General features: G+C 49.4%; 3 protein-coding genes across 3 annotated transcripts; all 3 read left to right on the top strand.

Annotated features, from left to right (window-relative positions):
* Positions 1-18263: 18263 nt before the first annotated feature.
* PADI2 (peptidyl arginine deiminase 2) lies at positions 18264-66023 on the top strand. Its single transcript, XM_053576926.1, has 16 exons — positions 18264-18471; positions 31367-31550; positions 32819-32891; positions 38851-38912; positions 42131-42248; positions 42648-42773; positions 48207-48385; positions 50200-50303; positions 51027-51138; positions 51963-52070; positions 55095-55246; positions 57093-57237; positions 58497-58590; positions 60774-60859; positions 62511-62639; positions 63634-66023. Exons 1-16 carry the CDS (start codon positions 18380-18382, stop codon positions 63865-63867), a joined length of 1998 nt encoding a protein of 665 aa, XP_053432901.1. The 5' UTR covers positions 18264-18379; the 3' UTR covers positions 63868-66023.
* Positions 66024-78002: 11979 nt separating this feature from the next.
* On the top strand, positions 78003-110728 carry SDHB (succinate dehydrogenase complex iron sulfur subunit B). The gene is made up of 8 exons (XM_053575521.1): positions 78003-78162; positions 89584-89711; positions 93136-93221; positions 98129-98265; positions 99008-99124; positions 104041-104142; positions 106610-106732; positions 110523-110728. Exons 1-8 carry the CDS (start codon positions 78094-78096, stop codon positions 110598-110600), a joined length of 840 nt encoding a protein of 279 aa, XP_053431496.1. The 5' UTR covers positions 78003-78093; the 3' UTR covers positions 110601-110728.
* Positions 110729-117233: 6505 nt separating this feature from the next.
* On the top strand, positions 117234-139577 carry ATP13A2 (ATPase cation transporting 13A2). Its single transcript, XM_053575520.1, has 29 exons — positions 117234-117442; positions 125241-125335; positions 125452-125634; positions 125929-125987; positions 126187-126301; positions 126579-126658; positions 128220-128297; positions 128491-128560; positions 129338-129472; positions 129559-129625; positions 129719-129850; positions 131518-131673; positions 132323-132433; positions 132508-132554; positions 132640-132828; positions 134177-134383; positions 134821-134916; positions 135000-135159; positions 135244-135364; positions 135531-135655; positions 136340-136500; positions 136621-136737; positions 136832-136911; positions 137169-137321; positions 137409-137505; positions 138318-138541; positions 138625-138776; positions 138932-139101; positions 139183-139577. Exons 1-29 carry the CDS (start codon positions 117433-117435, stop codon positions 139318-139320), a joined length of 3528 nt encoding a protein of 1175 aa, XP_053431495.1. The 5' UTR covers positions 117234-117432; the 3' UTR covers positions 139321-139577.
* The last annotated feature ends 2055 nt before the right edge of the window (positions 139578-141632 follow it).

Genomic DNA, 141632 nt, shown 5'->3' with positions numbered 1-141632 from the left:
CACCTCTAAAAATAGCCAGGGATTGTGGCGGACTCCTGTAGTCTCAGCTACTTGGGAGGCTGAGACAAGAGAACCGCTTGAGCCCAGGAGTTTGAGGTTGCTGTGAGCTATGACACCATGGCACTCTACCAAGGGCAACAAAGTGAGACTCTGTCTGAAAAAAAAAATAAAAATAAAATAAAACTTAAGGACGACTGACCTGTGGCTCAGTCGGTAAGGTGCCAGCCCCATATACCGAGGGTGACAGGTTCAAACCGGCCCCGGCCAAACTGCAACCAAAAAATAGCCGGGTGTTGTGGCGGGCGCCTGTACTACTTGGGAGGCTGAGGCAAGAGAATCGCTTAAGCCCAGGAGTTGGAGGTTGCTGTGAGCTGTGTGATGCCTTGGCACTCTACCTAGGGCCATAAAGTGAAACTCTGTCTCTACAAAAAAAAAAAATAAATAAAATAAAACTTAAACTTTCCTTTTAAGTAAACCCAATAAGTCTTAACCAGGACTATAAATTAATCAAGGAAGCAAGAGTTGTCTATAAAGAGATGGAGAACGTTTTTTTTTTTTACAAGATCCAGAAAAGCCAAAAAACAATTCGAAGAATGAAAAGTCTCACTAGTCTTAAACAAGCTGTAACCCACATTTTTTTCTAGTCATATTTACGAAGGTTCCAGTTTTTCCGCTGACCATACAGATATAAATATCTAAAAAGCCCCAGCTGCCTCCACAAAATACAGGAAAGCAAAAGCTATGCACAGAAGGGGAAGGAATCAAGGAATGGAGAGAGTTACTGAAATATTAAAACAGTACAGATTCCTTCCCAGCTCATGAATCAAACCTCGGCTGCTGAGGGGAAAGCACAGAACTGTAACCATTAGGCCATCAGGTGGCCCAACCTCTGCCATTACTTCCACAGGGCTCGTATTTATTTATTTATTTATTTGTTAGAGACAGAGTCTCACTTTGTCGCCCTCAGTAGAGTGCTGTCGCATCACAGCTCACAGCAACCTCCAGCTCTTGGGCTTAGGCGATTCTCTTGCCTCAGCCTCCCGAGTAGCTGGGACTACAGGCGCCTGCCACAATACCCGGCTTTTTCTTTGTTGCACTTTGGCCAGGGCCGGGTTTGAACCCGCCACCCTCCATATATGGGGCCAGCGCCCTACTCACTGAGCCACAGGCGCCGCCCCACAGGGCTCGTATTTAAAGGGCTTTTACCTTTGTCTAGACATCCGATATTTGTTCTTTTTCTTGATTTTTTAAGGCTAACCACAACATTATATGTTTTTCTTTCCATCTGATTTCTTTTACTCATACAAGTGAAGTAATCGTCTCAAATAGAAAGATCTCTAAAACTTAGGTTTAAATTCTAGAAGTCTTTAAAATTAAAGGATCCACCTTTTGGCCATGAATCTCACTGGTATATTTATTCCAAAACTGATCAATCCCATGCCTCTTTATTGAAAAACCCAGGTGGTAATTTCCTGATTTAGCCTGGAGAGAGCACAGAAAAGGCAGTTTCTAAGATGCCCAAAAAGTCACTCTCAGAACTAGATAAACCAACAAAGAGGGGAGGACATTTTAAGACAAGGACTTCCCCTAGAGCTGGACACGATTGGTACAAAGAGTGTATTTGGCTTAGACTCTTCCGTGACTCAGGCTGCCAATCTTTTTTTTAGACAGGCCACCTGTTGTATTCCAAAAAAATACACCCCGTGGATGGTGGAGACTGAGGAGAGAATTCCCACACATTCAGAAGACAAGCTCTGGGAAACAGGACGACAGGGAATCCTCGTACACTTTTTGTTTTCAAGGACCTGCAAAATTTGTCCTTCATAGATACCAGTCTAGCAAGAACCTTCTAATTGACCAATCTGTTGGGCAGGCTTGAACGTTAAGATTATGGGGTGCAAGGCCCAAGTTCTACCTATGGTAACCCTCTTTTATTTTACAAAAATGACACAGAAAGACAATTGACAAAAGAAAGAACAAACAGTAACAATAACAATTTCTGACAGGAGATGGAATCAAACAATATGCATATTTATACCACAAAGTACCAAAATATATAGCAATACGGGAGTCACTCACTAAAACTTTCTCTCCTTAATCTTAGATTTGGAAAGGACAATGATCTTTTATCATCTGTTCAAAGGATCCCCCTTTTTGTTTTTTTTTTTCAGAGAGAGAAAAACAAGGGGTTTGGTAAGTAAGGTTATCTTACCACATTGCTGATTGATCAGTTTCGTTTTCTCCTCACTGCAGCTTTCAGCAGAGCAGAGCTGCCAAAATGGGCTTTGAGGTCCTGCCAGAATGGGCTTTGAGATCCCGCCAGCTCTCCTAGATTGTACCGAGGGGAAATTCCCCGGGAAAGTTTGCTGAAAAGATCAACTCCAATTAAGGCAGATTAATGAGAGAAAGGTTAATTTACCACAGTGAAGTTCAGATATTTTTATAAGATCCTTTTTAGAGGGGAGGGGGAACAGGAGGAGTATAGGTAATTCTGTTTAGGGGCAATAAAAGGTTACTAGGGAGGAGGAAGACAGGAGGGAAACAGATTGACTTGTAAATTAACCTGAGAGACAGGTATTATGTTTTAAATAATTTGGGCCAGGCCTGCTTACATTCTTGATCTACCTTCTGTAATATATTAAGATAACAGGGAGGCTAGGCCCTAGCTCAGTGAGTAGGGTGCCAGCCACATACACCAGGCAGGGCTGGTGGGTTCAAACCCAGCCTGGGACTGCTAATCAACAATGATAACAACAACAACAAAATAGCCAGGCGTTGTGGCGGGCGCCTGTAGTCCCAGCTACTTGGGAGGCTGAGGCGAGAGAATTGCTTAAGCCCAAGAGACCACAGCACTCTACCAAGGGCGACATAGTGAGACTGTCTTAAACTAAATAAATAAATAAATAAATAAATAAATAACACGGCGATCACATATTGGATCAGATAGTTGATAACAAGCAGAGGAAGGGAAGTCAATTTGTCCCCTTTGATCTTTTGATCAAGTTAGTTCGGTTTATGCGGATAGAAAGAACTTGCCAAAGCTTTTTATCTCAAAAATTCGAAATACTCTTTACACTAAGGAGTCATATTTGGGGGTGATATTTTCTGAGCTCCTTTAAGCAAAAATTGGCCTCTTCCTCCCCTAAAATGTTACCTCTTTCAGGCTCTGAATTCATTCATTCATAGAACACCAACCTTGAGTTGGGTCCTTCCCTGTGCACCAGGATACAGCAATGAACAAGACAAAGACATTGAACCCATTGAACACCCATGAGTTTATGGGGTATTTGGGGAGGATTCGGGGCAGCCAGTCATTGACACAAACCAGTGAGGTTGCCAGAAAAACTACAGGACGCCCAGTTAAATGTGAATCTTAGATTAACAATGAATACTTTCTGCGTCTCATGCAATATTTTGAATTTGATAAAATTATTTATTGTTTATCTAACGGATAAACAACAGGATGTAAGCAGGATGCCTTGAATTTTTATTTGCCTATGTAAGATATTTTCAGCTGTGGCTCGGCGCCTGTAGCTCAGTGAGTAGGGTGCCGGCCACATACACTGAAGCTGGCAGGTTCAAGCCCAGCCAGGCCTGCTAAACAACAATGACAACTGCAACAAAAAAATAGCCGGGCATTGTGGTGGGCACCTGTAGTCCCAGCTACTTGGGAGGCTGAGGCAAGAGAATTGCTTAAGCCCAAGAGTTTGAGGTTGCTGCGAGCTGTGACACCACAGCACTCTATCGAGGGCGACATAATGAGACTGTCTCAAAAGAAAAAAAAGATATTTTCAGCTCAGCTGATGACAAATAGCCTGAAGAAAATAAAGCTGCAATGGAGAGTGATGAGGGGTGTCTATTTTAGCCTGAGTGGTCAGGGAAGCCAAGACCCGAGTGGGGAAAAAAGACCCCACCTCCACCATACCCCTCCCCACCCCGGTTTCTTTGGCAGCATTTCTGTTCCCTGAACTGCAACTCTCTGACACTATAAAAACCTTAGAACTGTCCCCAGAAGCCAGACAAAAGTGAGAGATGTTTGTGAGAGTTGGGTGTCTTGAAATATCTGTAGCAAAGTAGTCCCAGTAGTCGCAACAGATAAGAAGTCTTTGAACAGAAGCAATAAATCCAAACAAGTGGTGAAGCTCTCCAGAAGGCATTACTTAGCCCCCAAATTTGACTTAAGAAATAGGAAATACATAGGCTGAACCCAGGGGACATATGATACGTAGCCACTCTTTTTTAGGACTTGGGAAATCCTGTTTAAGTGACTAAAAACAGAACTTGTGTCCAATCAAGACCTTGAGTAAAAACCCATGTCCAAGCCTCAAGTTTCTGTGGACAAAATGAACCTTAGAGGAGGTGGGAACCCCACAAATAGCTTGGAGAGGTAACCCCCAAATGTTTGGAGTAACAACATCATTGCCTTAGTGGGCTCACATTTTTGAAGCTTGGTAAGAATTGAGCTAAAACATGTTTCAGAAAATCAAACAAATAGTATTTGTATCTTTGTGTTAAGAAATATGGGTACACTGGCGGTGCCTGTGGCTCAGTGAGTAGACACTGGCCCCATATACCAAGGGTGGCAGGTTCAAACTCAGCCCCGGCCAAAACTGCAACAAAAAAATAGCCAGGCATTGTGGCGGGTGCCTGTAGTCCCCAGCTACTTGGGAGGCTGAGGCAAGAGAATCGCTTAAACCCAAGAGTTTGAGGTTGTTGTGAGCTGTGATACGACAGCACTCTACCAAGGGCGACAAAGCGAGACTCTGTCTCTCTAAAAAAAGAAAAAAAAAAAGAAATAGGGGTACATGTTTGAATTTTGAAGTATTGTAATATTTAAGAGAATATGGTGTGTGGAAATAACAGACTTACAGTTTTAATTTAAAATGCACAAATGAATCAATGATTGATTTAGACTTGTGCTTTTAAAGTTGAAATCTACTATGTTTGTCAATAGTATTAAAAGAGTTATAAAATTTTAAATTCACCATATTTAAAAACATAAGTTATATTTCTAAGAACAATTTAAGTTCTTTTTTTTTTTTTTCAATTTAAGTTCTTGAGAAAGTGTTGTTATTAAGGCAACTAAAGTATTTTTAAAAGAAACTGGGTATACTGCATTACATTTATAAATGCAGTTAAAAATGTTTAAACATGTGTCAACCTAAAACAATTCTAAGAGTTAGAATGGAATTTAAATAGACTTTATAACATTCTTCCTACAATGTTGGCACATAGTTACAGCAATTTGATTAGTGATAAGATAAGCAGTCTTTCTTTTGGGGAAGGGCACATTTAACATTTTTATTAAATACAGAGGGTGTAATAGTTATGGGTTTTCTGTCATCTGGTCTAAGCAATGCTGGAACACAAAAGGGAAGTTAATTTATGACAAAGGTCATTAATTAAGAAGGTAGGAGGCTTTTCTCCCTGACGTCAAATTCTCTCTAGTCACTGCACAAAACAAGAAACCTAAGAAAGCAAGCTAATCTATAATCTGAAGAGTAAGAGGTGGAAACGTATGACTCAGATCGGATTCACGTCTCTCTGTAAGGCTTAAAGCAGGGGTGGGGAACCTGCGGCCTTAAGGCCACACATGTCCTTCCAGGTCCTTAAGTGCAAAGTCCTGAATCCAAATTTTATAGAGCAAATTCTTTTATTTTTATTAATACATTTTCGTTCATCCTTTATATTTTTATTTTTAAAATGAATGTATTTAAAATACCAATGAATAAAATAAGCTTCAATAAAATCTTCTCCTGATTGACCAGCACCATTAGAACATCAGGAAGCCACAGGGATTAAATTGACGGCTGCTGCGCTCATGATTTCATTCTAACTGATGTCACTACTGCCAGGGCTGGTTGGTGAGAGTTTATGGGGGTTGAGTAGCGAGTACACCCGTCTACTATCAGCTTTGACAGTGGTGCCCTGTGTCTCTGAAGTAGAATTTGTGAATAGTTGCAGGGCTAGACAATACTTTTAAATTCTGTCTGCTTAACAGAACCATCATGCCAAAGAAGGCCAAAAGAACGCTGAAGGAATAGGATTGGGAATTGCAATATTATCTTGTTTCTGCTAAAGATAAAATGAATTGCTTGCTTTGTGATATTGCAGTATCGACATTAAAGAAATGCAATGATGATTGGCATTATAACACTCACAAGGGCCATAAATATTTTTTTTTTTGGCCAGGGCTGGGTTTGAACCCGCCACCTCCGGCATATGGGACCGGCGCCCTACCCGCTGAGCCACAGGCGCCGCCCGGGCCATAAATATTTTAAATCAAAGGGAGAGTCATGAGAGGTTATATTGCAGAAATTAAAAGATGAAAAGCAAAAACAGGCTCAGTGCCTGTAGCTCAGCAACTAGGGCACCATCCACATACACTGGAGCTGGCGGGTTCAAATCCAGCCTGGGCTTGCCAAACAACAATGACAACTGCAACCAAAAAATGGCCAGGCGTTGTGGCAAGTGCCTGTAGTCCCAGCTACTTGGGAGGCTGAGGTAGGAGAATTGTTTAGGCCCAAGAGTTTGAGGTTGCTGTGAGCTGTTACGCCACAGCACTCTACCCAGGGCAACATAGTGAGACTCTGTTTCAAAAAAAAATAAAAGCAAAAACAAAGACAATTATTTTATTTAGGGACAGAGTCTCACTTTATCACAGCTCACAGCAACCTCCAACTGGGCTTGGGCGATTCTCTTGCCTCTACCTCCTGAGTAGCTGGGACTACAGGTGCCCTCCACAATGCCTGGCTATTTTTTTGTTGCAGTTTGGCTGGGGCCAGGTTCGAACCCGCCACCCTTGGTATACGGGACCTGCAAGCAGCAATAAGACCTGGAAATAATGCCACTGTAGCAAGTTATAAAGTAGATTTATAATACTCAGAAAAAGAGGAAAGCCTTTCGGTGATGCAGAAATTGTGAAAGCATGCGTTACTGAAGTTGTAGGATGCTTAGACCAATAACATTTCAAAATTCTAACAACTGGCCTCTTCCAAGGAGAACTGATTAGCAGCATGAATTAGCCTTCCACGTAACAGAACAACTTCACACAATACTTCAAAAGGAAAATACATATTATTCAATCCCTCTGCATGAATCAACTGATACTACTGACTCGGCACAGGTTTTATACTTCATTTGGGTCATAATGAAAGATTTTCTTTGCTACAAAGAGCAACTCACTTTGGGCACTCTTGTAAGCAGAACATGAGGAATAGGTTTTTTTTTTAAGAGTTTATTTTATTTTATTATTTTTTTTTTTTTTTGCAGCATTGGCCAGGGCTGGGTTTGAACCCGCCACCTCTGGCAAATGGGGCCAGTGCCCTACTCCTTTGAGCCACAGGCGCCACCAGAATAGATATTTTCAACAACCTTCAAGGTAAATGTCATGAAGTTGGGCTGAATTTGGTAAATTTATTTAGTGTTTATAAATTTATTTAGTGTTTAGTTATTTATTTAGAGATGATGCACCTTCCATGACAGGAAAACATGAAGGCTTTATTGCACAAACATTTAAAAGTATTAACAGATCCAGATGTTCTCATTTCTTTTCATTGCATCTTGCATCTGCAAAAATCTCTTTGCTAAAGCTACTATTTTTTTTTTTTTTTTTTGGAGACAGAATCTCACTATGTTGCCCTCAGTAGAGTGCTGTGGCATCAGAGCTTACAGCAACCTCAAACTCTTAGGCTTAAGCCTCAGAATAGCTGACACTCCAGGCGCCCGCCACAACGCCCAGCTATTTTTTGGTTGTAGTTGTCATTGTTGTTTAGCAGGCCCAGGCCAGGCTCAAATCTGCCAGCCTTGGTGTATGCGGCCAGCACCCTACTCACTGAGCTACGGGTGTTGAGCCTAAAGCTACTATTTTAAGTGACACTTTGCAACGAGTTATAATGTTGTTAATTATATTCATGTAAATTCAACACAGCATCATCAGTTTCATAACATGCTAAAGTTGAAAGATGAGATATTCAGGGCGGCGCCTGTGGCTCAGTTAGTAGGACGCCAGCCCCATATGCCGAGGGTGGCGGGTTCAAACCTAGCCCCTGCCAAACTGCAACAAAAAATAGCCGGGCGTTGTGGCGGGTGCCTGTGGTCCCAGCTGCTTGGGAGGCTGAGGCAAGAGAATCGCGTAAGCCCAAGAGTTGGAGGTTGCTGTGAGCCGTGTGACGCCACGGCACTCTACCCGAGGGCAGTACAGTGAGACTCTGTCTCTACAAAAAAAAAAAAGATGAGATATTCAGTGTCAGTATGCCATATCATTGTGCTATCACAGGGACAGGCGTTGGCCAAAATTTTATCCCCTGGAGAACAGATAAGTTTTATGAAGAACAGAATCATCGATGTGAATTATTAAAAGATTTCTATAGGAATGCAGCATTTCTGTGGGATATATCACGTCAAATCAAAATGACTTGAGTATCTCTTTGCAAGGCAAAACTAAGTCTATATATTATATGATATGTGGCAAAAAGAAAAATTCAAGCATTACACAGCTATCTTTTTCCAAATACTTCTTCAAAAGGAAATTTCAGATGAACATTTTCCCCAAATGTGGAAAAATGCAGTAGAATGGTCACGCCTTCAGCAACAGGCCCTACAAATGTTCCTTACTTTTCAAGCACTTATTTCTGTGAATCTCATTCTCCTGCCTAACCCAAGTCAGGGCACCCTTAAGGTCACAAATGACTGGTCCCTGTCTAGAGGGTCAACTGAAACCGTGGACCTCCGTGCTGCAACCAAATATTCCAATGTTTTCCCACAAAACACAGACACAACAAACTCCTTAAAAGATTTGTTAACTTTAAAATTAACAAATTGTTTTCATTTCTTGAAATTACTAAGTATATGGTCGTTATATTTTTACAAAATAATGTCATTTTTACGTGTATCTAATTGAAGTTTCTTGAATGCAACCTTATTTGATTATAGCTAAATTAATGTGGTCTTCCAACACGAAAAGGTTTCCCACGCCTGGCCCTTTAAAGTGTTGTAAGGGATGTCAACAGCTTTTAAATTATATTTATTTTCAAATTTAATTAAATGAGACCATTTCGTTTTTAATTTTAATCATTTTAAAATAATTTTTTTTTTTTTTTGTAGAGACAGAGTCTCACTTTATGGCCCTCGGTAGAGTGCCGTGGCCTCACACAGCTCACAGCAACCTCCAACTCCTGGGCTTAAGTGATTCTCTTGCCTCAGCCTCCCGAGTAGTTGGGACCACAGGCACCCGCCACAACACCCGGCTATTTTTTGGTTGCAGTTTTGGCCGGGGCCAGGTTTGAACCCGCCATCCTCGGCATATGGGGCCGGCGCCTTACCGACTGAGCCACAGGCACCGCCCCATTTTAAAATAATTTTTAACGTTTTTATATTTAAAAAGAAATATTTTTCTAAACTCTTTTATTCTTAATTTTGATAAAACACACACACCAGACAATTTGCCACCTTAATCATTTTTAAGTGTTCAGTGTTACTAATTACATTCACATTATAGAATTCTTTTCATCTTGCAAAACTAAAATCCTCCCATGGGTCCCTCCTGCCCACAACATCCAGCCAGAATTCTCTCTGGCCTCCATATCTTACTTAGCCCCATACCTCACCTGGCCTTGTCCCCAAAACAGCCTCCCCCCTTTTACCCCGCACCCCACCCCCATTCAAGCTTCCACACTTCCTTTGCTTGGCTGTGCTTTACCTTCCACCAGGAATGTCCATCCTCTACCTCTGCCTGTTAAACTCCTACCCATCCTTCAAAGGGGAGCTCAAAGGCCACCTCTTCCGGGAAGCCCTCCCTTCTTGCCTTGCTAGAAATTCTAACCTTTCCTCCTCAGATGAAGCAGAGGATGGGCACACCAGCCCGAATCCCCCAAAAAAAGCATCTGCCTTTTTTTTTGCTGGAAGGCTTTCTCCACCTGCAGGCAATGGACAGTGAGTTCTAGGAATTCCCCACCCCCAGCAGGCACCGCCCTGGCACCATGACTCCATCTCTCTCTCTGGGATAACTCTGAGGTCTGTGCTCCACAGACCCCTGGAGCATCCCATTGGGATCAAGCTCCCCGTTACCCATGGCAGTAAATTGCCTGATACCAATCTCTTCATTGACTCCCCAGCTGTCTGCTGTCTGGATTTCTCACTCCACGACCAGTGTTGCCTGGGGTTGCTCTCAAATGAAAAACTCAAGCTCAATTTCTGTCTTGGGGCGTTTCCAGGGGAACTCACACTAAGCAGCTTGTTCACTCCCTCTCTGTGTTTATCTGATGCCTTTGCTGTCACACTGGCCACCAGAGTCAAAACCATTAAAAGCACAGGCTTGGGCTCAACGCCTGTAGCTCAAGGGGCTAAGGCACCAGCCACATACACCAGAGCTGGTGGGTTCGAACCCAGCCCGGCCCTCCAAACAACAATGACAACTATAACCAAAAAATAGCCGGGCGTTGTGGTGGGCACTTGTAGTCTCAGCTTGGGAGGCTGAGGCAAGAGGATCACTTAAACCCAAGAGTTTGAGGTTGCTGTGAGCAGTGACGCCACCGAAATCTACCCAGGGTGACAGCTTGAGACTCTGTCTCAAAAAAAATAAATAAATAAATAAAAGCACAGCTAAATGGAGCATTTCCTACGTGATGGCCCTTTCTGGGTACTGTCTTCTTTAAACCTCATGACAACCTAGGAATTGATTGATTCAATTGATTAGCCCTCATTTCACAGAGAAGAAAATTGAGACTCAAGTAAGATGACTTGCCCAAGGTCTCACAAGCCAGCAAGTGGAAGGGCTGAGATTTAAATCCAGGCAGATAGACTCTACAGAGGCAAAGAATTCAGCCACTCCATGGGGTATAGCATAATAATTAAATTAAAAATTAATTAATTAATTAATTAAAAATAAATAATTAAATAAAAAATAAATAAATAAAGCATAAATAATTACAGCATCTGCCTCCCAGGTGACTATAAAGGCCCGCCAAGTGTTCTCCTTATATAAAGGTATGTGTATCCACACAGGATGGGCCTGTGTCCCTCCTTCCGCCCAGCACAGTACTTGACACATGTTCAGTGATTGTTAAGTGTTAAAATGAATCAACATGTGGGAGGTAGATAGGTTGACTTCTCCATGGGGTGCCCTGCCTCAATCCTGAGGCATCCAGGGGAAAGCTGGCAGACAGACAATCCCTGGAGTTTCATCAAAACCACGGAAGAAGGCCGGGCACAGTGGCTCACGCCTGTAATCCTGCACTCTGGGAGGCTAAGGCAGGTGGATTGCTTGAGCTCACGAGTTCTAGACCAGCCTGAGCAAAAGCAAGACCCCTCCCCCAGGTCTTTACTAAAAATAGAAAAACTGAGTGAAGAGGATGGCTTGAGCCCAAGAATTGGAGGTTCTTGGAGGTTGCTGTGAGCTATGATGTCACAGCACTCTACCCACAGTGACAGCTTGAGACTCTGTCTCAAAAAAATAAAACACGGAAGATGGAAAAAACCTAGAGACACCAGAAAAGAACCTCAAGGCACGTGGACAGGCTGGACTAGGCCTATGCATTCCAGAGTCAACAGATGGGAGGGGTTAAACTCTTTGAACTTTTGATACATAATTAGATTAGGAAACCTGGTTTACTTACCCACTGCCGGGATAGAACTAACTTCTCCCTCCCCGGTTCTAACTCCGCCTGCCATTTACCCAGCCTCTCTCTCCATCCAATCTTCCTGGGGACTTAAGGTTCTTCCCACCCTATCTTCTGCATATGTACCTTTGTTGGAAATCAATACAAGCCTTCTGAAGAGGCCAGAGAGGCTGCATTTTCTCAGGCTACTCGGCCTGAGTTAATGTAAGCCTTCTCCAAGCTTTTAAGCTGGCATGAGTAATTTATTTTCAGCAAAGTTTTCTCAGCCAGCATTCAAACCAGGTCGGGGTTCGCGCACAAAGACACCCCCCCAATATAAGAAAAAATAAATAAAATAAGGAAATAGATAAATAATAAAACGAATCAACAGCCAAGCTCACAGGACAAAGTCATTAAGGTAACAGAACAGGCCTAAAGGATGAAGCTTAAAGGACTTTCCTTTCTACCAAAAGGCTATGTGACCTTGGGCAGGTCACTGGGACCCAGGCACCCATCTCTGGGCCTCTGTTCCTCCTCTGTTCAGGGAGAAAATCCCACTCCAAGGGGCCTGGCGCTGACCTCACACAAATCTAGTCTCTGAATTCTGACACTAACCACAGAAGAAAGAGGGTCCCAAAAGCTGAAGGACGGTGCTGAGTGAGGTTGGATAAAGGCACCTTCACTTTGACTCCCAGGATCTAGTGCCTGGCAGGGTGGCTCTCTGGCTAGGAAACGCCTTTTTGCTGCTTCTAAGATGAGGATCTGGTGCCACCTTCTGGTCACCACCTTTTGAAGCCTGCCTTCTTTCTTTTCCTTGTACCGCATCTTGCTACCAACCCTACAGATGCCCTCTGGGAACTCCAGAGCAATTCCACGCTCTTCACCAGCTACCCTGTTTCCCCGAAAATAAGACATCCTCCGAAAATAAGACCTACTTACAGGAAAGATAAGACGTCCCCTGAAAATAAGACCTAGCACATCTTTGGGAGCACACCTTAAAATAAGACACTGACACTGTCTTGTTTTCGGGGAAACAGGGTATTTATCTACTGTGCCCACCCGTCACCAGGCATCAGGCTGAACCCAAGACGACTGTGAACAAGCCCCTGCCTAACAATGTAGAGTAGTTTGGATCGGCGCCTCCAAGAGAAACGAGACGCACACCTCACGTATAACTTTACATTTTCTAGTAGCCACATCTTTTAAAAAGTTGGAATGTATTGGGTTAATATATTTTTATATATTAGGTGAAATTAATTTTAATAATACATTTTTATTTAACCCAATATATCCAAAATATTGTCATTTTAAGATGTAGTCACTTTTTTAAATTATCTTCCTTTTTTCATACTCTTTGAAATCTGTGTGTATTTTATGCATACGGCACATCTCAGTTCGGACTAGCCACATTTCAAGTGCTCACTAACCCCATGGGGCAGTGGCTACCTTGTTAGAAAACACAGGTCTAGGCAGACCAGTCAGCCATTCAGAGATTTAATCCATTGCATTCTCATTCTCTCTCTCTCCCTCTCCCTCCCTCTCTCTCTCTCTGTTTCTCCTGTTGCCCAGGCTAGCATTGAACTCTTGGGCTAAAGTAATCCTCCTGCCTCAGCCTCCTGAGTAGCTGGGACTGCAGGCATGCACCACCATGCCTGGTTGGCCTATTACATATTATCCAGAATTCACTTTTCTGGCTCTGCTTTGCTGACTAGGGGTAAACTGTAGACTGGGGAACTCATTTTAACCTGTGAAGTATAAAATAAGGGTGATAAAAATACCTCCTTTAGGTTAAGTATTCAATGGAATAATATATGCAGAGTGCTTAAAGCAAGTGCCTGAGGTGGTGCCTGTGGCTCAAGGAGTAGGGCGCCGGTCCCATATGCCGGAGGTGGCGGGTTCAAACCCAGCCCCGGCCAAAAAAAAATCAAAAAAAAAAAAAAAAAAAAAAAAAAGCAAGTGCCTGAAAGGAAGTAAATGCCTCATAAACAGTGACCTAATGAATCAAGGCCTTCATCCACTTTTTTTTTTTTTTTTTTTGAGACAGTCTCAGTATGTTGCCCTTGGTAGAGTGCCCTGGCGCCACACCTCACAACAACCTCAAACTCTTGGGCTTAAGTGATTCTCTTGCCTCAGCTTCCCAAGTAGCTGGGACTACAGGCACCTGCTACAATGCCTGGCTATTTTGTTGTTGTTGTTATTTAGCAGGCCTGGGCAGGGTTCGAACCCACCAGCCTTGGTGCATGTGGCCGGTGCACTAACCACTGAGCTATGGGCGCCGAGCCACCTTTATCCACCTTTTAGCACGGAGATGGTTAATTTTATGTGTCAAGTTAGCTGGGCTATGGTGCCCAGTCATCCAGTCAAACCCCAAGTATGAAAGTAGTTTTTAGATGTGATAAACATTCAAATCAGGAGATTTTGGATAAAGCAGATTGTCCTCGAAAATGTGGATGGACCCCCTCCAATCAGCTGAAAGCTTGAAGAGCAAAGAATGAGGTTTCCCATTGAAGAGGAAATGCAGCCTCAAGACTGCAGAACAGAAACCCTGCCTGAGTTTCCAGCCTGCAGATTTCAGACTCAAAACTGTGACATCAATTCTTTCTGAATTCCCAACTGGTCTGTTCTGCAAATTTCAGACTTGCCAGGCCCTGAAATCATAGGAGCCAATTTCTTAAAATAAATATCTCTCTTTCTCCACATAATAGACTATGTGTACCCCCAGGTGAGGGCATGACCAAAGCAGAGTATGGAAAAGACACACCTTCCTCATTCTGACTCACATGGTGTTAGAACAAGGGAATACCCCAGCCCTTCCCTCCCTCCAGGTGAACTGTCTCTCTGGATGGAGGGCTGAGGCCAAAGTGAAATCACCCACTCCAGAGATCGCTCCCAAGGGGATGGACCACAGGGTGGGCTTTGATGGGGGAAGAGGAGGACAGAAACAAAGCAGCAAGACCTGAGTTACGGGGAGCTGCTCTGAGGACAAGCCTGTGTGTCTCTGTGGTGCAGAGTCGGGGTGGGACACAGAGGGGCTGCTTCTGGGAATGGATGATTCTGGCTCCCATCCCCTCGCCACTTTAGCCTCCCGCCAGGATTCCTGTCCAATTCAGCTGCCCACAACAGCCAGAGTGATTTTCCTAAAGCGCACGTCGTGCCATTGCCACATTCCAAGTCCTTCCAAGGCTTCCCTGTGACCTTAAGATAAAACCCAAAGCCTTTCCCATGATTTACAAGGCTCTGTACAAGACCACAGCCATGCAAGCCTCTCACAATGTAGAGCAGTGGTTTTCAACCTTCCTAAGGCCACAACCCTTTAATACAGTACCTGTGGGTCATGACCCACAGGTTGAGAACCACTGATGTAGAGGTTTTGAAGTGTGCTATAAAAGATCACATAGTCAAAGGCCTATGTTTATAAAAACTTAAAATAATCATATATATATAAGCATAGAGACTAACTACCATCTTTTGGGTCCATGCCAGGCTGTGATGCACAGCAGTTTACTATGTACCATCATGTTATTCCTGACAACCAAATGGGCTGGATACTGCCAGCATCTCCTTTACGGAGGTAGAAACAGGCTCAGAGAGGAGCCTGGCTAGTGAGGGAGAGAGCCAGGCATGACCCCAGGTCCACCAAGTCCAAAGGCCATGCTCTTCACTGCCAGGCTGGTTTGTGCCTCTGTGCAAATTGGAGGTAATAATAGCTCCCACCTCACAGGGCTGTTGCAAGGATTAAATGGGCTAAGATGTGTGAAGCTCCCAGAACATATCCTGGCACAGCATGAGGGCTCAGGAAGTGTTGTCACCCCATAGCAGCTTAGTACTGCCTCTGGGCAGGCCTGGGAGACCACACTCAAAGATGCTCATAGTCATCTTCTCTAGTCCTAGGGTCATAGGTGATCACGTATTTTTTTATTTTTCCACAATGACCAGATACTACTTATGTGTCTGTTTTTAAATTCTTGCACGTATGGTGCCCTGGGTGAGCTGTCAGTCTCCTTAAGGCAGGCCCATTGATGTTTTTTTTGTTTGTTTGTTTTTGTTTTTGTTTTTGTTTTTGGCCAGGGCTAGGTTTGAACCTGATGTTAGAGTGACCTCCCGAGTTCATCCAAGGGCTGGCTCAGAGAGATTCCCCCCACCCATTAAGTAAAGGATCCTGCCGGAAACAGCTCAGAAGAGCCCCTGCTGGTTCCGGCATTCTGTCCACAGGCTTGGCAGGGGTCAGAGTTGAGGGGTGGGTGCAGATCAGTGCCAGCAATTGGCCCCAGCTAAGTCTGCCCTTCGCTGGCACTCTCCAAAAGGCATGGTGAGATGCTTTGTGGATCTTCCGGACCCCAAGGGAGCAATGGGAGCAGCCATGATGTGTGAGACCTCCGGCCCTGAATCCACCAACAGCTGTGACCACTTCAGTTATTTTAAACCCTTGGGCACCAGGAAACTGTCACATCAACCAGGCACTGAGCTCAACATTGTGGGACTGAGCCAGGGCAAGAGCCCTGAGTGTGGGTGGCCAGGTCTGGGTAGGATTGTTTAAGGGGGAGGAGGGGGTGGTTATTTCTTGAAACTCTGTGCTTATGTTTTCCATACATTATCCTCTTATATAATATCATCCTTACCTTATGCTGAGAGATCAGTTATTTCACAGATGCAGATAAGGGGGCTCTGAGTGGCAAGGTGAAGGCTGCGTAAAAGCTGCGTAAAAGCAAGGCTGGTGCTAGAACCTTGGCTTCCTCAGCTAAGAAGCACAGACAGTAGTCCTCCTCTGCCCTGACCAGCTCTGCCCCTGCCTCCACCTCCCCCCTCCTTGCAAGCTCCTGGCTCTGCCAGTCTTAAGAGCTATGCCGCTCAGGGCAAATTCTTCAACCTCCCTGCGGCTCACTTGTTTCATGTGTAAAGTGGCGGGGTTGTTGGGAGAGTACAATGGTCTAATACATGAAAAGTGCCGCTTGGAACAGTGCCTGACCCATAGAAAGAAGGCACCAAGTGCCCGCTGTCATTCCTGCTCTTCTGGGAATCACGGCTTTTTGCCTGATGCTATCACTGCCCTGCAGTGACCTGTCTGGGCCTCAGTTGGTGAGGGGGTGTAGTGTCCTCCCCACACTCTGGGGCTCCAGTTTCCCAGTGGGTGAAATTAAGGGGGATACCCTAGTGTATGCCCGGTCTGCCACACAGTAAGGGCTCAAAAGTAACTCTCAGCAGAGGGGTGCGCAGCACGAGCCCACTTCTAGAGGCGCCTCAAAGTCGTACTAAGCCTCACAGTTCCCACCCACTTTGGCAGGTGACCACTTGCAAGCTGCCTCCTGATTGGTGGATGTGTTTAGCGCGTCCGCCAGGAGCCAATCAGGAGTTACCGGCATCTCCCTGGGTCAGTGTACTGTGACTTTGTGGGGCAAGGGCCCCGCTGGCTGGAACTCCAGCCTTTCACCTTCCCCACCCGCATTCCTTACAGATCCCTGCGCCCCAGAGCAGCTGGTCTCTTAGCCACCTCCTAATTTGGACTGCCTTAGGGAGAAGGTTGGATTCAGGGGGCTAGGTGTGTCAATGCTGGGCACATCTTGTCCTGGCTCGCTTTTTCCCGGGGCCCCCATCTCCCCATCAGCCCTCCCTTTTTCCCAGACATTCATCCTCTCCACCATACCCCTTCCCTCTCAGCCTCTGCCCACCCCCACCCACCAGGGATCACTCACTCACATTTGGCTGAATTATCTGAACAGCCCTTCCCTTGGGTCAGAGGGGAAGGCCGGGGTGGCAGCAGGGACTGGTTCAGGTCCCCACTGATTGTCCCCTGCACCTCAGGCTCCACAGTACACAAACTGACCTCTGCAGTGACCTCCCCTTTCACTCAGTGGCCCACGGCAGAACCAGGGCCCCAATCCGTGTCCACTTTCTCTCCCTGAACTCAATACCTCTTGTCATTCAAAATCTCAGGTGTCACCAAAATCTCAGTTCTTAAGCACTGTTCGTAAGCACTGGTCAGATCACTCCCCTCCTCTCCAGCTCTGTCGCGCTGCCCCAGCCAGGGTCTTCATGGCTCCGCCCCAAACCCCTCCTCACCCGTGGTGGGGGGCGGGGAGGAGAGGGCAGCCAGAATGACCCATTTCACTGCTACTCCTGACCACTCCTTACTGAGGCCCCCACCCAGGCCTCCATCCCCTTCCCCCCTCCCCTTGGTTTGGCATTCTGGCCCCTGCCAGCTACTGGGGCCTCCACTCCCAGCCCTCTGCATCTTCCGTATGCAATGTCGGTCTGGTTGTTGCGGGGAGGCGGCTATCAGGCCTTGTCCAGCTCCCTGGCTTTGCTCAGCGACTCCCTCTCTCCCCTTTATTTTGCAAACGCCTCCTTTAAGAAAGTTCAGTCATTCCCTCTTCAGGAAAGCCTCCCCGGACCCCCGGCTGGGTTAGGGCACACTCTCTCCACTCCCGCGTGGGGAGACGGGGCCCTGCGTCCTGGCACCTGGCTCCTGGGCGCCCACTGAAGATTTATTGGATGAAAGAATGATTTCACTGCAGGCTTCGCCCAGATCAGGGCGGGGTCCGAGCAAGAGGAGGGAGACGAGTTGGGGGCGGGGCCACGGGTGATGGACAGACCTGCGGCTCCGTGTGGGAGGGGTCCGGCGGCCGCCACGCCCACGCTCCGCCTACCGGAGGCAGAAAAGACACCGCGCGGGGCGCTGGGCTCAGAGGCTGCTTGCCCGAGGGCTCACCTGCGGCAGGTGCTCCCAGCGGCCTTGCACCAGCGAGCGGCGGAGCGGCGCGGGGCCGGCACTGCGGACCGGGGAGATGCTGCGTGAGCGGACCGTGCGGCTGCAGTACGGGAGCCGCGTCGAGGCGGTGTACGTGCTGGGCACCTTCCTCTGGACCGATGTCTACAGGTGAGCCAGGCCACTGCGCCGGCGCGAGACCCCTCCGACCTCAGGTTACGCCCCCAGAAATCCTGAGACCTTTCCGCACACTGGAGGACGTGGACAGCCTTCTACTAACCCCGTTAGTCCTCATCCCTAGGGTTCCACGCCCTGAAATCCTAAAAACCTCGCCCAGAAACCTGACAACCACCAGACCTTGTGTCCGCCTCTCCGAAAACCTGAGATCCTCCCAAACACCCTGACACAGCCTCAGCCCCAGCTCCCTTACTGCTCTTCGCAGACCCCTGCCCCTCGCGGCTGTCTTCCCCTAGCTCTGATTTCTCCTGGGGGTGGCAGCTGATGGTTGTTGCCTGTCCCCAGGCACTGGCCATGAGCTCCAAGTCCCCTTTACTGCCCTCGGTAGAGTGCCGTGGCGTCACACGGCTCACAGTAACCTCCAGCTCTTGGGCTTATGTGATTCCCTTGCCTCAGCCTCCCAAGCAGCTGGGACTACAGGCGCCCGCCACAACGCCCGGCTATTTTTTTGTTGTTGCAGTTTGGCCGGGGCTCGGTTTGAACCCGCCACCCTCAGCATATGGGGCCGACGCCCTACTCATTGAGCCACAGGCGCCGCCCGTAGTCTACATTTTTTAAAAGTTAAATAGGTGCAATCAAACTTAATAACATTTTATTTAACCCAGCCCTCTCCAGTCTCTCTCAAGGCGACCTGGGCACCTCCTCAGCTGCCCCACCACCCTCTCCCCTTTCACTTCCCCACTTGCCCTCAGCACATCCCTTCCCTTCCGCTCAGGCCCTCCTGTCTGGCCGCCCACCCCAGCCCAGCCTCCACTCCTGCCTCCCAGCAGGTGGGCCTCCTGGGGCAGGCCCAGAGAGGAGCTGCCCCGGGGCAGAATCCGGTTCTGGACTGGACTTGGCTCACACTCTGATTTCTCCTGGGGGTGGCAGCTGATGGTTGTTGCCTGTCCCCAGGCACTGGCCATGAGCTCCAAGTCCCCAAATGCCTTCCCCTAACTTCACCCTGGGACCAGAGAGGGACCATATTCCATCCAGCTGAGGTAGGGGACTTGGGGTGGGGTCTTTGTCAGAAGAGGGAGCCTGATTCAGGATCCCGCTCCTGCCCCTCTTCTCTCTATCCACCAACTTGGTGGAGTGCAGCATTTCTGAGACCACAGGACATAAGGTAGGGCTCTACCACTAACCCCAGCCCCCAAGAAACAGCCAAGTCCATAACCCATCCTACCTAGTGTGTGGGCTGGAGACGTGAAGATGTGAATGAAGGGCCGGACAAGCCCCCTGGAGGATGGGGCTGGGGTTTCATCTGCAGCTCTCTATTCTAAGCATTTGAGGTCAGACAAGAGCAGGCACCCCCGGGGTACCAGAGGTCCTCAAACTTTTTAAACAGGGGGCCGGTTCACTGTCCCTCAGACCATTGGAGGGCCAGACTATAGTTTAAAAAATATGTATGAATAAATTCCTATGCACATTGCACATATCTTATTTTGAAGTAAAAAACAAAACGGAAACAAATACAATCACACTGCCTCATGTGGAGTTTGAGGACCCCTGAGTAGACTATTCCATTCTATTGAAACGTTTCCCATTGCTAGGGTTGGAGAGGTCAGTGCTATATGGGGGAAGGGCTTGCATGACTCTGAGGTGGGACACTGTGCTGAGATCCAGGAGGGTCTAAACACTCTCTGCCTCAAGCTGGGCTCACATGGAGGTGCCATCGTGGCTTATTGCTCCTAAATCATTCTGACACCTGCAGCGCCCTGCTTCTGCCCAGCCCCCGCCAAACCCCATCCGTCTGTCTCCCCACACACCCTCCACAGCCCATCCTCTCCTTCACCTCCTGTGTCCCTGGCAGCCCTCCCATCTGCCCAGCCAGTCTCCATAGAGACACTGGCCACTCTGATACCATCAAGTCCCAGGCCCAGGGACCTTCTTGGTTTCTCTGCCCCTGGCCTCAGCTACCGCCTTGGCCTGGGCCTCAGTTATCCTACGTGTAGACTGGGTAATCTCTGCAGGTTGTAACACTGCCATTAGAGTGTGGTCCACACACCAGTGGTCTAGGAGAGTTCCCCTCCTTACCCCACCCCCATCTCTGAACTGGGGACTGCCAGGCAGTGGGCTGAGAGCCAGAGTGCTCAGGTCTCTAAGCCTCAGCTGTCACTATAGCCGCCTGTTTGTTTGCTGAGGCACTATTGGTGCAGCCTGAAAGGCTGACGTGATGCCTTCAGTGGGGAATAGGGAGTAAAGGAGGGGTCCTTCTCAGGCCCCCTCTCTTCGCTCCATCCTGGCAAAGAAAGGCCCAGCCAGGTGGGGCAGGGACAAGTTCATCCTCCCTCTAGCAAGGGGCAGAGTGTGATAATTCCCTTTGCCTTTTCAAGACACCAGCAAAGCCATTACAACCCACACCCCTCACCTTCACTCAAGATTCCCCAGGACCTACAAGAGGGTCAGCGCAGCCTAGACGACCACTGTCCGAAAGAAATCAAATGTGAGCCACAATAAAGCCACATTTGTCATCTTAAATATTCTAGTAGTCTACATATTTTTTTTTTATTTTTTTCATTTTTTTTGTAGAGACAGAGTCTCACTTTACTGCCTCGGTAGAGTGCCGTGGCGTCACACGGCTCACAGTAACCTCCAGCTCTTGGGCGTACGTGATTCTCTTGCCTCAGCCTCCCGAGCAGCTGGGACTACAGGTGCCCGCCACAACGCCCGGCTATTCTTTTGTTGTTGCAGTTTGGCCGGGGCTGGGTTTGAACCCCCCACCCTCGGCATATGGGGCCAGCGCCCTACTCACTGAGCCACAGGCGCCGCCCGTAGTCTACATTTTTTAAAAGTTAAATAGATGCAATCAAACTTAATAACATTTTATTTAACCCAATATATCCAAAATATTATTTCAATATGTAATCAATAGGGAAATTATTGATGAGGGAATTTACATTCTTTTTTCATGATAAGTCTTTGCAACCCCATGTGTATTGTACCCTTCAGCAGATCTCAACATGGGTTGACTGCATTTCAGGGGCTCACTAGCCACATGTGCTGGTGGCCACACGTGCTGGTAGCCACTGTCCCAAACAGCACAGGTCTGAAGCAGAGTTTCTCAATCTCAGCACTATTGCCTTTGGGGCCAGATAGTCCTCTGTTGTGGGAGCTGTCCTGTGTAACATAGGCTGTTTAGTGGCACCCCTAACCCTTCTCCCCTAGATGCAAGTAGCAAGCCCCAAATTGTGACCATCAAAAATGTCTAAAGACAATGCCAGCAGTCCCCTGGCAGGGGGCAAAATTACCCTCAGTTGAGACTCACTGGTCTAGCAGAAGGAAGCCTCTTCCACGACTAAGGAGCCTGGGCTGTGACTGCTGTTGTTACTTATAATGTCTGTGTAATAAGAGCTTCTGTCAGTATTAATAAGTAAGCACTTAGGAATCAAATGCGTAGCCTCAAAGTGCTTCTTGGATCATCCCATTTTGTAGATGAGGAAGGTGAGGCTCAGAGAGATGAGGCCACTGGACTCAGGGACAGGTCTGGCTGACTCAGAACTCATGCTGTTATCCTCCACTCTCTTCTGTGTGACCTAAAACCAGCAGGTAAAGCTGGATGACTGTCTCAGCCTATGTCCCTTCCACCCTGCACCTGGCCACAAGCCCACTGCCCCCAGAGACTTCATCCAAGCCCTTTGGCCCTCTACTTACCTCCGAGTCCTTTCCAGCATAGACAGATTCTGGCTCAAGTTGCCAAGTGATACCCTCAAGGTCTTAATAGACCCCAAGGCACAAGGCCTGGTGGACACTAGGCCCAGTTATTAGAGGGTGGTGTCCTGACCTCACTCCTCCTGAGTCACGAGGATGAGCAAACAGGCTCAGCACCCATTAAGAGCACTGGGCTCCCTTTCCAGAGAGGCAGATGTAGCCTCTTCCCCTCCAAGCACACAGCAGGGGCCTCATCTGCCCCAAAAGACCTTGTGATCCTGGCAGGAACTGCCCTGCCAGTGTGAGCTCCCTCCCTCCTCCCCTGCAGGATCGCTCACAGTGAAGGCTGCTCTGAGGGGCTAAGAAGCCAGCCAGGCAGTGAAAAGAGGCAGAATTTGAAGTCACCCAGACCAAGTTCCTACCCACTGTCTGTGCAACTTTAAGCAAATTGCTTAACCTATCTGAAACTCCATTGACCCAAATGAAAGGCAATCAGAGAATATAAGGAAAGACCTGGTACCCAGTAGAAGTTGTACACAAGGTCACGATGATGAACTTCCAACCACTTTGTTGTGCCTCAATGAGTCACTCAGGCCACCCTGGGAAGGGGGCACACACTTCCTTCCTGCAAAACTGACTCTTCAGGGATGGATGCCTCGACCTAGCCACCTTCTGACTGCTAGTCTCCAGCAAGTTATGAGTAGATGAACAGAAAGAAGTAGGATTTTTCCTAGAGATTGTACTTCATGATTGTTAGCAAAGACAGCTTGCTGCGAGCTGGCCACCATAGCTCAGTGGTTAGCATGCCAGCCCCACACACCAGGGGCAGCGAGTTTGAGCCTTGCCTGAGCCTGATAAACAAATCAAAATAATTTTTTTTTTTTCAAAGAAATATAACTTGCTATTTCCTTCTGCTAGTCCCAAATAGATTCACCTTAGGTCTGGCACAGGTACGCCTGGCTCACCCCATCTCTCCCAGTGGTCCCTATAGCTGGCAGCGGCTTCTTCGCTGGGGCTGGCTTGGGTCCTTAAGTGATTTGGACTTGAAGTTGGAGAGAAGGCACAAAGGGAGTAACATCCTCAGATTTGGTTTCACCCAGACCACCTACCCCTTTGTGAGTGATGTTTTCCATGCACTGGAGGCGTGGACACTCCTGAGTCGGGAAGGATGGGAGAGAGGGCAGTCTTGGAGTAAAGGAGTGGGGTGGTCACCCTCCACTCGACTCTCCCACTGACCCACAAAGCAGAACTTGGAGGTAGCTTCTCCTGTCCCTCCCTCAGTTTATGTATCTGTCTAAAGGGAGGGAAGGTTCTTTAACACAGGTGTTCCCTTTTCCTTCTTGGTAGACAGAGGCCAAATCCTGAGGTCTGCAGGAGCTTCAGGACAAAAAGACAATGTTAATAACTGTCTCTTGCCTCAGCACAGCAGTGGCAACAGTCGTTACATCTGACCTGACCATGAGCCCATGAGGTGGGAGGTGGCAGGTGGGGGTGAACTCCTGCCTCTTCCCCGGGACTCCCCAAGGCAGAGGCTGACCAGCCATCTTCCCTGACAGAGCCTTGCCTGTCACTCTTTGGCATAAGATGGGAATAGGGAACCAGGGCAGGAGTTCCTAGACTCTGGTACAGACCCACTCCCAGACTTTCTCTGTCTCTTGGTTGGTCTGAGTGCTAGGGATTTCTTTGTTTTTAAAAGTATTATTAGGTATCTGGGTGTTGTGGCGGGTGCCTGTAGTCCCAGCTACTTGGGAGGATGAGGCAAGAGAATTGCTTAAGCCCAGGAGTCTGAGGTTGCTGTGAGCTGTGATGCCACGGCACTCTACCCAGGGCAACATAGTGAGACTCTGTCTCAAAAAATAAAATAAAATATATTATTAGGACAAAGCCCAGGAGGGTCTGAGTCCAGTTTGCAGTGATGCTGTGGGCTCCCCTCCCCAACAACATGCCAGCAGGCCTCACCTCACTGATCCCTCCTGGCAATCCTACGGCACACACTCCATCCCGGCCATGCTGGCTGTGTGGATGCCCTTACCCTTGAACACGCCAAGCTCATTCCCACCTCGGGGCCTCTGAGTTGTTGTTCCACCTTCCTGGAATGCTGTCCCCCAGACCTCCAAAGGCCTGACTCTCATCGGTCAAGTATCAGCTCAAAGGTCACCTCCTCCAAGCAGCCTTCTTTGATTGCCCCATGTCATGGTACCCTTACCTGGGCCCTGGGCACTCTCCATCTTATTACATCTTATTATTTACCTAATATTACTAGCTAATGTTTACTGAGCACTTATTTTGTACCTTATGTATCCAGCAGTCTTCTCAACACTTTGCACCTTCTTCTCATGCGTATTTAATACTGTACATGTGCTTAAACCTCAAAGCCGCTTTAGAGCTGGATGCCATTATTGCCCTCCTTTTACAGGTTAGAACCTGCAGTGAGGAATGTTTGTACAGGGTGGCAGAGCTGGTAAATGGTGGATGCAGGGCCCAGCCCCCTAACCACTCTGCCACGCTCCTTCCTGGGACTGGTATTAAAACATGCCTCCTCCTTGCTCGCTAGCCTCCCTTGAGTCAATGAAGGGCTCCTTGGTTGAGTGAATGAATGAATGGACATGGCCAGTGATGCATGTGGACTGGCCTGTGATGGGGCTGAGTTCCCCACCCCCAGCCTCAAGGGAATTGCACCACTGGATGGGCCTGTGGAAGGTCAAGGGCATATGGCCTAGCTTGGCCAAAGCCACACTTGCTCCTGAAAGAATGACGGTAGGAGGAATTCAGGCCATGTCAGGTGGCCCCATAAATTAGAACAACACCCAGAGCACTCAGCCCTAAACGGGAGGCCTTGCCAGGGGCTGCTGTGGAGCTCCGGTTTCAGGCCAGTTCCCTGGGGCTGGGAGGGTGCTAAGGAGGACCTGGCCCACAAACTCCTGCATAGCTGGGGTCTCCAAGGTCCTTCCCCTATTGGCCAGAGGGCCCTGAATTACGATGAGAACACGGTGGCAGGAGGGTGCCGCAGGGCCCACCCCAACTGGCCTGGCACACCCGTTAAACTTTGGGGGAGGCCACCTTCCCAAGGCCATCCTCCCCTGCCCAGCCATACCAGACCTGTGCCCATGGGCTTTGACAGGCCCAGCCCTGCTAATCTTGGTTATTCACCTAAGAGCCCAAGATAAGAGGCCAGCCTTAGGTATCCCCTTTCCAGGTCTCTGCGTCCCACCTATAAAACAAATAGGGGGCTTGAGAGGTCCCTAAAGGCCTCTCCTTCAGTCCTCTCCTGGCCAGGCCTAACCTTCCCCACCACCCTCCACCAGATGCCCCTAACTTAGAGGACCTTGGGGAAGACTCCCGACTACGGATTCTCTCCCAGGGCTGGAGCATCGTGGCCCAGATCTCAGAGAGCTTGGTTTCACCTCACACTCCCCCATTTCTGCCCCTGAGACTTGAGCCTCAGTATGTTTATCTGTAAAATGGCGTGGCATTGGTACAGGCCTCGAGGGGTTATTAGAAGGATGAACTGAGAGCTTGTAGAAAAGCACTTGGCACAGTGCCTGGCACATCATAAGTAGTTCTCTGGGGAGCTGGTAATAATAATAGGAAAATAATAATAAATACTATACAAGTAGTTATAAATTAGTATTGGGGTTTTTCTAATATTATTAAAACAAATAATAGTGAGACATGGTCCCTGCCATCTAGGAGTTCATAACACTCATGGGAGAAAAACATTGAACACTTTCTAAGTGTCGTTTGAGGCACCAGCCGAGGAAGAGAGATGTATTCTAGCTGATGAGATCAGGGAAGACTTCCTGGAAGAGGTGATAACTGAGCTAGGTCTTGAAAAACAGAGGTTCAGGGCGGCGCTGTGGCTCAAGGAGTAGGGCGCTGGTCCCATATGCTGGAGGTGGCAGGTTCAAACCCAGCCCCAGCCAAAAACTACAAAAAAAAAAACAAAAAGAGGTTCAGAGACAGATCAAGGATATGGCACGCAGGGGCAGAGGTAGCTGGCAGGAAAGTTGGAGCACATGGACGCAGGAAGGGCACAGTTTCAGTGGCCTGGAGGTTAACTCTAGAGGGTCAGTGAGCTCAAACTGGGGCTCTGAATGTATTGATCAGGCATCAGATTTTGTTCTGTAGATCGAAAGGAATTGTTGAAGGTTTTTGAGGAGGATAGTAGCTATAGAAGAGGTTGTTTCTTCCCTGAGGAGTGGCTCGGGGCAGCTGGAGGCACCAGGTGGAGAAGGAAGCTCGCTGGAAGTAGATGTCATGGTTTGCCTCTGCGGATCCCTGTCCAGCACAGCTGCCCACCCTCTGCGCTCCAGCCACCACCGTGCCGAGCACTAGGTGTGAAGTCTGGCCCGAGATCTTCCCAGCCCGGGTCCTTGTCTCCCCCCTGCTCACCATGGGTTTGCATGCCAGGCTAGCACCCACAACTCCCCCCTCAGGCTCCTATAAAGACCCATAGACAAAATGTCACACTCAGGCTGCCAGGAGCTGGGGTCACTCTGGGGATGAGACCCAGCTGGTGTTAATGAGGCCCCGGTCAGGTGGACAGGCAGAGAGAGCCAGATGCTAGCAAAGAGCAGGCACTTCATGTCTTCAAGTCTGGGGCTGAGTGAGCCACCCCATCCCTGCAAGGCCAAGCCAGTGACCCTCCCCACTGATAGAGCTAAGACCAGGGAAGCTGGGTGGCTTTCCAGAGGCCACACCGCATTTATGGGGCTGGGAAGATACCCCCTGCTTAACACCCACCAACTGGCCATTTCTCTCCATTTCCATGGCCACCACTTAGTACCAAGGCACCACAATCACTCTCCTGGGCAGCTACAGGCACCTCCTCACTGGTTCCCCACCTCTTCTATTGCTCTCTTGAAATCCATCCCTGCCCTACCCACTGGGTGATCAGTCCACAGTGCAAAAGTTACCTTGTTACCCCTGCTTAGAAACCATCAGTGACTTCCCTCTACTCTCAGGAGAAAGGCCACGATCTAGAACTCCTCCCACTATTCTCCACAAACTCCGGTCACACCCTCTTCTTTTCAGTTTCTTGAACATGCTGGGCTGACTTCTTCCTTGGGCCATCACCCAGGCTGTCCTGCTGCTTGGAAATCTCTGCTCCTCTTCTTCCCCTCCCTTTGTCCAATTCAGTGGTTCTCAAACTGTGGCCCTAGACCAGCAGCACTTGGGAGCTCGTCAGACATACAGTTTCTTAGGCCCCACCTAGCAAGCCCGGTAGACAATGCTGATTGATAAGCACTCAGATTTATGAACTGCTGGTTTAATCCATTCCTTTATAGGAGCCTGAGGAGGGAGTCATGGGTGCTAGCCTGGCATGCACCCTATCTATCTTTGGGAGTGCAAAGCTTAAATGCCACTTCTCAGGGAATCTTTCTTTGAACCCCAGACTGGAGCCTCGTGACACTCCACATTTCTCCTGTATAGGAATTATCATAGCTGTAATCACACAATGAATTGTTTAACCCGATCGAAAGTCTTTTTCCTCCACCAGAATACAAACACCATAGGCCGAGGGAATTTATTATCTTTTTCACCAATCTACCTCCAGCACCCAGAACTGGGCCTGGCACATAGTAAGTGGTCAGAGATTGTCTGCAGAGTGAATGAGTGAACTCCTCTTCCAGCCCTCCTGCTGCAAACAATTTATACTTACTGTGTGCCTGCACTAGGTCAGGGGCTGAAACAAAAATAAAAAAAGAGGATGCAATCCCTACCTTCAGGGAACTAACTGCCACAGGGACAGAAACCACAAGGATGAATCAGTTGGGTTGGGTCTTCAAGGAGAGGCGGACATTTACTGGGCAGAAAAGTCAGGAGAAAGTCTTGCAGGTCGAAGGAACAGCAGGTGCACAGTGAAAGGGAACGATGTGGGGAATCTAGGGGCTAGAAGGAGTCACAGAAAACGGGGCTGAGATGCGGTGGCCAAGTGCCGCTGGTTAAACATAAGGCTAAAGAGCTTGGATTTTATTGTAAGGGTAGGCACTGAGTAGCCAGTGAATCTTTTCAGGCAAGCAAGTGACCTGATTTCTGTTCTTTAAAAAATCGCTCTGGTGATACAGCTTAGAGAGCCAAGAAGGTGGGTCCATTCATTCATTGATTCCCAAAGACTACATTGAGCGTGACCATGTCCTGGGTCTGGGTGGGCAAAGCAGATGTGGTTTGGGGACTGGCTGCCCTGAACTTATTAGCCTCTTTCCGATAGGCAGGAAGGTCCTCACCATTCCTGCTCCCACTCCTTTTCCTTGGATACTGTGCTGGGTCCTTCCCTGCAGGCAATTCAATTGCCTGCAGCCCTGGGCTCTTAGGTGGGGATTCTAAGAATCCTGGGGAGGAGGACAGCCAACAGATCTGCAGAGGGACAATGGCACCTTTGTTGCTTCTGCCAGGGTTTCTGTAAGAATAGCTGTTTGCTCAGCTGGGAGCAGGACTGGTGCTTGGTGGTGGGAGGGTGTGGGGCCCTGAAGCTATAACGTGGGCCAGGCGTTAACTCTCTGGAGCCTCTGGGGCCTCCTCTGGTTTCTCACTGGCCGAGAGGAATGAAGCAGGTCCCATCTCTCATTTAACACTCCATGAAACTGAGAGAGGGAAACCCCCTGGCCCAAGGCCACCCAGCAAGTTGATGGGCAAAGCTGAAACTTGCATAGAGAAATGTCTCCCAGACCCAAGTCCATGATTTCCCAGACTCTCACGAGTTTTGCCCAAACCATCTTCCACCTGTAGCACTATTAACATTTTTCTTTAAACCAACTCATGTTCTTCTTCATAACTTTATTTTAATCAGTGATTTTATAGTATTGCCACAAATGGCACGGTTTATCAGTTGTCATAAAAAGATACTGCACTTGATAAACACATCCATCTTCTTTTCAATTGTCCCTCCATGTGCCACCTAAAGCATCCCAGGTTCATACCCACACCTCCCATTGGGCTCGGTTCACCTTCCACCCTGCAGAGTTCTGCCCTCGTTCCTGGGTGTGTGTGATGGGACACATCCTGGGTGGGCCGGGTTCTGAAGGATGGGGACAGGACTGCCCACAAGAGGCCCACAGCCCAGAGGACAGGTACCACATAGCAACACCACACTGCAAAACATGACCCAGCCCTATGAGGGATGAAAGATAAGAGCTATGAAGCAAAGGGTGGCAGCCCTCCCACTTAGGGGTAGGTAGATAGACACTCAGATGATGCAAGGAACATGCTCAAGACCCCCTCAGAAAGTTAGTGGCAAAACTGGACTCACATCCAGCTCTCTGCACCCATACCCCACCCCCATCCAGGGCTTTTGTGCTTCTCCTAATGATAGATACAGACAGAGGATGGCAGGCCACGGCCAACATGTGTCCAGCCTCACATCAGCCCAGCGTCCCCACAACTGGCTGAGGATTTTGGAAGGGGCAGAGGGACGAGAAATAGGGTGGGCCTGGGGCTTCTGGACTAAGCTTCTCTCCCGGCATTGGGCCCAGGCTGTGGAGCCCTGCCTACTCTCTCCTGCCAATGCCCAAGGTCCGTGGTCTTTGCCAGCAGCTCAGGGGTCAGTGGGTTAAAGACAAACTGCCTGGCAGGCTCTGCAACACACAGCCACCCCAGGGCTCTATCCACTGGACCATACTACTAGATGTCTCAACCAGTGGTTCTCCAAGTGTGGCCCCAGGACCAGGAGCATCAGTAGTTCCTGGAAACAAGTTAGAAATGCAAATGCCCGGGTCCCACTCCAGACCTGCTAAAGCTGAGGCGGGGCCTGCGGTCTGTGTTTGGCAAGCCCTCCAGGTGCTGCTGCACTGTACTTTGCTGCCCTAGACCTCTCATTCATTCAACCCTGGCTACTGCTGCCATCTTCAGCTGCCCTGGCCGGGCCTGGGTCATGCCAGCCAGAGTCTGCAGGGATGGAATCCCCGAATCTCCAGCTTTAAAAGAGAAACCCCCCGTCAGCTCTAAAGCACAGCTGTAATTTAGAATTCCTGGAACCCAGGCCCCCCAAAGAGCAGCTGTGCCTTCGAGACACACTTATTCCTATGTCTTAGTCACAAATCCCATGGGAATCCCACTTAAATCCCTATGAACCCTCTTGGGCCTTTAGGAACCTTCAGACCAGGGGCTGGATTTAACAAAACCACCAGCCCTGGCCACCTTCCTCCCCTGGCCTCCCCGGCCTTCCTGTCACCTCTCCTTAAGCCAGTGTCTTAGTCGGCCTGAGCTGCCACAGCAGAACACCGTAGACAGGGTGGCTTAAGAACAGATTTATTTGCTCACAGTTCTGGAGGCTGGAAGTCTGGCTTGCAGATGGCCAGACTTGTTACTGGGTCCTCCCGCAGCCTTTCCTGTGTGTGTTTGTCTGTGAGTGTAGGAAGAGGACCCCCCTACTCTCTCTTCTTACAAGGCCACCAATTCTATTGAATTAGAACCTCCCCCTTCTGACCTCATTTAACCTTAACTACCTCCTAAAAGCCCTGTCTCCAAATACCGTTCTTCAACATGAGAATTTGGGGGAGACACATTCAGTCCATAGCAGCCAAATCAAACCAGTTGGTTCTCCCTCCCTGAAGTCTTAATGACTTATCAAGAATCACCAAAATAGGGCGGCGCCTGTGGCTCAAGGAATAGGGCGCCGGTCCCATATGCTGGAGGTGGTGGGTTCAAACCCAGCCCCGGCCAAAAAAAAAAGAATCGCCAAAATATTTCCCTTTCAATGGAAAACCACCCTTGAACCCCAAGGAATGACTGTAAGAATATGGGGACTTCTAGGCTAAGAAAGCCGTGGCAGGGTAGGTGAGGAATCTTTGTAACAGAGGCAGGGCACCCATGCTGTGTGAGGGCTGGGGTCCAGGCTTCGTCCCATGAGAACTCAGCACTTCACTCAGTGACCTGGGTAGGGAGGCTGGGTTCTAGGCCTACCTTTGCCTTTGAAACAAACTCATTTGCTTCAGGATCAGGTGGCTCCCAATGCTGGCCACCCATCAGAGGCAGTAGAGAGCTTGTGAAGAATTCAGATCCCAGGAGACAGGCCTGAGGGATCTGTGTCCAGTAAGTGCCCTCTTTGCTATCAGTAGACTGCAGTGTAGCTGGCTCCTTTAGGGTCCCGCAGACCAGATAATGTGGGAAGCCCTTTGGCCCTCCAGAAGTCTCCTCCCAAAGCCCCTTGTCCCACCTGCCCTAAGGGTCCCCATGATCCTCTCTTTTTCTCTCCCCACAGTGCAGCTCCGGCCGAGGCCAAGACCTTCAGCCTGAAGCACTCGGAGCACGTGCATGTGGAGGTGGTGCGGGATGGAGAGGCAGAGGAGGTGGCCACCAACGGCAAACAGCGCTGGGCTCTCTCACCCACCACCACACTGCGGCTTACCATGAACCAGGCGAGCACCGAGGCCAGCAGCGACAAGGTACCACATCTGGGGAAGTCCACCTTCTGTGGGGGCCACAGGGCATGGGGCCACCCAGGGGTGGAGGCAGACTAGACAGGGCTCCTCCCATAGAAACAAAATGCACGTCAATTTCAGTTTTTTCTAGTTGAAGAAGCAAAAAGAAACAGGTGAAATTAATTTTCATAATATATATTACTTAACCCCATATGTCAAAATATCACCTTTCTGACATGTCATCAATATAAAAATTTTTTTCTTCTTTTTTTTTGTTTTCTGTCGCCCTGGGTAGAGTGTGGTAACATCTTAGGCAGTGACCTCAAACTCTTAAGCTCCAGCAATCCTCTTGCCTCAGCCTCCTGAGTAGCTAGGACTACAGGCACACAGCACCTGGATAGTTTTTCTATTTTTTTTTTTTTTTTTTTTTTTTTTTTGTCTCAATCTTGTTCAGGCTGATCTCAAACTCCTGAGCTCAGAGAATCCACCCACCTTGGCCTCCAAGAGTGCTCGGATTATAGCCCTGAGCCAGTGTGCCAGGCCAAATACAAAATTATCAATAAGATAGTTTGTATTATTTTTCTATTCCAAATCTAAATCCAGTGTGTTTTACACCTGTGTCTCAGCTCAGACTAGACACATTTCCAGTGCCCATTGGCCATGTAGGCTAGCGGCTGCTGTGCTGGACAGCTCAGTGTTAGACCATGGGATGATGGCTTCACGAAAGGGGAAATTGTAGCCTGCTGAATGATGGAAAGTCAAGCTCAGAACCACAGAATCATGGGAAGTTACAATCCCAAGCATCCTCAGTCTCGCTGTTTATCAAATGGGATGGCAAACCCCCATGGGGGGATTTGCCCAAGTAGTGAAGCTGAGAATGGAACTGTCTCCTCTCTGGGTCCTCTAACTATGAACTTCACCTTGTGACAGCACTGGGCATTATCCAGAGAAAACATTCTCAGCCCTGTCCTGAGAGTTCAGCAGGAGTTAGACATACAACTTGGCAGATGGGGGACTTTGCAGAATGCACATGGGCATGGGAAGGCAGACGGAATCCTGGCTACAAACAGAGCCAGCAAGAGGGGAGTCCCTCATCTAGCTCGATTATCTGGGAGAAACTGCCCTCCAACCCAGGAGTGCTTCCTAGAGGAGGCGGTGCCGATGTTTGGAGAGGGTTGGCTTGACAAGCTGTGCGGCACGAGTCAGGGCGGGGCAGTTACTTCAGGTTTTCCTGCTTGTGATCTGTGATCTCTGCTCTTCTCTCTATCCTGCTGCACCTCCTCCCCACCAAGGTCACCATCAACTACTATGACAAAGAGGGGAGTTTTCCCATCGACCAGGCCGGGCTCTTCCTCACAGCCGTTGGTGAGTCGGTGTGGCTGCGGCCTTGGTACCTCCATCCCCCAGGGCCCGGCACCACTGCCTTCTCAGACCCTGCACTTGGAGCGGCTTCTCAATAATGCAGGTCTCTGGGTGTCCTGGCCTTCTGTGCTGGGGTTGGGGGCTTCTCCCAGGAAGAGGTGTACTCTGATCTGCCAGCAACTCACCCAAATGACAGGGTCCCCTTCCCAGTCTCTGTGGGTGGACCACAAGGAACAAAAGGAAACTATCCTTTCCCCGCATCTCTCCTGCAGCTGGAAAAGAGCTTCCCTCTCATGGGGAGGGAAATGGCCACAACCTATAAAGCCTGCCACTGTCCCCTGTCCCCTCCACACATCCAGCCCTGCCTGGCAGCCCTGGGTCCTTAACTCACTGAGTCCAAGCCCTTCATTTGACCCACAAGGATGGTCAGGCCCAGAGAGTTAGGGAATTTGTTCAATGTGACATAGCACCTCAATGGCAGGTTGAACCCAGAACCCAGGAGTATTACCCATTGCCCCATACGGCCCTGCTGGGGTGCCAGGCCGGCGTGCTGGGGTGGTGGAGCCCAGGCTGACTCAACAGGACCTAGGAATGTGATCCTCTGAACCTTCGGGCACTCAACCCTCCTGCAGTAATGCAGAGGCATTACTTTTATTTTATTTTATTTATTTTTTAATCATAAAATGTTTAAGCCAGGAGAATATTTCATAGGGTCACTTTGTTCATCCAGCCTTGGTTTAAATTGACAGATTGCAACATGGCAGGGGAAGGGAACTACCAGTTATTGAGAGCCAACTATATCCTGAGCGCTTTAGAAACGATGATGATGTCTTTCCTTCTGTTATACCTTCTCTGTGGCTAGGGCTGTGCTGTGTGCTTTGGTGGGGGTGGTGTGTGTGATAAACACCTGGCATTTATTGAGCACCTACAGTTTGCCAGACTCCAATACTGGACGTCCTACCTTCATGATTTCAATCTATTCCTACAATTATTCCAAGGATAATAATAATGGACATTATTACTAACCCCATTTTACAGATGAAAAAAGTTAAGATTCAGAAAATGAACCTTGCCGGAGGCCACTCTCCTGAAAAGTAGCTGGTGGGACAGTCATTTTAGTTATCTCACCTTCTTAGAGGGTCCTGGAACCTCCCCCCAAAAAACAATGTGCTCCCCAGCCAGACCTGCCTTCTCCAGCCCGTGCTCTTAGCTACTGAAACAGACTCAAGAGCAAGACTGTTTGCTTCTCAGCTAATTCCCAAGTGGGCTTGGTTGCTGGTCACCCCATCCCTTTTTCTGCATGAAGGGGGTGTCCAATCCTGGGGTGAGGCCCTCCTCTGGACAGCCCTGGGGGGCCTTGGCAGATAGTAACCAAAGCCCCTGGGATTGTGCTGAGTCCTGGCACGTGTCTGACCACACATGCACAGAGCCTCCTGGCTGTCTCAGATGACTGTCCCTGAGGAAACCTAATCCTACAGAGACAGGGACACATGAGGACGTAGGCAGGGAGGGCAGGTGCCAGAGACCTGTCGAGGGAGGGTGATCCCACAAGGCTGACTGCACCACCACCAAGACTTCCCCCAGAGCAAAATGGACTTAGGACAGACAGCAAAATAAATGGCCCTCAGGAGGCAGGACATTCTTCTCCTCTCTGTAAGACTACAGAGCTTGTGCTCAGAGGGAGCCACAGGGATGAGACTGCCGAAGATTCTAAATACGTCCATGAGCAATGACCGAGCCCAACCTTCTGAGGTTCTGAGGGTGCGCTTTCACTTAACAAGTGCATATTTAGCTCCCACAAGTCCTGAGCAGTTGCATTCCAAAATGTCCCTTCTCCCTGTACTCCCCACCCCTGCCCAAAGACAGTAAAACAATTGGCCATCAACTATCCCTATCATTCTAACACCTAAAAAAATAGGGCATAATCTCAGACAAAAAGATAAGTCATTTACTTTGCAAAAACAAAGCTTTATGAAACACTCCCCCCATTGAGCTTACTGTTCCACCAGGGACCCTGGTGAAAATTTGGTTTCCCTGGGAAGCCTTGGTCAGTTTGTCCCTTCCAGGTGCCAGGAACCCTCAAGGCTGATACCCTGAACCATCTTTCAGAAGCAGCACATCGAAGGCAGGGATACCTTGAATGTCCTAAGATGCTGGGACTACCCCCACCCCAAGACATACGTGAGTCTGTCTTGTCCTTGTCCTGTCCTGGGGAGCCCTCACTGAGCAGAAAGAGCCCTGGTGTCAGAGTAGACAGAAATAAATCTAAGCTCCTGCTTGGGCCCCCCTCCCACCACATTGTGACCTTGAGCAAGTCACATTATCCCCCTGAGCCTCAGTTTCTTCATCTGCACAGTGGGCTGCACAGAGCACTCTTGGGTGGGGGTTACAAGGATTCAGTGGGATCATGTGTGCCAAGGCAAAGAGTGGGTGCTCAGCCCGTGTTCTCTTTTCTCCCTTCCTCTTGGGGTGGCCACATTTTCTCTTTGCCTGGGTGAAGTTAAAGAAACTTACTGTCCCTCAGTCTTCCTGCTGGGATTTGGGGACAAACCCGTGGTGCCCTTGACCAAATCAAAGTCCTGGGTCTTGGTCCCAATCCTGTCAAGGAGTTGCTGTGTGACCTAGACAAGCAGCCACCTCTCTTTAGGCCTCACTTTTTCCAAGCTCTAAAATGAGGGTTTTCAGCTAAGTCCCTGAAGACCTTCAAGACCCTGGTTAGGGCTGATCTATGTGCAAAACCTGCTCTGTTCAGGGGAAAGTGGGAGGCACAGGACAGGAGGAACAGTCCCACCCTCCTTGCTGTGGTCCTGGCAGTGGGAGTGGCACACACAGGTCGGGGTCTGGAGTCTTGTGAATTTTAGCATCAATTTAAGGAGCTCAGCCCTGTGTCCCCTCCCCACAGCCTGGGGTACTTGCTCTGGTTGGCTGTGGGGGAGGGAGTCCTTCCTCCCACCACACCCAAGCTGCTTAGTAAGGCAAGAAGGCCAGGCACCCTGCCACCATCCAGGGGGCCAGCAGCCCGCCAGAATTTTTGTGCTTCTGGGTTACAGCTGAGGCCTCAGTATCTTGAGACTCAGGGCAGACTTCGTTGAACTCAATCCTGGTGACATTTCCCATTAAGAGCCACCTGACACGTTGGGGCTATTCTGGGGAGCTGAGGCAGTATCCAGAGCCTCCGGGAAATGTCGTCTGGAGCCCAGAGGTCTGAAACTGAGGTCCTCCCCCTCCTCCCCCTCAGGAAGGCAGAGCCATCTCAAGAGGGCACTGCTGAGGGCAGGTCACGACAGCCCTACTGTCCTCCCCTGCAGCGTTTGGAGTTTAGCTGGACTGGACACTGGGGGACGTCTTGCAGGGGAGAAGCCCTAGGGGCTTGTACCGTGACAGCCTCTCAGGGAGGACAGAAGGGGGAAGATATCATTTCAGTTGCTATGGGGACAGGTATGACTCATAAGAGAAATTCTGAAGCACCGTGAGAGGTTGGGAGAAGTGTGATAAGAGAGCCTAATTATGAAACGTCAAAATTTCACAACAGGAAGGCAATGAAACCTCTCTGAATTTAATAACCATGAAATAGCAACAAGCGTATTATTTATTATGAGGGAGGCTGCCTCGGGCAGCTGAGAAGGGCTGGATGGGGAACTGCTGCTTTTCTTTAGAAGCAGTTTGTTACTGTTTTATTTGATATTTTTTACATTGTGCACGAATAGTACATTAACAAATTTTTTGAATATAAGAAATTCATAATGACATAATGCAGCCTAAAGCACTTCACACACCTCTCCTGTGACCCATGGCTTTGACAGACACTCCGCACTGGGGCATGGCATCGCTTTATAGCCTCTGGGAGTGACCCTGGGGCAGCAGGTGTTAGGACTTTGCAGGCAGACATGGCCTGGGCAAGTGGAGGGAGCAGCAAAGAGCAGAGGCCCAGTGCGGGGACCTGGCTCTGCACTCTGGGGAAACCCCCAGCGGGTTTCCTGTCTGTATGGGGGGGGGGAGATAACGCCCCCACCCACCCCATGATTGAGAGGAGAACCTGACACTCAGCTGCAGACTGAAGTGCACACAGGGGAGAGATTGTTATCGTGAGAAGCAAGCTGGGTCTGCAGCAGAAAGGGAAGCCAGCTCCCTGAAAGGCGGCATTCACTGGGGTGTGACTGGCTAGAAAGTTCAAGGTCTGGGAGCCAAAACCAATGTTGCTCCTGCAGCTGAGCCCTCAGCCTCTGTGATCTCTGTGATAGCTGCTGATGGTACTACCTTCCCCTCTTTTCTCTACAATCCTTATCCTGCACCAGCCTCCCAGAATCCCAGCCCATTTGCCAGCCAGCAACTTCTCTGAGCCTGGGTTTGCTCACCTGGGAAATGGGGGCCGTGGGGGCAGTGCTCCTCATCTCCCGGGATGGAGACTCCCTGCGAGCAGACAGTGTGCATATGGTCCCTGCTACAGGGTCCAGAACACAGTAGCTGCTCAAGAGTGATGCGAGAATGGGACTGGTGGGCAGAGTTTATAAATTACACCTACAATGTCTAACATGGCAGGGCTGTGAATTAGACCACACGTGGGGTCAGGAAGGATCAAGCTGTAGGCAGAGGGAGGGCTTGAGTGTAATCCCTGGACTCATTGGGCTGAGCCACCCTGGAGAAGGGTGACATCAGTGTCCTTCCTCTGCCAGGACCTTCCTCCTACCCTCCTTCCAGGCAGGCAGGAGGCGTACCTGCCAAGGGAACTGACCAGGAATGCCTTCATTCCCACCCATGGTCCAAGTCATGCTCAGCGTGGGACAAGCCCACTTGGGCAGCTCCAAGGGCCTGGAACTGGTACATGTCATCTTTGCGACACTCCCAACACCTTCCCGATAACAGTCCCTACCCTGCCCTTTCAGTCTGTACTCTAACTCAGGGCAATTTTGCTTCCCCAGAGCCATTAGACAGTATCTGGAGACATTTTTTATCATCACAACTGGTGTGTGTGTGGGGGGTGGTTATTGGCATCTAGTGGGTAAAGGCCAGAGATGATAGTAAGCATCCCATGATACACAGGGCGACCCCATAACAAAGAATTCTTTGGCTCAGCATTTGCCTACCATTACAGTTCATGCACCTGCTGTAACTGGGAAGGGCCCTTTGTGAGAGGGGAGAAAACTGGGACTCAGAGATGTTGTCTAACCTGCCCGAAGTCACACAGCTAAGCAGAGAACCAGGCATGGAATCCAGCAGTGTCGGATGCTAAACTTTTTCACTGCCCTGTAGACTCCACAAAGCCTGTCTCCGTGGCAAGCCTGGGAATGCTAAGAGTCCCTTCCCCAAGAAAAGGAATAAGTGGGAGCCGGGCCCTGGACCTTCTATCTGGAACCCTGGACTCACAGGCATCTTCAGATTGAAAGGGGCTGCAGGCACAGTTTCCCACCCTTAGTCCTCGGAGGTAGAATCCAGACCACTGGGAATTCTGGAAGAAGACACGCACACACGTGGTCGCATGTGTACACACACACACACGTGCCAGGACTGACTTGGAAAGGCAGTTAGGGGACCATGTGCCTGGAAATTTTCAAAATATGAGCTACATAAGAATCAGACCGACTACGCTGTATACCCCAGTTCTGCCAGCACAACCTGTGTGACTTTGCGCATGTGACTTCACCTGTCTAAACTGTGGCTCCCAGAACTGTGCAGCCAGGATCATCCCCTCCACCTCCACCCAGAACAATGAAGTGGTGGAAGAGCATGACCCACCTGGCAGCTCCTCTTAAAGCTACGAAGTTTGTACCATGTCTGCTGACGTTCTGCAGCAGCTGGTGGGAGGTCAAGGCCAGCACATGGATAAGATGACCCTAGCAAGGCCCTTCCTTTCCAGTGAGCAAGTGAATGGGTGGGACGCACCCTAACTCCTCAGGTCTTCCTCATGTGCACACCCCACCCTATCGGTCAGGCTCAGCAACTCACCTATGTCTCTTGTCCCCAGAAATCTCCCTGGACGTGGACGCAGACCGGGATGGCGTGGTGGAAAAGAACAACCCGAAGAAGGTACCCAGCTGGCAGGGCAGAGGCAAGGCAGACGCTACCCTGAACTGGGGGCTTTGGAGAGCTGAGCCCCAGACTGAATCCTGCAGGCAGCCACAGTTCCCCCCCCCAAAGCAGACAGCTCCGATTTCATAGACCAGGAGACTAAAGTCCAAGACAGGCCCCCGGACACACAGCATACCCATGACAGAGCCCACCCAGGAGCCCAGGCTCCTTATAGAGAGAGCTACGGAGCAGGATCCTGAGTCTCAGTTTCCCTGTCCATGGGATGGGAAAGAACGATTGGAAAGAGTAAATGTGCTGTGAAGGCCTTTGTTCTTATTATTCCGCCTTTTCTTTTAAAACAGAGGCAGCAGGGGGAGACCCTCAGATGGTTACTTTCACCATTTTTGCTTCAAGTCACATCAGCGTCTGTGATGGTACCTTCACAGCCCCCTCCACTTCCTTTATCTTTTTTTGTCATTGTTGTTTTTTGAGACAGAGTCTCACTCTGTCACCTTCAGTAGAGTGCCATGTCATCATAGCTCACAGTAACCTCAAACTCTTGGGCTTGAGCATTCCATTTATCTCAGCCTCCCAAGTAGCTGGAACTACAGGCCTGCACCACCTTGCCTGCCTAGTTTTTTCTATTTTTAGTAGAGACAGAGTCTCACGCTTCCTCAGGCTGTCCTGGAACTGCGCTCAAGCAATCCACCCTCCTGGCTTCCTGGAGTGCTAGGATTGCAGGCGTGAGCCACCGCGCCCGGCCTCCCTCTCCTGTTTCTCTTCCTTCCTGCATTCATTTGTTCATTTATTCATTTATGTACCATCTTTTATCTTGCATTCCACACACCCATTTGCTCCCCCCCAAAGGACCGTTTTAATGGGCATAATGTGTCTATTTCTGTTCTTAAAATTCTTGGGAAACATATGGTGTGGTTGGTGCGTGTAGATTTTTAATTTGTGCAGACAGGGAACGTGGTGTTCTCAATTTCATTCTGTTTCGTGTTTTTTCCTCAATTCAGTTTTTAAGCTTCATCAGTTTTGTTTTTTTGTTTTTGTTTTTTGGGTTTTTTTTTTTTTTTTTTTTTGAGATAGAGCCTCAAGCTGTCACCCTGGGTAGAGTGCCGTGGCATCACAGCTCACAGCAACCTCCAACTCCTGGGCTCAAGTGATTCTCCTGCCTCAGCCTCCCAAGTAGCTGGGACTACAGGCACCCACAACGCCCGTCTATTTTTTGGTTGCAGCCATCATTGTTGTTTGGTGGGCCCGGGCTGGATTCAAACCCGCCAGCTCAGGTGTATGTGGCTGGCACCTTAGCCGCTTGAGCCACAGGAGCTGAATCCAGTTTAGTTTTTTTTTTTTTTTTTTTTTATGTTATTTATTTCTTTTTTTAGAGACAGAGTCTCACTTTGTCACCCTCGGTAGAGTGCTGAGGCATCACAGCCACAGCAACCTCCAGCTCTTGGGCTTAGGTGATTCTCTTGCCTCAGCCTCCCGAGTAGCTGGGACTACAGGCGCCTGCCACAATGCCCGGCTATTTTTTTGTTGCAGTTTGGCTGGGGCTGGGTTTGAACCCACCACCCTCTGTATATGGGGCCGGCACCTACTCACCAAGCCACAGGCGCTGCCCTGGCTTTTATTTTTGTTTCTTTGTTTTTTGAGTCAGAGTCTCACTCTTTTGCCCTGGGTTGAGTACTGTGGCATCATAGCTCACAGCAACCTCAAACAACCACAGCCTCCCAGGTAGCTGGGACTACATACTACAATGCTCGGCTAATTTTTCTATTTTTAGTAGAGATGAGGTCTCGATCTTGCTCAGACTGGTCTTGAACTCCTGAGCTCAAGCGATCCACCTGCCTCAGCCTCCCAGAGTGCTGGGATTACAGGTGTGAGCCACTACACCTGGCCAGCTCCATCAGTTTTGCTTTGCATGCATCTAGGCTGTGGTTTCTAACCACTTCCTATTCTCTGCCCTTTGTTTCATTTAAATTTATGCCATGGTCATATACATGTATGACTTCCATAATAGCACTCTGAAGCCTAGGTTAAATTAGAAATAGTTGGGTATTTAAAGTAAAATGAATATAGTCCAATGAGAAGTCAGGGGCAGGCTACTTGGCTGCAGGTGGGGTTGGGGTTCTCAGGCCTATCGGGGAACCTATTCTTTCAGGCTTTGGAGTAGGGCTCTGCCTCAGCTCCAGGTCAGCCCCACTCACACCATGCCCTGTCTCTGTGGCCAAAGCATGCAGCAGTGGACTCCCTAGAGGCCTCTGAGGCCCAGCAGCCCTGGGGAGAAGGCTCCCAACCTCCTCCAAGGGGCTCTGAGATCTTGGCAAAGTCACACAATCCCTGTGAGCTGGACTTCGGCCAGAGTTTCTCCACCTGGGCCAATTATGTTTTCACCTTTTCTTCACTTATCTCGTAGATACTTGTTGAGCATCTTTTATATTCCAGGAGTAAGGCAGGCTGAGGGGATGCAGAAGAAATAAGAGGAAACACAGCTCCTGCCTTTAGGGAGCCCACAGTCCACATTAAATAAAGGATGACGTGGGCAGCTGTGTCACCATAATCACCCTGAGTCCTCCTGAAAAGGAGGTACACACAGGTGTGTACTCGGGGGAGCTACATTGTTCTGGACAATCAGAAGGGCTTCCAGGAAGAAGGGACAGGCACACTGTGACCAAAGAGGAGGCAAGTTGGCAAGAGGCCAGGTGGATAGAGGCAGGACGGTGTTCCAGGCAGAGGGACCTGCATGGGCAAAGGCCAAGGAGCTTGGGTCTTTGTGGAGCAGAAAGGTCCCAGGTTGGCAGAGCAGCATGAGCACGGTAGAGGGAGGCAGACAGTTGGGCAGGTCTTGCCAGGCCTCGTAGGCCACAGCGAGGAGTCAGGACTTTGTCAGTCACCTTCGTAAGTCACCCAGGAGCTCCTGATGCAGCTGAGAGCAGGGAAGCAACACAATCTGGTCTGAGTTTGTTCTAACAGAGCTCTGGCTACAGCACAGAAAGTGGAGAACAACACCAGCCCCGTTTAGAGCTCTCGGAGCATGTCAAGCTGGTCTTTGATGCTACACTGACCCTCCGTGGTCATCGATCTTGAGATTCACATTTTCCAGGTCACAGCTGACCCAATGGGCGGTGGCTACTCTTTATCCTCACCCTGGGCTGTCTCTCTGGTGTCCTTCCTGCAAGGTCTGCACTAGGATACAGGAGCAGCCACTAACTTCTCTTCCTGTCATGCAGGCATCCTGGACCTGGGGCCCCGAGGGCCAGGGGGCCATCCTGCTGGTGAACTGTGACCGAGAAACACCCTGGTTGCCCAAGGAGGACTGCAGTGATGACAAAGTCTACAGCAAGGAAGGTGCTGGCAGGGGGCAGTGGAAAGATCCCTGCCAAGTCTGGGGCTGGGCCAAGGATGAGGCCAGCATGAACTTGAGACCCCTGGGATGGTAGGCTCAAATACCCACTCTTGCTTAAAACAGAAGACAAAACTGTAAATACAGTTCAATTGGAACTGTATTTTTTTTTTAAGTTACCACATATGTAGAAAGGACTGGAAAGAAATTCTCAAAAGGTTAATAGGAAGTAATCTCCAGTGGTGGAGATGACAACTTGTTTTTTTATTCTCCTTTATGCTTTTCTATAGTTTTCATAATACATACCGGTGGGGATTTCTTTTCCCTAATTGTAAAAGTAAAAGGCAGCAGTGAGCTAGGGTCCCCACAGCAGGTCTAGTAACCTCCCACACATCTGCCTGCAGACCTCAAGGACATGTCCCAGATGATCCTGCGGACCAAAGGCCCCGACCGCCTCCCAGCTGGATACGAGATAACACTCTACATTTCCATGTCGGACTCGGACAAAGTGGGCGTGTTCTACGTGGAGAGTGAGTGACCCCAGCCCAGCCTTCCGAGGCCACTTACCTGCCTCCCCTTAGCAGTTACTTGTTCCCGCAGGCACAGATGCTAAAAATACCAGGATAGGGTTCAGGTTGTTGTAACTAGGAGATGCTGTCTGTGAGGTCTCCAGGGGGCTCCATCTCTCCTCCTCTCAAAGGAGTCTACAGTGAAGTGGTCTATGTAGAACCCAGGGGCCCCTCTTCTTGATGAACCATCCAAGGAAGGGTGTTTTAGCTCCCCCACTTCCAGTATCACATGGTCTCTGTGAAGCCTGAGACAGGGCCCACACCCCCTGCAGGTGTTTTCTGCCATCTCTGATTTTTATAGACCCCGTGAAGATGCTGTGGACATCCGTTGTTCCTCTTGATGGCGACGAGGTCTCCTGAGCTCCTGCTGTATAGGGTCTCATCCTTTCTTTTTTTTTTTTTTTTTTTTTGTAGAGACAGAGTCTCACTGTACCGCCCTCGGGTAGAGTGCCGTGGCGTCACACGGCTCACAGCAACCTCTTAACTCTTGGGCTTACGCGATTCTCTTGCCTCAGCCTCCCGAGCAGCTGGGACTACAGGCGCCCGCCACAACGCCCGGCTATTTTTTGGTTGCAGTTTGGCCGGGGCTGGGTTTGAACCCGCCACCCTCGGCATATGGGGCTGGCGCCTTACTCACTGAGCCACAGGCGCCGCCCAGGGTCTCATCCTTTCTATGACTGTGTGCTGAGCCCCTCAGTGCCAGGGGCTGATGTCAGCACTGAGATCTCTGCAGTGAACGTGACAATCACATCATGACCTTGAGGAGCTGTCCATTAGCCTGAGAGACGTAATCAATAGGACAAGGGGAGGTAGCAAAATAGGGACCACGTAACAGAGATGGCAGAGCAGAGGCACCACCGGATGGGTGGTCCAAAAAGGCCTCCTGAGGAGATGGCATTTGAGCTGAGTCTGAAACAAACAGTAAGAAGGAACCAGGTACATGAGCTGAGGGAGGAGTTCTAAGCAGAGGGCTCGGTGCCTGCAGAGCACAGAGGAAGGGGTAGTTTGGAGTGTTGCATAGAAAGAAGACCAGAAAGTGGGAGGATGTCAGGAGCCAAGGTCAGTGAGCCAGGCCAGGGCCCAGAGCATGCAGACAGGCCTTGGACTTTATTCTGAGTGCAATGGAAAGCCATTAGAGGGTTTTAACTCAGGCCTGAGTTATCAAAAAAGCTGCCTCAGCAAAACAGGCAGCTTTGCAATTTGCCATGGTGCAGGGGGCACAGCCATAGGAGGGTCCAGGAACACTGGCCTAGCCCTGGGCCCATCTTTGAATAGGGCAGTCACCATGAGAAGTGGGTCATGGGGGGCCTGGACCCTCAACTCAGAGAGCAATTTAGCCAGGACAGCAGTGGACAGCGGCCACCCAATGCCAGCTTTCCTTCTGATCCACCCTAGGCTGCAAGCAGTGACCTTGCCCAGGTTGAAATGTCCTCAAAGTCAGGCTGGCTTTACTTCCCCAGGGGGTCAGAGATGTTGATGTTTGCACCATCCAGCCCAGGGTTGCCATGGGGATTGAGGTCACCAGGGGGGGTTAGGAGGGGAGCAGGCGGGACCTCAGCCTGGGCCTCTTCATCTCTGTGTTGTGGCACAAGACCCAATGCTAATAGTGCTATCTGGGTGTTATCTAGAGGGTTCTTCTTTTCATTAACGGGAGTAGACTCTGGTCTGGTTCCATCACATTTGTCCCCCTCACTTGCCATCTGAGACAAATCCTGACTAGACAAGAAAAAAGAGGAACTACTGGGCGGTGCCTGTGGCTCAGTCGGTAAGGCGCCGGCCCCATATACCGAGGGTGGCGGGTTCAAACCCGACCCCGGCTGAACTGCAACCACAAAATAGCTGGGCGTCGTGGCAGGTGCCTGTAGTCCCAGCTACTCGGGAGGCTGAGGCAAGAGAATCGCTTGAGCCCAGGAGTTGGAGGTTGCTGTGAGCTGTGACATCATGGCACTCTACTGAGGGCCATAAAGTGAGACTCTGTCTCTCCAAAAAAAAGAGGAACTACTTCTGCAAGGGCTTCAAGAATGGGCCTCAGAATCTGTCTCATCTGAGGCTGCCCATCCTGTGGGGAGCAGCCGTTACTGAGACAGTGATGACCCAGAATTGTCAGTTTCCCACAAAAGGCAGACCTCTAGATGAAGACTAGCCACGCAGATACAAACAGGAAGACAGATAATTGATCTGTAGCCCAATTTCCTTTTCTTCCATGCAAACATTTTGAGAATTTGTCAAATTCCAAGTACACCAGTGAGTGAGAACATGGCGTGTTACCTGAACACCTGTGTCCTGATACAGGCAGATCAGTTCTCCCCAGTGGCAGGGTTAGAGACTCAGGGACCCCTAGAGGGGGGTCTGGAGTCAGGGAGGTTCAGATCCTGGGTACAGGCAAGTCTCCCCACTAGCCCTGGCCTTGGGGTCCTCATCTGTGAAGTGGCCTGGGATTAAGGAAACTGTCCCAGGTAGCAGTAGGGATTACATGAGGCACTCACTACAGTAGACAGCCTTTGGAAAGTTCTCTATAAATGGCAGTTGAGACTGTCATGGTGACTTTAATTACAATGATTGGAGTGGAAAGAAGACTCCACTGTTCCTAGGAAGACCTGGTGACTGTGTTCCAGCCTCCGCGTTGGGATCTTACCTCTGCCCACAAGTTGGAGAGCAACTTGTTCCAGTTTACCCAGAACTTCCTGGTTTTACCACTGAAAGTTCTCCATGCTAGGAAACCCTCAATCCCAGGCAAACCAAGACAGCTGGTCACAGTGTCAAGGCGTCTCCTTGGGAGATAGAATCATTCCCAAGTAACTCGAAGCTTTATACCAAACCATGCCACGTGCCAGCCAGCAGGGGCCAAGGCCTGGGGCTGAGGGGAGGTCATAATGGCTGGTGGGCCCAGTCCAAGGCACGAGGGCCACTCAATAGAGGGCCATTGTCAGCTCCTGCAGGCAAAGCCAGCCACGCTCAGAGCAGGGTCTTCACTGAGCTGGGGACAGAGGCAGGACAGGAGTGGGAGAAGGAGATTCCTGAGGACAATGCCTGGATTGTTCCCACTAAGAAATCAATCTGCCTGGAGCTGGCCCAAACTTCCAGAAAGAGGCCCAGGATAGAGACACATTGTGAATCACAGGCCACATTGGGAGGGAGAGAGCTGCTGACAGATGGATCAGAACGTATCTTCCAACCCAACCCTGGCCAGATCCCCACTCCTGCTGCAGGCCCTGATGCAGCCCCCTAGCTGTCCCACCCCTGGGGAAGCTTCGGCTTTGCCGATTCTGTGAAACCAAGTTGGCTTCTAGACCTGACATCTCTCTCTCTCTCTCAGCTTCAGTTCAAGCACAGCCTGGGGCATGTGGGTGTGGGAGGGCCCAAGTACTCAGGGGAGAAGGTTCTAATTACACCAGATCCATCTGACCCACTCAGCGACTGGGCTGTTGTTTCAGGGTGAACAGGACTCCACTTTCTGTTCCTTAGGACTTTAGTGTCTAAATTTTCCCACCTCATTTCTTAGACACCTGCCCCGACTCTCCCCACTCTCACCCGCCACCACAACAGAGGATGAGATGAGGTGTCATTTCTTTACCTTCTGTTCAGAAGCTGTTCAATGAAAAAGTCCTGAATTTTGTAGTAAAGAGAGTGCTACTCATTCACAGATTCTCATATTCACAATACCAACAGGTCTCTGCAGTGTCGCCAATGGTTACCTGTGATTACTAAGGTTCCTGAAGTTACTGAGGCTGCTTTGTTGGCAATGACCCTGTGGCATGACTATTATTATGCCCCATTTAACAGATCAGGAAACTGAGGCTCAGGGAGATTAAGTGAAATCCCTGAGCTATCACAACTCATAAAGCCGACACAGTACTTGAACCAAGGTCTCTCTGACACTGAACGTCATAACCAGTAAAATAACTGCCCTTAGTGAGATGTCTAACCAGGATCTAGCTGAGCACATCTTTCTAAAGGATGAGCCATTCCAACCCTAGGCTTTCATCAATTCATTTCATAAGTTTTAAGCAAGCACCTTGTCTGTACCAGGACTGTTCCGGTTACATGTTCTCACCCCTGGGCAATTGATCATTAACTATTATCTTTGTTGTTGAAAGCACTGAGCTGAGCTCAATTCTTCCAGCTCTACAGGGCATAAAGAAACTCCTTCTGGAACTGCATAGGGTCCTACCTCCATGCCTTTGCCAAAGCAAGTATCTCCCCTCCCCAGTGCACCCATCTCTGCCACCCCACAAGAGCATTCCAAAGTTTCAAGGCTGCTTCCTCTGCTCCATGCTTCCTAGCCCTCCTCACCCCTCCCCTGAGTAACCAGATGGGATCTCACCCGGAGCTGCCGCAGCTGATGTTAAACACTTGCCACATCGGCTCTATCTTATCATCAGCCATGCACTGCTGGGAGACGGAGGGGTTGCATCTCAGCCACCTCTGTCTCCCCCCAGGGCCCTTGCACCTGCTGGTCACAGAATAGCAATTCAGTTCATTGAGAAATCAGTCTGAAAATTCCCTGTCATCCTTTCCTATAGGGAGTGGTCCCAGAGCCACTGGTTCATTAAGTAGACATTTCTTAAATACGACCGTGTCCTAAGCAGACCCTGGGCCTCCCTGGGCCTGTCTCTGCCCTGGCATAGGTCACCCCCATGGTTATCAAGGCTGTACTGTGGGAGGACAGGGGGTTGTGGCAGCTCCCTGGCTTGGTCTCTGGGGGATCCAGACAGGATTACCGAAAGTGACACAAATTGAGGCCTAAAGGAAGGAGGGACACAACTGTCCAAGCAGAGGGAACAGCACATGGTGAGCTGGGTGATCTCAGTGGGGCAGAGGCAGTGGAGAAAACCGTCTTTTCTCCCAGCCACACAGGTGGACAGCCAGAGACACGTGCCTTTGTCTTTACACCAATGCACCTTCTGTTATGGGGGCCGGGGGGAGTCTGGGGTACAAATGAGTACATTTTACACAAAAGGGATTGGATCTCAGAATTCAGAATTGAACATAAATTTGAGTCCCAGCTCAGCCACTTACTCCCTGTTGAACAAGTCATTCCTCCTTGCCGAAACTTGGTTTCCTCATCTATGAAATGGGAACCATAATATCCTTCCCCAGCCTCACTAGCTCCTCAGTTCCATCCACTATCATTTCACACGTCCCTCCATGAAAGAACTTACTCATTTTATAGATGAGGAAGCCAGAAGCCAGAGAGGGCGTCTGGTGGCAGTGCCAGGACGATGACAATGACTGGGCCACGGCCATTCTGGGGGCATTTTCTGCTTGCGCTTTTCTCTCTGTGTCTAGAGGACGAGTCATGCTGCCCTCTTGTCCACATCAACAGTCTCACCCCACCGAGCTCTTCCCCGTGAGGCTGGGGGCAGGGGCCTGATGTCGGTCCTTTTCCCCCAGACCCGTTCTTTGGCCAGCGCTACATCCACATCCTGGGCCGGCGGAAGCTCCACCACGTGGTCAAGTACACAGGCGGCTCCGCGGAGCTGCTGTTCTTTGTGGAAGGCCTCCGCTTCCCCGATGAGGGCTTCTCGGGCCTGGTCTCCATCCACGTCAGCCTGCTCGAGTACATGGCCCAGGTGAGGGCTCTGGACCTCCTGGGGACCAGGGTGGGGCCAGGATGGGGCTACTCTCAGGACCCCATGCTCTGCTCCACTCCCCTCTAAGCACCAAGGTGGAGAGCCCAGGCTGGGAGACCTCAATGCCCCCTCAGCCCACACAGCTGCCAGGGTCCTCTGAGCTGTGCTCTTGGGATCCTCCTCCTCACTGCACCTGTTTCCCTATGTCTGGGCCCTGGTCTGCCCTGTGACCTGTCCGGTTCCGAGGCACAGAGTCCCCGTGGTTAGCACGAGGCTCTAACTAAGATACGCATGTTAGACTTGTTGACCACCTACTGTGTGCCCCGTTCTCCCTCCTCCCTACCTACTCCTCACCCCAATTGCGGGTTATACCAACTCTGACCACAGGCTGAACCTTAAGTCCTGATTTCCAGATGTGTCCTACCCTGTAGCCAGACATCTCAGCCAGCTTTGCTCTTGCTTTGGGGGGAGCTGGATGAAGAGTAGAGCCCCTGCCCCTTTAGAGAAGCCCCCAATGCTTAGGGTGTGCCCTGCAGATGAAAACCTCTCATCGCAAAGACCTTTCTCTCCCCTACCCCCCAGACTCCAGGCTCCCAGGCCCACCCTGTTTCACTTAGAAAAATGATCTCTCAGACAGTGCCTGGCAGCTCTCCCAGATCCAGGAGCTCCTCCCCATCTTTACCCCTGGTCCACTTCAGGACAGGACACACGAGTTCTGTAGATGGATGAGATTGTGTCTAGCTCAGACTTATGAGAATGGGCTCTGGAATCAGACTGCCCAGGTTTGAATCTTGGTTTTACCACCATGAGACTTTGGGCCACTGGATTAACCTCCTTGTGCCTTAGTTTCCCCATCGCAAAACAGAAAAGACCAAAGTATCTACTGTGTGGAGTGGTTGTGAGTGTGCAAACTTACAAAGTCCTCACTCACAAAATACCCCTATGCTCCCCAGGAAGGGGAAAAGGCAGAAAAGTCAACGCCATCAGGATGGGGGCAGGGAGGAAAGGGACTTTTCCTGATTCCTCTACGCCCAGGGAATCCTGGCACCCGGGATCTCTCAGACAGGCCCCTCCAGCGGGCACCAGCAGACTTCACAGACAGACAGGGCAGGAAAGGCAACTATGCCCACAGCCCCATGCCCCATCCCCCCTCCATGGAAGGGCTCATTTCCTATAGCTTTTCAAGGCCAGCCTCACAAAGGAACCCAAGAATTATGCCTCATTTTCCCTCCCACCTCTTAAAGAACAGTTTGGACACAGCAAAATTGATCTCAAACAACACTAAAATGCTCACACATAGGAAGGGGAAGGTACCCAGAAGAAAAGAGAGGAGCGCCTGGGGTTGGCTTGGCTGCCATGTGGGCCGACTTCCAGAGGACTTTGAAGGGAAAGATTGGACAGGGGTCGAGTGTGAACTCAGCAGCTGGACCTCCCACATGTAAAGCCCAATCCTGCCACTTACCATGTGACCTTGGACGATGACTTAACAGTTCTGAGACTCAGTTTTCTCATCTGAAAGTGAAGATTAGAAAAACATCTACCTCCTGGGGTAGTTGTGAGGCAGAAACGAACTGGTGCCTATGAAAACTCTTAGCACAGGGCAGCGCCTGTGGCTCGAGGAGTAGGGCATCAGCCCCATATACCAGAGGTGGTGAGTTCAAGCCCAGCCCCGGCCAAAAACTGCAAAAACAAAAAATTTTTAGCACAGGGCCTGGACACAGTTAGTGCTCAGGAAATACACTATTGTCATCAGTGTCACCTGCTTTGGGAGACAGGAAGAGACTTTTTCATCCCCTCTTCTCCCTCACACCTAGGGCATTCCCCTGACACCCATCTTCACAGACACCGTGGTATTCCGGATCGCTCCGTGGATTATGACCCCCAACATCCTGCCTCCTGTGTCAGTGTTCGTGTGCTGGTAAGTAGTGGCTGCAGCCCAGAGAGGCAGCTGGGGCTTCAGAGTCACGTGGATCTGAGCTCAGTTCCAGACTCCATCACTTACCATCTGTGTGACCTTGGGCCCTTGGCCTGTGTCTCACTTTCTGTGTAATGCCCACCTCATAGGGTCACTGCAAGGATTAAATGAGATGGAAACAGTAAAGCATTTATCCAATGTCCTGGCACAGACTGCACACTCTAAAAACAGTTAACTGCCATTTCTTTTCTCTTGCTTAACTCCCTACTGTGCAGTTGGGAACCTCCTGTGCAGCAGACACTCAATTCATCTTACTCATTAAGAAAACGTTTATTGAACACCTATTAAGAGCTAGGTTCACAGCAGGATGAGAAGCCAGGGACAGAAGTGGCTGCAGGTAGATGGCTAGGAGCCCTGAAAGGAACCCCCAAAGTCTGTGGGCGCCTTCCATCTTCATGCCAGGCATAGCTCTTTTGTGAAAATCTAGGGGTTCAGAGATGTAAGGCATTGAGACATGTGGGGGAGACAGAGTTCCCCCCCTCATTTTATTTGTTCATGACCTTGACACCTACCACATGAGTGGGTTGGTGTCCTGGGACCTCAGTTCTAGCAGCTTTTACAAAAGTGACCATAAACACAGAGTTGCCAGCTGCTGTCACCACAGGCAGGGCCTTCGTTCCTCCTCACCCTCCCTCCTGACCTCCTCCTCTTCCCCCAACTTCTCAGCATGAAGGATAATTACCTGTTCCTGAAAGAGGTGAAGAACCTAGTGGAAAAAACCAACTATGAACTGAAGGTCTGCTTCCAGTACATTAACCGAGGCGACCGCTGGATTCAGGTGAGGAGCCCATGCCCTGGGCTAGGAAGGATGTGGCCTGGGGATCAGGCTACCAGAGCTGGCTTAGAGTAAACCATCCAGCACCCAGCAGCCCCACGAGTGGGAACTCTTCTGCCAGCTTATACCCACATACAAACATGGGGACATGGTATGTCAGGCAATTCAGTGCAAGGTTGCTTCTCGTGGTCACCAAAGACTGTACAACCACCCAAATGCCCATCCCTAGGGGAGAGGGCAGGGTGACAGCCTTCCTGGGGAATTCTGTGCAATAGCTAAAAGGAACAAAGCCAGTCTATAAATATGGATACAGAATACTTATCAAGTTGAGTTGTTACTTGAAGGAAAATACAGTAGACCCTCCATCCTTGACCACCTTCTGACATTGACCACCTCCTAAAGTTGACCTAATTGTCATAGACTGGACGTGCACCACTTGTACGTATCAATACGGCAGGCCTAGTTCCTCCTGCTGACCACTTCTGTACATTGGGTGGGCACCTTACAGAGATTCTACTATATATTCTGGATGCTGCCATTTATGTATTTTTAAACCGGGTCCCAAATCCATAAGAAATGTGTTCGTGATATGTAGGAATGGCCTGTGGAGAGGTGTGCTGCCATCTTTAGCTTGCAGGGAGGAGGATGGGGGACCTCGAGACAGGGTGTGAGGGGGACTTACTGTTCCCTCCATGCACTTTTGTGCTTTCCAAGTCATCCGCCCCTGGCCACAGATCCTTTTGTCCCGGCTCCTCCCCGCACCACCCCCTCCCAGGCTGACTGCAATTCATGGGCTTCCCTGACAGCTCTCCTTGGTATCCCCACAGGATGAAATTGAGTTTGGATACATCGAGGCCCCTCACAAAGGCTTACCGGTAGTGCTGGACTCCCCCCGAGATGGCAACCTGAAGGACTTCCCTGTGAAGCAGCTCCTGGTGAGGAGCTGAGGGCCATTTGGGGTGGAGCATGATCCTAGGAACTCTTACAAGGCATTGTGGTCAGGAGACCTTGGGCTCCCCTCCTTGACAAATTAGTCTGCTGCCCAGGGCCTCTGTATCCTCATCTGCAAAATGGGTCTGTTGGGATAGCACCTCTGACATCCTTTCCTGCTCTGATAACTGATGCTTTTACAAAATGTGGAGAGTTTTCTCTTGGGAAAGCGGAACTTGGAGAGACAGGGTAAGACCTGGTTCCAGAGGCCCTGACCCCCCAGCGTGGTGGCTTATCCTTTGTAATCCCAACACTTTGGGAGGCTGAGGTGGAAGAGTTGCTTGAGGCCAGGAGTTTCAGACCAGGCTCAGCAACAGCTTCAACAACCCTGTGTCTTTAAAATTAAAAAGAAAATTATTTTAATTAGCTAGGTGAGGCAGCAAGACCCTGTCTCTAAAAGAAATAAAGAAACAAAGTGTGGGGACAGAGGCCCTGACCTCTGCTGTTTCCCCACCCCTCTAAGTTGCAACAAGATTAATTTCAAAGAGGAAAAATATATTTATACAACTGTCAAAAATCATGCTTCCAACTTCCAAGCCCACCAAGCCCTAGAGGCTATGGTTTTCAGGGCATATGATTCTTTTGTTTTAAAGCTGTCTGATTCCAATTCCAGAGGCCATTCTCACTCCCCGTCTGTGCCGTCCACAACCTGCTGGTGAGAACAGCACTCAAGTCAGTCTTGCTTTTGTCCTCACCCTTCTGCCCTAAACAGGTTGGAAGAGACTTGGACAGAGCATGCCACAGACTGGGGTAGGTCAGGGGACTTTTCCCAAGGTCACATGCAGGATAGCCTCCCTGGTAGATGTCAGGACTGCTCAGAGGTTACCTGCTGCCCATTTCCCACCTGCTCTTGAGAATGTTCACTGACCTGGACCCCTCATCACAGGGAGATGATAGAACCAATGGCGAGAATCTAAAGCTCTGGAATGTCAGCAGACCTGATCTTGAGTCCTGATTCCATCCCTTAGCAACAATGTGACCTTGGCAAGCAACTTACCCTCCATAAGCCTCAATTTGCTCATCTGTAAAATGGGGGTAGAAATGGCATCAGTCTCACAGGATTTATGAAAATTAAAAGCATTATATGTATAAGACATCAGTGCTACGCCTGACACAATAATCATTATAAGCTGTCATTATGATCATCATTCTATAGCCCTGGACACTGTCCTCAGTGAGCTTACTATCCACTTTTTCCAATGCTATAAGAGGTAAAGTCAAAACAGCAGCCAGCGGCAGGTGCCACAGGCATGATTACCGAGACCTCCTTGGGTCACCACCTGCCTTCAGTGTTCCGGGGCTGGCCTGGTCCCAAGCTCTAAGGCTGCATTATTCCGGAGGCCCAGCTTTGTGCTTCTTGCCCGCCCACCTGTGCAATGCTGCAAAGCCCTGGCCACCCAGTCTCAGCAAACTCCCACAATGCCAGCTGAGGCCCTCAGGCGAAAAAGCACTAAGCCACAGCTGTGACCCCATGGGGAACAGCTGTCCCCTGGAGCCTCTCAGCTAAGCCGGGACAAGCCATATCCTCCCACTCCAATGGACTTGTCTTAGGCACACTTAGTCGCAGCCCCAGCGCAGGCTCCCAAACAAGATCCTTACATTTTAAACCAAAATATTATAGAAGAAAACTTAAAATCCAGCAAGTCAATGGGGTTATGTCTCCTGTGCCAATTCCAGTTTGTTGAAATTCTATGCTAAGAAGGATTCTGGGTGGCATCCGGAGGTGGTGGGTTCAAACCCAGCCCTGGCCAAAAACTGCAAAAAAAGAAAAAAAAAAGAAGGATTTTGAGGCTACTTCTGGATTCAGCAGGCAAGGATGGTCAGTTGGGAACAGGTTGGGACAGCAGGTACACTCACGTCTGCTGTCCCTGCATGTACTGGTGAGCATCAAGTAGGTAAGGCCACAGTGACAAACAGCCCCAAATCTCAATGGCTGACAGCAGCAAAGCTCTGTTTCCTGTGCAGATTCCATGTTGGCAGCTAGGTGGTCGTCTGCAGCTCTACTTCCTCCTGCCATCCTCATTCTAGAGCCCAGGTTGCAGAAGCAGCCCCACTCTGGGAAAGCCATCCTCCTAGCACAGGGAGGAAAAAGAGAGTTGGCAGGCACACACAGTGGCTCTCATGGCGTCTGCTCTTTTCTTTTTTTTTTTGTAGAGACAGAGTTTCACTTTATGGCCCTTGGTAGAGTGCCATGGCATCATACAGCTCACAGCAACCTCCAACTCCTGGGCTTAAGTGATTCTCATGCCTCAGCCTCCCGAGTAGCTGGGACTACAGGCGCCTGCCACAACGCCCGGCTATTTTTTGGTTGCAGTTCAGCCCGGGCTGGGTTTGAACCCGCCACCCTCCGTATATGGGGCCGGCGCCTTATCGACTGAGCCACAGGCACCGCCCATGGCGTCTGCTCTTAACTGGCATGCATCCCCTCTGCTCATGTTTCATTGGCCAAACAAGTCACCTGAGACCAAGCCTGACGCTAGTCAGGGAAGCATATTCCTTTCACAGGAAGGTACCAGAGCCATACAGCAATGGGTCAGCATATGAAACTCTCTGCGAAGGGGGTAGCAGATCTCAGGGAGCAAAAAGACAGTCTACCACGCTGCCTCAGGTTACCAATCTGATACCTCTGTTACAGGTGGGCAAACTGAGAGTCAGAGAAATTCAGAGATGAGTGGGAGTGAGGACTAATCCTGAAATCACCCATATGTATCTGTGTTTGGGAAATAGAGGCACACACAGAGATCCAGATGCACACTCACACTCACACGCATACTTGTACACACTCTTGCTCATACCAAGATGCTCACAAACCCAGCCTCCCCCTGCCCTTTGGTGGAAATGGGCCACCCCCTGGAGACTAAGTGCACACAGAGCCAGGCCAAAGGTGGTGAAAGGGTGACCATGAGAGTGGCTGGAGCAGAGGACCCTGGCTGCAGAAGACTAATGGGAGGTGTGTACCCTCTGCCTAGGGCCCAGATTTCGGCTACGTGACCCGGGAACCCCTCTTTGAGGCCGTCACCAGCCTTGATTCCTTTGGGAACCTGGAGGTCAGTCCCCCAGTGACCGTGAACGGCAAGACATACCCCCTTGGCCGGATCCTCATTGGAAGCAGCTTTCCTCTGTAAGAGAAGCCAGGGTTGGCTGGGGGCAGCGGGAGGGGGGAGATAACTGTTTCTCTTCAACAGTGGCCTGGGTTGCTCATACACAGAGCCAGTGGCTGGGAGAATGACCCCCTCTCAAGACTTTCTGTTAAGATACAAGCACTCCTAGAAAGAAAAATAAGTTAGCCTTTATATCTTAGTGTGAATTAGGAACAAATATCTTCCCCGAATGGGAGGGTATATGATGAGATTATAAACCAGGTAGAGAAGGGACAGAGGAGTCCAGGGGAGAACCAATGACAGGATGAGTGGGAGCACCAGCAAATCCTCAGGGGTGCCTGAACTTAAAAGAGATGTGAGCAGACATAGCCCTGCCCCAGATGCCTGAGTCCTTGGCTCCCTGGGCTGCCCATGATGCCCCTACTCCCTGCTCAGTTAATCTACCAGCCAATGTAAGGGTAGATTCTTCCTAGTCAGGGCAGTCACAGGGAGAGAGTGACTGCCTCAGGTTCACAAAAGGGCTGCCAGGAACCTGCACATGGGTGTTCAGCCAGGATTTGCTTACCAATTCTTTCTGAGACACATGGGCTGCTCTGCCTTCTGGGAGGAAGGCCACTGGCTCAGGCAGTGACCATTTGCCCACTCTCCCCTCCTTCCCTCTCCACTTGATGTTCACTCATCTATTCAGCACCTATATCCTGAGTACCAGCCAAGTGCCAGGCCCTATGTTAGGCACTGGGTCCCAGAGAGGAAGCCCAGTCCCTGCCTTCAGGGAAATGATGGCAGTCACAGACATGCAAATAGATGCTGATGAGACAGAGGAGTGTGCAGCAAAAGAAAGAATGACAGGGAGTCAGGGGAGCCCACGGAGGGACCCTCCAAACCCTTTGGGGAGTTCAGGGAGGGTTCCTTAGAATGGTGCCAGGTACTGTTCTAGGCTCTGGGGATATAGCAGTAACCAGAACAGACAAAGTCCCAGCTCTCAGGGAGTTTATAGTCAGGTAAGGAAAGTATAGAAAATAAACAACAAAGCAGGTAAGTAAACAAGATAATTACGAGTGCTGACAAGTGCAAGGAAGAAGATCAATAAGGTGGCAAAGAGCTACTGAGGCAGGGGTACCCAAGCTGTTATGTTTTGAGGAAGTGACTTTGGAGTTGAGGTTGGATGTTGAGAAGAAAGAGGCAGCCATCAGAAGATCAGCGGGGAAGAGCATTCCAAACCCAGGGAACAGCAAGGCCAAAAGTCCTGCAGTGGTGCAGCAGGTGGTCAGGGCAAGCAGAGCAGGAGGAAGAGAGGTGAGGTGGGAGGGCCAGGCGGGGAAAGATCAGAGGGGGATTTGTTGGCCACCATAAGAACCTCAGGTTCTATTCTGAAGGTTCTGGAGAGATTGGAGACCTTGCACGGGCAGGGGGTCTTCTTTGAGGAGGAAGCGCTTCCCGGAGAAGGTGTCTTTTAAACTGATTAAAGTGCATCAAAGTTAATGTAGCAAAGAGGCCCATGACAGGAGCAAGTTTTGGAGCCATCTTGTGCCCCTAGCCCCCTGCAGCAATCCAGGCAGGACCCCTGAGCCCAGAAGGTGGTCTCCCATATCACTGGCACCCCAGGGACAGATGGCCGAGCTCCCCACCCTCCACATGGGCAGCCGCTGTAACTAATACCTACCTTGTTTCCATTGGGCTCAAATGCCTTTCTGCCTGCACCAGGGTCTCTATGCCCAGCTCAGACTCCTTTCTGTGACTTCTCTGCTGGTGCCACCCTGGGTTTGGGCTGGGTTCCAGAGGCTGAACTCATCCTGCTGACCTCTGGTGAGGCAGGCAAGGTGGGCAACTTCCCAAAGGGCCTCCTCCTTTCCAACCCTGCTGCAGGTCCGGCGGGCGGCGGATGACCAAGGTGGTGCGAGACTTCCTGCAGGCCCAGCAGGTGCAGGCGCCTGTGGAGCTCTACTCAGACTGGCTGACCGTGGGCCATGTGGACGAGTTCATGACCTTCGTCCCCATCCCAGGCACAAAGGTGAACAAGCCCCAGGGGCTGGAGTCATAGCTTAGTGGAGCACTCATGTAATACTACACCTTGCCAGCAGGGGGGCGGGAGCTAGAGGAGCAGAACAGCCTAGGGGGAAAAGGAAGAAGGAAGTAGGCTGAAACTGGTTTACATGTAGTTGCAAACCAAATCCAAATGATTCGCAATTAAACATGTGATCAATATAAAAATTATTAATGAGAGATTTCTATATTCTAAATCTTCAAAATCCAGTGAGTGGCCAGATGTGGGGCTCACACCAATACCCTCACCAATAATCCCAGCACTTTGGGCAGTTGAGACAGGTGAATTGCTTGAGCTCAGGAGTTCAAGACCAGCCCAAGCAGAATGAGACCGCCGTCTCTACTCAAAGTAGAAAAACTAGCTGCGGGGCGGTACCTGTGGCTCAAAGGTGTAGGGCGCCAGTCCCACGTGCTGGAGGTGGCGGGTTCAAACCCAGCCCTGGCCAAAAAAAAAAGAAAAACTAGCTGGGCACAATAGCACGCACTTCCCAGCTACTCAGAAGTCTGAGGCAAAAGGATTGCTTGAGTCCAAGACTTTGAGGTTGCTGTGAGCTACAGTGATGCCACAGCACTCTACTCAGGGCGAACGTGAAACTCTGTCTCAAAAATAAATAAATAAATAAATAATAAAAATAAAAATTAGATGGGTATGGTGACGTTCACCTCTAGTCCCAGCTGCTCAGAAGGATCATTTGAGCCCAGGATAGCTTAAGCCCAGGAGTGACGGTCACAGTGAGCTATGATCACCCCAACTGCACTCCAGCCTGGGCAGCAGAGCAAGACCCTCTCTCAAAATTAAAAAAAAAAAAAAAAATCTGGTGAGTATTCTTATTCCTTCAGTACATCTCGGTTTGTACTAGCCACAGTTCAAGTATTCACTAGTCACCAAGGAGAGTGGCTGTGGTGCTCTAGAAAGCAGCTGGGTGTGGGCCTGCAGCGCTGCAAAGAGGGTCTTTCATTTTCTTTATACCCTTCAAATTCTGTGCACATGGTCTTGGCAACGTGGGGGAGTTCTTCTATTCAGTCCAAGGCCACCTTTGGCTCCGAGCTTTGTTTGACCTGATGGCATCGCTGAAGTGGAGGAAGGGTGAGAAACCTTCTTTTGCCACTCAGAGTGGGCAGCTCAAGACAGTGTGCCAGCAGGCTCTGGGTCCCCAGGGTGGAACTTCCTCTTGCTCCTTGGCCGCCTTCTCTCTGCTGACAGTGTCCCTCTGGTCTCTCTGACAGCAATTCCGGCTACTCATGGCCAGCACCTCGGCCTGCTACAGGCTTTTCCGAGAGAAGCAGAAGGAGGGCCATGGGGAGGCCATCATGTTCAAAGGTGAGAGGCCATAGGGCCTTGCCAGGGAGCAGCAAGCTGGAGCCCCCAGAGAAACTTTCAAGGGTTAGGGCAGATGAGTGCTTTGTCCCTGTGCACCCTGCTCCACTTGCCAGGGTGTCTGGCCAGCTCCAGAGTTTGTGAGGTCACCATGGTAGGAAGTAGCCCCAGCCTCTATGGCCCTTGCTGTAGTCAGGTGGCCTGTGAGCTACCCACTGACTCTCATGGTCATCAACAGTGCAACGCATGGCCGGGCACAGTGGCTCACTCCTGTAAACACTCTGGGAGGCCAAGGTGGGAAGATCCCTTGAGCTCAGGAGTTTGAGACCAGCCTGAGCAAGAGGAAGACCCTGTCTCTGCTAAAAATAGAAAAATTAGCCAGGTGTTTTGGTGGAAGCCTGAGGTCCCAGCTACTAGGGAGGCTGAGGCAGGAGGATCCCTTGAGCCCAGGTGTTTGATGTTGCTGTGGGCTAAGCTGACACTAAAATACCCTAGCCTGGGGCAACAGAGTGAGACTCTGTCTCAAAAAATAAAAGTAAAATAAAATAGCAGTGCATAGCGCTTCTTTGGAACGGAGAGACTGAGTGTATGCTAACACCAGACCAGAGGAGGGTTAAGCAGTTGAAAACTGATATGCAATCTGCATTCAAGGAGCTTGTATTTTAGAAAGGGAGATAGAAAAATAAACACAATGTAGTCCAGGGACAAAGAAAAAGGGGCTTCAACATGCAGCATGCACAGTCAGGCACCACCACTGTCAGTCCCGGAGGGAGGAATTATCTGCTTGCTGTGGACAGCAGCTACAGATGTAGACTTGGGGAGAGGTTTGCATTTGAATGAATCATGAAAAGACAGGAAGCTGATCAGGTGGAAACAGCCAGTTTCCAGCGGCCAGGCCTCTTCCTTACACTTTTTTTTATTGTGATAAAATAAACCTACCACGTTTATCATTTTAATCATCTGTAACTACATAATTCCGAGTCATTAAATACCTATACAATGTTGACTAATCACCACCACTGTATACATTAACATTTTTTTCTTAAATTACTTTTTGTCACTTTCCAGTTTAGTGTCCCCAATGTATCTCATGGCCGAAAACCTCATTCCCAAGGCTGGTTGATACTTACGTTACTTCCCTTCAGATCCAAAGATGGTGCTCCTGACTGTCGGTGGTGTCTAGGACAGACGAGACCAATTTCACACCCGCATCCTTCTTTAATTCCCCATCACTGGGAAGATTTTTCTTGGATTACCAGGCCTGAGTCTTGCCTTTCTGGAGGCTTTGTTTCTATATTAGACATACCCCAAAAGCTACCCATAGGATGCAGGAATCGTCATTTTTTTGTACAAATAGGGTGAGCAGTGGTGTGGACACAGGTCAGGTACAGAGTCTGGAGAGCAGCAATGACTTTGCCACTGTCAAGTTATAAGCCTGGGAAGTGAAGTGGGCCTGCAGGCTCTTCCTAGATCAGGGAAAAATACTAATAATAGGCTAGGAGCATAGGCTCTGGAATCAGGCTGCCTGATCTGTGTACCGACTCTGACACTTACTAGATATAAGAACTTGGACAAGTCACATTACCTCTCTGTGTGTCAGTTTCCTCATCTTTCTTTTATTTGACTATCAAATAAAAATATGGGGAGGATTAAGAAGTTAATCCATGGAAAGTGCTTAGAAGAGCACCTGCCACATAGTAGGTGCTCACTGAGTGTTAGGAATTACTCATCAGGCCAGAAGCCTAGAGAGCCAGCATGTGGCTCAAGAGGCAGATACAATCCACTCCAGGGCAGAGGCTGAGCAGAAGCAGGTCTGGGAACATAGGCAGATTGCTTCTGCCACTCTTACGCTGGTCAGGTGCTCATCCTTAGGACAGGATCCAGGTGGGAGGACCAGGTGGCTACTTGTGCACCCCCCACAACTGGGCAGAGAGCAAGCAAGGCGGCCACTGCCTCGTCACTGGCTCAGATGACATGGCTGACCCTGGAGAACAGCGTGTGTGTGTGTGCTGCCCTGTGAAGGATTTCCCCAGGAGCTGGCCTCCTGTGCCCTGGCCTAGCCCCAGCCCCATCTCCCTCATCTGCCCCAGTCCAGTCCAGCCATTAGCCTAGGATCTGGGGGCCCTTGGCACGGGGAGCAACTGGCCTGGGTATCCAAAACTGACCACCTCTCTGACCCACCACAGGCTTGGGTGGAATGAGCAGCAAGCGAATCACCATCAACAAGATTCTGTCCAATGAGAGCTTCGTGCAGGAGAACCAGTACTTCCAGGTGGGGGCAGGACAGGGCTCTGGGTAGGGCTGGGGCTGCTGGGCCAGAGGGCCCCTGGGAGGGATGAGGCTCACACGCTCACATGCTCAGAGCACGGAGCTTCTGTGGAGAATGGCCAAGGGCTTAGGGGTTCCTGACCCTGAGCATATCAGCACAAGGAAGGGTCCTTGCTTTGCTCCTGGGCTAAAGCTGGAAGGCAAAAGAGGGACAAAGGCAGGATGTGCAGATCAGCAGAGACTAGAAGCAAACAGGAGACTGAGCAGGAAGGCTTACCAGGCAGGGCCACAGAGCCAAGATCTCTGTTAGACTAGAGCCCGTGATGTTTGGGAAAAGCACATCCCTTTGAAAGACGATGAAAGCTACCAATTTGCTCTCTAGAAAAATGCTTATGTGAACATATGCCCTGAATTCACCTTAATTAGTTTGGGGAGCTAACAGATCCCTGAGGTTTCCTCTCTGTGCGTGGATCCCTGTTTCCGAGTCCCTACGCCTCAATGATTGAATCCAGGAGTAGAAACCAGGCACATTTTTATGAATTAAGTCTCCAGGTATTTGTATGGGTATACTTTAAAAGACCAAGTTTAAAAAAATTAAAAAGAATGAAATTCACCTCAATCTGGCTTACACACAAAGGCATGATTGGCTCCATGTAAGTGGAAAGTCCAGCAGTGGTGTGGATTTCAGGCACAGGTTGATCAGGGCTCTAACTCCATTTCTCTGCATTCCTTGGGCTCTGCTTGTATCCTCATGGCTACAACAATTTAAGTCCTTACCCCTACCCAGCACACTATCAACAAAGAGAAAGATCTTATATGTACCCCAATGATTGACCAAGAGCCTGCATTTCAATGATTGGGCCGATCTGAACCAATTGTGGCCACAGGAATTCTGTATGTTGATTGGATTATTCCTGGGTCACTGCCCATCCCTGAGCCAATCACTGGGACAAGGAGACTGAGGGAAGAAAGCCCACTAGTTAGCTTTCACGTGGATGTGGGGGGACCCCCATAGGGGAAGGGGGGTGGGATGGATACAATGCAAGGCCCACCAAAGTTCACAGAATTCCTTGCTGGCTATTTGGAAGTTGACTTTTTTATAACTGTTCCCTCCATGATCATTTTCTTGGAATGATCTGAGGTCAGATTGTGGCCTTCCTCCACTTTTCACAGTAGGACTGTGGGCATCTCACAAAGGCTGTCTTTGGTTCCCTGGTCTCGAAAGAGGGAATAATAATAGTGTCTACGTCACAGGGCTGAAGCTTAAATAAGTAATCTGTGCGAAGTGCTTAGATCAGTGCCAAGCCCTCAGGCTTATCAGCTTATCGGCTTTTCTCACCCATGGGGCAGCCTGAGGAGTCGCTGAGATGCTGTGTGGGGAGCACGGAGCACAGGCTTTGGCTGGAGTCAGTGCTCTGTATATGACAGCTGCTGCTGTTATTTCTGAGACCTTCCTTCATCTAGTTATTGTTATCTCTGCTGCCCCAACCCCAGCGGAGGGGGCCCAGGAGCAATGGCAGAGGTGCCAGCTGAATGCTGGGAGTCTCCCTGGTGTGCCGGAGCCCTGGCCCGATGCCGCAGACAGGAGTGGGGTTGACAACATGGCAGGTGTGTGTCCCCTAACCCACTAGCTATCCCTCCTTTCCCCCACCCAGCGCTGCCTGGACTGGAACCGTGACATTCTCAAGAAGGAACTGGGACTGACTGAGCAGGACATCATTGACCTGCCTGCTTTGTTCAAGATGGACGAACACCGCCAGGCTAGAGCCTTCTTCCCAAATATGGTGAGGCCTCCCGATCCTCACCCTTACCCCACACCAAGTAGGGGGCAGCTGGATCCAGAAGGACCCCTTGGCTGAGGCTTTCCAATTGGGAGGCTCAGGTCCCAGTGCTGGCTAAGCAGTGTGGCCTCACCCCAGGAGCTTGCCCTCCCTGGACCCCGCTTCTTCCTCTGAGGCCGATGTGCTTATCCTAGCTGCCTCACTGAGATAATGGGAATCCTTCTCCTTAACAGGCAGGAAAGTGCTCTGCAAAAGGACAGAAGTCCTTTATGTATAGGAGGGATTGTCATTACATAGAGGGGAGTCTTCGATGAAAGAGAGGTTAGAACAACACACACACAGAAAAACATATACATACATGTGTACACGCATATATAAACATGTACACACAAATGCATGCACACAGCCGAGCGTATTGGTTCGTGCCTGTAATCCTAGCACTCTGGGAGGCCAAGGTGGGTGGATTGCCTGAGCTCATGAGTTCAAGACCAGCCTGGACAAGAGCAAGACCCCGTCTCTACTAAAATAGAAAAACTGAGGCAAGAGGATCACTTGAGCCCAAGAGTTGGAGGTTGCTGTGAGCTACAGTGATTCCACGGCACTCTACCAAGGGCGACAGCTTGAGACTCTGTCTCAAATAAATTAATGAATGAATGAATTAAACAAAAAAATGCATGCACACAAACCCATGTGTGTGCACATACATATACACAGGTACACACTGGTGCAGGCATACCTAGCCTTTTGCGCACACACGTACGTACCCGTGTGCATGCTTTTGCGCACACACGTACAGAGGCAGATGGCCTGCTTTTCCACTTCTGCCATTTATGAGCGGCTAACCTGCCTCTGTGCCTCAGTTTCCTTATCTGTGAAGAGGGGATAATCATAATTCATACTTCACAGGGTTGTTGTGAGAGTTCAGCAAGCTTGGAACACAGCCAGGCATGTAGTACTCACTAAACAGAAGCTATTACCGCTGTGATACCTCCGACAGGTGAACATGATCGTTCTGGACAAGCACGTGGGCATCCCCAAGCCATTCGGGCCTCAGGTGGAGGAAGTGTGCTGCCTGGAGACGCATGTGCGGGCCCTGCTGGAGCCCCTGGGCCTCTACTGCACCTTCATCGACGACATCTCCGCCTACCACAAGTTCATGGGGGAGGTGCACTGCGGCACCAACGTGCGCAGGAAGCCCTTCACCTTCAAGTGGTGGCACATGGTGCCGTGACCCGCAGGGGGCCCTCCCTAGCTCTCCAGACCCCTTGCGCCCAGAACCTTTCTGCCCCACAGGGAGGAAGTAGGGTGGGACTCGAAGAATCTGTGCCTTGCCCTCCCTGAGGGGGGCCTCAGCGTCCACCAAAGCCATCCCCAGAGAGCCTAGGCACTGTCCTTCCTAAAAATAGCTGGGCCAGTGTCTCTACAGCCCTGGCACGAAAAACAAAGCAAAACACAACGAACCATGTACCCAAACCATTCCCCGAAGAATTCTTAGTCTCTAGTCTAACACTGAATGTGGGGAGAAGGGAAGGAGATTCTAGGGTTGCCAGGTTCTTCCAGCAGCCATGCCCCAACGTCCAAGGTAAAACCCCTGGAAAGGGACCCTGGGATGCCAGACACACTTTGAACTGGCATTGTCATTTCAAATCCACCTTCTATGGGGTTCTAGAAGGCTGCTTCCAAGTGTTCATTCCTCACCATTCTCTCCCAAACCCTTTGGCTTTCTCTCTGCTGTGTGGACACCGCTGCCCAGGGCTCCCCACTCCCTGAGGGTCCAATAATTTGCCTTAGAACCTTCCCTAGAAATAGATTTTGGCAGAGCAGTTTTTTCATTGGCGTGATACTCCCTGTCATGTTTTTCCCAGATGCAGTCTCCCGACATGCAGCTTTCACCCTAGACCAGCCTCCTTGTGGCCTGAGAGTTCAGTGTTTAAGGATGCCCCAGCAATATCACCTTCCCTAGCCTGCCTGGCCAATTCCTGACCACTCTCCTCCCATTGCCTCAACTTTCTTCTTATTCCCGATGCCATCTGTACAGGCAGCTTGGCAAGAACATCTTCACCAGCAGCCAAATTCAAATCTTCAAGTCAGGGCATAATAAACAACCTTCCCCTCCTCCCTAGACATCAGCTCCCACGCATAAGACCTGGCCTACCCTTCCGGCCCAATGGCCAGTTCAGGGCCAGCTGCTGGCCTTAGAGATGGTTTGATTATCCCATTGAAATTCACCGGTGCATTTGCCAAAGATTTGTTCCCTGGCTCCAACTGAAAAGACTCAGTTTCCATTTTTTAAAGTTCCTTCAGGGCCAAAAGAATAAGTAAATTATAATTCCACTTTGAAGGTTAAAAAGAACCAATGAAAAAGTTATAAATTTATATTCTGGTAGGAATAGGATTTTCATTTTGAAGTCTTTCATTCAGCCCTTCAACAAACATTTGTTGCATACCCACTAAGTACCAGGCATGATTTGGCTCTGTAAATACATTGGTTAGTAGCAGATTGGACCTGGTTCTTTCCCCCATGCAATAAGTCAGTTCCCAACATGCAAAGCCCTTATTTAAATAGCCAGCATCTGCCCTTTCAGTGATGTGCTCTTAGGAAATGCCAGTCCACTATATTCAGGAAATGCACAGAGCACAAAGCTTCCTGCCAGCCACTGTCTTGGTAAAATGGGAGGGGAGGTCTTTTTAGACAGGCCTCCTTCTCATCTAACTGGGCCAGTGCCACCTATCAGATCCGTCCCCCAAACCTTCAGAAGCTGTTGTCCCCACTCTGGGGACAGTGTTCCTGCCTTTGGAGGAGGCCAAAGCCTCAGATCTTCTCTCCAGCCCCAGAGCTGAAAACACCAAGTGCCTATGTGAGGGTGTTTATCTGGAGACTTAGAGTTTGTCACGTGTGTGTGTGTTTTTGGTTAATGTGGGTTTATGGGCTTTTTTTTCTAGTCTTCATTAAGGGGAAGTGAGTGCCCCCTGTGTGGAGACAGTGTGTCTTTATAGATTTTTCTACAGCTCTTCCTATTGGTAGGTCAGTAATTCTCTGATGTTTCTGGAGCTCCCAGAACTCAGACGGCCACTCCCATCTCATTTGCCTACCCAGTGTGATGACCGTGGTGTGGACACACCCCTGTGGACTCATTGCTCTTCCCCACACCCACTGTCTATAAAGTAGGCCTAGAACACGCTTCTATGTTACAAAACTCATCAGAGTTCCGGTTTCCATCTTTATTTTGACATATTTTATGTTAAAGGGCAGTGGGTGTCGTGCAGATGGCAAGAAGCAAAACACAGCTTCAACTTTCTAGCAAAAAGCCCATGACGGAGATCAAAAGATGTATGGGGAAGAACTTGACTAAAGAGCAATAAAATAAACGGTCCGAGGGGAAGTCACGCGGCTGTTGGTGTGATGTTCTTTGCTGCTTCATAGACGGGTCCTCTTCTGATCTGCCCCCGCTTCAGGCTCTGGGCTCTCATCAAGGTTATCTCAAGGATTTGGAATCCCCTACACACTCACTAGGGTGACCTTGGCCACCACCCAAGGTCAAGATAAATACCTACAACAGAGTCTGTTGTCTGGTGGTCTCCAAAAGCAGACCCTGAGATGAGCATTTGAGAACAAGTGATTTATTAAGAAAGTGCCCCCAGGAGAAACCAGTATGGTAACTGGGGGAGCAGGACAGGGAAGGGGAAGAAGCCAAACAGGTGAAGCCTCAGGTTCAGGTGAAGCCTGAACCTGATCCCTGGAGAGCTCTGGAACATAAATGGCACCTCAGAGCCATTCCATCTGGAGATCGAGGCTTTGTGTACCTATACCAGTCAGTCCTTGGCTCTGGGGACTCTGGCTATCCAAATGGGCAAGGAGGCCTCAGTGGCCCACAGCCAACCATCTAAAGAAGGCAACAAGACTGGACATGTGGGCTCACGCCCATAATCCTAGCACTCTGGGAAACTGAGGCAGGTGGATTGCTTGAGCTCAGGAGTTCAAAACCAGCCTGAACAAGAGCAAAATCTCATCTAAAAGTAGCAAGGTATCATGGCAGGTGCTTATAGTCCCAACTACTCAGGAGGCTGAGGCAATAGGATTGCTTGGGCCCAAGAGTTTGAGGTTGCTGTGACCTATGATGCCAAGGCACCCTACCAAGGGCGTAAAAGTGAAACTCTGTCTCAAAAAATAAAATAAAATAAGTCACCGCTATGGTTAGGAAGAAAGTCACAGACAGGAGCTGGGAAATGGGCTCACACAACCAAAAAAGGGTCCGGGCAGGCGACCAACAGTGCCTACTGCTCTAAGTGATATCATGTTCTTTCAATAGGAATTGTGACACATGGGTAGTTGTGATTTGACCCATGGTACAAAAATCCATAGAACATGGCCATGATCTAACAAGGTCTTTGCAAACAAATTCCTGAGACCCTAAAGTGGGGAGCCACCTGGTTGGTGTCTAAGCCTAGAAGCTGCTTCCAAGTCTTTGGCATATGCCTAGGACCGTTCTCACTCCTCAGCTCCATCTTGGCCTTCTGGACTGACATCATTGTGTAGCTACTTTAAGACACTACCGCCAAACGGAAATCACTGCTTTTCTTACTACTTAACCCCTGGGGCTGCCCACTGAGATCCCTCTTCCCTTTTATATCCAACTGATGTGGCCCAAACCACAGCAAGGCCAATCTTTACTAGGCTTCCTGACCCATCTATTTCAGTGACTCCCAAAGGGACACTGGCTGCTAAACAAATTCATTCTGATGATGTTTTCATAGCCTGGAACTGCTGAAGGTCACCCTGAGACTTCTGAAACAGCCCTTTCCAATAGAAATATAATACAAGCCATGTATATAATCTTGTTTTGTTTTGTTTCATCTTTTCTTGAGATAGAGTCTCACGCTGTCACCCTGAGTAGAGTGCCATGGTGTGACCATAGCTGACAGCAACCTCAAACTCTTGGTTCAGTCTCCCCAGTAGCTGGGACTACAGGCACCTGCCACAATGCCCAACTAATTTGTTTTGTTTCTATTTGTATTTTATGGTTTTTTTTTTGAGACAGAGTCTTACTTGGTCACCCTCGGGAGAGTTCTGTGGCATCTTTAGCTCACAACAACCCCAAATTCTTGGGCTCAAGTGATCCCATTGCCTCAGCCTCCCAAGTAGCTGGGACTGCAGGCACCTGCCACAACGCCTGGCTATTTTTAGAGATGAGGTCTCACTCTGGCTCAGGCTGGTCTGGAACCCAGGAGTTCACGCCTTGGCCTCCCAAGTGCTAGGATTACAGGTGTGAGCCACCATGCCTGGCCCCCTATTTCTATTTTTAGTAGAGATAAGGTCTCCCTCTAACTCAAGCTGGTCTCAAACTCTTGAGCTGGAGCAACCCTCCTGCCTTCAGCCTCCCAGAATGCTAGGATTACAGGCATTACAGGATTACCCGGCCTAAAATTAATTTTAACAATATATTTTCTTTAGCCCAATATACCTAAGTTATCATTTCAATGTGTAATCAAAATTTCAATGAGATATTTTACATTCTTTTTTTATCATACATTTTTGAAATCAGATGTGTATTTCATACTCATATTATATCTCTATACAGAATAGCCACACTTTAAGTGCTCAATAGCCATAAGTGGCTACAATAGTGGAAGGCATTGTTCTAGAATCTTCTGTGCCAGACTGAGCCCCCAATTGTGCAAATAGTTACCTTCCTTAAATCTCTAGCATCCACCTTTTCTGAATCACATAGTTAATAAAGTTTATTATAGCCTACACAGTGGCATGTGCCTGTAGTCCCAGCTACTCAGGAGGCTAAGACAGGAGGATCGCTTGAGTCCAGGAGTTCTGGCTGTAGTGTTCTTTGCCAATCTGGGGTCCGCACTCAGTTCAGCATCAATATGGTGACTTCCCAGGTGTGGGGGACCACCAGGTTGACTAAGGAGGGGTGAACCAGCCCAGATCAGAAACAGAGCAGGTCAAAACTGATCAGCAGTGGGATCACGCCTGTGAATAGCCACAGCACTCCAGCCTGGGCAACATAGCAAGACCCTGTCTCTAAAAAAAAAAGAAAAGAAAAAAAAAAGAAAACATATTTTTAAAAAATTATTATTATACTGAAAAGAGAAGCAAAATAGACATTGGCCCTTGCTGGCCCTGGTGGGTAGACCTTTGCCCCTGCAGAGCATTCCCTTCCTAAACCATGGCTGCTCCCATGTTAACAAGACCCCCCTCTCTCTCTGCGTGGGAAGTGCCTCTGGCCACATTCTCTCTGCCCCCTAATAAGAACCCTCACAGCCCCATGAAAAGGGATAATACAACTCTCTCACCTCTGCTCTCTTTCCCCTCACCATTCTGGGAATGTAAATGGATTCTACATTTTAATGTAAAATGTAGGGTGAGAGAAGCAGAGGTGGCCCTCATTCCAGAAGGGATCTGAGCCTCACCTTGGCATCACCAAAAGCCTGTGGAAGAGGGGTGGGGGCTCTTTCCCCTTGAAACAAAAAGCATCCAGGGATGAATTCTGCCTCCCCAGTGGGATGTAAGCAGGATCCCCACCCCAGTGGCATGGTCCGAAGGTCTAATGGCTAAGTTATTGGTAACTAAATATATGAGGGACACCAAATGGCAGTGGGTAGTGTCTCATCACCAGCTAGACACAGAAAGGACATGTCCAAGCAGCAGTCTCAGCTCCACAGCCTTCTCTCAAACCTGGCTGGCATGAGACATCTGATTTTTGGCCAGGGCTTCGCCCTGTCTCCCCTGGCCAGCCAGGCTCTTTTTCAGCCCTGCTCTTTGAGAAAGCAGAGGTCTTCTCTGGATAGTCTCTAGGCAAACTGCCAGGTGCAGATCAAACCAGCCTTTGCTTTAGCCCCTCACCTTCCCTCTATAAGCCAAGGTTCACTTTCTCCCGGTCCTGGTTACACCCCAAGACAGCTCTCACAGTCCCTGACCAGCTTGCGAAGGCTCCATTCACATCCTACCAAAGTGTAGAGATACAGTCAACCTCTAAAAGACATGCTTTGTTTTCCTCCTCATGGCAATTCCTGGCACTGAGCGTTCAGCAAATGTGTTTTGAATGAAAGAATGAAACATCTGTTCAGTGAGGCAATGGAAACGGAAAAATCAGCCAGCCATTTCTTTTTTTTTTTTTTTTTTGTGGTTTTTTGGCCAGGGCTGGGTTTGAACCCGCCACCTCCGGCATATGGGACCGGCGCCCTACTCCTTGAGCCACAGGCGCCACCCAACCAGCCATTTCTTAAACATCGATTATAATGCCTGCCAGGCTGAACGACATGAAATGTCACTTTGAAAGTCAAAATGTTCAAGGACAGGTGATTTTGTATTGTTCACCCTAGTATTTACACTCACTGTCTCATCTAATGTATGAAACAAAGCTACTATCCCCACCTCAGGGATGAGGAAACTGAGGCCCAGAGAGATGAAGCAACCTGCTCAAGGTTACACATAATAAAACAACCAGGATTCACACCCAGGTGATCTAACTCCAAAGCCCATCCACTGAGCTCCTGCTCTTGACTACCATCTCAGAAACAGCTTTCTAATCCAAGTTCAGCGAGCTGTCATCCTTTTCATCACAAATGTTATCTTTGCACAAGCCATATTTTCACTTGCGAGGTGTCCTATTAGATTCTTATCAACAAGAAAACCCCTCAACCTTCAAGCAAGATGTCTGGAGCTTATAGGATTTCTACAAACTCCTCCAAACAATAAAGCAGGTAATGAAATGACCTCTACCTAGCTCAGAATGTGCTCTCTGGTCGTCTGCTCAGAGGAAGACAGTATCTCTAAATCAGGAAAGGCAAATTATCTTCAGCCACCCATCCAGTCATTCTTTTTTCCATCAACATTTGCTAAGCATCAACAGTGCATAAAACTAGAGTGTTCTTATAATTTTTCATCTAAACCAGGACAAAGTTGAGAGCTCAAGGGGACCTACAAATAATTCTACCAGGACAACAGGTGAATTCAGAACCACACTGGGATGTCTGTCTCCCTGGAAATCTCTCTGCATGAGACATGATGTCATCCCTCAAGGTGCTGACAGCTGAGTCAGGGAGACAGACAGGAGAGCAGAGAGGCCACTGATGCAGGAGGCACTTGGTAAGTATTTGCTGACTGGAGGAATGAATAAGGTACAAAAAGCTATGGCCATATACACACACACACACATCTTCCCTGATGGAAGAGTGACCAAGGATGGCCTTGGGCTAAGAAAAGTGACTGCCAAATGAATGTAGGAATCAATGGGCAGAGAGGGGAAGAGGGACTGCCAGGCTGGGTAGAGACACACAGAGGTTCAAGTGTGTAAAATGTTTGTTTGAGAAATTGTGACCATAGTCAGCCTCTCCAGTAGCTGGCACTACAGGAGCCCTCCATAATACCCAGCTAGTTTTCTTTTCCTTTCCTTTCCCTTCCTTCCTTCCTTTCTTTTTTCCTTCCTTCCTTCTTTCCTTCCTTCCTTTCTTTTTGAGACAGAGTCTCACTTTGTCACCCTTGGTAGAGTGTCATGGCGTCATAGCTCACAGCAACCTCAAACTCCTGGGCTCAAATGATTCTCTTGCCTCAACCTCCTGAGTAGCTGGGACTACAGGCACCCACGACAACTATTTTTAGAGACAGGATCTCACTCTTACTCAGGCTGGTCTCAAACTCCTGAGCTCGAGCAATCCACCCACCTCAGCCTCGCAGAATGCTAGGATTACAGGCATAAGCCACCACACCCCACCTCAGCAAGTTTTTCTATTTTTAGTAGAGACAGTCTCTTTCTTGCTCAGGCTGGTCTCGAACTCCTGAGCTCAAGAAATCCACCTTCCTCAGCCTCCCAGACTGCTAGGATTACAGGTGGGAGCCACTGCGTCCGGCCTCTTTATTGCTATTAAGCTAATAGGAAAAACATTTTTAAGAAACTGTTTAGTAATGATCACACTATGGTACCTCCCTACATTTAAATATTTTGCAGCACATAAGATAAAGGAGATAGATCTGTATGTGCTAACATGGAAAGATCTCCAAGATACGACACTTGATGAAAAAGTGGCAGGTTGCAGAACATGTATGTTACTCTTTGTATATTTTTTTTTAAAGAAGAACAGCCAGCAAAGCCATGCATCTCTGTAGAAACACACATATGTATTTACAGGCAAAGAAAATGACCTGGAAGCAGTCCCATGCATGAAACCGACAACAGCAATCACCTCTGGGAAGAGAAGTGTGACCGAGAGGATTTAAGCTTTATCTATATAGCTTGAAAGTTTTACATCGTGAGAATTTAATTACACGTGTACAGTATTTTTAAATAATTTTTTAAAGCTGCCCCAAATCCTTTGCATTTTATTCATGCTAAAGTCTTCCCAACCTGATTAGCATAATCTCTTCTCCCTAATAACGCACAGTTCTCCATCCTGTTCCCCAGCTGGGCCTCCCATGGCCGGTTGAAGATTGATAGCTCTTCACAGATACTAATTCATTTCATCCTCCTCCCTGGGAGATGACTCTGATTTTCCCCCCATTTTTACAACAGGAAACTAAAGCACAGAGAGGTTAAGTTCCTTGCCCAGGTCACAGAGTAAATGGCTGATATAACACGGTATGAGCCCCCAAAGGCCTGCACAGTTAACCATTCCACGTCCCTGCCTCCCTAAAAGGTCAAATGCCTTTAATATTCTGTATCTCTCTAACCTGTTTTGCTTTAGTCGGCCGACATCTAGTCACTACATATTAACATTTACCACTATTCCTTTTTGCATTTCATTTGCGTGGCTGACTCTGTCTCTGATAGAGAGTGCTCGAAATCCACATTCAGCTGGGAAGGAATTTTTATTGCAGCCGCTACACTGTTTACAAAGCACACACCCACAGGCATCCAAAGGACCAAATTAACTGCTAATTAGAGAGTATGCTGGTGATGTGGCAGGTCCACCCGAATGCGGCAGAGGTTAGCCAGGTGGGTGAGCTCCAGATGTATGCGCGTGTGTGTGCTGCTATAGGGACCAGCAGCATGACAGTCCTCAAAAGCCCGGGGGCCACTTGCTAAGTCCCAGCAGCAGCTGAGCTGACTTCAGCTGTATAAAACGCAGCCCCATCTGGAGTGGGGGCGGCTCATGACTTTTTGCTCCGGGAGTTCCACAGAGGCTGCTCTTGAAATTGGAGAAGCCTATAGCATATCATTGTCCCCATCCCACTCGAAGAGAATATTTTGAGAAGTCTAATTATATGGTGGGGTTTGTGTGGGATGAGGGAAGAGAGTTTAGATAAGCCCTTTCCACCAGCAGATTGGCAACGTCTATAAGGGAGCCCTGGGCAGTTCTGCGAAGCGAGGGCGCCCTCTGCAGGTGTCTTAGGGCGGCTGCAACCACCGTGTTCCCAAAGGCTGACCTGGCGTGAGTTGTTGACCTTGTCTGAGGTTCGGTTAACTCACCTGTAAATGAAGAATAAGCTGGGCCAGTGGCTCATGCCTGTAGACCTAGCACTCTGGAAGGCCAAGGAGGGTGGATGCTTGAGCTAACGCGTTCCAAACCAGCATGAACAAAGTGAGACCTGTCTCTAAAAATAGCCAGGAGTTGTGGCGGCACCTGCAGTCCCCAATAACTCAGGAGGCTGAGGCAAGAGGATCACTTGAGCCCAAGAGTTGGTGATCGCGGTGAGCTATGATGCCATGGCACTCTACCCAGGGCAACAAAGTGAGACTCTGTCTCAAAATAATAACAACAATAATAATAATAACGACCAATATCTCTACTTGTGGGGTTGCTGTAATGATTAGGTAGAGAAAATCTGCACAGGGCCTGGTACATAGCAAGTCCTCGGTATATGGCAGGTACATCCTGGTTATCAGCATGAACAGTGGTGCCAATGACTATCGAGTGACGAGTGACCCAGCATAGGGGAGAAGGGCTTCTCAGAGCAACATCTGGCAAGGTTGGGGTGGGGGCCAGGGGAGACCTGGGTCAGGTGGCTGGTTGACATCTTGATTTGCCAACTATGTCTATTCCCATTCTAGGGGACTGTTTTTATCTCTCCTTCTCCCCAGAGCCCCACAGTGCCTGGTTACACAGCTCCCTTGAAGAAACATGCCCTGGCCAGAGAGCTGATAGGAACTTGGAGGAGTCCAGGTGTTTGCAAATCTCACTGTAGTGGAAGGCCTGCTAGTGTTGATCCATAGAAGAGGCTCCTTCTGCCCCTGAAGGGAGAGAAAGAGGCTTTGTCACCTGTCACCTGCTGTGATTCAGCTCCTAGCATCTCTGCAGGGGTCACCTGCTCTTCCTCTGCAGGCCAGAGGACTTGGCCAGGTGGAGGCCCCGGGCTAAGCAGGTTGACCAACCTTCCTACCTCATTCCTCCTTCACTCCTATCCACCCTGTTTCTCTCCCTCCTTCATCTCCGGCCTCCCCAAAGACAGATATAGTTCTTGATCTCTGGCATGGAAAGTTCTGACAATAAATATATTCACAAAGAATTTAAATCAAACTTGCAGATAGCAATAAGTTCTATAAAAAAAAAAAATAGTTCTATGAAAAGCCCTCAAAATGCCCACAGTCTGGGGAGGGAGATAATATAAATGGATAATTATTAAACCAAGTGTTGTGTCCATTGGTGGACATGTAGAGGATATTTTGATGGGGTGCCAAGGAATTATTTTCTTTTCTTTTATTTTTTTATTATTTTTTATTAAATCATAACTTAGTACATTGATGCATTTATGGGGTTCAGGATACTACTTCGAAGTACAATGTGAAATGCTTACATTGAACTAAGTAACACATCCATCACAATTATACTCATTTCTTTTTTTTTTTTTTTTTTTTTTGCAGTTTTTTTTTTTTTTTTTTGGCCAGGGCTGGGTTTGAACCCGCCACCTCTGGTATATGGGGCCAGCGCCCTACTCCTTTGAGCCACAGGCACCGCCCTTATACTCATTTCTTCTTTTTTTTTTTTTTGTAGAGACAGAGTTTCACCTCTTGGCCCTTGGTAGAGTGCCATGGCATCATACAGCTCACAGCAACCTCCAACTCCTGGGCTTAAGCGATTCTCTTGCCTGAGCCTCCCGAGCAGCTGGGACTACAGGCGCCCGCCAAAACGCCCGGCTATTTTTTGGTTGCAGTTCAGCCAGGGCCGGGTTTGAACCCGCCACCCTCGGTATATGGGGCCAGCGCCCTACCAACTGAGCCACAGGCGCCGCCCCTTATACTCATTTCTTAACAGTAGGAATGATTTTCTAAGGCAGGAGAGAGTGGGAACTGAATCTGCAATAATGGGATAGATTGGCCACATGAAGAAGGATGAAAGGACACTTTAGATCCAAGGATGGGGGCAAAGGCATGGAGGTAAGGAATGAGCTGAGGAACAGAGAAGGTTGTATCATAGAGGCAGATGAGACAGGAGGGGCCTGTGGATGGGCTTAGAGGCCTTGGAGACTGTGGTGGGAGTTGGTGGTTGACTGGATGTAAAAGGAGAGAAGACTCAAAGATGGCACCAGGTTACCAGCTTGGGGATCAGGTGGATGGTGGCGCCAATAAGAGCAGAAGTGTAAAATCTTCAGGTGAGGTGTAGAATTTGGGACAGCTTGGGTTTTAAGGGCTATTGGGACACCCAGATGGAGCTACCTGGAGAAAGCTGTACAAAGGGAAAAGATCAGCCAGAAAGATGTAAGAAAACAATAGCCAACGGGTCAAAGGCAAGTGAAATCCTGGATTTTAGATGTGAAGGCCCCAGAATCCCACCACAATGATCAATTAGGGTGAAGAGAGTTTCTCTCAGAGGAAAATAAACCTCTCAGGCAATGAAATCAGGTGACTTTCCTCCTAACTCCAATCTTCCTTGGCCCCCTGGCTTGGGGAAAACTTAGGTAGCCCTAAGTTATGAGACACTAGAATATAGTTGATTGTACAAATGGCAGCTGATATGACATAGTGATTTTTGGTTTTAGTTTTTAACTGGGGACATGATTTCCAGTCCTTCAGAAGAAAGCACTTCTTAAGAGAGTCTGTAAAGTGGAGAGTTTTTCCAACCCCAAAAGGCATTATGAGGACTAAGTGAAATTGTTTATGTAAACACATTTGTAAGTGATGAGCCTCAGTAGAAACAGAAAGTGTCCAGTAGAAAGTCTTGTGAAAAGCAATATGTCACTCTCTAGATGAATGGAAACAAACCAAAAAACCTAAGGTCTTATCATGAGCACACCTCAGGAAAACATGTCAGGAGAAGGCCATGAAAATCTCTAAGTCCTTCTGCAGCTGCGCCTTTCTGGAATCCTAAAGTTCAGGGCGGAGGTACAGCCGCCCAGGAATTTATTTCTGTATAACTTTGAGCTCCCCAAATCCCCATGAAGCCCAGGAATGATGTGACTGCAGGGCGACTGGGGTCATTGGCACCAAAAGCCCCTCCATAAATCAAGGTCTCACTTGTGCTGGCCCCAGGCTGCTTTTTCCAAGGTGACCTGAGCAAAGTAAAAGGGGAGTTGCTTATGTAGAGGTGGCATATGCCTTTGAGATAAAAGAACCCTGAAAAAGTCAAGAGGACCAATTCTCAGTACCTCCCTTGGAGGGAAAGGACAGGAGACAATTCAGCTCAGGAGACAATTCAATTAGGAGGAGTTAGGAAGAGTGACAATCTTCCCATGATCTCAGCCAATTTGGGTGGCCTAAGAGGCCCCTGGTGACAGACTAGAGGAGCCCTATTCCAGTGCTGAGTCAACTCCAGTGAAAAGTCAAGATGAAGTCAGCCTTGTCACCAGTTAGCTGCAAGGCATCCACGTGAATTGGCTGACCTGACACCCTAATGGTTAAAGCAAGGAAACCATAGGCCAGAGATGAGAAGAAACTTGCCCAAGGTCACACAGTTTTGTGGGAAAGATTCAAGATGAGACTCGGGGATTCAGGCCTTACCATACACCTCCTCTAAAGAGGCCACACTGGCAGTTTAAGCAGGTCCAGCTGAGGACCCCAGACTCTAAACCCTTACAACTAATTTGTTTGGCCACCTTCATTTCTCCAGTAGCATTTAAAGAAGGTGTGAGTGTGAAAACCAATGACTATAAAAAACGCCTTTCATGGCCAGGTGCCATGGCTCATGCCTATAATCCTAGCACTCTGGCAGGCCAAAGCGGGTGGATTGCTTGAGCTCAGGAGTTCGGGACCAGCCTGAGCAAGAGCTAGACCCTCTCTCTTAAAATATAAATATATACATATACATACATACATATATACATACATACATATATATATATATATATGGCCGGGTATTGTGGTGGGTGCCTACTCTGGAGGCTGAGGCAATAGGATTGCTTGAGCCCAAGAGTTTGAGGCTGCTGTGAGCTATAACACTATAGCACTCAACCTCAGGGCAGCTGAGTGGGACTGTCTCAAAAAAAAAAAAAAAAAAGCCCTTCGTACATCAAAAACGAGCAGGCAGAAAGGGAAAGACATCGCTCCTGGGATGTCAAGGACTTCCCTAGACACCTGAGGTGACCGAAGAGACCAAGTGATTTGGAGGACCCAGGCCATGTCTGCCCAAAGTAATTAAATCCCCAAACAGAGGCAAACTCTGAGCGGCTCCACGTAGGGGGCTGGAAAAGTAGCTGAGATGGAAACAGAAAAAAACAAACAAACAAACAAAAAGCCTCCCTCGCAGGACTGTTGCGGGGATTAAGTAAAACGATGGGTCATAATGTCTGGTGCAGACTATAAACAGTATCTGAGGATAAATGGCACAGGAAGCCACCGAGGCCTGGGTGCGCTTCTCTGTGCACGCCTCACGGTACAGAGCACAGCTCACGGCATTTATTTAATCTCCACCATTAGAGAGCAAATTCGCTGCGTGCCGTGGCCGCCTGGATGCTCACTCCCTGTAGCAGGCCAACTCGCTCCCTGTAGCATCCTGGCGCCAGTTACCTGGTAGGTCTTCCAGCCATAGTTAGGAATGAAGGAATGAAGGAATGAATGACACTTTTGCCAGTCATCTTTGAAATCACCCCCGTTCACTCACCAACAGTCCCGATTTGCCCAGGACTCTCGGTGCTAAAACCTGGACAGTCTCGGGCAAACTGCATTGTGTGGTAACAGAAATGTTTAACAAAAGCCACTAAACGCCAGCGATAAGAGATAACGACAAATTTTCAGGAAGAAAGGGGTTAAAATAAGGGCAGGGATTCGGTGGGGCTCCGCCCCCTCTTAGTCTTAGTCCCACCCCTTTTAGGCCACTCTCCCCTGAGACTCCTCCCACTTCATCTGGGAAGGTCACCTTAAGACCACCAGAGGAGGCCAAATGGGCATGCGCTGCATTGACAGTTACTGCGCACGCTCGCTTTGGCTTGCTCCGCGTTCTCTCCTCCCGCCCCGAAAACCGGAAGCGACCTCCCACTCTGTGTCTCCTGGGCGGCTAGAAGGTCCGCAGTGTTAGCCTGGAGGCTGGTGGAGCGCGACTTCAGGGTTAAGGGGTGGGGCTGACGTCAGGAGGCAAGATGGCGGCGGTGGTCGCTCTCTCCTTGAGGCTCCGCTTCCCGGCAACCCTTGGGGGATCCTGCCTACAGGTGAGCCCCGCCGCCGAGGGGACAGAAGAGGCAGGAAAGTCGCGGAGACTGCCTAGAACTGAGGGGACCGTGGAGAGGCTAAGGGAGCTTTGGGCATGGCCGCAGGAAGAGGGAGGACCTCCCATCTGCGCAGTGCTTGAGTTTAGCTTGGAGCATCCCTGTCAATTATCCATTTGCGCCTCGCTGCAGCCTGGAAATCAGTCAGAGCGGAGACAAATTTTTAGGGATGGGGGAAAAAGGAAGTTCAAAGAAGGGACTTGAATTGCTCAAGGTCACATGGCAAGCTAATGACTATTGGAACCAGAATTCGAATCCACACACTTGGCGCCCCAAGCTCTTTTTCTGCCACCAAACTATCGCCTCTGCGAAAAAGAGAGATCTGCGGGGTATGAGGGATGGGAACTGGGAAGCGAGGTCATTTCTCTAGAGTTCAAGGTCCAAGGTTGAGGACTCAGTAAAGTGGGACCAGACTGGGATTTGGTAAGGAAAGGACGTGTGAATTGTTGGAGACAGGGTAGGGGAAGGGCAAGTTGGAGGGAAATGCACCCAGGATCTGGACTGAAGGGCTGCAGGAAAGATTTGGTTTCTTAAAGCTAGCATCAGCCACAATTTCACTAATTTCTCTGAGTGTGCCTGATCATAGAGCTCATCCTAATACAGATGACATAGAGTTGGCATGGGATGACATAGGCACAGAGCTTGGCGCTGTTCTTATTTATACTATTCAATGTAGAACGATAGATTTTCTCAGGCTCTTAGAGTCGTCAAGAAACTACACTTTTTGTTTGTTTGTTCGTTTTTGTTTTCACTCTTTATCACCCTGGGTTGAGTCCCCTGGGGTCATAGCTCACAGCTACCTCAAACTCTTGGGCTCAAATGAGCCTCTTGCCTCAGCTTCCTGAATATCTGAGTCTACAGGCCCCTGCCACAACACTCAGCTGGTTTTTCTATTTTTAATAGAAATGGGTCTTGCTCTTGCTCAAGCTGGTCTCGAACTTGTGAGCTCAGACAATCCACCCGCTTTGGCCTCCCAGAGGAGTAGTCCTCTTGTAGACTACTCACCAAACCCCTTAAAGATGGGCAAGCAGAAATTCTTAACCTTCTTTTTCTTTTTCCTTTCCTTTCTTTCTTTCTTTCTTTTTATTTATTTATTTATTTAGAGACAGAGTTGCACTCTGTCACCCTCAGTAGAGTGCTGTCGTATCACAGCTCACAGCAACCTCAAATTCTTGGGTTTAAGCAATTCTCTTGTTTCAGCCTCCCAAGTATCTGGAACTACAGACACTCACCACAATGCCCTGCTATTTTTTGTTGCAGTTGTCATTGTTGTTTAGCTGGCCTGGGCTGAGTTCAAAACCCTCCAGCCTCAGTGTATGTGGCTGATGCCATAACCACTGTGCTATAGGCACCGAGCCTTTTTTTTTTTTTTTTTTGAGGCAGAGTCTCACTATGTCACCCTAGGTAGAGTGGCATGGCATCACAGCTCACAGCAACCTCAAACTCTTGGGCTTAAGCAATCCTGTTGCCTCAGCCTCCCAAGTAGCTGGGCCTACAGGCGCCCACCACAACACCCAGCTATTTTCTTGTTACAGTTGTCATTGTTGTTTAGCTGGCCCAGGCCGGGTTCAAACCAACCTGCCAGCCTGGGTATATGTGGCCTGCACCCTATCCACTGAGCTATGGGGGTGTCCTCACCTCCTTTTTGCTGGCTTGAAAACTAAGTCCCCAGAAAGAAAATTGTTTACTTGCTCAAAGTATTGTGGCCAAGAACTGGTAGATCTAGGATAGTTTTTTTTAGATACAGAGTCTCTGTCTCCCAGGTTGAAGTGCAGTGGCATGATCATAGCTTGTTTTCTTAGTTTTGTTTTTTGTTTTTTTTTTGAGAGAGAGAGTGTCACTATGTTGCCCTTGGTAGAGTGCTATGGCGACACAGTTTATAGCATCCTCAAACTCTTGGGCTTAAGCGATTCTCTTGCCTCAGCCTCCCAAGTAGCTGGGACTATAGGTGCCCGCCACAATGCCTGGCTATGTTGTCGTTGTTGTTGTTGTCATTGTTGTTTAGCAGGCCCAGGCCAGGTTTGAACCCACCATCCCTGGTGTATGTAGCTGGTGCCCTAACCACTGAGCTGCGAGCACCAAGCCCATAGTTTGTTTTAACTTGAACTCCTAAGTGCAAGCAGTCCTCCTACTTCAGCCTCCCAAGTAGCTAGGACTACAGATGCAGACCACCACACCTGGCTAAGTTTTCTTATTTTTTGTAGAGATGAGGTCTTGCTGTGTTGCCCAGGCTGGTCTGAAACTCCCTACCTCAAGCAGTTCCCCTGCCTCGGCCTTCCAAAGTGCTAGATGGGAGCCACTGTGCCTGGCTTAGAACAATTTTTTAAACATAATTCCTGAAAACCTCCTTAGCACAGACTTTGGCACATGGGCAGTATGCAAGAAATACTAGATCTAGGGCGGCGCCTGTGGCTCAGTCGGTAAGGTGCCGGCCCCATATACCGAGGGTGGCAGGTTCAAACCCGGCCCTGGCCAAACTGCAACCAAAAAATAGCTGGGCATTGTGGCGGGCGCCTGTAGTCCCAGCTACTCGGGAGGCTGAGGCAAGAGAATCGCTTAAGCCCAGGAGTTGGAGGTTGCTGTGAGCTGTGTGAGGCCACGGCACTCTGCACTCTACCGAGGGCCATAAAGTGAGACTCTGTCTCTACAAAAAAAGAAATACTAGATCTTCTCTCTCTCTTGCTTTTAGGTAAGGATATCTCTCAGTACCTGCTTTGGCTGATTAGCCCTGTACATATTGGCAGTGCCCTAGTCCTGGCTTTCTCCAACGTGCTATATGTCAGCGTTGGACAAGCCATTCAGTCTCTCACATCACTTATTCTGGAAAAGTGAGATAGAGGAAGAGGCCAGCCTATCAGAGCCTCAAGCCAGTGTCCTCCGAGCATTGCATTGGTGATTGATGATGGCCTAATTTACAAGTTCCTTTTATAGTTGTTGAGCAAACAGTTAAGCTGTGAGAGCCCCACTAAGGCGAGTAAGTACTAAAGCTCAGGCTCCTCTTCCACAAACGAACCGTAGAAAAGGCCAGTTTCATAGGTCAATGTTGTCATTTCGAGCAAGGCCTCCTGAGGGCAACAGAAATAGAAGCACCCCCCTCCCGCCCTCCCTTGCGGGTATATACATTTATACCCACAAAAGCAACCTCAGAACAATCCAGGAATGAGCTTAATGTGTTACCTATAGGTAATATTCAGGTTTAGGTTCAGAATTCCTTTATGCATATAGTCTGTACCACTGAAACATAATTCTGCCTTGAAGTATTTAACTGTAACACATTAACTGTTGTTTTTATTGCCTTATTTCTTCATCTAGACTGTGAACTCCTTTAGGACAATAGCCACCTACTTTGAGTTGTGCTGTCATTGCTCCAGGCATAGGCAGGGCAAGGATTACTATCTGCAAATCAAAATAACACAAAGACCAATAATGTTGCCAATATTGAAAAGCAGAATTATTTTCTGTGCCATGCTAGGCACTTGACTCTCTATTTATCCAAAGAAGTAGATATTAATACTCCTTTACAAAGGAGGAAATAGAATCAAAGAGGTTAAGAGATTTGCTGAAGAACACAGCTAATAAGTGATAGAGCTTAGATTTGAATCAATGCCATCTCATGCATTTCAGAAACAGCCCTGCACCTTCTGTTTCCTCAGGCTTATCGTCAAACAGACCTTTTTGTCTTCCTTCTCTTCATTTCCCTGCCTTCTCCTGCCCAAATCTCTATCTGCTCTAACTCCAAGCTTTCCTAGAGGAACTAGCCCTTCTCCTCTGTCCAGTTCTGTCCAGTTGATTACTTTGCTTAAATTACAAACTTTGAAGTCAATTTTATCCAGGATTTTCTTAGAATCTACTATTTGCCTTGCATGCTCATTAGTCTTATAGATTAAGGTAGAAATGCTTTTGTAGGGCCCTATCCCATTGTGCATTTGTGGTATAAATTGCTGGACAGGTAATAGGGAAAGCTCATACAGTCTGGATTAACTTCTGTTGTTCCTTGGATCTGTTTTGGAAAAGAAATTACCTTTTTGTGCTATTCTGTTTTGTATTTGCATTTTCACTACTGGTATAAGTTGCTAAAATGTTGGGTTTTAGAATGAAAGGACCTGTGTTTGATCCTGGCTCTATTCTCATCTTTTAACTGAGAGTAATAAAATCTTTCTCATTGGAATGTCATAAAGATTAGAGATAATTTGGCATGTGCTAAGGGCTCAATGAATTAAATCTGCATACAAATTCTTTTTTTTTTTTTTTTTTTGTAGAGACAGAGTCTCACTTTATGGCCCTCGGTAGAGTGCCGTGGCCTCACACAGCTCACAGCAACCTCCAACTCCTGGGCTTAAGCGATTCTCTTGCCTCAGCCTCCTGAGTAGCTGGGACTACAGGCGCCCGCCACAACGCCCGGCTATTTTTTGGTTGCAGTTTGGCCGGGGCCGGGTTTGAACCCGCCACCCTCGGTATATGGGGCCGGCGCCTTACCGACTGAGCCACAGGCGCCGCCCTGCATACAAATTCTTAAATTTTTCTATTCAGGGAATTTTTTGATAGATCACAGGTACCATAATCCTATGGATTAACTTATACAGACCTAAAGATGAGCAAAGAAGAACTATGACCTTCTCTGGTCATTTTGATTTTAGTATCTTCTCTCCTCATTCTGGTGAGCTCTCCTTTACCTCATCAAGTATTACATAAAATACTTTTTTTTTGCTTTTTTTTTTTTTTCCGAGACAGAGTCTCACTCTATTGCCCAGGCTAGAGTGCTGTGGCAGCAACCTAGCTCACAGCAACCTCAAACTCCTGGGCTCAAGTAATCCTCTTGCCTCAGCCTCCCACTTAGCTGGGACTGCAGGTGCCCACCAAAATGCCCAGCTAATTTTTCTCTTTCTAGAAATGGGGTCTTGCTTTTGCTCAGGTGTTGAACTCCTGGGCTCAAGGGATCTTCTCCCTCAGCCTTCTCTGTAGCTGTGACTACAGATCTTCATCACCATGCCTGGCTTCTCTTTTTTCTTTTTTTCTTGGCATTGGTTTTGTTCCCCTTCATTCATAGAAGATGTTTAAAATTATGCCTATCAGGGTGGCGGGTTCAAACCCGGCCCCAGCCATACTGCAACCAAAAAAATAGCCGGGCGTTGTGGTGGGCCCCTGGAGTCCCAGCTACTTGGGAGGCTGAGGCAAGAGAATCACTTAAGCCCAGGAGTTGGAGGTTGCTGTGAGCTGTGTGAGACCACGGCACTCTACCGAGGGCCATAAAGTGAGACTCTGTCTCTACAAAAAAAAAAAAAAAAAAAAATTATGCCTATCAGCTCTAATACAAACCTAATGCCTTTTTGAAAGATACACATGATCAAGTATCTTCGTAGAGTGAACACGGAACAGATGTTTGAGTATTACAAACAGGTGTTAATGGGAAGACCCACTGCAGGTAACCATAGTCATCTTTAGGCCTTGTGCGAGTAAAACCTTGCTCCATAGAGCCCAGTGCCTGTTGCCCACTGACAGTCATGGCTCAGAACTATAAGGTTATAACTCCAGAATGTCAAATTGTTTGGAGTCTGAGTCAGATGGTAAAACACTTGAAGGAGTTAGTTATTTTTTTAAAAGGCATATTGTCCAACTTCCCCTACTGCCTGCCTCCAGGCATGGCAGCCACCCACTCTACAAAACAGTTTCAGTTTCTTCATTAACTAAACATGTGGCTACCATACAGCCCACCAATTATACTCCTGAGCATTTATCCAGAAAAACGAAGACTTATGTTCACACAGAAATTTGTCCACAAATGTTCATACAGCTTTATTTGTAGTCACCAAAAACTGGAAACAACCCCAGTGTCCTTCAGTGGTTGCATGGTTAGACAAACTATGGTATATCGTGCGTGGAATACTACACAGCCGTGGAAACAGACTATTGGTGTGCCTAGCAACTTGGATGGATCTCCAGAAAATTCTGCTGAACAAAAAAACCATTCCCAAAAGGCTACATACTAGATGATTACGTACAGTTCTTAAAGTGACAAAATTAGAAAAATGGAGAATAGATTAGCGATGCTAGAGGTTAAGGAATAGGAGGGAGAGTGGACGTGGACGTGGACATGGCCATAAAGAGCAAATGTTAGGGGTCCTGTGCTGGCAGGAATGTCCTGTGTCGTGACTAGCACTGGTCAGTATTCTGGTTATTATGGTGTGCCACAGCTTTGCAAGATACTCCCATTGGGGAGACTGGGTAAAGAGGACCTGGGCTCTCAGGGGTTTGTTTGTTTTTATTTTTGTTTTTATTTTGAGATAGTATCTCACTCTCTTGCCTGGGCTAAATGCAGATCATAGGCTCACTGCAACCTCAAACTCCTGAGCTCAAGTGATCCTCCTGCCTCAGCCTCCCAGGTAGCTGGGATTATAGGCATGAACCACCACGCTCAGCCTATTTCTTTTTCTTTCTTTCTTTTTTTTTTTTTTTGTAGAGACAGAGTCTCACTTTATGGCAGAGTGCCATGGCATCACACAGCTCACAGCAACCTCCAACTCCTGGGCTTAAGTGATTCTCTTGCCTCAGCCTCCCGAGTAGCTGGGACTACAGGCGCCCGCCACAACACCCAGCTATTTTTTGGTTGCAGTTCAGCTGGGGCCAGGTTTGAACCCGCCACCCTCGGTATGTGGGGCCGGCACCTTACCAACTGAGCCAAAGGCGCTGCCCTTCTTTCTTTTTTTTTTTTTTTAAGAGACAGGTTCTTGCTCTGTCACCCAGGCTGAAGTGCAGTGGTGTCATGGCTCACTGCAATCTCAAACTCCTGGGCTCAAGCAGTCCTGCCTCAGCCTCCCAGGAGGCAGGCACATACCACTGTACCTGGCTAAGTTTTTAATTTTCTGTAGAAATGAGGTCTTGCAATGTTACTCAGACTGATCTCAAACTCCTGGCCTCAATTAGTGCTCCCACTTCAGCCTCCCAGAACGCTAAGATTACAGGCATAAGCCAACACACCTAACCTCAGGATTATTTCTTATAAATGCATGTGAATCTACAATGATTTAAATTTTTTTTTGAGACATAGTCTCTCTCTCTTACCCTGGGTAGAATGCTGTGGCATCAAACTCCTGGGCTTGAGCAATCCTCTTGCCTTAGCCTCCCAAATAGCTGGGACTATAGGCACCAGCCACAATGCCCTGCTAGTTTTTCTATTTGTAGTAGAGACGGGGTCTCACCCTTACTCAGACTGGTCTCAAACTCGTGAACTCCAGCAATTCACCCGCCTCAGCCTCCCAGAGATTTAGGATTACAGGCGTGAGCCACTGTGCCCTAAAATGATTAATTTTTTAAAAAGGAACAAGCTGCAAATACATACAATAACATGAATGAATCTCAGACCCTACCAGGCATCCTCAAACTACTGTTGGAGGGCCGGACTATAGTTTAAAAAAAAATTCCTATGCACACTGCACATATCTTATTTTGAAGTAAAAAAAAACAAAACAGGGGCTCGACACCTGTGGCTCAAGCGGCTAAGGCGCCAGCCACATACACCTGAGCTGGTGGGTTCAAATCCAGCCTGGGCCTGCCAAACAACAATGACGTCTGCAACCAAAAAATAGCCAGGTGTTGTGGCGGGTGCCTGTAGTCCCAGCTACTTGGGAGGCAGAGGCAGGAGAATCACTTGAGCCCAGAAGTTGGAGGTTGCTGTGAGCTGTGACACCACAGCTCTCTACCCAGGGCAACAGCTTGAGGCTCTGTCTCAAAAGAAAAAAAAAAAAAAACGGGAACAAATACCATCACGCTGCCTCATGTGGCCCGCGGGCCGCAGTTTGAGGACCCCTGCCCTAGACAGAAGCTGTATGTTCTATGACACCATTTATATGAATTTTATAAAAGGGAGATCTGTAGCCACGAGAAGCTGGCCGGGAGTGGGAGAGGGGACTGATGGTAAAGCTGCACAAGAGACCTTTCTGGGTGGACATGTGCTGTCATAACTGTGTTAAGATTATGCTGCTTTGTCAAAACTCACTTTGTCAAAGTTAGGGACAATAAGCAAGTAAAGTCAGCTGGAGCTAATACCTTGAGGAATCATTTCTCTTTTTACTTCCTCTTAAATACCAGAAGGTGGCGGTAGCCAAATGTTTGTGTCATTTTACAAATGGGGTTTCTAGTGAAAAACATTCACTTGGAAAAAAAAAAAAAATTCACTAACAGTGAGCTCAGCCAGCTCGGTGATGAGGTACAACACAGCTTTCATCTTCATTTTCATGTTCTTCTTTCATACTGATACCTGATATATAATCAGCTTCAGCTAATTTGGGGCACATTTTACCAGCAAGTAATAAGCACCATTGTACACTTTTGTAATTAGTTAGTTTTTGCTTTCTTTAACAGTTTATAAAAGAACTAGTAGCCATGGATAATAGTCTGAATATTTTTACATACAAATTGAGGGTTCACTTTATAATTGCTTTTGAATTGACCAGACCTTCCCCTCCCTATCCCCGTAGTGGGAGCTGAGCAAGACTTGATCTGGTCTTGGCCTTGTTTTCTCTACCCAAACAGGAAAGGGCTTCAAGGGCTGAGTAACTGCCACACTCAAGGTACATTTAAATAAATCACATTCCTTTTTTTTTTTTCCTTTTGCAGTTTTTGGCCAGGGATGGGTTTGAACCCACCACCTCCGGCATATGGGGCTGGCGCCCCTACACCTTTGAGCCACAGGTGCCACCCAAAAAATCACGTTCTTTAGCCGGGCGTTGTGGCGGGCGCCTGTAGTCCCAGCTACTCGGGAGGCTGAGGCAGGAGAATCACTCAAGCCCAGGAGTTGGAGGTTGCTGTGAGCTGTGTGAAGCCACGGCACTCTACCGAGGGCCATAAAGTGAGACTCTGTCTCTACAAAAAAAAGAAAAAAAATCACGTTCTTATGTTAGTCTGATGTTCAGCCTTTGCTGCTTCAGTCTTTCCCAGCCACTTTTCAAGCTATAGTGAATAGCTATATGCAAAGGCTAAACAGGTATGCTGGGAAATGTAAAATATAACCTGCCTCATCCCCTAGTGGAGTTTAGGACAAAACAAGAAGACAGCACCAGTAAGAGACCTGAAAACAGTTACAAATAAATAGGCCAGTACAGGGTTTAGAAGTGTGAGTTCTAGAGTCAGGCAGACCTGAGTTCTAATCCTCCAGTCACCAGCTCTGTCATTGTGGACCCAACGCTTTTATCACTGAGCCTCTTTCAGGGGAGTAATTAATACAGTATAAGGGATTTAACACACTGTCTAGCAATAATAAATAAGTGGCTTTAAAAATAGATAGGAATTTAAATGTAAAACTTTAAATTTTTAGCAGCAGCACCCTTTTTGCATATGTGTTCTTTTTTTTTTTTTCAGACAGAGTCTTACTATGTTGCCCTCGGTAGAGTGCTGTGGCATCACAGCTCATAGCAACCTCAAATTCTTGGGCTTAAGTGATTCTTTTGCCTCAGCCTCCCAAGTAGCTGGGACTACAGGCGCCTGCCATAACGCTCAGTTATTTTTGTTGTTGTTGTTATAGCTGTCATTGTTCTTTAGCAGGCCCAGTCCAGGTTTGAACCCGCCAGCCCCAGTGTATGTGGCCGGCGCCCTAACCACTGAGCTATAGGCGCCAAGTCTGCAAATGTGTTCTTATGGGGAAGCCATTCTGATTGAAAGAAGGAGGGATGTTGGAGGCCCACTCACTAGACCTGACCACTTGATAGCAACCCCTGAGATGTCGCCAAGATTCCTCCGCCCACTTTCTGAAGCCTACTGGCAGAGACTACATTCTAGGATGATATGGTAAATCATTAAAGAGAACAGAACTCAGCTCTTTGTTAGTTCCCAAAATTTATATTGTGTTCAGATAAAGTACTTTTTTTTTTGGCCGGGGCTGGGTTTGAACCCACCACCTCCGGCATATGGGACCAGCGCCCTACTCCTTGAGCCACAGGCACCGCCCTGGTTTTCTGTCTTAGTTTTAAAACACCAGCATCTTACTTTGATAAAACTGCCATACTTTCTAACCAGTTTCCCCCAGATCTACTGTGACAATCCTCCCTTCTTAGTCACTTTTTTTTTTTTTACTTTATGTTTTTTGAGACAGAGTCTCACTTTGTCACCCTCAGTAAAGTGCTATGGCATCATAGCTCACAGCAACCTCAAACTCTTGGGCTCAAGTGATCCTCCTGCCTCAGCCTCCCAAGCTGGGACTATAGGTGCCCACCAGAGCACCTGGCTGTTTTTTAGAGAAGGGATCTTGCTCTTGGCTCAGGCTGATCTGGAACTCCTGAGCTCAGGTGATACACCCACCTCGGCCTCCCAGAGTTCTAGGATTACAGGCACAAGCTACCACGCCCAGCCCCTGATATCCTTTTCAAATAAAAGAAAAAACATTTGAGTATGTTACTCCCTTGATTAAGAATGTTTGTTAACTAGCCGGGCGTTGTGGCGGGCGCCTGTAGTCCCAGCTGCTCGGGAGGCTGAGGCAAGAGAATCGCGTAAGCCCAGGAGTTAGAGGTTGCTGTGAGCCATGTGACACCACAGCACTCTACCAAGGGCGGTACAGTGAGACTCTGTCTCTACAAAAAAAAAAAAAAAAAAAAAAAGAATGTTTGTTAACTACTTATTGCTCTCAGGATAAAATCAAAACCCAACTTAAAAGTCTTTCTTGATTTTGCACACCTGCCACTTTCCCATCCCATCAGGCCACCTGCCTCCTACTAGACTCTGCTCAGATCTTAACAGGTGCACCACGCTGCCCAGGCCAGGCCTTTACCCGAGCTGTTCCCTTAGCCTGTACCACCATACTCTCCTTCCCTTTAGTCCCTGTTCATGAAGCCTCGGCTTAAGTAGCAGAGGAGGAGGCCTCTCTGAACTCTTACTCACATTTAAGCCTCTGCTGTATTTGTCCAGAGTTCCCTGTACCTTGTCATCAGCATCACTCTTTATGCTTTAATCTCACTCTTGTTTCATTACAAACTAAGTTTTGTGAAGGTAAAGGTTTCTCTCTTCTATTAAGTGCTTTATCACAGGCCCCTTGTACCACATCTGGCATATGATAGGTGCTTTTAATATTTGTTGGATATGCGCCTGTAGTCCCAGCTGCTCGGGAGGCTGAGGCAAGAGAATTGCATAAGCCCAAGAGTTAGAGGTTGCTGTGAGCCGTGTGACACCACAGCACTCTACCTGAGGGCGGTACAGTGAGACTCTGTCTCTATAAAAAATATATATATATATATTTGTTGGATATGTGATGATTGTACCTCCCAAGAAGAATATTTATTAATAATCTTGGTTTATATCCAGTGTTTATTGCACTAGCTAAATGGAGTTATTTTGCGTTTTAATTTTTGTTTCCTTTTTTTGAATTTTTTAAAATTTCAGGCCTGTCGAGGAGTCCAGACAGCTGCAGCTCCAGCCCCCCGGATCAAGAAATTTGCCATCTACCGATGGGACCCAGACAAGACTGGAGATAAACCTCGTATGCAGACTTACGAAGTTGATCTGAATAAGTGAGTATCTCTGTGAAAGCCAGTTATGTGGTAAAGGAAGGAGAGCTCTTGATTTGATTTGGAGACATACTTTTCACATCCTCAGCAGACTTAAAAATCTGAGATCATTCAGTAGCTATGGAATCTGTTATCTGTTTTTAAAACAAGAGTGAGGTAGATACTTGATTCAGAAAAATGACAGCAGTGCTTACTTCGGCAGCACATATACTAAAAACAGAAAAATGACAGCAAAACTAACATGCTGAGCATAGTGGCTTATGCCTATAATCCCAGCCATTCTTAAGTAGTATAAGATAGTATCTCATTGTGGGGGGGGGGGTTTTGACAGAGTCTCTCATTCTTGCCCCCGTAGAGTGTTGTAGCGTCATAGCTCACAGCAACCTCAAACTCTTGGGCTCAAGTGATCCTCTTGCCTCGGCCTCCAAATAGCTGGGACTACAGGCACTCGCCACAACACCCAGCTATTTTTTTAGAGATGGGGTTTTGCTCTTGCTCAGGCTGGTCTTGAACTTGTGAGCTTAAGCAATCCACTTGCCTCAGCCACCCAGAGTGCTGGGATTACATGCATGAGCCACCTTGCCCCGCCCTTCATTATGGTTTTAATTAACATTTCTCTGATGTTTGGTGATGAGGACTTTTTCATGTTTATTGGCCATTTGTATATCTTCCTTTTTTTTTTTTTTTGAGACAGAGTCTCATTCTGTCTACCTTGGGTAGAGTGCCATGGTGTCATAGCTAACAGCAACCTCAAACTCTTGGGTTTGAGCAATCCTCTTGCCTCATCCATCCAAGTAGCTGGGACTACAGGTGCCCACCACCATGCCAGGCTTGTTTTTCTATGTCTAGTAGGGACAGGGTCTTCCCCTTGCTCAAGCTGTCATGTGCAATGCGTGAGCTCAAGCAGTCCACCTGCCTTGTCCTCCCAGAGTGCTGGGATTATAGGTGTGAGCCACCACTCCTGGCCCTATACGTCTTCATGTCCTTTACCCACATTTCTTTGTTTTTTTTAAAAGAAATAAAATATAGGGTGGCACCTGTGGCTCAGTGGGTGCTGGCCCCATATACCGAGGGTAGTGGGTTCAAACCCAGCCCCGGCTGAACTGCAACCAAAAAATAGCCGGGCGTTGTGGCGGGCGTCTGTAGTCCCAGCTGCTCAGGAGGCTGAGGCAGGAGAATCGCGGAAGCCCAAGAGCTAGAGGTTGCTGTGAGTCCTGTGACATCATGGCACTCTACCGAAGGCGGTAAAGTGAGACTCTGTCTCTAAAAAAAAAAAAAAGAAAGAAAAGAAATAAAATATATTTTGATATTATGTTGGCTGTGTACATATATAAAACCTTTGATGTCTATGTAGTTTGTACAGACTATTTACTAGTCAAGTAAAGAGAGAGATATTATTTCTTGTTTATAGTTTCTTGTTTACATTTTAATTGCTTTTATTTCTCCAGTGTTCTATTACAGAGTAAACTTTTTTGCTCTGAGTTAGCCTTCACAACCTTCATAACCTTAAAAAAAAAAAGGAAATAAAGTCTTGTTTGGTCACCCAGGCCTAGAGTATAGTAGTGCGATCATAGCTCACTGCAGCCTCAAACTCCTGGGCTTATGTGATTCTCCAACAGCAGCCTCCTGAGTAGCTGGAGCTACAGGTGCTAACCATTGTGCGCTTGGGTTTACAGTTGTGAGCCACTGGTCCTGGTCCTTTGCCTATTTTTTGATGGAGGGTTTGTTTTTTTTTTTTTAAGTTTTTTGTTGTTGTTGAGTTGTTTGAGTTCCGTGTAGATTCTGGCTATTAAGCCCGGTGCATAGTTTGCAAATATTTTCTCCCATTTTGTAGGTTGTCTGTTTATTATGTTAATGATTTCTTTTGCTGTGCAGAGCTTTTTAACTTAAGCCTCACATGTCTATTTTTGTTTTTGTTGCATTTGCTTTTGAAGTCTTGGTCATAAATTCTTTGCCTAGACCAGTGTCAAAAACGAGTTTTTCCGAGGCTGAACATATATATTATGTATGTTTAGAATATTAGAAGTCAAACAGCAAATTACTATTGGCAGTGAGGGAAGAAACATTAGGATTAGTAACAAATATAACAGATGATAGGCTCAGATCTTTAAAAAAAGTCCTCAAGGCTCAGCACCCATCATAGCTCAGTGGTTATGGAGCCAGCCTCATACACCAGGGCCAGTGGGTTCAAGCCTGGCCCAGGACTGCTAAACAACAGTGACAACTACCATAAAAAAAAAAAAGAAAAGAAAAATAGCTGGGCATTGTGGCGGGCACCTGTAGTCCCAGCTACTTGGGAGGCTGAGGCAAGAGAATCACTTAAGCCCAAGAGTTTGAGGTTGCTGTAAGCTATGATGCCACAGCGCTCTACCAAGGATGACATAGTGAGACTCTGTCTAAAAAAAAAAATCCCATGTATGCTTGCCTATTGGAATTAAAAAAAAAAAAATTAATGTATTAACTCACCTCCAGCAGTCCTGTGAGATATGGGTGTCACTCTCTGCACTCAATGGGTGAGACACCTAGACAGAGATTAAGTTATTTGCCCATAAACTGGTAAGTTGCTGGGCCAGGGTTCAAAGCATGCTTTTGGCTTTTTGGCTTCCAGGCTTATGCTTCAAGTCCCAGTCCCAGGGCTCCCACTCTTAGCAGCAGCACATCAGTGCCCCACCATGCCCAGGATGCTCAGTGGTGGGGATTTTGGGACTATGGGTGATTGGGTTTATTTTACTCTCTATACTATGTTTTCTGTCATGGTGATGTGTTATTTGTTTTAACTAAGCATTTAAAGATACTTATTATCTAGATCCTAAAAATAAAACTAAGTATGAAATAAATTATTTGGAGACCCTTAGCAAGGAATTTTAAACGTAAAAAACAGAGACTCCAGTGTATGGAAGTTGTTTCCTCTACTACTTCTACCACTTTCCATTTCTGAGAAATGAATGTGCAATGCAAACACCAAATTAGAACTGCTCGGTATTTAAAATTTGTAAGAATGTGCAGAATGGGCGGCGCCTGTGGCTTAGTCGGTAAGGCGCCGGCCCCATATACCGAGGGTAGTGGGTTCAAACCCAGCCCCGGCCAAACTGCAACCAAAAAATAGCCGGGCGTTGTGGCGGGCGCCTGTAGTCCCAGCTACTCGGGAGGCTGAGGCAAGAGAATCGCTTAAGCCCAGGAGTTGGAGGTTGCTGTGAGCTGTGTGATGCCACGGCACTCTACCGAGGGCCATAAAGTGAGACTCTGTCTCTACAAAAAAAAAAAGAATGTGCAGAACTAAAACTATGGGGGAAATTCTGGACATGACTTGAGAAGGCCAAATGGATAAGAGGGACACTGGTATATCCGGGTGTCTCAGATCATGTTATAATAAAGTGTAGGGAGGTTGAACTTTACATAGCTACAAGGTTTTTTTTTTCATTGATAGGTGTGGCCCTATGGTATTGGATGCTTTAATCAAGATTAAGAATGAAATTGATTCAACCTTGACCTTTCGAAGATCATGCAGAGAAGGTGAGCATTTCATTCCTGTTAGACCCGAGACATTTGTGTTCTAGTTCTCAAAAGAGTCCTGGGTTGGGCAAAACTGATGGAGACATCCTGGGGAACAGCTGCAGCTCTCTGCCAGGTGACCTTGCTGTGCCTAACAGTTCCTTTTTTTGGGTAAATGTGTCTGAAACTCAAACCATGGTGCAAGTTCTGATTTCTGAATTGACTTCCTTTTGGGAGATTTTTGGCACATGATTACTGCATCTGATGTCCCTGTGAGCTGCTGCAGCCTTCATGAATATGTTGACTGGCCACTGTCAGCACCACAGTCAGCTCTGCTCAGCTCTTTTTTTTTTTTTTTTTTTTTTTGAGATGGAGCCTCAAGCTGTCACCCTGGGTAGAGTGCCATGGCATCACACAGCTCATAGCAACCTCCAACTCCTGGGCTCAAGTGATTCTTCTGCCTCCGCCTCCCAAGTAGCTGGGACTACAGGCTCCCGCCACAACGCCCGGCTATTTTTTAGTTGCAGCCATCATTGTTGGTTGGCGGGCCCGGGCTGGATTTGAACCCGCCAGCTCAGGTGTATGTGCCTGGCACCTTAGCCACTTGAGCCACAGGCGCTCAGCCAAGCTCATTTGTTAAAGGAGCAGTAGAGAGTGTCTAACTCAGGCTACTTGTCCAACAGTGGAGATCCGCCTGCCTCCGTGGGCCCCCAGCACAATGTGTGCACAGCAGCTATGCTCTAGGTTCATTTGAGCAGCATCTCCCACAGTGGGGCTACTTGTGCTGCCAGGGCCACTTGAGCCAATTTGAGGCACAGTGCAAACCAATATTTTCTTTCATTCTTTCTTTCCTTTTTTTTTTTTTGAGACAAAGTCTCACTACGTCACCCTTGGTGGACTGCCATGGCGTCACAGCTCACAGCAACCTCAAACTCTTAGACTTAAGTGATCCTCTCACCTCAGCCTCCCAATTAGCTGGGACTACAGGCACCCGCCACAATGCCCGGCTATTTTTTTTGTTGTAGTTGTCATTGTTTAGCAGGCCCAGGCTGGATTCGAACCCTCCAGCCCCAGTATATGTGGCTGGCACTTTAACCACTGAGCTATGGGTGCCGAGCCCAGACCAACATTTTCTACTTGAATAGCTATGTACATATTTCACCTATGAGAAAAATGCAATCACTAATGATGGTGTAACAGGGATGTAAATGGTTTCTTAGTATGAATTTAAGTAAAAATGAATGGATTTAAAGAAAACTCCTCAAGTGGTCCTCAGATGTGGCAAATATACGAGGTGCCATGAAGACAGATTGGACCTAGAGGCCACAAGTCACTGACTGTGTGCCAAGCTCTGTTCTTTGTACTTTATGTGAGGTAAGTAGATGCTACTATCTACTTCACTGTATAGATGAGGAAACCAAGGCCCAGGGAAGTTAAGGGACTTCTGCAAATACGCATTGATAGTGAGTTTGGAGCCAGGAGTTACTCAAAGCTGTTGGGCCCCAGCACGGCACTCTCAGGGCTCAGAAAACCTGGGATGAAACAAAAATGGAGGGTAGCTTGGTTCCCTAAGAACCCCAAGCTTCCTCTTAATATAACCTTCCAAGTAAGGAAAAACCAGTGTAGACATCAGCCCATCACTTTTTATCTTTGGTCTGATGTACATTTCAAGCATTTAAAGTTCTACTTGTAAAACATCTGTTTTGGTTCAGCTGATCTTATTTAGTGTTGCAAATACTGACAGATATTATGATAGTTCGGCTGAGTCCTGCACTTCCAGGAATATTCTGCTGCAGTTAAATGTCAGCCTTCCCCATGTAAGTCCTTGCTACACTGGAAATGTAGATGCTTTCCAGTAACCTTTATGCATAGGACTCTTTCAGAGCCAGGAACATAAGGTCTGTGGCCCATCTGAACTAGAAAATAAGAGGCAGGATTGTACTAATTGTCACTCCTTTTTATTTCCATATTTATTTAAAGAATTCCCAGGGGAGCCTTTTTAAGAGAAAGTTTATTGTATTTGTTTTTTAAATCCTACACTTTTTCTTATAAAAGCAACTGCTTTGGTTGGACGCCAGGTATACCTAAATGTGTTGATAAATATTCAGTTTCTGAGGGAACTTAAGGAGTATTTGCTTAAGACAGATCTTTCTGTTCTCTTATATTATATACTTATTAAGTTTTAAGGCCTGGCTCGACGCCTGTAGCTCAGCAGCTAGGGCCCCAGCCACATACGCCGGGGCTGGCAGGATTGAACCCGGCCTGGGCTTGCCAAACATGAATGACAACTACGGCTCAGCACCTGTAGCTTAGCAACTAGGGCGCCAGCCACGTACACTGGAGCTGGTGGGTTCAAACCCAGCCTGGCCTGCCAAACCACGATGACAACTGTAACAGCAATAACGACAACAAAAAATAGCCAGGCGTTGTGGAGGGGACCTATAGTCCCAGCTACTTGGGAGGCTGAGGCAAGAGAATAACTTAAGCCCAAAAAGCTTGAGGTTGCTGTGAGCTGTGACAGCACGGCACTTTACTGAGGGTGACATAGACTCTGTCCCACTCCCCTCCCACCCCCACCCCCCCAAAAAAGATTTATAGGCCAGGCACAGTGGCTCACACCTGTAATCCTAGCACTCTAGGAGGCTAAGGCAGGTAGATTGCTTGAGCTCATGAGTTCAAGAGCAGCCTGAGCAAAAGTGAGACACCAGTCTCTACCAGAAGTAGAAAAAACTAGGTGGGCATCTTGGTGGGTGCGTGTAGTCCCAGCTACTTGGGAGCTTTATCGCCCTGGGTAGAGTGCCATGGCATCACACAGCTCACAGCAACCTCAATTCTCTTGCCTCAGCCTCCTGAGTAGCTGGGACTACAGGTGCCCGCCACAACGCCTGGCTATATTTTTTTGTTGCAGTTTGGCCGGGGCCGGGTTTGGACCCGCCACCCTTGGTATATGGGGCTGGCGCCCTACTCACTGAGCCACAGGCGCTGCCCCAGAAGATATCTTGAACTCTGGAGACTGAGGTTGCTATAAGCTATGACATCAAGGCACTCTAGACTGGGCATCAGAGTGAGATTCTGTCTCAAAAAAAAAAAAAGGGAAGAAAGGAGATTTATAGGCAAGGGAGATCTTTAATGGTCTCTTAAAGTTTTATAAAAGTGATAACCCAGTGTAACTTTTTTTTTGAAATAAAGTCTCAGTTTCTTGCCCCTGTAGAGTGCGGTAGCATCATAGCTTACCCAACCTCAAGCCTTTGGGCTCAAGAGATCCTCTTGCCTCAGCCTCCCAAATAGCTAGGACTACAGGAACCCACCACAATGCCCGGCTATTTTTTAGAGATGGGGTTTCGCTATTGCTCAGGCGGGTCTCAAACTCCTGAACTCAAGCAATCTACCTGCCTTGGCCTCCCAGAGAACCCAGTGCAGCTTTAAGTAGCAGTCACATTCCTTTGCCCTAAAGATCTTCAAAAAACAACCTCAGAGAAATGGTACCAAGGGTTTAGGTTCCAGAGTCATTTTTAAACTCTGAAATGCCTAGGATATTTCCATACACAGGAAATAGGTCCAAGCTAAGAAAATTCTCTTGTCCTGGGTGAGCAGCTTATCTTTGTTTTGGTTTGCTCTGCTTTGGTTTACTAATTCCTTCTCTTCTTTGGAAAGTCCTGTGAGTCGGCTTGTGTGGATTTCATAGCCCCAGGGCAAATTAGAATAAGAGCCCTGTCTCTTGACACTCTGTATCTAGGCCTCAACCCTAAGGTGACTGAAACATCTTTTTTTTTTTTTTTTTGGTAGAGACAATCTTGCTTTGTCACCCAACCTAGGGTGCAGTGGCCTGATCATAGCTGACTATAACCTCAAACTCCTGGGCTCAAGCAATCTGACTTTAACAACATCCTAAGTAGCTGGGACTACAGGTGCTCACCACCGCACCTACCTAATTTTTCTTAGTTTTTGTAGAGATGAAGTCTTGCTATTTGGTCTCAAACTCCTGGCCTTAAGCAAACCGCCTGCATGAGCAATCATGCTCACCGAAGACAACGTTGAATTGCTTTTGTATATTTGTCTGTTAGAATTTGAGGGGGCAGCACCTGTGGCTCAGTGAGTAGAGCGCCACCCCCATATACCGAGGGTGGCAGGGTGGTAGTCCCAGCTACTTGGGAGGCTGAGGCAAGAGAATCACCTAAGCCCAAGAGCTGGAGGTTGCTGTGAGCTGTGATACTCTACCGTGGGTGACAAAGTGAGACTCTGTCTCTAAAAAAATAATAATAATTTGAGTTCAGCCATTCACCAGTGGTTCATGCTGACAGTCCAACACTTTGGGAGGCTGAGGCAGAAGGCTCACTGAGACCAGGAGTTCAAGACAAGCCTGGGCGGCATAGCAAGACCCTGTCTCTACAAAAATAACTGGTTTTAATTAACTAAATGTTGTGGCATGTGCTCAGAGTCCCAGCTACTCAGGAGGCTAAGATGGGAAGATAACTGGAACACAGGAGTTAGAGGTTACAGTGAGCTCTGATCACGCCTCTGCACTTCACCTGGGCATCAGAGTGAAGGGGGAAAATTTTAAAAAGAGAATTCGAGTTCCAGTAACGGTATCTCCAAAAACCTGGAGGCTGATTTTTCTCTCAAAACGTGTGAGACATGGAGCTAGAACTGATGTGACACAGCAGCGCCCAGGCCCCTCAAGCGTCCTCCAGTGCCCTGTCCTTGACAGGGTTGCCGCGTGGTCACAGAATGGTTCTTAGAACTCTAGCTGTTAGATTCACACTCTAGGCAGGAAGAGAGAAGAAGGAAAGGCACAGGCACCTGCCCCTGGTGTGTTCCATGTCAGTGCCACCCCGGTATAGAGCAAGGAGGACCCAGAAGAAAGGATCTGGAGGTGGACAGACCCTGAAAGTGAGTGAGGATGTGTCAGGCATGTGTGTCTCTCCCAGGTATCTGCGGCTCCTGTGCAATGAACATCAATGGAGGCAACACTCTGGCTTGCACCCGAAGAATTGACACCAACCTCAATAAAGTCTCAAAAATCTACCCTCTTCCACACATGTATGTGATAAAGGATCTTGTTCCTGTGAGTTTCTGCATCTCTCTTTTTATTGCAGGAGGGTGGTGCATATGTGAGTCAGACTATTATTCTTTAGGGCAGTATTTTGTTTAGTATTTAAAGCTCCTTTCCTGGTCAGATGGGAGAACAAATTGGTGGGGTTTCGCTCTTGCTCAGGCTAGTCTCCCCATATAATGGCAAGTGAGGGACCACAGTGTCACTGAGGGTTAGGAAAGTCCCCAGATCTGAAGCAGTGTGGCCTGTCTTGAGTTTAATTAAAAAATTAAATGGCGGAAGATAAATGCCTAGAAAATCCTCCAGCAGCTCATTTGGTGAGGTTTGTTTGGGAATAACAGGGCGTAGAATTTTAGCGTTGGAATACTCCCAAAAATGAAGAGTTTGGCCATTACTACAAAGAAATCCTGCAGAGAATGCCCGTCAGGAAAGCAGCAGTTGTTTATGAAGTCTGCTTCAGTTTCTCCCTCCTCATATTTGACCACCTTTGCTGACTTGGTATTTTCACAGGCGCATAGGGGAGAAAGTTGAAAAGTGTCTCAGGTAGATGAGGGAGAGATTTTCTAACTATATGTACCCTTGTGACTGTTTCTCCTTTTGTAATCTTTGCATATATTCAGGCCTGAAGAAGAGTCTGGCTTCTTTCTGGCACAGGGCAGAAGACTGAGCAGTGTCCGAGACACAGGGTAGATGAGAAAGCTGAGGTGATGGTAGAATCTGATCCTCTTCTTTTTCTTCTTCCTCTTAACCTCAGGATTTGAGCAACTTCTATGCACAGTACAAATCCATCGAGCCTTATCTGAAGAAGAAGGATGAATCCCAAGAAGGCAAGCAGCAGTATCTGCAGTCCATAGAAGATCGTGAGAAACTGGTCATTAGTCCCTGTTTATTGTCTTGGTTTGAAGAATTCTCTGCAAAGATGTTGGCCAGGAGTGTGGTTGAGAGGGGAAGCAGTGTGACATGATACAGACCGTTTAGTATGTGTGTTAGTCTAGAAAGGGACTCCACCCAGGGGTTGAACACTCACCCTCTCAGGGCTGGATGAGCAGTGTGAAGCCATCAAGGGCTCAGAGGAGACCAAGGAGCCAGAGCACTGAGGCCCTGTCTCAAGAGACAGATGGATGGTGGCCAGGTTGCCAGTTCATCTTTTTCAAAAGAAACCAATATGTAAATTGCCAGGCCTTTAAAAGTTGGCGGCTGAGTTTAAGCTGTTCTCTCAGTGAGGGCACGGTGAAACCCACCTACTGGCCAGTTGCAGTCTTACTAGCCCCATTTGTCTTAACAGGTGGAAACTAAATGGCAGGACCAGGCCTAGAACTTTGATGTTCTTTCCTAATGCCACATTTCTGGTTATCGGTGTGTGGGATTACTACTGGCCTTCTCACTCTCTTAAGAGTTGCTATTCCTGGGCGGCGCCTGTGGCTCAGTTGGTTGGGCGCCGGCCCCATATACCGAGGGTGGCGGGTTCAAACCTGGCCCCGGCTGAACTGCAACCAAAAAAAAAAAAAAATAGCTGGGCGTTGTGGCGGGCGCCTGTAGTCCCAGCTACTCAGGAGGCTGAGGCAAGAGAATCGCTTAAGCCCAGGAGTTAGAGGTTGCTGTGAGCTGTGTGATGCCATGGCACTCTACTGAGGACCATAAAGTGAGACTGTCTCAAAAAAAAAAAAAAAAAGAGTTGCTATTCCTGTATGAAGCCTATAAAATCTTAAAGTGAGGCCATCATTATCAAGTTTTCAATCTCTTTGTTTTACCCTTTAACTTCTTCAAAGGTTTCTCTGATTTGCACACTCTCCCTCTCTGCACACTTGTGGGAGAGGAGGGCCAAATGGAGATGCAGCCCCCCGCATGCCTGTGCAGGGCCACGCATGTGTGCTGTCTCATAGTGACCACTTGGTTTGTTCCTCCAATACAGCATTTATCCGTAAGAGTCACTTTTTGTGTCTGTCCATTTAATGGATCAAGCACACCTCAAGGGCAGGGGCAGTGTCTTTTCCTTTCTGGATCCCTAGACCCTGGCACATACTATTTTATCAATAAATACTAGTTGTGTGAATAAATAAGTGAATTCTACCTTTTAGGACTTGGTGAATATTGAGCCTCCTCTCCTGTTCCCCATAAAACATTAAGAAAAGAGAGTCCTTGGCTGGGCCTGGGGACTCATGCCTGTAATCCCAGCACTTTGTAAGGCAAGAGGATGGCTTGAGCCTAGGAGTTTGAGACCAGCCTAGGAAATATAGTAATATCCCACCTCTACAAAAAAAGTAGAAAAATTAGCCAAGTAGTCCCAGCTACTTGGGAGCTGAGGTAGGAGAATCATTCAGGTTCAAGGCTGCAGTGAGCTATGATCACATCACTGCACTTCAGCCTGGATAACAGAGTAAGACCCTGTCTCTAAAAAAGAAAAATAATAATAATGAAAAAGAAAGGAAAGTTCTAGTAAGTCTGCCTAGTCTGTCTCCATCACAATGATGAGGGCAGTACAGTAATGGTATGACTCCAAGAAAGCATCTGATGACCCTTGGGAGTTTCTTGTTCTCAGCAGGTAGCTCTGTCCCTCTGTTTCTAACTCCCAGGGGGTCTGAACACATCCCAGAGTCCCAGGAGGAACCAGCCACTCTGGCCCAGCTAGTCATCTCACATTCTTAGGTTGGGCAAGTCCGTCTCCAATAAGCATCTCCTTGATGTGGTGTTATTGGGGAACGAGGGTTCCTTGGTATGTTTTCTAATTTTAGTCTCTGTGCTGCCAGAGCGAGCATTCTCAGTGTATTTTCTGCATATAGATGAGTATCCCTTACCTGACATGCTTGGGACTGGAAGTGCTTCAGATTTCAGATTTTTAAATATTTACATTATATTTAACCAGTTAAGCATCCAGCATCCAAAATGTTCCAGTAAGAATTTCCTTTGAGCAGCATGTCAGTATGCTCCAAAGGTTTCAGATTTGGGAGCATTTTGAATTTCAGATTTTCAAATTTGGAATGCTCCACTTGAAATAGAAATTTACTGATTTAAATATTAAACATTTGTTTAGGCTCAGCGCCAGTAGCACAGTGGTTATGGTGCTACCCACATACACCGAGGGTGGTGGATTTGAACCCTCCCCAGGCCAGCTAAACAATAATGACAAACGCAACAAAAAAATAGCCGGGCATTGTGGCAGGTACTTGTAGTCCCAGCTACTTGAGAGACTGAAGCAAGAGAATTGCTTAAGCCCAAGAGTTTGAGGTTGCTGTGAGTTGTGATGTTATAGCACTCTATCCAGGGCCACATAGACTCTGTCTCAAAAAAAAAAAAAAAATTTAGCATTTTCTGCTTCCTTAAATTAGTATGCTGAACTTAAGCAGAGAATTATTTTTAAATAGTCTGTAATTCTGGCTGGGCACCCGTAGCTCAGTGGTTACAGCACCGGCTACATGCTTCAGGGTTGGTGGGTTTGAACCTGGCCTGGGCCTGCTAAACAAAAAACTAGCCAGGCATTGCGGCGGATGCTTGTAGTTTCTCCTCCTAGGGAGTCAGAGGCAAGAGAATCGCTTGAGCCAAAGAGTTTGAGGTTGGTGTGAGCGGCATCCCAGAGTGCTAGGATTACAGGCGTGAGCCACCACTCCCGACCTGCACTTCGCTTTCTAATGCTTTAGGTGTGTGCACCATGCACATTAAACCACCCCACTATTGAGGAACAGTGCAATTGTTTCCAATTTTTTACTGTTATAAATAAGGCTAGATAGATCTTTATCCTTCCAGTTATACCTAAAAAATTCTAATAAATTGGGCAGTGCCTGTGGCTCAGTCGGTGGGGCGCTGGCCCCATATACCGAGGGTGGCGGGTTCAAACCTGGCCCCGGCCAAACTGCAACCAAAAAATAGCCGGGCATTGTGGCGGGCGCCTGTAGTACCAGCTATTCGGGAGGCTGAGGCAAGAGAATCGCTTAAGCCCAGGAGTTGGAGGTTGCTGTGAGCTGTGTGAGGCCACGGCACTCTACCGAGGGCCATAAAGTGAGACTCTGTCTCTACAAAAAAAAAAAAAATTCTAATAAATTTCTTGTTAACAGTTTTTCCATTAACTGTTTTAAAGAATAGGACTTTTGTGAAGGCACCTCTGGCTCAAGGAGTAGGGTGCTAGCCCCATATCCAAAGGTAGTGGGTTCAAACCCAGCCCCAGCCAAAAACTGCAACAACAACAACAAAAAAGAATAGGACTTTTATGAAAGCACAGCATCCTATGACCTTCTGCCTTCTATACCAGTGGGGCACTTGACATTCCCACCAGCCCTGTTCTGTCTCATATCTTTTTTCTTTTTTTTTTTTTGCTGAGACAGAGTCTTACTTTGTCACCCTCGGTACAGTGCCGTGGCGTCAAAGCTCACAGCAACCTCAACTCCTGGGCTCAAGCAATTCTCTTGCCTCAGCCTCCCTAGTAGCTAGACTGCAGGCACCTGCCACAATGCCCATCTATTTTTTTTGTTGTTGTTGTTGTTGTTTGTTTGTTCTCTGTCTCTTACCCGCTGGCACCTCATATACCAGTGTGCCCCTTCTGTTCTGCTGCCTTTAATCCATTTCTCTTGTTCCCAAACTCAAAATGTTCAGTTTGTTAGAACTAGCTGGTCGTATTGAGCCAGTGTGGCAGGTATGAAAGAATAGGAGGGGCGGCGCCTGTGGCTCAGTCGGTAAGGCACCGGCCCCATATACCGAGGGTGACAGGTTCAAACCCGGCCCCAGCCAAACTGCAACCAAAAAATAGCTGGGCGTTGTGGCGGGCACCTGTAGTCCCAGCTACTCGGGAGGCTGAGGCAAGAGAATCGCTTGGGCCCAGGAGTTGGAGGTTGCTGTGAGCTGTGTGAGGCCACGGCACTCTACCGAGGGCCATAAAGTGAGACTCTGTCTCTACAGAAAAAAAAAAGAATAGGAGGCCAGAACCAACTGCCACCTTGTATCCTTGAGCCAACTAACCTCTCTGAGCCAGCCTCACTTCCCTGCCTGTAGTGGGAATTGCCACACTCTCCTCCCAGGACCCCTGTGATGATCAGATGAGGCAAAGCGGTTAAAGCATGTGATCCTTAACCAAGATTGGCAGTTTAGGATAAGGCTGATGTTCCCAGGGAAACATCTTTTGCCAAGGGCAAAAGCTTTGTAGACTATCACATGCTTCAGCCTCCAGGGTCTTTGTATTTTCTCCCCTCTTGACTGAATTCCGGGTGGTCAGTTGTTTTGTTTCTTTTTTTTTTTTTGAGACAGAGCCTCAAGCTGTCCCTGGGTAGAGTGCTGTGGTGTCACAGCTCACAGCAACCTCCAACTCCTGGGCACAAGCTAGTCTCCTGCCTCCGCCTCCTGAGTAGCTGGGACTACAGGCGCCGGCCACAATGCCCGGCTATTTTTTGGTTGCAGCCGTCATTGTTGTTTGGCGGGCCCGGGCTGGATTCAAACCCACCACCTCAGATGTATGTGGCTGGCGCCTTAGCCGCTTGAGCCACAGGCCCCGAGCCTTGTTTTTGTTTCTGTTGATTTCTTTTTTAGATAAGTTGAGAGGTTATTGTTTATTAAAGAATCAGTGTGTTGTACTTGGGCCTAAGAAACCTGGGCTCTGATCCAGCAAGTGTTCACATTTCATTAACAAGATCTTTTTTATGAATGATAAATCTCTGCAAACCACCTTTTGGATTTTGCCAAGAAAATGTCTTGTACAAGTAGGCACTCTGTTCATGTACGGACCTCAGATGTCACATCAGTTTGCTAAAGGTATGACAGCATCTCTTCCTTCACATGTTCCTGACTCCCCTTTTTTCCACACAGGATGGGCTCTACGAGTGCATTCTCTGTGCCTGCTGCAGCACCAGCTGCCCCAGCTACTGGTGGAATGGAGACAAATATCTGGGGCCTGCAGTTCTTATGCAGGTGAGTTGCTCCTTAATTGCTTTAGGAGAAACTGAAGCTCAAGTGTTGTGCCCAGATCCTGAAATCCCCCACAAAGACCACCAGGGAGCCGAGTCCGATGCAAAAGCAAAAAAAGCCGTTTTATTGCAAGTTCGAACTTGAACTCCTGGGGTCTCCGCTACAATGGATCCATGCCAGGAGCCCTGAGTGCTGGAGCTGGGGGTTTTTATGGTCCCACGCAGCGGGTGGGCGTACACAGCTTGAAACAAAGGGGGCGCTTCTGGATTGGTTCATTGGGGGAGGAAGCAGGTTGCCTATCACCTTTGGTATGCAACTGTAAATTGAAGGCTGTGGGGCAAAGTGGGGTCAGTGAAGGCTGTGAGACAAAATGGAGTTAGTTTTAACAAAATGAAGTTAGCTTGGTGCTTTCACAAGTATTAAGAATTCAAGAGGGGCTGGGCATGATGGCTCACATCTGTAATCCTAACCTTCTGGGAGGGCGAGGCCGGTGGATTGCCTCTCTTTGAGGAGTTCAAGACCAGCCTGAGCAAGAGTGAGACCCCATCTCTAATAAATAGCCAAGCGAGGTGGCACCCACCTATAGTCCCAGCTACTTGGGAGGCTGAGTCAAGAGAGAGTTTGAGGTTGTTGTGAGCTGTGATGCTACAGCACTTCATAGAGGGCAACAAAATGAGACTCTGTCTCAAAAAAAAAAAAAGACAAATCCAAAAGGACAGTAGATTCAGTAGATGGTTGTACCCCAGCCATTCTGAGGGTCTCATGGTTTCCTACGTTGGTAATGGATTGCATTGTGCTCACTTGCTTTCAGTCACTTGCCTTTATTTCAGGGTGCTGAGGTCACCCCAGGGAGTGATGGTATGCTTTTTGGCAAACCATGCCTTGCAGTTTTTTTGTTTTTTTGTGAGACAGAGTTTCACCCTGCTGCCCAGGCTAGAGTGGAGCAATAGAGTCATAGCTCACAACCACCTCAAACTCCTGGACTCAAGCCATCCTCTTGCCTCAGCCTCCTGAGTAGCTGGGATTACAGCTACCTGCCATCACACCTAGCTAGTTTTTCTATTTTTAGTAGAGACAGGATCTTGCTCTTGCTCAGGCTGGTCTTGAACTCTTGAGCTCAGGCAGTCCACCCTCCTCAGCCTCCCAGAATGCTAGGATTACAGGCGTGACCCAGCGCACCCAGCCTCGGAGCGATATTTAAATGTATTTCCTGTGTAGCTGACTGTTACTCATCCACTTGCCTGGGTCTCCCCATCTCCCTCTTACAGTGTTTTTTATTGTGTGAGCAAGAGAGAAAGAAGTGTTTTTGAAAGGCATTTATCCAGCAATAAGGTTAGAAATTGTTTCGTGGCTAAGGAGAGCCTGGGGGTTGCTTAAGAAAGAAAGTGGTATTAGTCCTCACAGCAAAGAAAGTTACTGTCTTTGTTCCCAGAAAGCATGTGCTTTTTAGATTTGTGGTCAGTGATTTTCACAGACTGTAAGCAACTCAAAAACAACTTCTCATTTTCCCACGAAAAGAGAAGTTATTCGATTGTGTGGCCACATGGCCAGTTTTATCTTGTTTTGTTTTGTTTTTGAGACAGAGTCTCACTATCTTGCCCTCAGTAGAGGGCTGTAGCATTATAGCTCACAGCAACCTCAAACTCTTGGGCTTAAGCGATTCTCTTGCCTCAGCCTCCCAAGTACCTGGGACTAAAGGCGCCCACCACAACACCCGGCTATTTTTAGAGATGGAGTTTTGCTCTAACTCAGGCTGGGTCTCGAACTCCTGAGCTCAGGTGACCCGCCTGCCTCAGCCTCCCAACACACGGCCAGTTTTTCATTTCCAACCACGGAGAAATTGAGTAATGCAGTACACTTACCCTTCTCACTTGTACCAGATGATCTGAGTTGTTGGGAAACGTAGAGGGCCTCTGAGCAGGGATCATGCCGTCAGTCTGTGTTCAGCTCTCTGATCTCAGGCCCTTGGCATGGATGTTTGAATTCAAAGCATCAATTTTCTCAAAGACATGGAGAGTCTAGCTAGCATGGGTGGATTCTGTGAAGACAGAGTACAGAGGCTGAGTTCAGTGGCTCATACCTGTAGTTCTAACATTCTTGGAGGCTAAGGCGGGAGGATTGTTTAAGCTCAGGAGTTCGAGACCAGCCTAAGCAAGAGCAAAACCCATCTCTACTAAAAATACAAAAAAGTAGCCAGATGCAATGGCATATGCCTGTTATAGTCCCAACTACTCAGGAGGCTGAGGCAGGAGGATGGCTTTAGCCCAGGAGTTTGAGGTTGCTGCGAGCTATAATGACACCAGTGTACTCTAGCCTGGGCAGCAGAGCAAGACTCTGTCTCAAAAAAAAAGAAAACAAGTGCTGAGACAAGACATCTAAGCTGAGGGAGTTCCTTCCTGCACTCCCAGGGTACAGGGTTGGAGCAAAGCTGTAGTTTGGTAGCTCAGCTCATCTGCCCCCGGCCCCCCAGGCCTACCGCTGGATGATCGACTCCAGAGATGACTTCACAGAGGAGCGCCTGGCCAAGCTGCAGGACCCCTTCTCTCTGTACCGCTGCCACACCATCATGAACTGCACCAGGACATGTCCCAAGGTATGTGGGGCTGATGGCGCTCAGAACTGACGTGCGACCATTTGAGATGGAAAGGGAACAGAATGGGCCTGTTATCACGGCTTGAGCCTGGGAGCTAGTTTGGCTCTTAGTTACAAGGAACAGACTCAGGCTACCTCAGAAGCAGGGTGTACTTGGAGGGCACACGGGGACATTGAGAGAGTCAAAGATGTCCCAGAAATCTATGAGTAGATATCTCCATTCAGACTGACTTTGTGGGAACCATAAAACAAAAGCTGTCAGGTCATAGGCAGCCAGGGGGTGGGGGGTGGGGGTACTGGATTCCCTCTCCCTCTGTCTTGTGAGGTCGGCCACTAGCAGCCAGCCTGTTCTTTCTCTCTGCTCTGTGGAGCTTGGAGCTTTTCTCTTGACTAAATGCTCCAGCTTCCCTGGCTTCACACCCTCTTCCTGCTCACACCTCCAGATTCAGCTGCCCATGGTCTGCCCTCGTTCTCTCAGTTCACACTCCTGAGAGGAAGTTGCATTGTTCCCACTCAGTTCCCCATGCCAGCACATCAGAGGTCATGGCAGGCTGCAGACTGGCTGCCATTTGATTGGGTGCTATCTCAGGCCATTCGGTGTTACTATCACAGAATATCACAGGCAAGGTAATTTATAAAGAAGTTTTTTTGGTTCATAGTTATGGAGACTGGGAAGTCCATGATGCTGGCATCTCAAATTGGCTGTCATGCTGTCATCCTATGAAGGAAGGGCAAGAGAGAAAGGGGGCACATTTAATAATTCAATAAAAAAAATTTTTAATTTAGGGCGGCACCTGTGGCTCAGTTGGTAAGGCGCCGGCCCCATATACCAAGGGTGGCGGGTTCAAACCCAGCCCCGGCTGAACTGCAACCAAAAAATAGCCGGGCGTTGTGGTGGGCGCCTGTAGTCCCAGCTACTCGGGAGGCTGAGACAAGAGAATCACCTAAGCCCAGGAGTTGGAGGTTGCTGTGAGTTGTGTGATGCCATGGCACTCTACCAAGGGCCATAAAGTGAGACTCTGTCTCTACTAAAAAAAAAAAAAATTTTTTTTAATTTAAGAAAAAAGGGGGGTGGCGCAAACATATCTTTTTATGAGGTGCTAACATAAATAATGTGATAACAGCATTAATCATTGAAGGCAGAGAACTCGTGACCTAGTTACCTCTCAAAGGTCTCACTTCTCAATACAGTTGCATTGAGGATTAGATTTCTAGCATACGAACTTTGGGGGATACATTCAAACCATAGCAGGTGCCAGCCTTGGCCAGTGGGCAGGAAGAGTCAGGGCCATGTGGCTCAGAGCATGGCTGCTGTTTGTGTAGGGACTGTGGACAGAGCCAGTTCACTTAAAAGGTGTACTGAGTCAGTGGGCAGCAAGATGGAAGATTTCAGGACAACCAGTTAGCTGTTAAATAAATAAAGGATGGGGCGCGGTGGCTTATGCCTATAATCCCAGCACTCTGCGAGGCCGAGGCTGGTAGATTGCCTGAGCTCACAGGTTCAAGACCAGCCTGAGCCAGAGTGAGATCCCATCTCTAAAAATACAGCTGGGTATTGTGGCAGGCACCTGTAGTCCCAGCTACTTGGGAGGCTGAGGCAAGAGAATAGCTTGAGCCCAAGAGTTTGAGGTTGCTGTGAGCTATGATCTCAGGGCACTCTACCAAGGGTAACAAAATGAGACTCTGTGTAAATAAATAAATAAATAAATCGTGTCTTTGAACACATGAAATCCACAGTGGATAATTCACTTATTTTTGGCCCAGAAACCTGCTGTGTTTCCAAGGGCCCCTCCCTATGCTACAGGGTTTCTCACCTGGTAACCAGTATGAGGACAGGCCCGCTGGGGGAGCACATGGACTCCAACCCCCCATTGCCTGGGCTTCCACCCAGGCTCTGCCCCAGCTCAATAAATGGCACCTTCTGTTTTGGGGGGTTTTTGTTTGTTTGTTTAATGTAGGTACTGGGCCTATTTGAGACCCTCAGAGACAGTATCTACAGTGTTGGGGCCTGGCTTATGTGGCTCTTCAGAAGCCCTGCCGGTGACTCAGGTGCATTCCTGGTCACAAACCAGTGCTTTGAAGGGGGCAGCAGACAGCCCAGGTGACCGAGATCAAGTTCTCTGTGCCTTGCCCTGGTCAATAAAACAGGGCTGGAGGCTTGAGACTTAGACATAGGCTAATCCTGAGTTCAACCCCAGTGTTGTGCAGGTGAGGGGAATCCAACCCCTAGGTTGGGGGGTAGGATGAGAGTAACTTGCCCCAGGTCACTTTCAGATCTGTGGCGAGGGTCCTAGAAGTAGGCCCAAGGCTCTCTCTTCCCACACAGATTGTGCACACTCTTGCCCTTGCAGGGACAGGAAATATTCACATGTTCCAGAATTAGAAGGATACACCATGAAAATTCTCCCACTCCACCCCAGCCACCTCCCTGAAGCAATAGTATTATCAGATTCTTGTGTGAACTTCCGGAAGTATCTTACACTGCTCAGAAGTGTAGCTGAGTTCTTTCCTGCTTTTGTACATGACACTCATCTGTACTCTTTTTACAGTATATGAAGTGTCTTTCTCCACTTCTCTTTTTCTCTCGAGATCTCTTTTCTTTCATTTCTTTTTCTTCTTTTTTTTTTTCTTTCCACAACACTTTTTTCTAGAGTTAAGAGTTACCTTAAGGGCGGCGCCTGTGGCTCAGTCGGTAAGGCGCTGGCCCCATATACCGCGGGTGGCGGGTTCAAACCCAGCCCCAGCCAAACTGCAACAAAAAAATAGCCGGGCGTTGTGGCAGGCGCCTGTAGTCCCAGCTGCTCGGGAGGCTGAGGCGAGAGAATCGCGTAAGCCCAAGAGTTAGAGGTTGCTGTGAGCTGTGTGAGGCCACGGCACTCTACCTGAGGGCGGTACAGTGAGATTCTGTCTCTACCAAAAAAAAAAAAAAAAAAAAAAAGAGTTACCTTAAAATAAGGGAATCCTGGGTGGCGCCTATGGCTCAAAGGAGTAGGGCGCCGGCCCCATATGCCGGAGGTGGTGGGTTCAAACCCAGCCCCAGCCAGAAACTGCAAAAATAAATAAGGGGATCCTTCAATAAAAAAAAAAAGTGCTCATCTCTTTTGTCAAATACTTGTCCGTCAACCCTCCTACTTCTATAAAGCTGTCTCTCAGTGGATTTAATTATTGTGCCTCCTGCTGCAAAACAGATGATACAGCTGTGGGGCCAGACTGCAGCTAATACCAATGGTACTGGCCAGGCAGACTCACAGTAGCATTTATGAAGGGTTAACAGAGAGGGTGGTTTCTTCTGCACACCTTTGAGAGCTTATATATACTGACTTCTGCACTGATGATGTAATAATGATGGTGTTCATTTAGAGATTTACAGATGTCTGTCTGATTTTGACATTGGCCTATAATCATAAGAAAAAAAAAACTACCCTGGATATCTTAGAGCAGTTAAAGAGCACGTTTACTGTCATAAACGTGAGCCACACCAGCAGAGCTGTGGCAGAGCTCTTGCCAGAGAGAGCTGATCATTTTTAAATGTCTGAAAGTAGTGACAGAGGGAGCTCTTAGCCCAGACCCTTTGGGGTTTTTATTTTTGTTTTGTTTTGTTGTTGTTTGTTTGTTTTTTAAAACAAGCCAAATTTAGCATGGTTAAGGAAGTTGATTCACATTCATCCTGCTTTGATGCTGCACTACCAGCAAAGGTTCACCCAAGCTTTTTGGGGGGGGAGAAGGGGGGGGTGTCCGTTCAGTTTCACAGTTTCACTTGTCATTTGCTATTGATTTTCTCTTTTTTCAAGGGTCTGAATCCAGGGAAAGCTATTGCTGAAATCAAGAAAATGATGGTAACCTATAAAGAAAAGAAAGCTTCAGCTTAGCTGTTTCTGTGCTAAACGTGACTTGTAACCAGCTCAGAGCTGAACTTAATTTATATCTGATTTGAGTTCTTTAAATGGCTTGATTTTCCATGAACACAGCATGTATAATAAAAATTTTAAGAAATAAATAAATGTTATTCTACTTTATTAACAAAAAATCGAGACTGTTCCTTTTACTTGCTACAGGGGAATGTGAAAGTTCCAGAAGGAGTCTTTTGTCTTTGAAGAGATGGATGGGCTCCAGAACTGAGCCCCGGTGGGGAGAGGCTTGTTCCCAGCTTTGCCACCCACCAGCTGGACAACTTTGGACAAGTTCCTTTGCCCATCTCTGAAATGGGACCCATAATTGTGTCACTTGGCCCATCTGGTGTGAGAATGCCCAGCAGTTAGTCTGGGTGCTCGGTGAATGTTAGCCAGTGCTAGTACACTGCTTCCTGGCCTCTGTCATTTCTAATATTAGAACCTTTGAAAACCGTATCTCGGTAAGTCTTTTGATATGTCAATGAAGCAAGGTTTGCCATTCTTCCAGCACAAAACAGGGACCCCATCAGCTGTGAGTTCCAGTTAGCTTCACAGATGACTTCAAGGGACCTCTCACTGCAAACAACTCTCCACACCACAGCCTTGGCCGGGCTGCTTATTGCCAGAGTAGTGACACTCAACAAACAAACTATTCAAGAAAGGAGAAAGTAAAAAAAAACATGGAAGTCTCTCCAGAAAAAGCCCACAAGTCCCACCTTCCCTATTGACAGTTTATCCATTCTCGTATAAGCCTTGTGTCATTACAGGTGTGTGGCACACATAAAACTTCCTTCCTTCCAAAATAGGATACCATAGAACAGGGTACAGTGATGCCCGCCGGCTACTCAGGAGACCGAGGTAGGAGGACTGTTTGAGCGCAGGCATTCCAGACCAGACTAGATACCAGAGCAAGACCCTGTCTCTAAAAATATGGTACGGTATACTCTGTTTGCAGCTTTCTATTTTCAGCCCACAAAATACAAAGCATTCAGGCTAATAAATACCTACCATAGTCTCTGTGTGTGTTTCACATTTTTCTGCCTCGGCCTTTGTAACTGTTGCTAAGTCAGTAGCAGGGGTGTGCCCTTACTTATTCGGGTGGTTCCTATTTTCACCCAAGGCTGCTTTTGTAGCTGGAAACCTCTAGATCATCCTAAAAACAAAGGCTTCTTACATCATGAGGCAAGTGGCTAAAGAAACCCCAGACTCACAGAGAATGAACCTTAATAAGCATTTTCTGGCTCTAAAAAGGAACAATTCAATAAGCATTAGTCTCAGGCATTGAAAGAGGTGAGGTACTGGGGGCAAAGAGGAACAAGATTTGTTTCCTTTTTGCCTCCTTGGAGCCAAGGTCACAAAGAAAAGGAACAAACATTGAATTATTAGAATGTAGAGAACAGGGCCTTTGCCCTTCACCTCAGCAACTCTGAATTCTTGACAACCTGGTGTTAAAGCTTAAAATTCAGGAGTGTAGCAGGCCTTTGAAAGGCAGCAGAGCTGTGATCAGAGTGTTTAATACTCAGCAATGTGAAAGGCTGAAGCACCAAAGCTGTCTGTGGACCGCTCTGTTCCCTCAGCTCAAACAACAGATTTTTGTCAGCCTCCCCCCCCCCCAACAAGGTCACATTCCTTGGATTCATGATTCATGGATAATTTGACTTTGCTTCTAATCTCTAGATCTGAAAGGAAAGATGTGTTTTTCTCATGAATAACTTAATAGCCTGTAAAGATGAGTTTACCCCAGCTACTGATAAAAGGCAGAGTGTAGCTTGGGAGTTGCCACTTCAAATCAGCATCACCAGATGTCAAATTTGTAGCTGTAGGTCACCCTCGCCCCAAGTGAACTTGAACTCAATTGCTATATGTTATCGACTGTTAGTTTAATTTATTGCTTATTTACTTTTTCACTGGGCTGGGCAAATGTTCTATTCCAACAGTCACAAAGACTTTTCTAATAAAACCACAGACCTGAGCAGAAAATGGTATTGTGTCTTAATGCTACTTCTGTGCCCAGGCAGTGTACCTTCATTTGCAAAATAACACTTCTTAAAACTGAACCCAGTGGTCTCTTCTTGACTGGTCTTTGGGCAAGTTGTTGATTGTACCTCTGTTTTTCTGTCTGTAAAATGGAAATTAACAGCATTCACCTCTTAGAATTGTGATTGAAGTCAGGCAGGGCGTGGTGGCTCATGCCTGTAATCCCAGCACTCTGGGAGGCTGAGGCAGGTAGATTGCCTGAGCTCACAGTTTCGAGACCAGCCTGAGCAAGAGCAAGACCCCATCTCTAAAAAAAATAGCTGAGCCTTGTTAGGCGCCTATAGTCCCAACTACTTGGGAGACTAAGATGAGAGAATCTCTTGAGCCCAAGAATTTGAGGTTTCTGTGAGCTATGACACTACTGGTACTCTACAGAAGGCGACAAAGTAAGACTGTCTCAAAAAAAAAAAAAAAAGCCATGCGTTGTGGTGGGCACCTGTAGTTCCAGCTACTTGGGAGGCCGAGGCAAGAGAATCACTTAAAGCCCAAGAGTTTGAGATAGCTGTGAGCTGTGACGCCATGGCACTCTACTAAGGGCAACAATGAGACTGTCTCAAAAAAAAAAAAATTATGATTGAAGTCTAAATGATAAATGTGGGCCAGGTGAGGTGGCTGAATCCCAGCAGTTTAGGAGGCTGAGGCAGGAGGATCACTTGGGGTCAGGAGTTCAAGACCACACTGGGCAACAGTGGAAACCTGTCTGTACAAAAAAAACTGTTTTTAGGCGACGCCTGTAGCACAGTGATTAAGGCACCGACCACATGCACCGAGGGTGGCGGGTTCAAACTGGCCCAGGCCAGGTAAATATCAATGACAACTGCAACAAAAAAATAGCCAGGTGTTATGGCAGGCTCCTGTAGTCCCAGCTACCTGGGAGGCTGAGGCAAGAGAATCGCTTAAGCCCAAGAGTTTGAGGTTGCTGTGAGCTGTGACAGCACAGCACTATACAGAGGACAACATAGTGAGACTTTGTCTCAAAAAAAAAAAGAAAAAAAATTTTTTTTAATTAGCCAGGGCACCTGTAGTCCCAGGCAATATAATGAGACCCTGGGCACTACAAGATACTCAAAAAAATAACAATACTGGGCGGCACCTGTGGCTCAAAGGGATAGGGCACCAGCCCCATATACCAGAGGTGGCAGGTTCAAGCCCAGCCCTGGCCAGAAATTGCAAAAAATAAAAAAATTTAAAAAGCTCACAACATAAAAATAAATTTTAAAAAAATGTAACTAAAAAAACATAACAATACAACAACCAAGACCTGCAGTCTCAGCTACTCAGGAGGCTGAGGTAGGAGGATCACTTGAGCCCAGGAGTTTAAGTCTACAGGATTCTAAAAAAAAATCCTGTCTCTAAAAAAAATAAAAAGATAAGGCCCAGCCCCTGATGAATGCAACCAAAAAATGGCCGAGCGTTGTGGCGGGCGCCTGTAGTCCCAGCTGCTCGGGAGGCTGAGGCAGGAGAATTGCTGGAGCCCAAGAGCTGGAGGTTGCTGTGAATCCTGTGACATCATGGCACTCTACTGAAGGTGCTAAAGTGGGACTCTGTCTCTACAAAAAATAAATAAATAAATAAAAAGATAAGAAAGCATCATGCCTACAGTGGAGCCCAAGCTCAAGTTAACTGATTCATCTCCATGCCTACTTTAGGGAGCGCCTGTACTGAATGGTGTGGAGACTTGAAAGGTGATTCATTCCCACGCCTCTGGAGTTGACAGTTGGTGCATTTCTGACATGACTGGCTAAAGCTAGAGGCCTCCTGTTTGGAGGATGGTTTATCCTTGCAAGGCTGACAATGTTTCTTCACCACACTGACTGCTCACTGCAGGGAGGGCTCTCACTGCTTAAATTCTCTACAAACCCCTTCTCTTCCTTGCCCCAGGATAACTATAAAACAAAGCCCTGAAATCCTACCACAAGGTTTGTAACTAGGTGTGAAAAATCCCCTTTTGTCATAAAAACTTTGTGAAACTTAGAGAAATTGAAAAGGAAAGTAATACTCCAGAATAAACTGGCCCAAATTAGTCATTTCTCAAGCCTATTGCTGCTTGGACCAGGCTTACAATATTCTCCACACACCCCCAGGAGAGCAGCAGCCTGTAGGGAAACTGTTCATTAGTCTGGGCCCACATGAGACTGGACATTTCATACATGATTATGAGAGGGAAGCCCGGCCCACAGACTGCCTAGACCACCACACAGCAAAAGCCACTTCCCTAAAGGTAACCCCAGGCAGATGGCAGTGCCTCCCACATTCTCTGTGGCTTGAAAGGAAGTCTCCTGTGGCTTCCTTGGTCCCCTCTGGCTTCCTGCCCCATGGAGGACATGGGGCCAGCTACAGGTCTAGCTCTCTTTCTGTGGCTCAGGGGGTGGAGTCTCTTTAATTCCAAGCAGCCTTAGTAAGACAGAGTGAGCACAGCCTTGCAATGTGGTCGATCCCCAGTAGAGTCCCAAGCCCTCTGCTTTTAGGGGGCCTCCAACCCAGCTGCAGGATCTAAAGAAGGTGATGGGCATCTACCATGCAGCTGCCATCTCATTTCATAGGTGAAGAGAGGCTCAGAGAGGGAAAGTAACTTTTTAAAGCTCACACAGCTAGAAAGCATCCATGTCTCTCTGATGCCAAAGCCCAGCCCCCAGCCACTGTACCACACCAACTCCTATCAGGGACATCTGAGCTAGCTGTGTCCAAATCCAGGCTTCTTGCTGCTCAGGGGACTGGGTTCCCTGGTTAAGTAGCCTGTCAAACATTGGACTAAGCCTAATGAGAAGACTTGGGGGCTTTGAGAAGCAAAGCAGGCTTCTCTCCATTAGGTGTGTCACCTGCAGATGAAACAGGTCTGTTGCCCAGCACGGTGGCTCACTCCTATAATCCTAGCATTCTGGGAGGCCATTCTGTTTGCCTGAGCTCACAGGTTCGAGACCAGTCTGAGCCAGAGCAAGACCTTATTTCTAAAAATAGCCAGTTGTTTTGGCCGGTACCTGTAGTCCCAGCTACTCAGGAAGTGAGGTAAGAGGATTGCTTGAGCCCAAGAGTTTGAGGTTCCTGTGAGCTATGACATCACGGCACTCTACCAAGGGTAATAAAGTGAGACTGTCTCAAAAAAAAAAAAAAAAGGTCTGTCACTTGACCTAGTGAAGCCAGCCCTAATGACCCAGGTGGCCAATAGGCATGGTCTCCAACCTCTTTCAACTGCCCCAGCTATAAATGGCTCCACTCCCCCAGCCGCTCAAGCCCAAACCCTTGGGAGCATCTTGAATTCCACACATTCCTGTACCTCCAAGTGCCAGCCACCAGTAAGGCCTGCCTGCCTGTGTGCCTGTGTGTGTTCCTGTGCCAAATGTTACTGAACTTGTGCTATGGGTCAGGGCTGCTTTCCCCTCCGGGGCCTGTCTCCACCATCACACTCCACAGCTATCTCCTTCCAGCTCATTCCATGACAGGTCATTGCTGGAGTTTCCTTTGTTTGCCTTGGGCTGCATCCCAGCAGACACAGGGCTCTGTGAGGACACTCTTCATGTTCCTGGCTCCTAGAACAGTGCCTAGCAGTACATAAATTCTTTTTTCTTTTTGTAGTTTTTGGCCGGGGCTGGGTTTGAACCCGCCACCTCCAGTATATGGGACCAGCACCCTACTCCTTGAGCCACAGGCACTGCCCCATAAGTTCATACTAGACAAATGATTGCTGGGTTGTGCCCAAGCCTATCCTTAGCCACAACATGCACCTTCCCTGGTTTGCCCTGGGATCTTGAGGTTCCATCTTCTGTCTTTACAGTTCCTTTATCTAGAGGCTGGGGAGACAGGGGGACACTGTGTCTGTGCCTGTCACTGTAGGGTAGTGTAGTACGATAAATTCTGCATACAATTATCATAACCCTGGTGCCTGTCAGGGCTCTCCACGCCTCCCCTACGCAGGTGTGTGTGCAGGTCATGCTGTGAGGTTCCCGGGGTTGGGTTATCCCTATCTGGCATTTTCCAGGCGTCCTGTGTGTCACGGTCTCCCTGTGTCCCTGTGCCTCCCTGTGGGGTGCATTTGACCTTGAGCATCCCTGGGCAGGTGTGTCTTCCTTCTTTGACATTTATAAAGCAGTGTCAGGCACCATTCCAAGCGCTTTACATGTATTTTCTAAAGTGATTGTCACAACAAATCTATAAAACCATCCTTACTACTCTACATGGTTGGAAATGATGGTTGGAAACCATGGCTGCTACTCCACACGGTTGGCAACTGCAGCGCATGGAAGAGATGGAGGCAGCTCAGACGATAGCATGCATGGTCCTTAGCACTGGGCTACACAACTGGGGCTGACACAACTGGGGGCAGCCATATGTGTGGCTGTCTGTCTAGGGACTGTCCCACCTGTGTGCGCCACTCTCTAAGTCTGGGGATGATTCCACGTGGTGTGTGTGTCTGTCTGGGAGCTGTCTAGCCTGTGTGCGCGTCTGAGTCTGGGGGCCACCCTGTCCCCGTGCGCCCCACCTCCGGGCGTGTGCGGAGCGGCCGGCAGGGACTACAAGTCCCGGCAGCCCCGGCGCGGGCGGCGGCCAAGGGCCGCAGTGGGCTGGGCGGGGCTTGGCGGAGCTTGGAGATCTACTGCGGCACCTTCCGCGCTGCGCCGCCGCCTTCGCCGCCGTCGCCGATCGTGCAGGTGTTGCCGCCAGCCCCGCTCCCCCCAGCCCCGGGCCGCCCCACTGCGCCCCCGCGGGGCTTTGCGTACGCCCGGGCCCAGGCCACGGGCCGCAGCGCTGGGGCCGGCGATGAGCGCGAGCAGCCGGCATGAGCACAGGTGAGTGCCAGCCCAGTCGGCCCCGGCGCCCGTCGTTGCACTTGGTGGGGGGAAGGGAATTCCTCCTCCACAACCTCGGGGTCGCGAGCCGGAGGAGCGGGCCCCGGGCGGGGATGCTGGGTCGGACCCTTCCCTTTCACTGGGACTCGCTTCGGGCCCTTCGCAGAGGCCAGACTGGGGGATGGCGCCGCGTACAACCGGCCCCTCCTCGCCTTCCCGCGCCCTGCTGCCGGGGGGAGCAAGCTACCAGCGCTGGTGCGAGAGGGCTGCGGGGGCCGTGGCGGAAGCAGGGAGACCGTCCCCTCGTGCTGGATTAGAACCCCCCCTCAGTGACAGATGTCCAGGTCAAGCAGGAGGTGTGGAGCCGGCTGCATCCGGGACCTTGAATGAATGAATGAATGGATGGGGTTGGGGAAAACAGGTTTCCTGAGGCACTAGGTGGGAGTATCCTGGGGCACTAAGGGCTGTCCAGATCCCCTGCCTCAGTCCCCTGAGGAAGAGTCAGCGACCCGGTGCACGGACCACACCCTCCGTGTTACCCATCTGGGCGGTGTCCCACACTCACCCCTTCCATCTAATTTAAATTCCATCTGCTGCTCATAAAGCCAATAGGCCTCCGGTATCCAGAAGGGTTTCATCTGTATGTTGGTCACTCAGCCACCCACCAGCCCCAGCCTGGCAGAGGACAGGAGCCCTTGGTCACAGGGAAACCACAGTGAAGGAGGAGGCTGGGCCACTGCCAGGTCTCCAATAGGAAGCCATGGCTTCCACAGGAAGCAAGAGGTTCCTAAATGGCTTTGACTCTAGCCTCACCACTCCACAGTGCTGGTGACATTACCCCAGGGCTATAACTCAGACTAAGTTCAAGTCCAGGTATCACCATAGCTGTGTGACTTTGCACATATTTACCGACCTTTCTGGTCCTCATTTTAAATGGGGATCCAAATCTGTACTTTTCACTGAAGTGGCTGTGAAGAATGTGTTCATTGAGACGCACTCTTTTGAGTGGGTGCCCATAGTTCAGTGGTTAGGGCGCCAGCTACATGCTCTAGGGCTGGTGGGTTCGAACCGGCCCAGGCCTGCTAAACCAAAAAATAGAACAAAGTAAATAAAATAGCCAAGCGTTGGTGGTGGGTGCCTGTAATGCCAGCTACTAGGGAGGCTGAGGCAAGAGCATCACTTGAGCCCAAGAGTTTGAGGTTGCTGCGAGCTATGTCGCGAGGGCACTCTACCTAGGATGATAAAGTGAGACTCTGTCTCAATAAAAAAAAAGAGAGAGAGACCCATTCTTTTCTAGCTTCTCCCCTTCCAAGCTCTCTGACCCCCAGGCAAGGAAGTTCGCAGCTCCCTTGATCAATTTCCCCAACTGTAAAATGTGGATAATAATAATACAAAATTTTACAAAAGATTTCTAAATATTCTCTATGTGTTGGCCACCTCTTTGTAAAATTTCATAATGAATATTTTCTAAATAAAGGTACAATTCTCCATATGTATGGCAGCTTTATGGGCGATTTTTGGGACACTTCCTTCAGAGGGTTCTGTGTGAAGATTCAGTGAGTTCGTGCACTAGAGGGCTCCCACGCTGTGGGCATTGCTGTTGTTCAGAAGCACAGTAACAAATGTGGGGAAAGTGTTCTGGTCTCACACTGCCTGTATGGGCTCCCTCCCAGCTTACGTGGGTGAGCTGAGAGCTCTGATCCCTTCTTGCAATAGCCCTGGGGAGGTTGAAATGTGAATAGAGCTATCCACTGGCATAGCAGAGTGTTTCTCCACACAGGAGTCCTACAGGGAGAGGGTGCCCTGGACTTGATCCTTAGGAGGAGTCTAGAGCAGTGGTTCTCAACCTTGCTAATGCCGCGACTCTTTGAGACAGTTCCTCATGTTGTAGTGACCCTCAACCATAAAATTATTTTTGTTGCTGCTTCACAACTGTAATTTTGCTACTGTTATGAATCATAATGTAAATATCTGATATGCAGGATGTATTTAGGCAACCCCTTGTAAAAGGGTTGTTCGACCCCCAAAGAGGTCGCAACCCACTGAATTCCTCCCTTAAAGTCCTCTCCCTTCCTTCTTGCCAAAGTGACTGGGAGAGTGTCCTTGTGACAGACACAAGGAAGAACTTCTCAGAGGGAAAGCTAAATATAGATCCTGGGGGTCTCTGGCAGGGGCCCTTTGAGAAGCGGCTGGAGCCTTTGTACCTCACTCCTCACACCCTTGCCTCCAGACTCCATTAAGTCAGGGCTCAGTGTTGTCCTCCGGGAACAGTAGAAGAGCCCTCCCAGCAGGCTTGGTGTGGGGTGAAATCAGATCTGCTGAATAATCACCCAGCGTCTACCCAGCAGGGTACAGGAGTCTGACAGCCCGAGGGTGGTAAGGCTGGGCTTGAGGAGGCACCAGCAGGCACCTCCCTTCAGCAGGTGCTGGGGAAGGAAAGGAGCGCCTGAGAAATGGGTCAGAGCAGGAGCCACACCTCCCCTCACCCACTGTGCAGGCTGACGCTGTGGGAATGCCAGGGCTGTGGTTGCTCATGTCAATCCTGTGTGCCAGCTGCTTTGGTGCTGTCATCCTAGGGGTGAGAAATGGGAGCCCAAAGAGGCCAGAGTACTTGCCTTATAAAATGCAGCTTGCTTGGAAGAGAACCAGGGGCAAGTTCATGATGAAAGTGATGATGGAGATATACTACATTTGGGGAACTTAATTCACCTCTCTGGACCTCGGTTTCCCAATCTGGGAAATAGGGTTAGAAGTAGTAGCCACTTCATCAGAACGTGGTGACCCATCCATGAATTACTGTACCTAAAGTCCCATAGTAAGCTGCTTACACCACAGAAACATCCTGAGAACAGCCCTAAAGGGTGAAAAATCCCCACCTACCTCCAGGGCTGCCGAAGGGGCTCTGGGAAAAAAACACAGTTGGAGCCAGGCATGGTGGTGCGTGCCTGTAGTGACTGCCACTCTGGAGGCTGAAGCTGGGAGGATCACTTGAGGCCAGGAGTTTGAGGCTGTGGTGAGCTGTGATTTTGCTGCTGCTCTTCTGCCTTGGTGACAGAGTGGGACCTCATCTCCAAAAAATTCTTTTTTGAAAAAAATAGAAAATGAAAAAATAAAAAAATCCTTTTTGGTGGTTGTTGACATAGAGTCTCGCTCTGTTGCCCAGACTAGAGTGCAGTGGCATCATCATAGCTCACTGCAACTCCTGGCCTCAGCAGTCCTCCTGCCTCAGCCTCCTAAAGTGCTGGGATTACAACAGTGAGCCGCTGTACCCAGCCCCCACCCCCACCCTCCACAACCATACTTGAGACTCCAGTGGTAATTGGGCCTGTCAGTCTTCTAAAAAGGGGCGAGACAAGGGCTGTGGCTTTTGGTGGCCAAATAGCTGAGAAGTCAGTATTGCCAGACTGTCAGTCACCCTGAATGACTGCTCCTCTGCCCACGGGAGCCACAGTTTCTCCACAACCCCCAGCTGCACCAGAGAGCAGAGAAGGCTTCAGCAGTCCCTTATCGGCAGGTTGTCATCAGAAAGGGAAGGAAGCAATGTTTTGACCCTGACAAGGCTGTCACTGGGGGACCACAGAGCAAAAAGGAAACCCTGGGTGGCACCTGTGGCTCAAAGGGGTAGGGCGCTGGTCCCATATGCCGGAGGTGGCAGGTTCAAACCCAGCCCTGGCCAAAAACCAAAAAAAAAAGGAAACCAGCCAGCCTTGCAGCTCCTGTACCCCAGGGACCCAGTCTGGGTCTCCATGAGCCTTGCTTCCTCCCTCCCCACAGCAGCCTTGAGATTCCACCCCTCCTACAGGGCCTAGACAGAGATCCCAGTGGTTGAGGTTTCTGTGAGGACTATGAATGTGGGTGTGTATGTTCAGGACCTTTAAGGGGAAGAGCACCCCTCCAATGCTTAGGTGGAAATTAAGATTGTATCATTTAGTGAGAGAGAGTGTTTGTGTGTGTGTGTGTGTGTGTGTGTCCATCCCCGTCCTCAGAGACCAGCCTCTTCCTGGAGCTAGGGGCTCTACCATTTGTTTTCTGAGTCAACCAAGCAGATAGGAGAGGGGTTAGCTGTAGGGAAACAAGCTGTTGGCTTGTTTGATTTTCGAGTCATCGGTTTAAGAGAGGACCCAGGAGGTACATGACATGTGTCCTGCTCTCAGAAAGTGCCCACATGGGCCCAGAGAGCACAAGGGCTGGGCTCTGACTTCCTGGCCATTTATTGCTGGGTCTTTGTGTCTCTGAGCCTTAGTCACCTTATTCGTAAAACAGAAAAATGCAAGTCTGCTTCCTAGTGTTGCAGGGAGGGTTAAAGGAGTTAATTTGTGTGGAGACTTAGCTCCTGTGACCTTGGATGTGCTGGTGGATTTAGCTGCTCTTAGTGTTGTTGTTACCATAGTATATGCTGTCATTCTGTGAGGGGGTCAGGGGCCAGGATAAGAGAGGACAGGCTCTGCCTGGTCTGTGGGGACGTATGGCCTCCCGGGGTTGGTTCCCAGGTGGTTCAATAGTGATTAACACTATTGGGTGCATTCAATCTCTACTTCAGAGCTTCGGTTTGGGGCCCGTTAATTTCAACCAAATATAACCATATACTCCAGGGTCCACTTTATTTTGTAATACGGGAATATGTTTTAATCATCTTTTGCCCTAACCTATTGTTATTTCTCAGTTGACCCCAGTACTTGGCCCGAGAAGAGAGATGATATTTATGATGCCTCCTAAAACCCAGCACAAGGGAAGAAGGGTGTGAGTTGCCAAAGGGTTGAGACTATATGGTGGCTGATTTGAAACCCAACCATTCCATTTCCAGCTTGCTGCTTCTACTGCAGAGGATCGGGAGCTAAATACAGGCCATCCCAGTCAGCAGGCACAGCTGGAGGTGCCGTGGCCCCATTCTGGCAGTGAGAAGTGAAGTGAAATGTGCCACGCAGCTTCCTGCTTATTCTTGCATAAGGCCTTCCTCATTGTACAGGAAAACAGAGCAGAAAGAATAAAGGCGCCTGGGTGGGTCCTCGATGGCATCATAGCCATTGTTCAAGCCCTGGGTTACCAATACCCAGACATCTTTTTGCATAAGACAAACTCCTTGTTTAATTGTTTTTCTATTAAACATCTTTATTGTTTCAGCCACTTCTCGTCAGGTATCTTTTTACTTGCATTTATTTATTTTGAGGCAGAGTCTTAGTCTCTGCCTCGGTAGAGTGCTAGGGTGTCTTAGCGCACAGCAATCCCACACTCCTGGGATCAAGCCATCCTTTTGTCTCAGCCTCCTGAGTAGCTGGGACTACAGGCCCCTGCCACAATGCCTGGCTATTTTTAGAGACAAGGTCTCACTTTGCTCAGGCTGGTCTCAAACTTTTAAGCTCAAGCGATCTACCCACCTTGGCTTCCCAGAGTAGTTTTTTTTATTTATTTATTTTTTTTATTTTTAGTAGAGATAGTGTCTTAGTCTTGCTCAGGCTGGTCTCAAACTCCTGAGCTCAGGCGATCCACCCGCTTTGGCTTCCCAGAGTGCTAAGATAGAGGTGTGAGCCACTGTGCCCAGCCTCTTTGTTTAATTTAAAAAAAAACACACACACACACACACAAAAACAAACTCCAGCCTGGAGTCAGCTTGCATCTTGGTGCTGCTCTATACTTGGTGTGTGATGTTGGGTTACTAAACCTCTCTGAGCCTCACTCCCTTTTATAGAGGAGATAGTAATAGAGGCTACCTGGCAGGGTTACTAAAAGAGACAGGAGCCCATGGTGAGCCCTGTGTTAGGGGATAGAGCAAGCTGAGAAGCTGAAGATGTGACCACAGCAGCGCCCTGACAGAGGCTGTCCAAGGGTGGAAGCAGTGAGCCCCACGCCCTCTGGGGCACCCATTGTATACCCGCCTTGCAGAGATCACAGCTCTACAGCAGGGGAGGGAGGAGAAAATAGAATGTCTGCCATAGAGTCAGTCACCTGGTACCATTCCCCCAGCCTTGGTTTACCCACCAGTAAAGACAGCTCTTGCGGGCCTGATGTTTTATCACTTTGGCCTCAACATCTCAGCATGTCCTCACTGCCAGGCCTGTGCTGGACACAGGGATTGAATGAGGACAAACAGGCCAACCCCTGGCCTCAGGGTCAGGTATGGATAAGGAATGGAAAAGTGGGACACAGAACTCCAAGGAAGTTGACGGCTGGATGTGTGAGCACCTTGGGTGCTCCAGGTGCGCTCACCAGGCCCTGTCTCCGATTCCCAGCCACACCCCTTCAGAGATAACACACAAGGAAACCAGGCACTGTGAGGGAGAACCAGCAGGACAGTCAGTTAACAGACGCATGAAAGCTTGAGCTACTGTATTTATCAAGCCAAATGCCTTTTCTTTCTTTTTTTTTAGAGACAGAGCCTCAAGCTGTCACCCTAGGTAGAGTGCTATGGCATCACAGCTCACAGCAACCTCCAACTCCTGGGCTCAAGCGATTCTCCTGCCTCTACCTCCCAAGTAGCCGGGACTACAGGCGCCTGCCACAATGCCCAGCTATTTTTTTTTTTTGGTTGCAGCCGTCATTGTTATTTGGTGGGCCCAGGGTTGGATTCGAACCCGCCAGCTCAGGTGTATGTGGCTGGCACTTTAGCTGCATGAGCCACAGGCGCTGAGCCCAAATGCCTTTTCTTTTTTTTTTTTGAGACAGAGCCTCAAGCTGTCACCCTAGGTAGAGTGCTGTGGCATCACAGCTCACAGCGATCTCCAACTCCTGGGCTCAAGCAATTCTCCTGCCTCTGCCTCCCAAGTAGCTGGGATTACAGGTGCCTGCCACAACGCCCAGCTATTGTTTTTGGTTACAGCCATCGTTGTTTGGTGGGCCCGGGCTGGATTCCAACCTGCCAGCTCAGGTGTATGTGGCTGGCGCCTTAGCTGCTTGAGCCACAGGCGCCGAGCCCCAAATGCCTTTTCTTTTTTTTTTTTTTTGTAGAGACAGAGTCTCACTGTACCGCCTTCAGGTAAAGTGCCGTGGCGTCACACAGCTCACAGCTCACAGCAACCTCTAACTCTTGGGCTTACGCGATTCTCTTGCCTCAGCCTCCCGAGCAGCTGGGACTACAGGCGCCTGCCACAACGCCCGGCTATTTTTTGTTGCAGTTTGGCCGGGGCTGGGTTTGAACCCGCCACCCTTGGCATATGGGGCCGGCACCCTACTCACTGAGCCATGGGTGCTGCCCGCCTTTTTTTTTTTTTTTTTTTTTTTTTGTAGAGACAGAGTCTCACTTTATGGCCCTGGGTAGAGTGTGATGGCCTCACACAGCTCACAGCAACCTCCAACTCCCAGGCTTAAGCGATTCTCCTGCCTCAGCCTCCCGAGTAGCTGGGACTACAGGCGCCCGCCACAACGCCCGGCTATTTTTTGGTTGCAGTTTGGCCAGGGCCGGTTTGAACCCGCCACCCTCGGTATATGGGGCCGGCGCCTTACCCACTGAGCCATAGGCGCCGCCCCCAAATGCCTTTTCTATTTAAAGAAGCAAGAGTTCCTAGCACTCTGGGAGGCCAAGGCAGGTGGATTGCCTGAGTTTAGGAATTCCAGACCAGCCTGAGCAAGAGCGAGACCCCATCTCTATGAAAGATAGAAAAACTAGCTGGATGTTGTGGTGGGTGCCTGTCATCTCAGCTACTTTGAAGGCTGAGGCAAGAGGATCACTTGAGCCCAAGAGTTTGAGGTTGTTGTGAGCTAAGTATGACACCACAGACTCTGTCTCAAAAAAATAAATAAAAAGTAAAGAAGCAAGAGGAAGAGCAGCGTTTCCCCAAGTGACTTTCTTCCTTTCTGCCCACAGACAGCAGCCCTCTAACGGGCAGCACGCCGGCCGGTTATGGGACCCTGACGATAGGGACATCAATAGATCCCCTCAGCTCCTCAGTTTCATCCGTGGTATGTGGACAGAGTCGGGACCCGGGATGCTCCGGGGGGGGTGACACCGTGTCCAGGCCTCCCCCCCACACCCTGACTTCTTCCTCTGCCCTGGCTTCGCTCACCTGCATTCACAGAGGCTCAGCGGCTACTGTGGCAGTCCATGGAGGGTCATAGGCTATCACGTCATGGTCTGGATGATGGCTGGGATCCCTTTGCTGCTCTTCCGATGGAAGCCGGTGTGGGGGGTGCGGCTGCGGCTGCGGCCGTGCGACCTGGCCCGCGCCGAAACACTCGTTATCGAAATAAGAGACAAAGAGGTGAGAGGCTGGCCAAGTCCTGGGACAGGAAGGGCAGTGGTGAGTGTTCAGGGTCTGGGGTGGAGGATGCTGGTGGGGGGGAGGTTCCCGCCCAGCCACTGACTTTCCGGGGGAGGTTAGGCAGGTGGTTCTCCACTCTGGACTGAGATTTCCCATCTTAGCAGTGGGCAGGAGTGGCTGGTTGGGTGATCCCTGTGGGCTGGCTCAGCCTTTTCTGCCTTCTCCAGCAGGGGCCACCTGCCACTGGGAGGGGTGGGTCTCTTCCGGTACTGAGTCCACTCCTCTGTGTTCCAGGATAGTTCATGGCAGCTCTTCACTGTCCAGGTGCAGACTGAGGCCCTCGGCGAGGGCAGGTGAGGCAGCCCCTCACACTCCCAGAAGCCCCTGGCCCACCACACACACACACACACACACACACACACACACACACACACACACACGATGGTTGTCACTGGTGCCTCCCATTCCAGGGACAGAGGGTGGCTCTGTAGGAAGAGGAAAGTTCTGGGGTAGCTTTCGGAGCTCCAGAGTAACCCTCACACTTCTTCATAGCCTGAAGCTACCCCAAGAGGCCCATGAGGAGGATGGCCGGAGCCAGGCAGCTGTGGGGGCGGTACCGGACGGTACCTGGAAGGACACTGCCCAGCTCCACGGGCAGGAAGAGTCAGTGAGTGGAAAGCTGGGTTCTGTTCAAGTCCTTGCCCCTCTCTGGGCCTCAGTTTTGTGCTCTGTACAATGGGAAGATTGGACTCCATGCTGTCCAAGCACCTGTTGGTTCTGTGACCCCAGACATCTAGGATGCTGACTGCCTTTATGCTTCCTAGCCTCTCCTCACCTCTCTTTCCTGTGATGCTGGTCCCTGCCCACTTTCCCCACCCCCAGTGCACACACACTGGCCCTGGGGCCAGTCTCCAATCCAGCCCTTTTCTCTCCCCCACACCCAGAAGCGGGTGCTGCGGTATTATCTCCTCCAGGGCCAGCGCTACGTCTGGATCGAGACCCAACAAGCCTTCCACCAGGTCAGGTAAGAATTGGGGTCAGTGGCACTGATATCACTAACTAGAGTGGGCCTTGTTTGGGCACAGACGGTGGCATGAAGTGGCCTGGCGGGGCCTGGGCTCCCCTCTCAGCTCTGCCACTTTTTTCCTCTGCAGCCTCAGGCAGGTTACTGAGCCTCTCCAGGCCTGGGGTCTCTGCCTAGAAAGGAGTTGGAGACAATCCCCACCTCCTAGGGCTAGTTCAAAGGTGAAATACCTAATAATTTCTGTAAAGCTTGACACAGCATCTGTCCAAGGTGGTGACACTGCTGAGTCAGAACACACGCTTGGGCTCAGGCAATCTGTTTAGGGTTTAGTCCCTTCTCTGCCACCCACTAAATGCTTAATAAATGTGAGCTCACGACACACCTTAGTTTGAGTCCCCCAGAAGCAGACCCTAGGACGAGGATTCAAGTGTAGAGAGTTGGTTTACAACACTGGGGAGGTGGGACAAGGAAGAGGAGGAAGAGAAAAGAGGGGGTTGTCATGCCCCCATGGATGCCGGGACCTCAGTCCTTTGGGGATCTCTGGAGGCCAGTATAGAGCACACACCTTGAGGCGACCTCACCCAAGGGGCAAGGTAGCTGGGAACACTTGTCCAACACCTCCCTACCATTGTGGGTTGTGAGCTGCTCCCTGGGACATGAACTCTTCTGCACTTTTGGCTTTCTGGCCTCATGGGCAGAGCGTGCTCTCCCAACCAGGACAAGTCCTCAAGTAAAGGCAGATGTCCACAGGGAGCTGCCGTGTTGTGCAGAGGTGAGCCCAAGGGGAGATGGGAGTGACACCAATAGCCTCTGCCGCATGATAAGGATAATAGTGAAAATCACTGGCGTGTAGGTCACTCAGCAAGTGTCAGGCACTGTCCAAAGCACTCTGCATGGCTCACCTCATCTAATCCACCTGTAGCCCTATGAGGTCGCTGTCCCCCATTTTGCAGATGAGAAAACTGAGGCACAAAGAGGGCAAGTGACTTGAGCAAGGCATCATCAGCATAAATAATACACTAAATAATGTCTCCTTTGCACTTTTTTTTTTTTTTTGTAGAGACAGAGTCTCACTTTATGGCCCTCGGTAGAGTGCCGTGGCATCACAGCTCACAGCAACCTCCAACTCCTGGGCTTAAGTGATTCTCTTGCCTCAGCCTCCCGAGCAGCTGGGACTACAGGCGCCCGCCACAACACCCAGCTATTTTTTTTTTTTTTTTTTGGTTGCAGTTCAGCCAGGGCTGGGTTTGAACCCGCCACCCTCGGTATATGGGGCGGTGCCTTACCGACTGAACCACAGGCGCCGCCCCAGCACTTTTAATATTATTATCATCCTCTCTCATCACTGTTCTTTCTCAATGAGATGGTTTGAACCCCAATCAGAGGAATAAAAGGAGAAAGCTAAGCCCAGAACTTATGAGGAGCCTGCTTTCTCCCAGGAGCTTAGTGTGACAGAAGTGGGTCAGGAGCGGCCTGGAGCCCTGAGACCCTGGCCTGTGTGAGGTGCAGAACACAGAGCTCAGGCCCTGTGGCCCACACAAGTGTCCCCCCCAACCCCCAGCCTGCTGGACCACGGCCGTACCTGTGATGACATGTGCCGCTCCCACTCTGGCCTCAGTCTCCAGGAACAAACTTTGAGGTGGGTGCTGCCCTAGGGTGGGTGCCCTAATACTGGAGAACCCCAATCTTCCCTACCCCCCATGTGGCTACCTTCCAGCCACCTCCCATCTCTGGACCTCAGTTTCCTCAGCTATAAAATGGGTTATTCTGTCACCCAGCAGGTCTAGCCGTCACTCTGCCTTCTGACGGCTTGGCCTCACCCCCTCTTGCAGGAAGGCCATCTATGGCCCCAACGTGATCACCATACCAGTCAAGTCCTATCCCCAGCTGCTGGTCGACGAGGTAGAGTTATCCCCAAGTCTTGCCTCCTCTGGGCCCCTGTGCACTAGCAGAGGAGACAGGTGTCACCTTCTCGTAGCAGAGTCATCCCAGACCCTGCACTGGTCACCTCAGCCAGCCAGGCTGTAATTGGAGCTTCTGCTCAAGGCTTGAGCCAGAGATTGGGGCATTGCCTGTGGGGGTTAGAGGCTAAGAGGCAAGTGCACGAAGCCTGGCACCTGCCAGGTGCCAGAAGACATGCTCTGGAGCCTGGGGCCTCCCGTGCTTCATTCTCCCAACAGTCCCGGGAGGAGGGCCCGGGACAACAACGTGTTAACCCATGAGGAACCCAAGCTTCAGAAGGTAACACATGACATGGCCCAGGTCACACAGAGACAAAGGGAAGCCAGTGACCCAGAGACGTGTGGAGTAAAATGTTACCATACCAGCCCTGAGGGTAGATACTACCAAAGAGTCTTGGAGTCTGGCCTGATATAAACTATAGTCTGCCTTAGGGCAGTGACTTACTCTGTGCCTCAGAGTTTCCTCATCCATAGAATGGAGGTGATAGTGGCACCTGCCTGTCATCACCATTGGATGACACTTGGATAAAGTGTTCAGCAGGATTCTGGCTTGTCTTCTTCAGAGTGGAGAAACTAGGAACTCTGGGAATGTCTGGTTGAGGAGACAGCATCAGCCAGGGGAACAGCTTGGCTTCAGTCCTTTGGCAGCCACTGGGCCTCTGCTCCCATGTCTGGGTGCCCGGGGGACAGGGGTACTGACGCTCTCTCCCTCCACCAGGCACTGAACCCCTACTACGGGTTCCAAGCCTTCAGCATCGTGCTGTGGCTGGCCGACCGCTACTACTGGTATGCCCTCTGCATCCTCCTCATCTCCACCGTCTCCATCTGCCTGTCACTCTACAGGACCCGAAAGGTGAGTGACACGTGGCAGGCAGGGTGGCCATGGAGGAGGTCCCTTTGGTGCCCCCTCCCTACTCCCGCGTTGTCCCCTGCCCACAGCAAAGCCAGACTCTGAGGGACATGGTCAAGCTGTCTGTACGGGTGCGCGTGTGCCGGCCTGGGGGAGGTGAGGAGCCGGGCCCGGGAGGGTGGAGAGAGGCTGGGTGGGGGTGAGGGTGGTGGCAGTTGCCCTGGCTGTGCTGACTCTCCCTCCCCTCAGAGGAGCAATGGGTCGACTCCAGCGAGCTGGTGCCCGGGGACTGCCTGGTGCTACCCCAGGAGGGTGGGCTGATGCCCTGCGACGCCACCCTGGTGGCTGGCGAGTGCGTGGTCAACGAGAGCTCTCTGACAGGTCTGCCCCCGGCCCTCTGTGTCACAAGTTGGAGTTTTCTTTTCCTTTTTTCTCAAGTAACCTTCCCAGCTTCAGCCCTAGCTAACCCCATACCTTTGGGCTGTATTGTTTTACCTCACTGTGCCTCGGTTTCATCTTCTATTAAAAGGGGGCTGTCACTCCTGGATAGGGCTGAGTGGGGTGGGGTAAGCACCATTGTGTGTGAACTATTTCTGTGTGAATGTCCGCCTTCGGGTCAAGACAATCGCAGGTCAGGTAGAACATGTAGCCCAAACTGGGGTCCCCAGTTCATCTCCCCATGGGCAGCTCCTATGAAGGGTCCAGGTGTCCTTCTGGGCCTTTTTCTGTGAACCTATATAATGTGCATGCACCTCTCTGTTACATACATGGGCTCATGTTCTCTGTCATATTCCATACATTGCTTTCTCTCCTGGGCCTTCTCCCACACATGGGTGCTCCACCTCCCAGTCCCCATTATGGGTGTGTCAGAACTGACTTACCTGATCCACTAACAATGAGTATTTAGATTGTGATTTTCCAGCCATTGCAGACAACGCCACAGGCCCCAGCCTTACCCTGTCTCTCTCGCCACGTGCAAATATTTCTTTCTCTGGGATGTGTTAGATCTTAGTGGTAGATACTAAATAGAGCTTACTAGAAAGACAAGATAGTAGTTTCTTCCAGGGAAGCTTTCTAGCTGGAGTTCTATTCGTATAATCATAGTGATGATGATGATCACTGTGATTCATGGGCACATACCCTGAGCCTGACCCTCCACAAACTTTGTCTGCACTTCACACATCCATCCACCTTTGGGGGTGGGAGCAGAAACAGTGATTGGATTGTCCCTGAGTCCCTCCCAGGACTCAGCACACAGTAGGCGCTAAGTAGCCTCATCTTCACAGGCATTCAGTAAGGGTTTGCTACTCTTTGCAAGGCAGCCTGCCCAAGGCTACACTCCTAGAGGTTACACCCCCATGTAAATATCTTTAGTGGTTTGGATTATAAAAGTAATATGTACTTATTATTAAATAATTCCAACAGAAGGAGAAAGGTTCCCCCCCAGCCCTCCCCACTACATATGTGCATGGCCACACGTGCTCTGTCTAATTTCCCTGAATCACTCCGGGTAACTGGCTGTCACTCCCCTCCCAGCAACATCTCACTGTGCCTTTGCCTTTATGTCTGATGCCCTCTCTGAGCCTCAGCATCCCTTTCTGTAAAATGGGGCTGTGATTTCTTTTTCTTTCTTTCTTTTTTTTTATGAGACAGAGTCTCACTATGTCGCTCTTGGTAGAGTGCCGTGGTGTCACAGCTCACAGCAACCTCAAACTCTTTGGGCTTAAGCGATTCTCTTGCCTCAGCCTCCCACGTAGCTGGGACTAAGGCGTCTGCCACAACGCCCGGCTATTTTTGTTGTTTTTGCAGTTGTCATCGTTGTTTTAGCTGGCCTGGCTGGGTTCAAACCCACCAGCCTCTGTGTATGTGGCCTAAGCCCTACCCACTGAGCTACAGGCACCACCCAGGGCTGTGATTTTTATTCATACCTGGTTACAGAATTAGATGAGCACTTAGGCTTAGAACAATTCTACACATAACTCCTTGTTTTGTTGGGGGAGGGAGCAGTATGGAAGGCCTTTCAGGGCTTCATACCATGTCCTCCCCAGGGGAGAGCATTCCAGTGCTGAAGACAGCCCTGCCGGGGGGGCCAGTGCCCTACTGTCCAGAGACACACAGGCGACACACACTCTTTTGTGGGACCTTCGTCCTGCAGGCCCGGGCCTACATGGGACCCCACGTCCTGGCAGTGGTGACCCGGACAGGTATGAGTCAGGCGGCTGAGGGGAAGCTGGGCTTAGCATAAATAGAAGAAGTGATGCAAGGGACGGTGGGCCCTGGATCCCTGGACCCCTCACCCACCTCTGCCATAGCCCTGCTATGGGACCTCAAGACAAGTCCCACACTAGCTGGGGCTTCATCGTTCCCGTCTTTTGTGTGTGTGTGTGTGTGTGTGTGTGTGTGTGGTTTTTGGCCGGGGCTGGGTTTGAATTCGCCACCTCCAGCATATGGGACCGGCACCCTACTCCTTGAGCCACAGGCGCCGCCCTCATCGTTCCCTTCCTAACAGGAGAAGTTGGACCAGACTGAGGCTGAGCTTTGCCATGTCTGTAAGAGCCGGCAGGGGCTCAAATGCTGGAGGGAGCAGCTGGCAAGCACAAAAGCACTCAGCCTTTGTCTGTATTTTCAGTAAAACGCTCCATTTTTAAATGCTATCCACTAGTTCCACTCTTTAAAACCCTGTGGGGGCTGGGCAAAGTCTATGGGCCATCATTTGTAACCCCAAACTAGGTGATGGCTAACCCACTGAGCATCATGCCTTACAACCCCAGATATGCAGTTGAGGGGGCTCGTGCTGGAGAGACCTGTCCTAACCCCAGTTTCTCCTGCCTCACTTTTTGGTCTCCCCACCAGGCTTCTGCACCGCTAAAGGGGCTCTGGTGAGCTCCATCTTGCATCCCCGGCCCATCAACTTCAAGTTCTATAAGCACAGCATGAAGTTTGTGGCTGCCCTCTCTGTCCTGGGTAAGTGGTCCCAGCACCCTACTCTGCCCTGGCTCAGGTCCTGAATCCCACTGATTCCCGTGCTGTCTCCCTAGCTCTCCTGGGTACCATCTACAGCATCCTAATCCTCTATCGCAACCAGGTACGTCTCAGGGGCCTGGCAGGGGCTGCCAGCAGGGCCCAGCAGACCCTGCCTAGTGCTTAGCATTCACGGTGCCTCCTGCCAGGTGCCTCTGAATGAGATTGTGATCCGGGCACTGGACCTGGTGACCGTGGTGGTGCCGCCCGCCCTGCCAGCTGCCATGACCGTGTGCACACTCTACGCCCAGAGCCGGCTGCGGACACAGGGCATCTTCTGCATCCACCCGCTGCGCATCAACCTGGGGGGCAAGCTGCGGCTGGTGTGTTTTGACAAGGTGGGGGCCGCAGGGCAGGGTCAGTGCAGAGGAGCAGGTCAGCCCACAGGCCTCCACACCTGTCATCCACTCAGCAGCATTGGCTGAGGGTCTGCAGGGCACCAGGTCCTGACCAGGGCAGGAACACCCAGAGAACCAACCCCCACCCCTGCCCAGCTTGCCCCCCTTACCAGGCTCATGGTCAAGTAAAACAAATTTTTTTTTTTTTTTTTAAATCAGAATCTCACTATGTTGCCCTCGATAGAGTGCTGTGAAATCATAGCTCACAGCAACCTCAAACTCTAGAGCTTAAGCGATTCTCTTGCTTCAGCCTCCCTTGTAGCTGGAACTACAGGCGGGTCAGGTGAAATTTATTCATGTGTTCAAGAACCAATGAGGTTCAGGGTTCAGCAGTGACCAACAAAGAAAAGTCCTCATGGGGCAGCACCTGTGGCTCAAAGGAGTAGGGTGCCGGCCCCATATGCCGGAGGTGGCGGGTTCAAGCCCAGCCCCGGCCAAAAACTGCAAAAAAAAAAAAAAGAAATATCCTCATGGACACTGTCATGTGTGTCCCCAGCAGAAAGTGAACAGGGAGTGCACAAGGGAGTCACAGTGATGACGGGGTTTAAGAAGAAAGCCAACAGGGTGGCACATGGGTGGTGAATGGAGGGGGTGGGGGGATGTTCCTTAGAGGGCAGTCAAGAAGCCCCTGAGTAGATCCCTCGCTGTCCTCAGTGAGGGTGAACAAGGGAGGAACAGACAGAGAGCCTGGGGCATGGTGAGCAGTGGACAGCAGCCTGATCAGCCGACACGGGAGGATATTCCAGGGGTGTCAGAGGCTGCAAAGTTTTTTAACTGGGGGGACAGAGAGGGGCATGATCAGATTCCCACAACCCTCAGTCTAGCAAGGGAGCCAGATGAGTAACTGGGCTGTTGGGAGTCCAGTGTGGAAACAGAGGTACCCAGTCAGTCAATCCTTCATTCCCTTTAATCCTTCATTCAGTCACTCAATTAGCAGATGCATTGGCCAGGTCCCCTTCCTGGTTCCATGGAGCACATATGGTAGGGACTTAAGGAGGCCATGGGTGAGAGCCCAAAGCAAGGACCACCTGCTCCACTCCTGGGAGCTAAGAAAGAAAATATCCTAGAGGAAATGATGCCAGGCAGAAAAACAGTGGGGTTGAGAGGTGACTGTAGCAGAGGAAACCAGACCCACACAAGGTTGAGAGGCAAAGCGGGGCCTCTTCTGGCTCCAGCTTGGGTTCCTGGGCTCCCACGGGGCCCACCCAGCCTAGGGTATGGACGCTCAGTTCAGCAGGGTCCAGCTCATTCCAGGACTCCTCACTGCCCCGCCCACCTATCCCCGCAGACGGGCACCCTCACTGAGGACGGCTTGGACGTGATGGGGGTGGTGCCCCTGAAGGGGCAGGCGTTCCTGCCACTGGTCCCTGAGCCCCGCCGCCTGCCCATGGGGCCCCTGCTCCGAGCACTGGCCACCTGCCACACCCTCAGCTGGCTCCAGGACACCCCAGTGGGCGACCCCATGGACCTCAAGATGGTGGAGTCTACTGGCTGGGTGAGGAGGCCAAAAATGATAGCCCCTTGCCTCTGGGCAGTTGGGCCTAACAAAGCCCACCCTGTCTTCATTCTAGGTCTCCCAAGGTGGTCTCTGTCATGCCCACCATCGGTACTAATGGCAAGGCCACGCGCTGAGCACCTACGGGGAGCCAGCATGTGGCTGTGGGGGCTGCTGTCACTCCTCCCCGAGCCCTAGCAGGCAGGCTTAGAAGCTGCTTCACAGGGAGGGCGCTGAGGCTGAGGGACATTTGGAATAACTTACCCAAGGTCACCCAGCAGCTTGTAAGTGGCAAAGCCGGAGTTTGACTTTGATTCCACTCAGCTCCAGAGCCCCAATCCTTACCATCTGTACCACCTAGTCTTCCGTGAGTCTAACTGGAGTCTCTCCACGGGCCGAGGCCCCCTGGATGCCATCCTCCTCTGCCTTCCCGCCAGGTCCTGGAGGAGGAGCCAGCCACAAACTCAGTGTGTGGGACCCAGATCTTGGTGGTAATGAGACCCCCGCTTCAAGAGCCCCAGCTGCCAGGAACAGTGAGCCGAGGGCCGCCTATAGGGAGTGGGGTTGGAGGAGCGGGGGCTCCAGCCAGCCCCTCAGCCACCTTCTGTCCCTGCAGGAGGAGCGCCTGATGCCTGTCAGCGTACTCCGCCGCTTCCCCTTCTCGTCAGCCCTGCAGCGTATGGACGTGGTGGTGGCGTGGCCAGGGGCTACTCAGCCCGAGGCCTATGTCAAGGGCTCCCCTGAGCTGGTAGCAGGCCTCTGCAACCCTGACACAGGTGAAGGAGGCAGTACCTGGTCAGACATTGGCATATGATGGGTCCTGCCCCCACCTCCTTGTGACACCTGCCTCTCCCCGACAGTGCCCACCAACTTCACCCAGACACTGCAGAGCTACACAGCTGCTGGCTACCGCGTTGTGGCCCTGGCCGGCAAGGTGCTGCCCATCACACCCAGCCTGGAGGCAGCTCAGCAGCTGACAAGGTTGGCCTGTCCCCCCTGGCATCTGTAAGGACTTTGTAGCCTCCGGCCTGGGTGGCAGAGGGAAGCTGTCAGGCAGGCAAGACCAGAGAAGAAGCCCCTGCCTAGTGGCTGGGAAAGGGGCCTTGGCCCCTGCATGACCTCTGACCTAGGTCTGCCTACCCACCAGGGACACTGTGGAGCAGGAGCTGAGCCTCTTGGGGCTGCTGGTCATGAGGAATCTGCTGAAGCCACAGACAACACCAGTGATCCAGGCTCTCCGGAAGACCCACATCCGTACCGTCATGGTGACAGGTACCCAGGGCCGGCAAGGCCTGGGTTAAGAGGGCCATAGAGAAGGGTGCCAGCAAATCTTCCTGGGGTATCCTTTGAGGCCCCTGTTTCAGGCCAGGTCCTTGTCAAACACTTCATAGATCTTCACAGTAACTCTCCCAAGTGGTAGTTGTCACCCCCATTTGACAGATGTGGAAACTGAGGCTCAGAGGAGTGGAGTGATTTCCAAAGCACCCAGCTGTAGTGTCAGGCAGCCTGGGCTCCAGCCCCGCTATGATCTGGGTTCCAGTTTCCACTTCTGAGAAATGGGGATAATGATGTCAGCCTTAGGCTGTGATAATCTCAAAGAGCAAAAAAAGAAAGATTCCAGCCAGGGTGAAACAGCAAGAGCTGAGAGGTCTAGGTGCTCCTTCTGGTCCTCCCACCCTTCCACGCACGTACCTGCACACACGTACACTTCTTCGCAGAAACACTGAAGTCAGGAGTACGTGTATGTGGGGAGCTCAAGCCTAGCCCCCCATCTCCCCTGAGAGCCTCAGAGCCTGGTTGGGACACTGCAGATGACAGACTGAAGTCCAGAGACGTTTATAACTCCCCTCAGCCCACTCAGCTGGTAATAGCAGATGGTTTCCCATCTATAAAGGTCAGGGTGAGGGTGGCCTCCGTGGATAGCACTGGACTCAGGCCTTGCCCCTCACTCTCCAGGGGACAACCTACAGACAGCAATTACTGTGGCCCAGGGCTGTGACATGGTGAGCCCCGGGGAGCGTCTGGTTATCATCCACGCCACCCACCCTGAGCGGGGTCAGCCTGCCTCTCTCGAGTTCCTACCAGTAGAGTCCTCTGCAGCTGTGAACACAGTAAAGGTGAGGCCACCCAGTGCTCTGACTGAACCCCACCCTGTGACCACACCCCTGCATCGCCCAACCCAGGCCCCAGCTCTCCAGGCAGGCAAGGTAGCTGATCTGAGCTTTCTGGACCCCCAGGATCCCGACCAGGCTGCATGCTATACTGTGGAGCCAGAGCCGCACTGCTGTCACCTGGCCCTCAGCGGGCCCACCTTTGGTGTCATTGTGAAGCACTTCCCCAAGCTGCTGCCCAAGGTAGGGCTGCTCCAGCCTCCCCTGCTCTGCTCCCTCCTCTTGGCGCCCTCTCCCTGGTGGCTATTCAGCTCTCCCCTCACCCCTGTGCCACCAGGTCCTGGTCCAGGGCACTGTCTTTGCCCGCATGGCCCCAGAGCAGAAGACAGAGCTGGTGTGTGAGCTGCAGAAGCTTCAGTGAGTACTCAGAGGTGGGAGTGGTGGGTGGGCGAGAAGCCCGCAGGGAGTGAACTGTCTGTAAGGCCCTGCCTCCCTCCTTAGATATCAGAGCACCATCACCCTCCCAAAGCACCCAGGCGAGCTCTCCTGGGTCACCCTAAAAATAATCCTTGCATCTATCCACTGAGCACCTGCTCTGCACAGGCACCATGTGGGTATTAGGGGTCCAGTGGCTGGACCACAGTGTCCCTGATGGGCCCATGCCTCTCCATCAGGTACTGTGTGGGCATGTGTGGGGACGGTGCCAATGACTGTGGAGCCCTGAAGGCAGCCGACGTGGGCATCTCACTCTCCCAAGCCGAGGCCTCCGTGGTCTCGCCCTTCACCTCGAGCACAGACAGTATTGAGTGTGTGCCTGCAGTCATCAGGTGAGGCAGACAGGGGCTAGCAGGCGAGGGCTTGGCAGGGCCCATCGGCCAACCCGGGCACCCTCAGACCCACACCCTATTCTCTAGGGAAGGGCGCTGTTCCCTCGACACATCATTCAGCGTCTTCAAGTACATGGCCCTATACAGCCTGACCCAGTTCATCTCAGTCCTGATCCTCTACACGGTGAGGATCTCACAGTGCCAGGCCCAGGAGGGGACACATGGCAATGGGGTTAGGAGCCCGGTGGGCTCTGGAATAGATGGGCCCCAATCCTGGCTCTGCCACTTTCTAGCTGTGTGACAAGTGGCAAGGCTCAGATGAGAGGATGACAGTGCCAGTCCCAGGCACACAGTAATTCCTCCAAAATGGCAGTAGCTGTCATGGGCCAGTCTTGTCCCTGACTGCTGGAGCTCCCTATCTGCAGGGGAGACTGAGGCAGAGCCCAGGCAGAAGTGGGATGGAACCAAGACCCCTGCCCTGCCCCTTCCAATGTCTCCACTTACTTCCCCAGGCCTGCTTGCTCTGCTCCACACCCTGCTCACCCCCCACTGAATGCAGGTGACACCACAGGGCAGTCCAAATCTTGTATTTGTGTCTGTCTCTGTGTCTACCTCAAAGCTAGGAGCTTCATAAGGGCAGGAACCTTGCGTGCCCTAGTAACCCAGGGGCTCTATAAGGCAGAGCCTACGCTTTTGTGTCAGCCTCAGGGTCTGCTGCAGGTAGGGAAAACCTCCCCTGTGAGGTCAGCATGGATGCCTCCTCCATCAGACTTGGGGACAGAGGGCAGTGCCTCCTGCATCAGATTAGGGCTTGTCTCACACTAGGAGCAATGCCTTCTCCATCACCCTGGGGTTCCCCAGGGGCGAAGAGAGTGCTGCCCCCATCAGATTGGAGGGCAGGAAACTCTTCAAGAGCAGGGCTATGGCAAGAGGCTCCTCTGGGGCTGGGTTAGGGCCAGGTCACAGTTCTCCTCTGTCTTCCCTTCCCTGTGGCAGATCAACACCAACCTAGGAGATGTGCAGTTCCTGGCTATCGACCTGGTCATCACCACCACGGTGGCAGTGCTCATGAGTCGCACAGGGCCGGCACTAGCCCTGGGGCGGGTGCGGCCGCCAGGGGCACTACTCAGTGTGCCTGTGCTCAGCAGCCTGCTGCTGCAAGTGGCCCTGGTGGCTGGTGTGCAGCTTGGGGGCTACTTCCTCACCATGGCCCAGCCGTGGTGAGTAGGGAGCTGGCCAACCCCATCCCACCCTACCCTGTACACCCCCACCCATTCCCTGACCGCCATCCGTGTACCCCCAGGTTTGTACCTCTGAATAGGACAGTACCTGCACCAGACAACCTGCCCAACTACGAGAACACAGTGGTCTTCTCTCTGTCCAGCTTCCAATACCTCATCCTGGCTGTGGCCATGTCCAAGGGGCCACCCTTTCGCCGGCCGCTCTACACCAACGGTGCTGCAGCGTGGGAGGGGGTCTGGGGCAGGGAAGGAGACAGGGAGAGGGGAAGCAGATGGGAGAGATGAAGGGGGTGGCTTTGTGGGTGGAGGGTGTGTATGCATGTATCCCGGGCAGGTGGCTCCCTGGCTGACAGACTCCCCTACCCCCAGTGCCCTTCCTGGTGGCCCTGGCACTCTTGAGCTCTGTCCTGGTGGGCCTCATCCTGGTCCCCGGCCTCCTGCAGGGGCCGCTAGCACTGAGGACCATCGCCGACACCCACTTCAAGCTGCTCCTGCTGGGCCTGGTCACCTTCAACTTGGTGGGGGCCTTCATGCTGGAGGTAGGGCCCGCCCTAGGCAGTGGCAGTGGGAGGGCTGGAGTCAGCCCGAGCCTTCCGACTCTCTCTCCCTGCCCTCTGCAGAGCGCATTGGACCAGTGCCTCCCAGCCTACCTGCGCCACCTGCGACCCAAGAGGGCCTCTAAGAAGCGCTTCAAGCAGCTGGAGCAAGAGCTCGCCGAGCAGCCCTGGCCACCGCTGCCCACTAGCCCTGTGAGGTAGCGCTGGCCTGTCCAGCCATCTAGACACTGGATCTCCCTGCCTCTGAGCCGCCCCCAGACCCCTCCCCAGAGACACCACCTCCAAAACCCTGAGGTCAGCCTTTGTCACATTCCTGGCCTGAGACTGACCACCCCTCCCACCGTAGGGAAGTGCTGACTGTCATCCCCACTAGATACCATCCCATGTAGACATGGCAGCCACCAACTCCACTGAGAGCTGCTATCAGTGTAGCAAATAAAGTCATGATATTTTCCTGACTTGGCCATGCCTTTCTCGTTCCTAGTGCCCAGACTCTCTCTAGTGTCCACTTGGCAGCCCCTGGTCCATGTCTGCTCTTAACACTGCCTGATTTTAGATCACATTGGGCAACTCCCCGCTTGAGCCTTCATTTCCTCATCTGACAGGAATCTCCTCTGTTAAGCATTTCACACTCATCATCATGTAGCCCTTCCAACAACTACATGTGTCCCCATTTTGCAGATGAGAAAACTGAGGCTTGTAGATCACACAAGTAGTCCCAAGTGGGACCAGACCACTTTGCCTCCAGCTTTGATGCTCTTATTTCTCTGGGGAGAAAGGAGAAGTGGGAGGATGAGAGAGCAGTTCCCTTCTCTTCCTCCTCTTCCCTCCCCACCACCCCCACATTCTGGGACAAGTCTGTGGTACAGTCCCTCCCTCAGATAAAATCCAGGCTCTGAGCCTACATCTCCCAGCCAGAACCATGTGCACCATCCTCCTGGGGAAGGGTGGGAGCCTCTGAGCTCATCCCACCAGTGGGCCCCTGGCCACACCTCTCTGCTCTGAAGAGGCAGCTGGTCATTTGGGCAGGGAAGAACAGGAAAGAGAGAATACTTCCTGCCCTCCAGAACACCCCTACCCTCATTCTTGGAACCCTGCTGCTACCCACAGGACTGTGAGGGGAGCTCAGTAAATGTTGAATCATGCTGGAGAAAAGGGATGTGGGGTGTGGGAAGGTGTGGCATCAGGCACAGTCAGACCTCAGTGCTGCCACTGCATCACCAGCCAGCAACAGTCCAGGGATGTAGATGCTATTTGAGGGGAGAACACAGAGAGACTGGGGTTCAAATCCCCCCTCTACCCTTAGCTGATTCTTCATGAATCTACTGGGCAGGCACGTTCCAGGAACTGGGGCTAATAAGGTAAATAGAAACACCTGGTCTCAGCCTGGTGCCGCTCACCAGCTAGAGGAAGGAGCACGTCTCCAGGGACATAGTGGCAAAAAGCAACCACACCCATCCAAAGAACTCCCACTTCTCCTTGGGTCCAGCCAGGAAAGTGGGCAGGAGCAGAAGAGAGGATCTGGGAGCCAGGACATAAATTGGCAGCTTTGAGAGACCTCAGTTTCTCTTTTTTGTGGGAAACTGTAGGGGACAGCATTTGTGCTAGGCAATTTCCTCTTCTCCCAGTAGGATTATGCCTCGTAGCCACAAAGGGCTAAATAAAGGAAGGTACAGCCAAGCATAGAGGCTTACATCTGTAATCCTAGCACTCTGGGAGGCCAGGGCAGGAGGATCCCTTGAGTTTAGCAGTTCGAGACCACCTGAGCAAGAGCAAGACTCCATCTCTACTAAAACTAGAAAAATTAGGCAGGCATTGTGGTGGGCACCTGTAGTCCCCACTACTCAGAGGCATAAGCCCAAAAGTTTGAGGTTACTGTGAGCTATGATGCCATGGCCCTTACCCAGGGAGACAGAATAAGACTCCGTAAGACAGAAGTCCTTGCTATGCTGCAATAGACACTGGGGGGCAGGAAAATATTCATTACATAAACCAACACTAGGGAACAAATGATGTATGGGACCTAGCTCTGCCTACAAGGACTCAGAGACTGGAGGAGGTGAGGGGGGTTTCAGATCAGAACAGAAGGGTCTAAATTAGGGGTTAGCCCACTCTCCTATCACCCTACACCCTTCCCCCCACCACAACCCTCATCCTGCCCTCAGGCCTAGGATCCTGTGGCCAGGCAAGGCTGAAGGCTGCTGCCCAAGAGGCAGGGGACCCGTACCCACCACCACTACCTGGCTAGTCTCTGACTAATCTCTCCCAGGAGAATTGAGTGCACAGCCCATTCATTCATTCCACAAATGTTCGCTGCTCTGAGCCTGGGCTGTGCCACTGTGCCTAGTGAGCAAACACTCAGTGTGAGCAAAAACAGACTTTCTGGACTTCCCAGGGCTAACAGGCTTATCAGGAAGGGAGCCAGAATTCAAATGGAAGACAGCTGTGGACCAGGTGCAGTGGCTCACACCTGTAATCCTAGAACTCTGGGAAGCCAAGGCAGGAGGATCCCT

The sequence above is a fragment of the Nycticebus coucang genome, chromosome 22, assembly GCF_027406575.1.
Source record: "Nycticebus coucang isolate mNycCou1 chromosome 22, mNycCou1.pri, whole genome shotgun sequence".
Lineage (NCBI taxonomy): Eukaryota > Metazoa > Chordata > Mammalia > Primates > Lorisidae > Nycticebus > Nycticebus coucang.
This window is presented reverse-complemented; position numbering and strand designations above follow the sequence as displayed.

Excerpts from the sequence above, each read along its gene's own strand:
- PADI2 (XM_053576926.1), top strand. The coding sequence starts at position 18,380 with ATGCTGCGTGAGCGGACCGTGCGGCTGCAGTACGGGAGCCGCGTCGAG. Across the intron at positions 42,774-48,206 it reads GGGCGTGTTCTACGTGGAGA|ACCCGTTCTTTGGCCAGCGC; the intron begins GTGAGTGACCCC and ends CTTTTCCCCCAG. Across the intron at positions 51,139-51,962 it reads GAGGCGACCGCTGGATTCAG|GATGAAATTGAGTTTGGATA; the intron begins GTGAGGAGCCCA and ends GTATCCCCACAG.
- SDHB (XM_053575521.1), top strand. The coding sequence starts at position 78,094 with ATGGCGGCGGTGGTCGCTCTCTCCTTGAGGCTCCGCTTCCCGGCAACC. Across the intron at positions 99,125-104,040 it reads TAGAAGATCGTGAGAAACTG|GATGGGCTCTACGAGTGCAT; the intron begins GTCATTAGTCCC and ends TTTTCCACACAG. Across the intron at positions 106,733-110,522 it reads GCACCAGGACATGTCCCAAG|GGTCTGAATCCAGGGAAAGC; the intron begins GTATGTGGGGCT and ends TCTTTTTTCAAG.
- ATP13A2 (XM_053575520.1), top strand. Across the intron at positions 129,473-129,558 it reads CACTCTACAGGACCCGAAAG|CAAAGCCAGACTCTGAGGGA; the intron begins GTGAGTGACACG and ends CCCTGCCCACAG. Across the intron at positions 136,912-137,168 it reads TGTGAGCTGCAGAAGCTTCA|GTACTGTGTGGGCATGTGTG; the intron begins GTGAGTACTCAG and ends CCTCTCCATCAG.